The sequence below is a fragment of the Lissotriton helveticus genome, chromosome 11 (assembly GCF_964261635.1).
Source record: "Lissotriton helveticus chromosome 11, aLisHel1.1, whole genome shotgun sequence".
In the NCBI taxonomy this organism is placed as follows: domain Eukaryota; kingdom Metazoa; phylum Chordata; class Amphibia; order Caudata; family Salamandridae; genus Lissotriton; species Lissotriton helveticus.
Window position 1 is genome coordinate 760,701,986 of NC_136072.1, and position 144,179 is coordinate 760,846,164.

A 144,179-nucleotide genomic window follows, 5' to 3' on the forward strand; every position below is an offset into this window, starting at 1 on the left:
ACTTATCTAAAGAAACTATAACTCGTGCTCTAAGGTAACTATAACTTGTGCCTGCGCCATGCACATTTTTCTCATCAACAATTCTATTGCAAATATTGCAGTGAAAATATCAATGATGTCATAGAAGATATTATGACTGATGTAATATGTGAGGTAATGGAGTGGGCATAAAGTTTAATTACCCTAGGGTACAAGCTTTTATTTCTTTCAATAAGTATAACTGTTGTATTTCTATTGTTTTGTGTGTGTAAAATCTGACCCTAACATTAACGTCCCTGTAAACTTTGTTTTCTTGAGAGAATTTCTGCAGTTTTTTAAAGGTATTGCCTAACTATAACATCCCTGTAAACGTTGTTTTTTTAGGTAAATGTCAACGGTTGTTTAAACATAAAGTAACATTTAATTACCATACATTAATCCAACTTCTGCAATGCAGGTACTTTGTCAGCCAACCCCCTCAAGTGTCCCATCCCACCCTGAGCACTGCCATTGTTCGTGTGTGGCAGGGCGTTGGCCGCAGGCCCTCACCTGCGGCCAATCCCTCTGGCTAATCCCCTAAAGGCAGCTACCCAAGTAGGGGGCATGCAGCTCCCTTCCCAGGCAGATTTCGGCCCTGATGACCGCATCCTCCAGGGCTTGCCACATTTTTTTAGGGAAGGGGGTTGGGCCCCCTCCTCAGGCCATTTTTGGCCCGGGACCACATTCCCCAGGGCCCTTTGCTGGATTTATGGGGCAGGGGGCACGCAGTTCCACTCCCTGGGCTGATTTCAGCCATGGGAATCCCAGCCCCCCAGGGCCAAGCCATATTATAAAGGTCTCAGGCCAAATTTTGGCCCCGGGGACCCCGCCTCCTGGGGCAGGGACATATTATAAAATGGGGGAGGGCATTCAGCTCCAGCCATGGGACCGCACCCCCCCATGACCCTCTAGGATTTAAAATATGCAGCCCCTCCTCCCTGGGCCAATACTGGCCCTGGGGATCCCACTCCTGGGAACTTTGCTAATTAATAAAGGAGGAGGAAGCAATGCAGCTTGCCACCCTGGATGGATTGTGGCACAGGTGACCCCCTCCCACGGGACCTGGCTAATTATTTAAGGGAGCTGCTTGGCTTCCAGCTCTGGGTCAATTTTGCCTTGGGACCCCATCGCCCAGGACCCAGCCAATAATGGATTAGTGTCCTGGAGCCCACCCATAGCACCCACTCCATCCTTGTTGGGGGCACAAGGGGTAGACCTCTAATATCCCCAACCAGCTCCCCACCTCCAGTGGTAGCCGGAATGGCACCCACCCATATGGTGTGGCTAAGAATTTTTCTCCCTGTAGACAGAAGCAATATTTTCATTTTCTTCCCTGCCCACTTCAGTGCAGGAAGGGAAGCAAATGAAAACACCTCTCTCACGAGGTGTGAGCATTTTTTATGCTTTCTCCCGCTGGGAGCGTATTTAGTGTTTGCTCTCACTAGGTGAGAGCTTTGAAATTGCTCCCACCAAGCGAGACCAAAATCTGGTGTCCCTGTCTGCACCAGTACGGGCGGGGAAACCATTATGTGCTGGAAGTGGGCACCCAGGCAATAGCAGTAGTCGGACCCGGAGGATGGTGTCCCCAAGGCAAATTCAAGGCTCCAGAATGGGGGTCCGCAAAGCCCCCCTCACTATTTAAAACAAATGTGATGGTGTCCCCTTGGCCAAATGCAGCCCGGAGAGCTGGGCCTTTTTTGCTGAGCTGCACCATGGGAAATAGAGTCACCAGGGACGAACGTGGCCCTCTGCGGATTCATGGGAATTCTTTTTTAACAAAAATAAATAGTTGGCCCCCTTTGGAATCTTTGTGGGACCCCACCACCAGGCCTAGAGGGTCGGGTATTCCTACCCTGCCCCCTTGTGTTATTGTTTTTGGGTTTTTCCCGGAACTCGGGCCAAGTCCAAAGCCCCAAGATGGCTGCGACTACTTCCTGGTTGAAGTGGTGACAGCCAATCAGATCTCACCATGAGCTATGTCATATCCACGGACCCTTTGTGCCTCTAGATATATATACATTATAATTCTTTAATAATTCAAAAACTACTGAACGGATTTACACCAAATTAACAAAAAAGGACCTTTTTGGTCTAATTCTTCTCAGGGGCTCGGGCTGTAGTTGTGACTAAAATCACTATGGGAAATTTCATGGGGAAAATCTGTTTTTGGCCCCTCCCCTTTTCTCAGCCTCCAGTTGATGAATCCCTTGAAACTTTCCAAACAGCAGCTGAAGTCAATGTCATACTAGTTTTGAACATTTTAATGCCTTTCCTATGGGTCCAAACTATAACTACCTACTGACGGCTGCCAGTAGGCAATATATATATATATAGGAGGGAGGGTATTTAAAGTGTGGGTGTGTCAGGGCACAGAGTAATGCGAGCCTCTGAAGAAAGAGCGAAGGGCTCTGAAACGCGGCAGGCTGTTGACGGCATCCTGCTGTGGCCGAGTTTGGTGTGCAGATCAGTTTTACCTGATTAAACGCTTTTACAGCGAGTTTCCTTCTGAGTGCATCTCTGCCTGGGGGCAGTTTTGGAGCTTTGATATATATATATATATATATATATATATATATATATATATATATATATATATATATATATATATATGTATATATTGCAACCATCACCCTGCAGTGCCTAGAGGGGAGCAGTACTGCCCAGTGGCAATAGTGGGGCTCTACACTTATGCACGCTTAGGCACAGCAGGTTCTTTCCTTATACACGTGGACAGCACACACCTCACTAGATTCCAGTTCAGCAGAATCCTGGTTCAAGCCCTGAAAAAGGCAGGTTTCACCAAGGGAGCATACTCCACACATTCATTTAAGATAGAGGCAGCCACAACAGCATTCAGGGAAGACCTGTCCTGCGACAGAATAAAACACATTGGTTGTTGGACATCAGATGAATACAAGCTTTACATTCGACCATTGGCAGGGAGGGAGACCCACAGGGCCAGTCACCAGGAAAGAAGGGAAATAAGGATGCGTGGCATTTCCCCGTATGCAAGCCGCCACACCTACCAAACGAGAAACGTGGCTGCAAAGTGACAATTTGACAAAGATGTAAATTGGAATCAGCATGAGTGCACTATAGAGGTAGATGTTTTAATGTGCAATGACATATAAACTTTTTAAATAGAAAGTGTGCTAAATGAAGTGCCAAAATGCAATAGGTCAAGTTTGCTGGGAGGAGTTAAGGGTTAAAAGCGCAGGGAACAAGAGCGCAGCACAAAGAAGGAAGGGTTATAGGGTCATTACACCGAGCGCTGTGCTCCAAACATTCCTTTTCATTGCATGCAGGTACAAGAGTCTGGGTGATCGGCCACTCCTTTGCGGTCAGGGCAGCAAGATGGGCAAGCACGAATGGGTGGAGGGGACCCACTAGTACACAAGTGACAGTGATCGGCACCCCGTGCATGAAGTGGGCTATGCTAGAACCCAAAATAAGGTACACCGTGGTGGCAGGTGCAAAAGGGCCAGATATACTGGTGATACACCTAGGCAGAAATGACCTTACCACACTGGGCAGTGGCCAGCTGCTGCACGACATGAGGGTGACAATGACTAGATTGGCTGAAGAATTGCCCCCGCGACATAATCTGGTCAGAGATAATACCAAGGGGTGATTGGCATGGGGCATGCTCACACTCAGGGGTAGAAGCCTCAAGGAGAAGGCTGAACACTGCAATGCAGAAGTTCACGTGGAACTCAGGATTTAGCGTTGTGAAGCACAGTCCACTATGCACAAGGACACCTGGCTACTTTGCACATGATGGAGTGCACCTATCAGACCAGGGCAATGAGATGTTAGTGAGGAACATTTGGTGGGCCCTCAAAGCATTTGGATGTGGTGATTGAACACTAGACCTACACAGGTGGGGGACTCAGGGTCGCAGTAGGCCACCCTGAGCCATGGAGGGTCTTATGCTTGATCTTTATGTAAAAAGGCGATTAATACTCCATCAGGGGAAGATGGGGCCGCAAATAAAAATGAGATCCTCAAGTCATAGGGGTGCCATGAGACGAAAGCAATGGCTACCCTGTCATCCTGGAAGGGACAGTTGGTATTCTGACAGCTAAAAGTTGGCCTTACCTCAGTCCGTGGCAGTACGGGGGCAGCAAACACATAAAAAAGCATTAGGCCACAGCCCCAATACATAATATACAGCACAGGATAAACAATGAGACGGCAACGGAATGCCCGGTGGCTGGAGATTGTTTCAGGAGGGATGCCAGCGGTTAGTCCTTAACAGCGATGCACTCGGATGATCACCCGTAAGCTAACCCTACCTATGTGTATATATATATATATATATATATTACCTACTGGCGGTCGCCAGTAGGTATATATAGTTATGATTTTTTCTCTATGGGTTTTTTGAAAATTCTATGTCTAATAACTTTGGCGTTTGTGGACGGAATTGGCTGAAATTTTCAGGAAAATGGCACATTTTGTTTCTGAGCAGCCCCTGAAAATTTTGGGGGGGTTCGTCAAGGGGGGGCCGAGAAAAAAGGGGGGTCCCCAAACGCGTTTTTCCCATGTTAATTTCCATAGGGCGGTTGGCCTCACTTTTAGCCCGAACGGCTGAATGGATTTGCACGAAACTTGGCAAAATTGTAGGGACTGGTAGCCCGATGTGCCTTTTGTAGGTCTCAATATATGTGCTTCAGTGGATTTTGAGAAATTAATGTTCAAAAAAAGATATATATCTGTAACAGCGGACTGGGCAGCGCTCCGCTACGCGTACTTTTCGCGCAACGGAGCTTTGTGAAGCGAAGCTGATTGGTTCTCCGGCGTCTGTCAACATTCCAAACAGTCCGTAGCGGCCGCCATCTTGTCTCTCGGTAGGATCGAGAGACAAGAGGAGGCCAAAGCGAAGGGGCAAATGACCATAAGGGGGCATAGTACATTGTCGCTCACCCCCTAGGTTTGATGAGGAGGTTTTAAAAGGGCCCCGCGGGGCAAAAAAAAATAAAAATAATAATAATCGAACAGCTGAATGGATTTGCACGAAACTTGGCAAAATTGTAGGGACTGGTAGCCCGATGTGCCTTTGCTAGATCTCAATATATGTGCTCCAGTGGATTTTGAGAAATTAACGTTCAAAAAAAGGTATATATCTGTAACAGCGCACCGCTTCGCGTACTTTTCGCGTTACGGAGCTTTGCGAAGCGAAGCTGATTGGCTCTCCGGTGTCTGTAAACATTCCAAACAGTCCGTAGCGGCCGCCATCTTGTCTCTCGGTAGGATCGAACAGCCGAATGGATTTGCACGAAACTTGGCAAAATTGTAGGGACTGGTAGCCCGATGTGCCTTTGCTAGGTCTCAATATATGTGCTTCAGTGCATTTTGAGAAATTAACGTTCAGAAACAAGATATATATCTGTAACAGCGCTCCGCTTCGCGGAGATAAAATTATATGTGTATTACCTAGCTGTTGCTAACACCAGTTAGCGACGGCTAGTAGAAGATAGCGACCATCTTGGGCCCCACTTTGCATGTGAGTGATATTTATCACTAATGACATGCAAAGTGGGCATGCCAAGATGTTAGCGACTGGAAACAGTCGCTAACATCGCTATCTCCTATTATCAACTTTTGGAAATATTCGAGATAAGGGCGAATATCTCCAAAAGCTACCACCTGCCCTGAGCAGTTCTTAGCCATGTTATCCAATGGGAGGTGGATAACATGGCTAAGAGCATTAGCTCGGTAATGCATGAATATCGCTGAGTTTTCAGCGATATTAATGCATTGCGGTCGTTTTTTATCGTATTTCCGATAAACCTTGATAATAGCAAGGTTTATCTGCGATAATTTCTGACGGTAAAAAAATGGTTGCTAAGCATCGTATCTAGGGATAAATATCGCTTAACTTTGGTAATATGCCCCAACGTCTGTTAACGTTCGATTCGAAGGAAATCAGGAAGTGTTGAAAAACATTGTCTGCGCCATCTTGTCTTTTTTCAAATGCCACACTTTTGTCGTGCACGGCAGCCATTTTAGATGCCTTGACCAGACCCACTCTGTGCACGCTGTCGATCCTTAGCATGGCTCCCCACCCTCGCAAGCATCTCCCCCAGGCAGTGGTCACCCCCGCTCTCTGTCTTATGCATGGGTAATAAACCTCCCCCATCTGCGCTGCTGTTCCCTGAGAATCACACCCTGTGCCCGCCCGACACCTCCCTTTCGCCCTATTCACTACCGCACCCTCTGACACTCCTTTTCCTCTGTGTCCGATTGTCCAGGCTGGTCCTAGGGTATCAGCTAGCCCTGCGGATGTAGTTTATGGCCACAGCTGTAAAGAATCACCCCTCTTCAAAGGAGTTATAGTAGATCAAGGCCCACACTCGATGAGATCCGTCACAGCAGAAGCGTTGCTATTATCTGAAAACCATCCTGTATTGTGATTGGGGAGGGGACCGAGCCTGAAGCGGAAGATTCCAGGGATGACTGTTTGTACATCAAAGTTTTTACAATTATGTGTCACATTAAAAATATATAGCACTCCGACAAAGTAGTAAGATTATAAAACTTTAATAATTTATAAATATATACAAGAAAACAAAAATAGTAATAACATATAAACATTTTTAGGGAAAAACAACGAAGTAGCGGTCGGCTGTGCGAATAGTCCCAACGCAGCACAACGTCCAGATTTCCGGCGTGGGGCGTCGCGGGGGGTGGGTCATCAGTAGCAAACTGTTGTGCGAATAGTTCCAAGGCAGCAGAACGCGCCGAAATCTAGATGACACGAAAGTGATGTCTAGTAAGTTGCCACCCAGCAAATAACGGCATGGGGCGTCGCGGGGGGTGGGTCATCAGTAGCAAACTGTTGCGCGAATAGTTCCAAGGCAGCAGAACGATGGCACCAAGGTGATGTCCAGTAAGTTGCCGCACTGGTTTTGGTATCCTACAATGCTGCTCCGAATAACGGCGTGGAGCGCCCCGGGGGAGGCGGCGTGAACGGGCCTCTCCAGGTGGAGTCTCATCTGTTGTAGTGGGGCGCCCCTTTACCGTTTCAGTTGCCATTCCGTCCGTTTTTGGTCCACTGTGTCAAAAGCCGCAATTCAGCTGAGTTGCGCCCACTCTTGCGGTGCAGCGATAGGCGGCTGTCACAGGACTCTCAAAATGGCGGCAGGCTGTTTCCTTTTTGGGCCTGGTCCACTGAAATGGCCCTGGGACACCTTGGAAATCGGACGCTTGTCTGCTAGGTCTTGGACCCCATTCTCGAAAGCGTCCCCTCCGCCTTGAGAATTCATCAAAAGTTTTGGGGGCTCCGACTCCTGCAGGCTTCTGGTGGGGAGCGGCTGCCATGATTGCTCGCGGAATGACCACGACTGAGCTACGAGATGGTGGTGCTTTCATGCTGACGCCAGCTTCAGTCTGAAACATCCAGAAACAAGGTGGGGCTTTCATCGTTTGGGAAAAAAAAAAAGTTTTCATCCTATGAAAAGTGTTGTTTTTAGGTCACATGATCATGCCTTCCATCATTAGGAAACCAAAAGTAAAATGAACCAATGAAAAGTTTTATAAACAAGTCACATGACCTGTTATGCGGCATAGGGTGTAAAATGCGGAGAAAATACGTTGGCACGTGAGGCGGCGTCAGTAGCGGACCGATGTGCGAATAGGCCGAAGGCAACACAACGCGCCAAGATCCGGATGGCACCGAGGTGGTGTCCAGCAAGTTGCAGCACTGGTGTGGCCATCCTACAATGCTGAAACTAGGCGTGGGGCGCCCCGTTGGCCTTTGAGTTTGCGTCAGTAGCGGACCGATGTGAGAATAGGCCGAAGGCAGCACAACGCGCCAAGATCCGGATGGCACCGAGGTGGTGTCTAGTAAGTTGCCGCACTGGTGTGGCCATCCAACAATGCTGAAAGTCGGCGTGGGGCGCCCCGTTGGCCTGTGAGTTTGCGTCAGTAGCGGACCGATGTGCGAATAGGCCGAAGGCAGCACAACGCGCCAAGATCCGGATGGCACCGAGGTGGTGTCTAGTAAGTTGCCGCACTGGTGTGGCCATCCTACAATGCTGAAAGTCGGCGTGGGGCGCCCCGTTGGCCTGTGAGTTTGCGTCAGTAGCGGACCGATGTGCGAATAGGCCGAAGGCAGCACAACGCGCCAAGATCCGGATGGCACCGAGGTGGTGTCTAGTAAGTTGCCGCACTGGTGTGGCCATCCTACAATGCTGAAAGTCGGCGTGGGGCGCCCCGTTGGCCTGTGAGATGGTGTCAGTAGCGGACCGATGTGCGAATGGGGCCAAAGGCAGCGCAACAATATTTTCTGATTTGAAGACACCACAAGGCGCTGAGATGCCAAGATCCGGATGGCACCGAGGTGGTGTCTAGCAAGTTGTGGCACTGGTGTGGCCATCGTACAATGGTAAAAGTCGGCGTGGGGCGCCCTGTTGGCCTGTGAGATGGTGTCAGTAGCGGACTGATGTGTGAATGGGGCCAAAGGCAGCGCAACAATATTTTCTACTATATTTTCGGAGTAGAAGACACCACAAGGCGCTGAGATGCCAAGATCCGGATGGCACCGAGGTGATGTGTAAGTTGCGGACCGATGTGCCAATGGGGCCAAAGGCAGCTCAACAATATTTTCGGAAGAGAATACACCACAAGGCGCTGAGATGCCAAGATCCGCATGGCACCGAGGTGATGTCTAAGTTGCGGACCGATGTGCGAATGGGGCCAAAGGTAGCGTAACAAGATTTTCTGTATGGAAGATACCACTAGGCGTTGAGATGCCAAGATTCGGATGGCACCGAGGTGATGTCTAGCAAGTTGTGCCACTGGTGTGGCCATCGTACAATGGTAAAAGTCGGCGTGGGGCGCCCTATTGGCCTGTGAGATGGTGTCAGTAGCGGACTGATGTGCGAATGGGGCCAAAGGCAGCGCAACAATATTTTCTGACTGACACCACAAGGCGCTGAGATGCCAAGATCCGGATGGCATCGAGGTGATGTCTAAGTTGCGGACTGATGTGCGAATGGGGCCAAAGGCAGCGTAACAATATTTTCTGTATGGAAGATACCACTAGGCGTTGAGATGCCAAGATTCGGATGGCACCGAGGTGATGTCTAGCAAGTTGGTGTGGTCATCCTACAATGCTGAAACTCGACGTGGGTCACCCCATTAGCCTGTGAGATGGCGTCAGTAGCGGACCGATGTGCGAATAGGCTGAAGGCAGCACAACGCGCCAAGATCCGGATGTCACCGTGGTGGTTTCATAGTTGAGAGGCACTTCATCTGCAGTGGGGCGCCGAGATCCGGATGGCACCGAGGTGATGTCTAGCAAGTTGCTGTACTTGTGTGGTCATCCTACAATGCTGAAACTCGGCGTGGGTCGCCCCATTAGCCTGTGAGATGGCTGTTCTTTGGATTTGGGCCTGGTCCACTAAAATGGCCCTGGGACACCTTAGAACTCGGACGCTCGATTTTTTTTTCCTTTCCTGTACATGCAAAAAAAGGTAAATGCCCGGTATGTTACACGCTTCATCTGCCACGATGAACTCTCCAGAGGAACCGAAAAAAAATATAGTTGTGGTAACTATACCATGCATCGTCATATGGAGAGGTGGCACCAATTAATTATAGTGCTGCATAAAAGAGAGATTTGGAGGAGAACCCCTGACCTGTTAGTACATTCATTAAAGAAGTGGCACTGAGAGCTTCAGAGGCAAGGGAAACGGTCCCAAATATTTAGAAGAACTTTGGAAAGATTAAAATGACATGTTTAGATTGTGGTAAATTAATTTCATGTGGGCAGATGAGTGTTACTCTAATAAATACAGCATATGAACATCATCATAGTCGATGGTTGGTAGAGACATTTTGACTATATCCTGGACCTGCCCGTCCTCGCCCAAAATGGCGCCGGAATAAATGGGACTCGTAACTCCTTGTTGTGTACTGGTTGCAGAACCTTGAAATCACGAGATACGTATGCAGTTTTGAAGCACATGGCGGGCGGGGACGAGAATTGATTGAATATTTCGACATCCCTATTGATATTAAGTTCTGATGTGTTATTGATTACTGTACTGTTGAAAATTCGAATTAACGTCACCCATGGTACTTGCCCGCAAATGTATATCTAGATAATTTTATTGTAACTGGCCCTGTCGTATTTTAATTATAAAATGTACGTCCACCGATTCCGTAACTGTTAGACACCTTAGTTTTTGCAACCTAATGGCCCGCCCGTTACGTTCCTCTACAGTGTAAATGTCTATTCATCATATACGATTACAGTTTGCTCCGTGGCAGGCCCACGTGGTTATAGGCTCGTATTTGTATAATGAAATTTTCACAATAAAGGTTTTTAAAAGAAAACATGGTAGTAGTGTATACATTGGTAAAGTTTTTAATAATAGTCACTGTTTTAGAATCATTAAAAGGCAAGTGAAATAAAGCAGACCAATTACATGAAGGGTAAAAGGTATAATACGAAGGAACGCAGTAAAGATAAATGGTCAAGGGCTGTTGTGTTTTCTATTCCTGCAACATAAAGTGATCGATAAGAATCTCATATTCAGGCGTATCGGCGACTAAGACAGCAGGTCGACCCTCTTTTGCTCAACGGCTCCGTCATGGGACGAAGAAACGCTCTTTTTCTCGAAAAAAGAATATATTTTACTTGCAGGACAGTTGTAAAATTTCCGGGAAAGTACATTAGCCTGGAACATTATAACATATATTTAAGAGAAAATAATGTTCGGAAGTAATTAAAAGCGTAATTTTTAGGTGATATGACCAAGGCTTTCATCATTAGAATAAGAAAAGTAAAATGAACCAATGAAAAGTTTTATTAACAAGTCACATGACTTGTTATGCTTACGTTACGCGCTGCGCGCCCCGGATGACTTCCGGATGCGCTAACGCGGCGCGTCATATGACGCATTACGCGACAACGCAGGTCCAGAATATAGTCAAAATGTCTCCACCAACCAGCGGTCGAAACACAACCCCTTTCAGCAGGCTAAATAGTTCTGTTAAATGACAACAGAAGGGACAGGCAACAAGAACCATCAGTCAAAGAGGGGAGGGCTAGTTCTTCTCTACCGGGTTACATTGGGGCGCTACCGGAACTGATCGAATTGGTAGTCTACAGTGTTTCTGGATGTTTCAGACCGAAGCTGGGGTTAGCATGAGAGCAGCACCATTTCGTAGCTCCGTTGTGGCCATTCCGCAACCAATCATGGCAGCCGCTCTTTATCGTTATTTTGGGCGGGGTGGGTGGCGGAGCCGAGCTGTTTTGCAGCCATCATTGTGTGGAGTTCAGTTCATCTCACTAGTTTTGTATTTGTCATGAGGGGTTGTTCCTAATGTTTCTATTTTAGCGAGGTCAAAAAGAGATCCCATTAGTGGCCTACTGATTTTGCTCGATTCCTTTTCTTTTTTTTTACACGATTTTTCGTTATCTGCAAAGACTAAACAGAGTATTGCGACTCTGTGTTTGTTTGTAAATAGAGAATGAACCAAAGAGAACTAATTCTAAAACAGTAAATACTTGGATAACAATCAATCAAATGGAGAGAGAAGCAGGCACGACGGATTACAACGGGGGCAAAGGCCTGCGTTAACTACCTTTCACTATCTGCAAAGAGAGAGTACTCCTAATAGAAATGAGGGGGGGGGGGCACCATTCAAAGCAGATCAGTGTGCATAAACACGAAAATGTTTTCACTTACCACGTACTTGACATTCGACAGCTTATGATATTTGCTATTAAAAAACCATTGAAATTCACTGAAAAAACCATAGGTTATAGACCATATATAGTTAGGAATTAGCATTTACAAAACCTTGAAAATTCACTGAAAAAACCATAGGTTATAGACCATATATAGTTAGGAATTAGCATTTAAAAAACCTTATTTTACTCACACAAAACCATTGAAATTCCATATATAGTTAGTTGCACTAACTATATATTGCGCACCCGCAATCCACTGCTGATCATGTCACATATTACATCATTCATGACATGGTCAGTGACATCACTGATGACATCACTGATGACATCTCAAATGACATCACTGATGACATCACTGATGACATCTCATTTGACATCAATGACCACATCACTGATGATATCATTCATGTGACAATACAATGCATCTCCTCACATTTTAATATAACCTCTGTTTCACCCAGTGTTAAATACAGAGTATAATTTTTGAAACCATTGACACACCAATACTAGTTACTACATACGTACTCACTGATTCCTACGTCTACACACACATTCACTCATTCACCCATACAATCATTCATACATACAATCACTCATCTTTACAACACTATCATATGCACTCATACACCTATACAGACACTCACACTCTGCCACTCATCCATGGAGTTACTCACACACCTAGTCAGTCCTGTAAAGAATCAATCACACTTCCATTTTCTTGTCTATACAGTTAAACATAGAGCACCTTACATTTTCAAACATATAGTAACACATACTTACTTTCTTATACAATCATTGATACAAGTACACATTGATCTGCACAGAGTCACACACCTCCCAGCCAGCCACACACACACTCAGTCTCCCATACAAATACTTGGACAATCAATCAATAACCCATATAGTTAATCATATAGCTACTGATCAACACATGCAGTAGTTTACAGAACAACAGACATAATGATGCACAAATTAAGACAGTTTAGTCACTAACCCATGCACTCAGTGAGACACATTTAATCACTCACTCATACATTCAGTCATGCACCTACTAAATCCTTCGTCCAGACAGTTATACATCTACTCATTCTTCAATATCTAAAACATATTTAAACTTTACAGAAACACACAGTCACTGGATGATGTCATCAGTGATGTCATCAGTGATGTCATTTGAGATGTCATCAGTGATGTCATCAGTGATGTCACTGACCATGTCATGAATGATGTAATATGTGACATGATCAGCAGTGGATTGCGGGTGCGCAATATATAGTTAGTGCAACTAACTATATATGGAATTTCAATGGTTTTGTGTGAGTAAAATAAGGTTTTTTAAATGCTAATTCCTAACTATATATGGTCTATAACCTATGGTTTTTTCAGTGAATATATATATATATATATATATACATATATATATATGCATAACAGAATGCGAATAAACTTGCGACAATTTTCCCACAAGTAAATATGTTGTCTGCTTTGTTATTTATAATGCAACTGTATAAATGTGCTGTGTCACAGGGGAGGATGCATGTATCGATATGTGAGATAACAGTGGGCTTGGGGTTTGCACCAGTATCCCACATTTGTACAGTCATTTGAACCACATGAGGGTTGCTGAAATGACAATTGCAACGCTTCACCAATAAAAAATTAAGAGTACATTTTATGTTGGCACTTGTGGTTGGTGCAGTGGCAGTTCAAAGTCGCACAAAAGTTGCACAAGTGCACCATCACCGGTCCAAAGTTGCACCAACATCATTGCAGTCTCTTTTGTCCGGTCCCCTGCATGCCTTAGTGATGCTAGCCCTAACAGAGTGGGCCATTGCCTTTTTTATAGCTCCCACGCACAAACATTTACAGTAATTTTTCTCTGTGCCTCTCTGGATGCCTGAAAAAATACTTTCTGATATCCCCTGGCGCGCCGGTTTGGTTTCCATTAGGCACTGAAATATTGGACTTGTAAACAAACACCATTAGTTCCCATTCAAGCATCCCCTGCCTGCAGGGGGATTTGTAAATTGTAATGCAAATCAAAAATTGTTTCCGCTGGAAGACATCACAATATAATTTACTCATAATGAACACAAAAAATAGGCTTTATAAAAAAGGAACGATATCTGCTTTTCAACATCTTTCTCATGTAGGTCACCTGCAGGGGCACTGACAAATGCGATTTTTTCATTTTGTTCTGACGGGGGTCTAAATGTTTACTTGCAGAGCGAAGCTGAATACATTTTAGTAAAAGTTCATTTCGTTACTTAAAGATTAAATGATACTTAATTACTTTTTGGTTTCACCTTCCAGTCTCATCTCTGTAGCTGTAAAATCTGTATCTATCCTAAGGCCTGTTCCAGTGAAAATTAAACTGTTTCCACTTCATTATTATGCAGAATTTCTTAGATGGAACAGAACTGCACAGCTAAACGAACAGGGCGCAGTGCATTTTTGAAGCTTGTTACTTAGCTCTTGAAATGTTGTTAGATTACATATTTGAAGCACAAGCAGGTGACACGATTTGCACAGAATGACAGAATGTAACTTAGAAGAATAGATTAGCAAGCTTTTTATTTACGGGGTAAAGTCCTAAGCGTTATTGGCCACCTGGGAAGCTCACTGGGGGGCATATTATTGTTAACGCGGGATTTCTGGTCTAATGTTATAGATCTAGATCCCGACTCCGGTCGACTGAACCGTTGGTACCTGTCATAGAGTAAAAGGCAATCCACTACTAGGTCAATCAGTTAATGACTTACTCCACTCTAAAGAACTACTGAAGCTTAAAAAGTTTAAAAGTTTATTACAAAGCCAAACTTAACTGGAGATACAAACATTTCAATATAAGGTTCAAAAGATATACGGGTATCAATACAAACATGAATTTTCTAAATGCTCTTAGTCGGCAGAAGAATATTACCAAAACCAATTCAAAAATCATCAAAGTTGCAAGAACAGACACAAGCTGTAGCTTATGAGTCATTTACAGAAAGGAAAGAAATCAGATTAGACTGTCCCTACACTAGACTAAGTGACATCCCTACTTAGCAAGATCTTAACCTAAAAAGGTGTCAGCAGTGGTGAAAGAAGAACACACACTTCCCTTAGTCTTTGTTCCAAAAAACGATGTCTCGCAGTTCCCTATCTGCCTACCCATCCGCTCTCTTAGGTTCCTCAGATCATCTGCCTTAACTCCACCCAGGGGTGCTGTCCCTAATACAAAATCACACTTACAATAGGAACGCCCTTTGGAGATACCCCTTAGAGACGCCCCTCACGTGGTAATGGTTCTGGTATGCTCCATGCTGGTACTCCTCTAGGCCCATCGTTAGCGTTGACCTTGCTTCCCAGGCTCCTCTCCGGCAAGACTGTACCCCCAGGAAATTCCTGAAGACTCCTCCAGGCCTGTGCCTGGCTCTCTTGAACAAAAGTCTATTCATCACTCTCTTGATTAAAACCTCCTCGCACCTGCAAACAGACACTTGTACTGTGGGCCCCAAATTCCGGCCTCCACCATATCTTAAGTCGTAAACCATTCAAACAGGCTCCACAGTTTGTGCCTAACACAGCCTTTCTCTAACGAGCACATGCAGATCAAAAGAAATGACTTTGTCTATTCAGGCCTATCTAGAATTACATGTACGGGCCTGTGCACTCTGTAAAACATTTAATTCTTCTAAACAGCATTCTAACTTATTACACACAATGATTATATGAAACGTCTATAAAACATATTTCAGTTCTAGGATCAATAATACTTTGAATTACAATAACATTGAAATCCGCCATCGTATAAGAGTGTAACAGCATCTTGTACTCTATGTGAACTGCCATGTGGCCTACACATTTCTACGTTTAGCAGCATTACATTTCCCCTACAACAGCCACATAACATGAGATTTCAACATCATTCTAAAATCTCTACAAACATCTACATTAGCTTTTCACACTTGATATAAGTATTATATTTTAATTAAACACTCTTATATATTTTCACTCTATATATTCGACACTCTTATAAAATGTTTACTAAACTAACACAACGTGCTTGTAAATATGGTGCACTTCTATATTTTTTTTGAATTGCGCTCTCTCAATCCCCCCTTTGATGACTTTTAGTAGTCATCATCATTACAACACCATCCCTGAGGTATGGTCTGAGTCAAACTGAAGTCGTTTCAGTACCCCCTCGTTTCATCATTTCTAGAGCTTTTAGACTCCTGTACTGGTTATCCTGCATCGCAGTCAATCTCCTCTCTTGCCTTCTCATGGTTCTTTACAACCTGTTTGATCTATACTATTGGTACAGCCGCACCAATCCCCACAAAGCGATTATACAAATCACTATTATGATGATAGGTTTCAGTATGTACCAAATAATATTCCTTCCTAGGCTGGCAAACCAACCTCCAACTTTACCCATTCCCTGACCTACCTTTTCCCACACTGTTACCTTTGTCAAATCCTCTATCTCATGATGTATTTCAGTAATGTATCGAATGTACTTTTCTAAAGGTTTTGAATTGTCTGGAATGTAAGTGCAACATTCCTGGACCTTCAAAGCCTTACAGACTCCTCCCTCTTTGGCTAACAGAACATCTAGAGCAAGTCGGTTCTGAAGAACCATTGCCCTTATCGATTGCATTTCTCCCTCCACCAGCATTAGTGACCTAGCAGTACTGGCGGACAACCTATCTACAACTGTTGCCAATCTTCTAATCTTGACATAATTTAGTGCTATCCCTAGAATAGGAAACATAGCACCGAATACGTCTCCAACTACCTCCTCAGCGCTTACATCCCTTCTTCCTCTAGCTTGAGTTCCTCCCTCTATAATTTCCAAATCCTTAGCATGGTATATTTTGGGGAAGACAAATGCCAAATAACATGATCCATACCAATTATCTGGTAGTTTCACGTATGCATTTCTTCCACAGACAAAATATACATTTGGGATCACCTGCATTTCTTTCAAGAAGTCCTTTGAGTAGTACTCTAATTGGAAAGCATGTTCACAACTCACTTGTCCCACAAACACATTTTCATAATAGGTTTCCCCCCTATGTATACACAGTTTCCCCTTTTTCTCTCGATCCAAAGCTATTGGACCATTGCTACCCTTTCTTTGATGTGCCCTTTCTTCCTCGGTCCAATCTGTTTTCCATTGTCCTGAAGCTTTTAAGATCTTCTGTCTCCTGTATCGATCATCCACCTGCCCTACAAACTTTTTCTCAATTTCTGACACTTTACAAGTCAAATTATTTCTTCGGGCATGTGAAGTATCTAATGTTTTCCAAGGAAGGAAAAATTTCTGTAATCTGTCTTCACTTTTATAATAATCCCACTTATTTAAATGCTTGTAGTTCGGCACTTCTGGTAAAATAGTATCGAAATTTGAAAAATTGTATTCAAACCCATCACGTTCATAGAATATACTAAGCAACAAACTACATGTGATTCCATAAGTCAATGGAAGATAATGATATCTGATACCTTCGTCTACAGAGGCTGGCAATTTCATGCACACATAGCAATTCTTAGCCTCCATGGCATCAATATGCTCATAAAGCAATTTAGCATATGCATTTGATTTAAAGTTCCCCTGTGATTCATCTACATGTAACCTACGAGTCTCTGCTGCTAGTAAAGCTTTATCTTTCTCTGTATTGTCCCCCTTTTTTCCAACAATTGTAGGTTTCTGTGTCGGTAAAATTTTTGCTTCCTTTGCAGCCTTTTCTTCATTTTCATGTCCCACTACATATGATATAGTAACTACTAAAGCTATAAGAAAAATCACTCCCACTAAAAGTGTGCCTATTATAAATTTGGCCCTGCGGTTCGGGTTGCCAACCTCCATGATCTCAAACAGTGTAGTTCCAGTTTTCTTTCACAGCACAATGTCTCTTTTCCTTTGTACAATGTCTCTTTTCAAACCACACCTGGAAGCTGATAATCTTCTCCGCAAGATCAGTCTTTGTGTTCTAAAGCAACAGACAACCCTAGCCTTTCTCCGTCCACTAAATGAAAGTCCCTAGTTTCTTCTTCTTCCACTTGGCGCTAGGTTATCTCTCAATTTGTTTATTTGCAAAGTCTTTCACACAGTCTTTTAGCAATCTGAAATTATACGTGTTCCAGCGACTCTAATCACGGCTTCTAATATTTCCAAACGAAGAAGGACCTCCCCAAGTATTGACCTCCTTGGACAACAAGTCGGGAAATCTATTCTGTTTAAAACCAAGTCTCTTATTCCACTCAGATAAGGAGGATAGGGGATATTGAGTGTCAGCAACCCTTCGACTTCCACTCCCGGTATCAACAACACTATTGCCACTGTTATAATGGGGTCAGTGCTGATCAGGGTCACTTCCCTCACCCTCCCAGTTCCCTGTACACTGGACATCTGCAGCGAGGTAGGTCCACTCAGGAGTAGCGTATCTTCTGCTAGGCACTCGCACCCTCCTCGATCTTCTCGGACCTTCCTGTTCCTGTCCTTGTATACTTTCGTCCAAATCCGAGTCTTCAGATACAGGGGCAAGAGTTTTCTCTGGAGCTGTCTTCAAGCTTGGCCTCTTCCTTCTTTCAGGCCAACTATCTTCTCCACGCCTTGTTCTCCTGTATCTTGTTCTCCCATTCAGTTCTTGATCACTCTGGGCTTGATCTGGGTCTGAGCCGTATTCACAACAACTTTCTCCTTCTGTGGCAACTTCAGTTTCACTGCCGTCCTGTCCTTCTTCTTCTTGTTCTGTAGCGCTCCCAACTTCTTCCGACACCCCCACAGCTTGACTGATCCCCTCTAGTGGTTCACCATCCACAGCTGGATTTTCATCTGCGAGAGGAGCTGTTTCTTCCAGGAGTGCTGGAACTCTTTGAGTATGGGACGCGTGAATCCAGTTTGGCAGCCCTCCACACTTCACAGCGGTATTCGTCGTCAGGATAACTTGATAGGGGCCCTTCCAACGCACGTCTAGACAGTTCTTCCGGACGTGCTTCTTCAGCAGGATCCAATCACCTGGACATAAGTCGTGACATAGATCTCTTGAAGATGGAACTTCAGCAGCCTGCACCTGAAGAGACACAGAATGAATGGCGTCAGACAGACCCTTGCAGTAATCCAGGATCAGGTCATCTGTAATATTCAACAAAGCTGTAGTGGGTACAGACGGAAGTCTCATTGCCCTCCCCATCAAGACTTTGTGTGGAGAGAGACCTGTCCTCCTGTCTGGTGTGCTACGCATACTCATGAGTACCAAGGGCAGAGCATCAGGCCAGCTTAAGGAAGTCGATGAACATACTTTGGCTATTCGGGACTTCAAAGTGCCATTGATCTGCTCCACGATACCTGAAGCCTCTGGTCGATAGCTACAGTGCAACTTCTGATCAATATTCAATGCGGAGCAAAGCATTTTCACAACTTCACTGTTGAAATGAGTTCCTCGATCTGATTCCAGGGAGGTCGGCACCCCAAAGCGCGGGATCAACTCTCTAAGCAACAACTTTGCTACTGTGAGTGTGTCGCACCTGCGTGTAGGGTATGCTTCGACCCATCTGGATAATATGCATACAACCACCAGAACATACCTGAGGCGGTTGCTTTTTGGCATCTCAATGAAATCTAACTGCATTCTGTTGAAAGGCCCCCCAGACCTCCCAATGTGACTCATTGTAACTGGTGTTCTTTTCCCTACGTTCAGTTGTTGACAAGTAACACATCTCCTACAGACTGCTTTTGCTGCAATCCTAAACTTAGGGCAATACCAAGTCTGCCTAAATACCCTCAGCATGGCATCTCTCCCTAAATGTACTGGACCATGTATCTGTCGTGCCATGGGATTCGCAAATTCCTCAGGTAATACTGCCCTACCATCTGCTGAAACCCACAAGTCCATTTCACTTCTCACACAACCTGCTGTTTCCCATGCCTTTTTCTCAGAATCAGGTGCATTCTCTTGCATCTCTTTTAAATCCTCCCAAGTATCAACTGTTTCTAGCATCATATTTAACTCTGTCTTTTCCTGAGCCCCACCTACTTCCACCTCCGTGAAAGAGTATCCGTGCTCCGCACAATAGCGGGCAACTTCATCTGCATATCTATTGCCCTGCGACACAAAATCTGTATTTTTGGTGTGGCCTACACATTTGACGATTGCAATTGCAGCTGGACCTTGTAATGCTTCTAACAACAGTCGCACAAATTCTCCATTTCGAATAGGCGAACCAGAGGAGGTCATGTAACCTCTCTGAGACCACAACTGCCCAAAATCATGAACTACACCGAAACCATATTGGCTATCGGTATAAATGGTGACTCTAATTTTGTTTCCTGCTATACAGGCACGTGTCAATGCAATGATTTCTGCCACCTGTGCGGAGTGTACTCCTTCCAGGCAAGTGGCTTCCACAACTCCAGTAATGGTGCAAACAGCATAAGCTGCTCTCAACCGACCAGTATCGTCTCTTAAACATGAGCCATCAACAAAGAAAATTTCATCAGGGTCGATCAACGGCTCATCCACGATATCTGGTCTTGGCTTCGTGCATAGTTCAGTCACATCAAGGCAGTCGTGATCTTCACATTCCTCGCCTTCAATATCATTAGGAAGTGGCATCAATGTAGCAGGATTCAAAACAGAGCACCTCTTAAGAGTCACGTTCTCCGCAGCAAGTATAACTTGCTCGTAGCGCGTGAGCCTACTACTGGTCAAGTGCTGTGTCTTGGTCCTGGTCATTAACAGTTCTACAGAATGAGGTACATACACCACTAACTGGTGTCCCATGACAATATTTTCACACTGTTCAATGCTGACACCCGTTGCAGCAACGGATTTGAGACATCCGGGCAACGCTGCGGCTACTGGATCTAAGGTAGCCGAAAAGTATGCAACTGGTCTACGGGCATTTCCATGAATTTGTACCAAGACTGACAAAGCACAGCCTTCTCTCTCACAGCAGAAAAGTGCAAACAGTTTTTCATAGTCAGGCATTCCCAAAGCCGGAGCGCGACACAAGTCCTCTCTCAGCTGTAGAAACGCCATCAAACAGTCCTTGTCCCATGGTACCGGATCACTCACCTCCTTGTGCGTCAGTTTTTGTAAAGGTTTTGCTTTCAGTGAAAAGTTAGCTATCCACTGTCGGCAATAACCAACCATTCCTAGGAACATCCTGACTTCTCTCTGTGTCGTAGGCGCATTCATCTTCATTATCGCCTCTATCCTATCTGGTGACACTTTGCGCTTTCCTTTTTCTATCCTGTGACCCAAGTATTGTACTTCTGTCAGACAGTACTGCAATTTGTTCGGAGATACCTTATGCCCATTTTCAGCTAAATGGTTCAGCAATGCAATGGTATCTGTCTTGCAAGCCTCTTCCGTTTCTGACGCAACAAGTAGGTCGTCTATGTACTGGACCAGAACCGAGTTCTGCGGCAGTACCAGACTTTCAAGGTTTTTCTTCAACAGCTGGTTGAAAATTGATGGGCTTTCTGTATACCCTTGTGGGATACGACACCATGTTAAAACGCGATTTTCCAGCTTAAAAGCAAAAAGGTACTGGCTCTCCTCATCCAATGGGATTGAGAAGAAAGCCTGACAAAGGTCTATCACTGTGAACCACTCAGCTTGGAATGGTATCTGAAACAATTTCACTGATGGATTCGGTACCACTGGACAACATGAAACAACTATGTTGTTAATCTTTCGAAGATCTTGCACTATTCTAAATTTTCCACTAGGTTTCTGCAAACCCATAATCGGGGAGTTGCATGGACTTCCCACGATTTCCTTCAGTATTCCCTGTTTTATCATAGAGTCGATTACAGGTTTTATACCTGCAATCGTCTCTGGGGTCAGTTTGTATTGGGGCGTTCTTGGATATTCAGCATTTGGTTTAACCATAATCTTCACTGGTTCTACTTCTTTGATCAGTCCTATCTCTTCTCCAGTAAAATCCCATACCTCTGATGACACTGCATCTCGTAAATCCCCTGGGAGCTCCTCCACTGTCAGGGTAGGATACAGTTCTATGCATGTTCTCGAATTTACAACTTTGAAGGTAGCGTCATCATCTGTAGTCTGTACCTCTACTCCCTGAGGTGTGCAGTATATTGTGCAGTTCAGTTTGCACAATAAGTCCCTTCCTAACAAACACACAGGACTAGAATCACATACCACAAACTGATGTTCATCCGTGTAGTTTCCTATTTTCACTGATACTGGTTCCGTCAAAGGGCTATTCATCCTCTTATTTGCAACTCCTACCACCTGAATCGTTTCCCCCGACATTGGTAGATCTGGAACCACTGCCGATCTCAAAGTTGATCGAGTAGCTCCAGTATCCACCAAGAATGTTGTAGGACACCCTGCCACTTCAGCCTCAACAAACCGTCCTCTTTGATCCACTTCTAGAACTGCCCCGAGGGTACAGTCCTCCTCACTACTTACACGTCGTCCCGTCAATGGATCAACGTAGTAACAATCTTCTTTACCTGTGAACAAAGGCATTTGTCTATAGACCTTCCCTCCTGTCGTAATCTTTGGTGGCTGCGGGAACTGAGCTCGTGGAGCCGGAATCCCACCTTTGGCCACCTTACCCTTTGTCACTGTCACCCTTTGGACTGGAACTTCCTGAACCTCTTCCTCTAGAACTTCCAGTTCTCCGTTTTCAGGGTTATAGGGACACTCGCGTCTCCAATGTCCCACCTGGTGACACTGGTGGCACTTTGTCGTTTTTTTCAATGTAGCAAAGTCTATTCTAGGTCTCGGATTTTCCTCGTTGTCCTTATTCTGATTGTTTGATTTCCGTCCCATTGTCCCTGTTCCCTGTTGCTGCTGTCCTCACTTTCCAGCTGACTGCATCTGCACCATCATCAATTTTTCCTTTAATTTCTTTGCTTTGGACTCTATCTCATCACTGCAGTATCTTGCATATCTCAAAATCTCATCCAATGGTTTGTTTTGCCAACAAATCAAATGCTGCTGAATCATCAGACAAATATCAGGTCTCAACCCCAAAACAAACTTTGATACAAACTGTCCTATATCCTTGGGATCCATTACATCTAATCCACTGTATTGTTTGAATGCTTTCAACAATCGCTCATAATACTCATGGACTGTCTCCTTTGGTTCTTGTCTTGTTCGGTCTATTTTTACCCAATCTATGTCTTGTGGTGGCACCTTCTCCTTCAGCCAGGTCATTACCCTATCGTATTTTAACATTACTGTTTCTGACGGTCCATTAGTACGAGTATCCCTTGCTGGCTCTGTAGTTGGCCACTCGACACTAACCTTGCATGCTATCCACAAGTCTCCTGGGACCACAATGTCAAACAAGGTGTTCAAATCAATCCACAATACTTTTGAGATTTTCACAAACCTCTCTACCTGCTTGTACCACTCTACAGGGTTCTCCCTTAACTTCGGAAATGAGTTGGTAAAGGCAGCCAAATCTCCCCTACTCCAGGGTACGTGTACATAATTCCCATTCGCTATTTCTCGCAAAGGGAATGCCTCCATCTGCATTAGTCTTCCCTCCGGAGACATCACATTCGCACTCCGCCTAACAGTTCCCTTTTTGGACCATCTCTCTTCCCATTTGTCCAGGTCCCTCCATGCTCTTATTCCCGTGATCAGTTCCCTTATGTGTGTTTTTAATCCTGTTGTCCTCCTCTCATCTAGGTCCTGATCCGAATAATGCAACCTGTGGTTACCCTGTAATGCTTTGGTTCTGGACAAATCTACCATATACTTGTCTGCCAGTTCAGACAGTTTCACATGAGTTGCTCTGGCTTTTCGAGTGATGTCCTTTGCTATAAACAGCAGCTCATCTTGTTCGTACATGTCAATCCTTTCTATCAGCACTGTACCATCTATTATCTCATCCAGGTCAGATTTTAAACTGGACACGTCAAGTCTTTTGGCTTTTATTACAGCTTTCAATATGCCATCTCTAGATAGTCTATTTACATCTCTCCCATCACAGCTCTGAGTCCTACGTCTAGGCTCAGGCGAGTTGTGGGGAGTCCTCCCTTGCTCCCATCTCTCCAGGTCCCATGCAGTTCCATCCTCTCTGGGTGTATGGTGAAACACTCCTCTATTTCCCATGATCACATATTTTCCTATTCTGCATGGTTTCTCTAGGTGTATGGTAAGACATTCCGTTATTCCCCATTTCTTCACCATTTGCCGGTGGTCTCTGATCAGTCGGCACATGGCAAGATCCTTCACTGTTCCCTATGCTCCCACGACTCCAGTGCTCTACATTATCATTAGGTGCATGGTGAGTGCACCTAAACCTTTCCCTGTATTCTTGGGTCCTTTGGTCTCCCTCTCCTTGGATGAAACGAGATGTCTCTCCACCCTCCATCCTTCTGCCTCTTTGCTCCTGCCCATTTCCGCTGTCTGTATGACGGGTAACTCCTCTACTCTCCTGACTTTTACCTTCCCACTCCTGACTGCTTTCGCTAGCCCCACAGTGAGATAATATCCCATTGCCTCGACTTCCCCATTCTGCTTCTGCTCTTGACCTGTTGCTCGGTGCCTCTGTGGACCCATCCCATTCCCTCAAGTCAGCCCTCAACTCCTTGTAGGATTTCGGCCGTGGTCCCCTCAAGTCCATCGGTCCTCTCTGACCCCCCTGTTCTGTTACGGGATCCACTGCTGACTCCAATGGGGTGTTCCACGTTATCGGTCCCGGCAATTGTCTCCAGGCATTTGTCGTGTTATTCCTTCTCTCCATTTCAACTCTGTCTCTTTCTAGCCTTACCTGTTCTTTCTCTCTCCCTTTCTCGGGGTGGTAAACCGACACTACAGGACCTATGGTAACGGGTACTTGAAGAGCATCTGGTAATCCATAAGACTCAACCCTTTCTGTTGCTGGCGTCTTCTGCACCACAAACCTTCCGACTACTCTCTGTACAGGACTATGTTGAGGTGTCTCCTCACCTTTGGTAGGTACCCAATCCGCTATAGGGAGTGGCCTGTTCTCTTCTGTGTCAACCCTACCTTTCCTTGAGAGCTCAGTACCCTCTATCTCCCTATTGTACGGAGGCGGTTTATCTATCAACAACCTATTTATTAGGCCGTCCTCCGACTCGCTCTCATCATCCTCTTCTATGGGTTTCTTTCCATCTGTAACTTCTCTCATTGGGTACAACTTATCCACCTCAATCACCTGTACTCTCCACTTCTTAGCTTCCGCATCCCATTTGGCATCTTGCACTGCCCTTACTGATCGCCGTACCCTTTCTTGGCGTCTGTGCTGACTCCTGTCCTGCGCCGCCCTAATCCATGCATTAAGGGCCTCAAACTGTGTTGGTCTAGGCAAAGGTCTCAATGAGGACATAACTGCTTTCAACTGATGTAACACTTCTAATCTAAACGTTCCGTATTTTGGAAAAGTCAGTTCCTCATTCCCCTCTGTAATCTTACTCCAAGTCCCAAGCCACAGTATAGTATGCAACACGACATTCGTTGCCATATAGCTGGTGTACCCTCCGGCGGTGCCTCTTCCCCGGAATAGGATTCTCTTCTTTTTCTCTTAAAAATCCCTCTCAAACATTTAAAACACTTCATGTTCAAAATCTACGAATTTCTACTTTCTCCACGTTCGTTTACTTCCTGATGACAATCCACCAATCTCAACGCGGTTCTCGCTAACTGGCATATCACAGCGCGGCTCTTCGCTGACGTCACACCAACCGCCCTATCACAGCGCGGCTTCACACCAACCGGCCTATCTCAGCGTGGCTCTCGCTGACGTCACTCGTCTCAGCGCGGCTTCACACCGACCGACCTATCTCAGCGCGGCTCTCGCTGACGTCACTCGTCCCCCTTTTGCAGCAGTTTCCCTCCTTTCTCCGCTCGTCTCCCGGTCATGCATGCGTCCCATTCATACTCTGAAAAATGATTACTTCCGACCAAGCAATCACTTTCCTTGACTGTACGTCCACAGTCTAACTGTAATTGTCACCTTAACTGACGAAATGTCTTTCCATGTACGTCCAGACAATCGCCTTCTCTGATAAGTTACTTGCACCCGGTAACTTTCGACCTGCGTCCGTTACCCACACACTCACTCTTGCATTCCCCCTATCTCGGTCCTGCGGGCGATCAATGGTACCTCATGACTCCCTTTTCTCTGGTCGACAACTACTCTGGGTGTTCGATACACCCGAACCACTTAAGCTCTTCCCCGAACTTAAGATTTTCACCAGTTCACCGGTTCCCCCGTTTCCCAGGTTACCATTTTACCAGTCTGCCAGGTTGCGCGCGCTCACAACCCTCTCACATTCACTCTACAGGCATTCAACTCCGCATGACATTACAATACAAATACAACACAAAACACCGCAATCTGTCCACGCATGACCCTTGTTATACTCACTCTCGTCCGATTCTGCTGCTTTCCTCTCGCGCCGTCAGCACCCTCTTCGGCGGGCCACCTCTCGATCTCTAGGGGCCTTGGGGTAAACTTAACCTAGTCTAGATCACCTTCCTCAAGAAGGTAACCATCCTCACTCTGCTACCAACTGTTAACGCGGGATTTCTGGTCTATTGTTATAGATCTAGATCCCGACTCCGGTCGACTGAACCGTTGGTACCTGTCATAGAGTAAAAGGCAATCCACTACTAGGTCAATCAGTTAATGACTTACTCCACTCTAAAGAACCACTGAAGCTTAAAAAGTTTAAAAGTTTATTACAAAGCCAAACTTAACTGGAGATACAAACATCTCAATATAAGGTTCAAAAGATATACGGATATCAATACAAACATGAATTTTCTAAATGCTCTTAGTCGGCAGAAGAATATTACCAAAACCAATTCAAAAATCATCAAAGTTGCAAGAATAGACACAAGCTGTAGCTTATGAGTCATTTACAGAAAGGAAAGAAATCAGATTAGACTGTCCCTACACTAGACTAAGTGACATCCCTACTTAGCAAGATCTTAACCTAAAAAGGTTTCAGCAGTGGTGACTTCCAAAGAAGAACACACACTTCCCTTAGTCTTTGTTCCAAAAAACGATGTCTCGCAGTTCCCTATCTGCCTACCCATCCGCTCTCTTAGGTTCCTCAGATCATCTGCCTTAACTCCACCCAGGGGTGCTGTCCCTAATACAAAATCACACTTACAATAGGAACGCCCTTTGGAGACACCCCTTAGAGACGCCCCTCACGTGGTGTTGGTTCTGGTATGCTCCATGCTGGTACTCCTCTAGGCCCATCGTTAGCGTTGACCTTGCTTCCCAGGCTCCTCTCCGGCAAGACGGTACCCCCAGGAAATTCCTGAAGACTCCTCCAGGCCTGTGCCTGGCTCTCTTGAACAAAAGTCTATTCATCACTCTCTTGATTAAAACCTCCTCGCACCTGCAAACAGACACTTGTACTGTGGGCCCCAAATTCCGGCCTCCACCATATCTTAAGTCGTAAACCATTCAAACAGGCTCCACAGTTTGTGCCTAACACAGCCTTTCTCTAACGAGCACATGCAGATCAAAAGAAATGACTTTGTCTATTCAGGCCTATCTAGAATTACATGTACGGGCCTGTGCACTCTGTAAAACATTTAATTCTTCTAAACAGCATTCTAACTTATTACACACAATGATTATATGAAACGTCTATAAAACATATTTCAGTTCTAGGATCAATAATACTTTGAATTACAATAACATTGAAATCCACCATCGTATAAGAGTGTAACAGCATCTTGTACTCTATGTGAACTGCCATGTGGCCTACACATTTCTACGTTTAGCAGCATTACATTTCCCCTACAACAGCCGCATAACATGAGATTTCAACATCATTCTAACATCTCTACAAACATCTACATTAGCTTTTCACACTTGATATAAGTATTCTATTTTAATTAAACACTCTTATATATTTTCACTCTATATATTCGACACTCTTATAAAATGTTTACTAAACTAACACAACGTGCTTGTAAATATGGTGCACTTCTATATTTTTTTTGAATTGCGCTCTCTCATTATCAAGGACGGGCGATACATTATCGCCGCTTTTATCGGCAGGAAACTGCCGATAAAAGCGGCGATAATGTATCGCCCGTCCTTGATAATATGCCCCTGAGTTTACTGTTTTTACTACTGGTCCACACTGTCAATATTTCCTCTCATTTGTTAACTGAGCTAAAAAGGGAAACACCATTTTCTCATGAGTTAACTTCAAAACCTGTTCACCTTGATTTTGAAAAGAGATGGATGTTGGTGGTCATTTTTGTGAAACATCTTAAGTGCTGTGAAAATATTTCCAGCCATAACATGAGAACAAACAAGCAATGTTTAATACCCATGGGGAAAACAAGAAAACCTGTGTCCCGTGGGTAGTACACATAGTATTGGTGATAATCAGCGAAGACAGAGTTTACTTCCCCTCTTCAGTGATGGTGTATTTTGGTATTCTTTCTTATAACCTGTTCAATTGACCTATCCCACACTTAGGGGTTCATTTTGATGGGGGAGATGCCCGACGATTGCTCACAGGATCCTCCTTTGACACCGCAGGAGGCCGCAATATTTGTCATTTGCCCAGTGAGGGGGTGAGTCAACAGCGCTGCGCGGATGCTGCATATTCCACAAGAATTTCATTTTCAATGAATAATGCAGCTGGAAGTTCAAGAAAACAACAAAAGGGACCCCAATGAGCCCGCCCCAGAGATCTTCTTGTGGGAGTGAATGTCAGTGCTACACCAACCATGCCAGGGGCTCACTTATCCCCAGCAAGAAACCTGGCAGGTCCCTGGCATGTCGTCAGCCAATGTTTTGACACTCCAGGGCGAGGAGGCATCTCCCAACGTCTCTTGCATCCTAAATCTCCTGCAGCAATAGTTGGGTCAACAACAGTGAGCAAAATACACCTTTCCACGCTGACGCTGCTTTTCCTAGCGTCTCTGTTCGTGGCCTGCCTCGCAGGCCAGCCAACCCGGAAGCAATTAGTGCAGATGCTAAACTTAGCAAGGGGGAGTTCCTAGAGCGCGTCTACCAGACTATCATACATCAGAAGAAATTGAGGAACTGCAGAACTCAAAATGTGGAAGAGTTATGTCTCAGAAAATAGAGGTCACAAATATCACCCTAGAAAACTATTGACTGCAGAATATCAACTACCACTGTATTAATGATAAATATATATTGGTAAGTATAGTTTTATTTTTCTTTACTCCATGTTTACGTACCTTGAAAATATAGCATTAAGAATAATAAATCTAGTTTTACTTATTTTTACTTATCTTTATGACGTAGTGGTAGTCAATATTCTTCAGTCAATATGTTTGTTGGTCAAAGAACAAATCTCAATGTTTTGGTAGGCCCTCAGTTCTAGAGTCAATGGGTAAATCACTGAGAGAGTAAGAAAGTCATTTAGTTCCCTGAGGCCACTTCTTGGTGCATTCTCCCAAGTTAGCCATTTTCCCAACTCCCCGACCAGTGGAAAAGTTGGATTTCTTTAATTTCCCAGTGAAATGGCGGCATTTCAGAAGACCATACCATTGACTGACAAGCAATTGTTCCCTTCCAAGTATACGTTGACTCTGTGCTGAAGACAAAGACTAACCCCCAGATGCATCAAGAACCCATTTTGCTATTCCTTAATAGCGAAAAATAACGATTCGCTATTAAGGAATAGCAAAATACAATGCATGAAGAAATCACAAAAAAATAGCGATTTCTTAAAATTCCTAGAGGTCCATAGGAATGAATAGGAAGACATTCTCAATTTGTGAATCGCAATTAGCAAATCGCAAATTCAGAATGCGATTTCAAGGGTGCAGGGGTGTCAAAAGGACACCCTGTTCAGTGCTTAATTTGTAAAATATGAAGTGCAGGTGCTGAAATGTTTGTCGGAGGCCACACCCACTTTTTCTGGCTCCACCCACCCCCTCTATTAGCTCCACCCACATCTTCAAGTGGCACTGCTAAAAGTCAAATATAATACCTGATCTTAATTTCAGAAAGGGAGCCTTCGTAAGGTGTTGATAGGAGGTTCCCCGTGAACCATTTTGAAAAAGATTATAGCAAATGTGCATTTAAAGCTCAAGTTTTGAATAAATTAGCTAAAACCACTAATACATTGAAAGGGGACAATGTCAGAATGATCAAAGGCCATCTATCACTTAACCTGGGTTTCGTGCCACGTTCCGGTTACATTCGAATTAGGAGCACTGAGAAGTGAACAAGAGCTGCCACAATGGACATTTCATTATGCCCTACTGAGACGAAGTATATTTTAGAAAAATTTAGATTTCTATAAGGGAATACTTCAATACCATCATTCATTCAACAGCTAATAGCATAGCATGAAAAGCGATGAAATCTGGTAATCTGAGTTTTTCTCTGTAGTAAACCTCCCAACAACGCCACACAGAACATAAAGATGAGTCACTACTGAGGAGCAAGCTGGAAGATGCTGAAAAAAAGAATATTCTAGCAATACAATCTAAGCATCAATAACACAAAGTAATCTGATGTGATCTGGCTCCTATTCCATCCTGACTCCATTCTTAAAACACAACACAGCAGCTTCAAACCTCCAGATATTTCCACTTTAAATAGGGGAACACAGCAGGATTATTTTGTGCTACCCAGGCCAGGGATAGTGCATCTCGATACACTAATTTAGAGATTATGGAACATTACAGGACACACTGTTCTACGCCTACTAAGACCATTGCTGTTCAAGATAACGTCATATGGCGTTTGTCTGCTAGGGGCAATTCAAATAAATAATTTTTACACCTCGCTAACCCTGAGGCCCTGGAGAGACCAAATTTATAGTGATGTGCCTTTTCACCGAGACCGTTTCTAATGCTCACATTAACGGCATCATTTTGCAATGTTTTAGTTTCAGTCTAGCAAACTCGTTTTACAGACTTATCCATAACCATGCCTGTCACTATGTTCATATAGTTGCTACATCACTCCAGAAGCACTCCGCTCTTCGACACACCCTTGTCATATGCAAGTCGACCTTCGGGGCACTATATCTACCATACAGGGATGACCTCTCCAGATAAATCAGAGCCAACTTACGGGTAAACCAATGAACTCCAAACTGCAGTTTCGCTGCTGTATAATACAATATATCAGGGTGGCCTAAACCAAACGCCCCTCCACCCAAGGGAGTTGATGACTCACCCCTGCTGCACCGTGACCTTATGCTCTCGGTTCGGTGTCTCGATGGTGACGGCATTCGGCATAAATTGGCTACTGTGCAGCTTCCCTAGTTAGCTCAGCTGGCTTCGCTTACCTAGTTAGTTAGTATACATACAATTTAAATTACAATTATTTCAATTACTGCTGCAGAGCTTAACTAAACTTTAGGTGCTTAACTTAATTTCTATCTTCACTTCTTACCGTTATTCGTGGAGGGACGGTCGGCAGGACACACACTGCTTCTAGCTTAGCTAGCGCTGCTGCACTGTCTCACTGCACTGACTGCTCACGTCACGCTCAGTGGTACTTCTGCGTGTCTTGCTGCCTGCTTGCTACCAGGCCGCCGCCGCCGCAGGCTGCAGTGCCAGACCGTCCTGACCAGAGGGAGGCTGGCTGTGTGACACTGGTGTAGACACTAGGCTCCCTGGCTGCCACACCACACCAGACGACCACAACCAGGCACAGTTACAGCCAGGACAGCCCAGGCAGCTCTCGTCGTCGTTGTTGGTCGCGTCGGGCCGGGGCCACACCGGGTAACTTAATGTGCACTGCAGTGGATGACTCGTGGCGTAGGGAGCTGCCGCCCGATTTGCCGAATGTAACTGCACAGTTTATGCTGGGGCGTGGCAACTAGCAGCTTGCCTGAACCAAAGTGAAATAAAATCTGCGCGCTACCGCGCGCACAGCCCCTGCCTACCCCCATCAGAATCTCCAGCCCGCCCAAATTTGTGCACGTTCTGAACTTCCGCGGCCCGCCCACCCACTGGCAAACTCAAACAGAAACTGTCAACAAGTTGCGTCCGATGAAACGAAACTTGGCTGCTGCCTGGCACATATTTTATATTTACATTATCAGTACTAATATTTACGCAGGGGCAGCAGGGCTGCTAGTGCTACTACTACCTCACGTGCAGAAGAAATGTCAGTAGCGGCGGCAGACGGGGGGAGGTGGGGGAACTCCCTCAACTCGCGCAACTAACTCGTCTCGCAGTCGCAAAACCGAAAACACCCTGACGTGACGCCGGTGATGACAGACTCACACTGCTATGACATGAAAAAACACGCTGCGGCCGCCGGCTGGACCTGGGGCTGCAGATAGTGCAAGTACAAAAGAATAAAGGTATATACCGATACCATATATTTATTTTTACAAAACCTAATCAACTATGTGGGTGTGCGCGCAGTAGACCCGGCCCTGACATTTAAGTGCCGGTGCTAAGCACCGGAAAGCACCGGCACAAATTAAGCACTGACCCTGTTGCACCCCTGAAATTGATCTGTGCACGCATGTGTGTACGCAACATGAAACTGAAAAATGCACTTTATTGCATTTTTCAAAGTTTTTGCAAATTACCATGAAGTTCAACTTCATGGTAATTTGCGAGCCCTATTAGCGAAATCGCAATTTTTTAAACTTTAATGCATTGCATTTAAGGAATCTCAATTTGAGATTCCTTAAATGCAAGTAATCGCAATTTTGCAATTTCTTAATTTGCGATTTTTGCATTTGGGATGATGCATCCCAAATGCAAAAATACCGGTCGCAAAGGGGCAGATTCTGATAATCTGCCCCTTTGCGAGCGGATTCTAGCTTGATACATCTGGGACTAGGTGCTTTATATGTGTGTTGAGTTTGCTTTTTGGTGTATTGAAATATAATGTGTGACAAGAAGTGTGGGCGTTTTCTGCTAACAATTTTGAATATAGTCCCACACAGATTTCTCGGGTGGTGTAATTTGACTTTGGTTTATCAAATGCAAACAGAAAGCATAGTCGTAGTCCAACCTTCATTAGTGATGCCCAACATAACCACTGTGACACTTGCTTGAAAGTGTTGGATCCTTGTTAGTAGGGTTGTCGAACATTTGGGTATTTTGCTTTTGTGTAAGTATAAGCAAACTTTAGACATAAATAAGCAAAACTATACATAATTACAGAATTTTAAATCTGTAATTTCACTCAAAATGTTAGTGTGAAATGTATCCTCATGGCAATTTTTGAGTCAGGGGAACATTTTGGGCAAAACAAAGTGGAAAACCACAAATGTATTGCGACCACCAGCCACTTGCATTCAATTGTTACAATGTATTCATGGTATGCACAGTAAATTGCATGTTGTAAATTATTGAACATCAATGGTGTGGAATTGCTCAAGGTGGTGTTATTGTGGCATTTTGGGAATTTCACTTTACCAGTTTAACAAGAAATTACCCAAATTGGTTGATTATGCCAATGTAATTTAAATTTCACCCAGGCTGTGAAGGGGATGCATTCAGAAAGGAGGCTCCATTGAGCTTTCACAATAGAAATTCTAAAGCTTCATCATCCCAACATATAAACTGGGGGAGGAATATTGAACTACATTAGACATCTAAGTGATGATTAACAAATGTTCTGTCATAACAAGGTCTCAGTACAAATGAAAAAATGCACTATTGAAGTAATCATTAGCTGATTCTAAAGTTCATGTGAATTACCGCCCAATCAGTAACCTTCCATTTCACAAACAACATCATGGAAAGGGAAAAAAGGCAACAACCAATTGCAAAACTATGTTACAGCCCACACATCATCCAAGGATGGCCAATGGGCTTGCAATCCAGCAGAAGTACAAAGCATATGGTAGCAAACTTTAGAGAAAAAAATGGGTCTTCCCATCCAAGCATGTTTCGGTGACCATGAAGCTTTCCTCAAAGTTCTTCATGTTGCCATAGCATGTCAATGTATATGTTTGACTGCTATCAAAACTCATCAAGCAATATGACGTAAAGTTCCTGATCTTTGCTCACGATGCCCAGATCATGTATTAAGGGGCTCATTATGAGGGTGGGAGGACCGCCGGGCCGGCAGTGGTGATCCTCCTGCCATCACAATGAGATTTACCCACCACCAAATTTGGATGGCGGTGGGTATCGCGCCGGAGGCAAAGTCCGTCTGCCACTTTTCCGCCACTTGCAATCGCAACGATTGCCTGGCGGGCAGTAAAGGGCCACTAATATGGTGGCGGTGCCTAACAGGCACCGTCCACCATATTAGGATGTGCCCTGGTAGATGCAGCCCGGGAAAGGCTGGCGGGGATTGGGGAGATTCAGTAATAAAGTCAATGCGGGCGTCACCTTTAGAATTTGTATCACAGCTGAGAAGTGGCAGTGATAGTCCGGTTAATTCAACGCAAGGTACCAAAGACAATCAAATGGATGAGACTGTATATTCAAAACTGTCAGCAACCCACTCTCTGGTGGTATCTGAGGTTATGAACATGGGGTAGGAGCCACTGTGAAGGGTGGAAGAGAAAAAGTGAGATCCCAGGTACAGGCGGCCGGAATGTGGAGAGTGCTTTAAATGCTAGCAAAAAAGACTATCCATTGTTCTTTAAAACTACCAAGAACCTGGCATGCACACTGGCTGACATGGAGGCAGGTAAAGGTGAGGCTATGGGGACAGGCACAATGAGATCCAGGAAAGGGTATTAGAGCGGATTCCAGAGCAGATACCCGAGGAGTTGAGAAGATATGATAGTCCAGAAAAGCAAGTTGCTGAGCAATCAGTAACAGACCAACTGTCGGAGCCACACCCTGAACTAACCCTGCAGCGAATGGTCATTAGGTGTGAGCAGGATTTGCTCCAGCCTGTCTTTAGCCCTCCTCTAGTACAAAGGTTGAAAATGATACAAGGGTAGGATGAGCTAGACCAGGCACAAGCTCAGTTGTCACTCTTGTTAGAGACTGTTTTGTGTGAATTGTGAGAGCTGAAGGATATTCAGTGCAAGGAACCAACTGCACTCTTTCAGAGACTGGACAAAATAGAGAAAGCAATGGGTCAAATTTCAGTTCATCTACAAAGAATGTCAGATCTGTAAGCTCGTTCTTTTTTCTGGGATAAGGAACTGAGCATTGTCCAGAAAAAGATGTCTGAATCTCAGAATAAAATTGAGAATATGGAAATTTACGCGAGGAGGTCAAACCTTCATTTTGTTGGGATACCAGAAGGGGCTGAAAGTATGGGTAACTGCCAGAATATGATGCATTATATGGAATAGTTGCTCAAAACATGCATTCTGGAGGACCAGCAAAGATGATAAAATGCAAAGTATTCCCGTACAATCATCTTGAATTTTTCGGACCAGAAAGTGCAGGTCCGAGTATTTTCTGTCATGCAAGTAGTATTGGCACATCGAAGAAGAGACTTGATTGGACTGATAGGACAATTTAAGGAAGCAAGGGCCCAGGTCTCCATAGCACATCAGTCTAAGTTAGAACAACTACTGAAAGGTCAAATGTTTCTGTGAGCATCGCTTGAAGAAGCCCACAGTCTAATGACGCAGGTTCAGTCCTGAGGAGGGTTGTAGAAAATGATGGAAACGTTTGTGGGACTACATGGTCTAGCTCCTTGTTGGAAATATGGTCTTCCCTGAGCATGATCTGAGAAGGAGCGGAGGACATCGTCTCGCCATTGAGCATGTTGGGGTGCTATTCCAGGCCACCTGAGCTAGGAAGGGATGGTTGGGGGTAGGTTGGGCTATTCCCCCTTCAAGGTTGATTGGGCACAGGGTTGTTGAGTTTGCTGTGGGAGTGCAATGGGGGTGGTTTATAAACAGAAAAAAACAGATGTATCATCAGGAACTTGAGTGTGACCACAAAAGAAGCAGGAAAGCTTCAGCAAGAGATGAGACCGAGAGAAATGGGTTTAGCTGTAAAGGAAACAAGTAAGAAGTATTGTGCAGTGGATCAACCAACCACCATTTTTTGGGGTGGGAGTAAGATTACAATAGGATGAGGATAATGTGTAAGATTGGCGTAGTTTTGTGTAATGTCAACGGTGGCTATTTATCTTTCTAGTTCAGTGGATTGAGAAGTAAGGGGAGTGATTAGAGATAAACAGGGTAGATGGATCTGCTTAAAGGTTCGGGTCCAGGCAGCTTCCTCATATCTTATCTATTACTATGGCCTGGTACAAGATGAAGATACCCCCTTGAGGCTGATTTCAACTATATACAGGACCTCAAACAGGATACCTCTAATAGAACAAAAAGAAAACAGTTGAAGCCTAACACTGCTAATGTTCTTGACTCTATGGAATCTAATTTGAATCTGGTGAATCCCTGGCACTTGAATCATCCTGATCAGGTACAATTTACATGCTTTTCTAGTTGTTCTAATACAGTTTGACGGTTAGACATTTATTATCTCAAATTCCTTGAAATGGGGTAAAACAGTGATCTGGGCCAACACCTTTTTGGATCGTTCAGTTGTCGCAATAGAAATGGAGGAATCTAAATCCTTGAGGTCATGATGGCAGTTCGATATAAAAACTTTTGGTAGTACAGGTATGTTTAGATGTCACGCGTAATTTTATTCAAGATTTTTTTAAAGTAATTTAGACACTGCTTCACCTTTTTGTAATATGGGAATTGTTCAACGCTGCATTCAGAGGTCGGGTAATTCAACAGAGTAGAGCTCAGAAAGCTCAAATTAGTGCTCCTGATAAAGTGCAGGATGCACTAGTCAGGGCGAGGGAGGGTAGATGCAAGAATAAAGTTAAAAGAAAGATTTGATCAGGCTAAGGAATTTTTTGTTCTGGAGAAGATTAATAATGATAAACCTTTCCAGCAGAAGCAGTATATGAGAGACAGCTGATGGGCAGGCTATTAGCTTGGTCACTACGTTTTAAACAAGATGCTTCACATATTGGGGAAATTAAGGATCCAAACTCAAATGTAGGGCAAAAGGACGATCATAAAATAGCACAGATGTTTCTGCAGCGTTATTATAATATCTATGGGAATGCTAATGCAGTCACTAAATTTAGTCTTGAGGAATTTTATGGGCAGATTCGGCTCCTGTGCTAGACTGAGGTGAAGGCAGAGGCATTGCAGGAGACTAGATCCCTCAAGGAGGCTGCTTTGGCATTGCAACAGATGCCTAATGCCAAGACCACTGGCACTGATAGAATTCCAACCAGAGTCAATCTAGAAAGAATTAGTACAGCATCTAGTGCAATTATTTACTGAAAAAGGAGGCAGGTTGGGCCCATGACTTTTTAAGAATCAGTAGTGATAACCTATTTATTAAAAGATAAAGATCCTATGAGCACAAATTCCTATAGTCCGATAAGCCTTCTAAATGCCAATTGGAAGTTATTCGCAAAGATCTGGGCATCTCGTAGAGGTATTGTTGGGCACACATTGGTCCAGAAGGAGCAGAATTGGTTTTTACCAAAGCAAACAATGGCAGCAAATACGCAGTATTTGGTTCAGGCTACAGACTTTTTTCCAGTGGCCATGATAGAGCTGTAATTATAATGATCGATGCCACAAAGGCATTTGACCTTGTCAACTGGGATGCCTTGTTCTTTGCACTTAAAAAGTCTAGGTTTCCAGCGAGAATGGTAACAATGCTTAGGAGATTATATCAAGTTGACGAAGCACAGGTGATAACTGACACCAAAGTAGCATGTACTGTTCAAATCAAATGTGGCACCAATCAGGGGTGCTCAATGTCCACTGTACTTTTTGCTCTATTCATTGAATCACTAGCAGAAATAGTACGTAGTTTCACTAGTATTGCACCTCCACTGCAAGGGATGACCAAACTCAGGTTGTTTGCAGACGAGATGATCTTGAATTTAAGAGCCGACCAGGTAAATATATATAGAGAGTGCTCTGAATGGTATTCAAGAATATACAATCCCTGGGAGATATAAGGTTAATCAAGATAAGGCATAAACTTAGCTTTTTAGTGTCCAGTCATCTGTTCTGCCTGTGGAGATAATCAAGAATCGATAGCACCCCCCCTCCTCGTTATCTAGAGATCTACATGACCAATAAATATGCTGACCTGTTCAAGTTGAACTATGATAAGATGCCAGAGAAGGTGAAAGGCCCTCTGAATAGATGGTCCCTGTTGTCTCTCACATTAGAGGGAGAGTTTCATTGATAAAAATGTCTATCTTGCCTTTGTTTTCATTTCTATTTTAAACCTCCCAACTATGGTTAATAGGGCATTTTTAAAGAGCTGGATTCCATCCTGATAAAATTCAAAAGTGAAATACTCGACCTTCCAACTGGATAAGGAACAATGTGGTCTGGCTCGTTCGTATTTCTTTTTCTACTACCAGGCTGCGTGGCCAGATATTATGGTTAGAATGGACACAGTGGAGGGAGGTCTTGATCTCTTTTTTAATTGACATGATGATGCAGGAGAGTGGAGGTAACCTGACAGTTTTCTTAAAGTTGGCAAGATTTCCAAAAAGATAGATAGGTGTGGATGATAAATTACACTCTGTTCAGAGGAGTTCGCGGAGCTTTTCCCACCCTGCATGAAGTTCTGAAAAACTCAGCGAAATGACGCAGAGTAAAGTTTTCTCTCTCAAACAGCTTGCCAATGTTAAGTTGGCAAGCACAAGTGAGAAAAATCATACGCAAGACCTCTTCCAGGTTAGATTTCTCAACACGGGTGGTGTCGGCAAGTCGCTACCGCTTGCATTTAGAAACTATTCCGCTCATGTTGAGGAAGCTGCCCCTCAAGTAGAACTTCTACTCAAGGGGTAGAAAGAAGCAGTGCCCTCTTGCACTGCATGTGATGCTGTTCGCCCTGATTTTACAGCACGGGACAAGCTACCAGCACTAAAAATCAGTGTAAGCAGCACAACTTACTGCACTCTGCCACTCACGGAACTCCGGACAGCTGCAGATTTTTTTCTGCACTTCACGAAGTTCCGCATAGCAGAGCTCTGTGAATTCTACCCAGGCCTTTGCATTGAGTGATTGAGTGATGAGGGAAATCAATCAACTAGTGAAAAGTTTTTTAAAGCTAGACAAGTCCCAGTGTGTCATCGGCTGGTAATACTGCAGGCATGTCAGGAGGCAGGACCGGTGCTATAAAAAAAGATATGTAGAATATTGAAATCTCTAGGGTATCGATTGTTGGGTGATTTCTATCTAGGAACCTGGATCACGTACAGGGAAGAAGTACAGCAAAGAGTAGGGGCAGAGCACAAGAAGCTGTGGCACTGCTTTGGTAGGATTGAAGGTTTTATGAACAGCTTCTTGCAAGAAATGAGCAATTCTACTGAGACTTTGATCAGAATGATGGTATTCCACCAAACTGATAGGGATAGGTAATTGGTATAGGTCCTTTAGAAAATAAACAGATTCCTCGTTTATTGAAGAGCACTTGAGAAAGCTGGAACAGGAGACAGGATTTCAGCTGCCAGTGGGAGAATGGGAACATATTTCGCTATTAGGGTATAGATTCCTTAGGGCAGCTAATTTTAAGAGAGGAGTTTGTTTATCACGGTGGATGGCATACTATACTCTGAGAGCAATCCATGAAATCTAACCATCTAGCCCTAACAAATGTTTTAAATGTTCCCAAGAGGGAAAAGGGTATTTGTTACATATTCTTTTTGAGTGTCCCAAGCTGTCAAAATTGTGGGACGTGAACTTTCAAGCATTAAGTCGGGGTGTCCAAGTGACAACACCAGGTGCGCACTTCCATTTGAGCAGAGGATGGTTCCCTGCATGGAAAAGCTCCATGCCAAAGTGGCAGCAGGGCGCTGTACGCATTATAAAATAAAATTGTCTCTTTGGCCAGCCATCTTGCGACGGCAAGCCAGATATGCACATTTTAACCTTCTCTAACCTAGCTGTCTTGGACATCTGGGTTAGAGAACACGCAGGCCTCCAATGCTCTTAAGAGCGCTAAGTGAGGCTGCTTACTCCAATCCTGGTGCTGTTCTCATGCTGGCAAGAGCAGCATCAGGATTGGTTAGGGAAGTTGGCTGGGTCACACATTGGAGCCTGCCTTTAGAGAAGACCAAAGGAGGAACACGTTGCACAGGAAGGTAAGTGCATTTTATTTATTGTGTTTTGTGTTCCCATGCCCACAACCCTTGGTACATGCCAGCTACCACTGTACAATTCAGCCAGACGCAAAGTTGGTACTTTTTGGGGTATCTAGCCGAACTTTCTTGGCTGGAAAAGTATGCACAGAATTAATTGCAGCATTGTTAGCAGTAGCCATATCACTGATATTACAATGCTGGTGAACAATCAGGGTTCCAACTTTAAAGATGTGGTTAGAGAAGCTACAAAGGGCAGAGTTGCTTGAAGAACAGACAGGAGGATTGGCAGCTTGAAAAATGATCTTGCCGAATGAGCAACTGTATGGGCAACCCGGCATATAGTAACATCCTAGTATGTTGGAGTAGAGTTCCAGGGGAGATAGCATTTTCTATGGATTGTTTGAGAATATTTTTGTTCTTGTAGGATTGGGGGATTTAGCATAATGATGAAGATGATTTTGCAAGTTAGCACGTTAAATGTATAGTATGCAATATACTTCGAGGCTTCAACCTTTGATTCATTAACTTTTAAACACTGCATCACTTTAGTAATTAAGTGAGTGAAGGTGGGTGATTTGTGACCCCACAAATATGCACTTTTACACGTTTTGCACAGATGGTCAAGAAGAAGGTTGTGATTTATTGCTATTATTTGCACATGTTTCTCTCTTGCACATTTTATTAGGAATTTGCTGCTGCACTTTAGTACTGTTGAGTGCTGAGGATGTCTGTGGCTATTTAGCTAGTACTATGAAGATTTTAATGTCATATATCTGTTGGACTTGGCCCTTTTTGGTAAAGTTTCCTAAAATGTTTGCCTTCCTCCTAGAACTTTTTCTGACATAATGTTGTCGACTTAGATGCCTTGGGCACTTTGCCACTGCTTATCAGTGTTGACGTGCAAGTGCTCCCTCTATAAAGTGTTATGGTAATTGGTTGTCCATAATTGGTATGGTTGTCTTACTAGTAAAGTCCCTAGTAAAGTGCACTATGTGTGCCAGGGCTGGTAAGGCAAATGCTACTAGTGTGCCTGCCGCACTAGTTGTGTCACCCACACAAGTAGCCCTAAAAAGAGATCCCAGGCGTGCCACTGCAGTGCCTATGTGCAATTTGTTAACTGTTTTGTTGTCCTGACAAGTGCACCCACTTGCCAGGACTTACCCTTCCCGTTTTATGCACATCAGAAACCCCTATAGTAGGCTCAAGGTACCGCCCTGGGCAGGGTGCTGTGTATGTGAAAGGTAGGACATGTACTGAGGTGTGTACCATGTCCTGACAGTGAAATACTGCCAAATTAATTTTTTACTGTTGCGAGGCCATCTTGCCCATAGGACAGAATCGGGAATGTTGTGTCACATGTTTCCAGCATATCTTCCCATAGGCATAAGATGGAGAGATGGAGTTTAGTGTGCCTGAACTCAGAATTTAATAACACATCTTTTTGTGATGATGGTTTTTAAATTGTGTGTTTAGAAACCACGCTTTTAGAATTGGCTGGTTTCTTGTCTTAAACCATCCTGCGTGCTTCTGCCTGGTTGTGTATTGACTGTCTTGGTTTGGATGCTGCAGGGTCTGGGAAGTGTCCTGTCCCCAGGGAGGAGTAGGTGAGACAGCAACAGGCTGGACTGCATTTAATGTGGGGGGAGGAGCAGCCCCCTCGAAGTGAAGAGAGCTGTGTTGCTGCCACAAAAAGATGGCTTCTGCAGAGCATCTGGGCCCCAGACCCTAACTATCAAAAAAGAGAGTGTGCACTGGCAGGGAGACACCCAGGTCTGGTTTGGACTGGACTCAGAGCCCCCTGAACACAAAGACTTCAAAGGCATTTAGGGGTATAAATTTGAGGGCTGAACCCACTGAACTCAAAACTGAACTCAATTCTGAAAAAGGATTGAAACTACTTTGTGCTCAAGAGGAACCTCTGCCAAAGAAGAACAGCTGAAGAGACTGAAGAGAAGGACTGCCCTTGCTGTGTGGTCTGGGGCTGGCCTGAAGTTTGCTGATCTGACTAAGGAGAGGACAAGGGACTGCTGTGTGCTGTGTCCCCCTGCTTGAAAGGACTTTGCTATGTGCTGTGTCCTGAAATAACTTGTCTCCAAGGGCCCGAGGAGAGCTGGTCCCCTGTTGTGGAAACTCAGGAACATAAAGGTTTCCAACCGTGTCTCAGCGACGCTTCGTGTGTGGTGCTTTTGCACGCCTGAGACCGCTGTGTGTCTGTGGTACTGTTTACGAGGTGCCCCATAATCGCATTGCCCCTGCAGTGTGAAACATAGTCCACGCTGCTGCATTGTTGTTTGTGACCCGAGCTGTCATCGTAACTGAGGCTGTGAGTAAGGATTGCCGCAACCGGCCCGAGCCACACGTGCTAAATGATTTCTGGAGGACTGCTGTGTGGTCTGTGGTACTGTTTACGAGGTGCCCCGTGATCGCATGGCCCCCAAAGCGTGAAACATCGTCCACGCTGCTGCATTGCTGTTTGTGGCCCGAGCCGTCATCGTAACTGAGGTTGTGAGTAAGGACCGCCGGCCCGAGCCGCAACATGCTAACGGATTTCAGAAAGCTAAGGAAACTGCAATGTGATAGGGATCGTGATCGTTTTTGGCCAGGAGGAATCGGCCCAAGATCATCAATGGAGTAGAAGGCAGCTCTGTAACTTGTCTGGCTACAGCGTTGCCAAGCACCGGAGCTGCAATGTCATCGGGACTGCCCAGCAGGACGTCCAACGAACGAGGAGAGAGCGAGAGTGAGGCAGCGCACCCCCAGGTAAGGCTTGGTCTCCGGTCGGGAGGCGCAAGCATGAGTGGCCTGGGTAGGCGAGCAGGAGAAGTACAGGAGTGCTCCGGGCTCTCAGAGGCACTGAGTTCCCGAGCAGCCCGTACCTGCCCAGCAGTACTGGACTGCCCCTTTAAGTTTATGACCGTTGGCTCTGTTGTTGGGGCCTAGTGGTGCCTGCGCTGATCACGCAGATTGGCTTACCGCGTTATTCTTGCATTACGAACTGCATTATTCTTGCATTACAAACTGCATTATTCCTGCATTAAGAACTGCAATATTCTTGCATTAAAGACCGCATTATTCTTGCATTACGAACTGCTCATTAATACCGCAAGAACCTACAATTGATTGTTGGCCTAATAACCGGCCCAGTGAAAAATTAAGAATACGCTTATGTTGGATTTCTATTGTTTGGTCTCATCGTATTTATTTTGATAAAGATACCGCTCCTTTTATAACATCAGTGAGGGGTCCATTTGTGGTGTTATCACTGTGTTACTGGGAGTTTGGTTGCAAATACTTTACACATTGCCTTGGAGATAAGCTTGGCTGCTCGTGCCAAGCTACCGGGGGTGGGGGGTGAACAGGGGTTACCTAAGAGTGTGCCCTTCTTTCCCTGACTAGAAGCAAGGGTCCCTATTTGGACTAAGGTACCTACCTCAGCCAACTAGAGATCCCTAGGTTTAGCACTATCCAAAAGGTTTGGTTTATTTGAATTATTGTATATTGAGACTCCAGTCACAAAGAAATGTGTATGCCGGATCTGATTAAGTATGGCTTCTGCTATAGGTCGTTTTTTTGTTTAATATGGAAAATTATGTTCTTAAGACTTATTTTTGTATTGTATCTGGTAATCTGCTCAGTAAAAATGTTTTTTTTAAATTCTTCTAATATATTTTTCTTAATTTAATTCTCTAAATAAAAAAAGTAAAGTTCTTTACTGTGCATTTAATTATTTTGTACATTCCAAGTCAGTTTCATTTGGCAAGTTGTTATGTTCTTGGAGCACACAATGGGCCTTAAATGAACTCCCACTTTGATCCCTGCAATATTATGCCCATTTCTGCAACCACTACTGCTTTAGAATGAATCCATAATACTTGGGATTCTGTAATTCCTGTATAAATTCACGTCTCTAATTTCTTTATAATTGGTGACTAGTGTAGCTTTTCTTCATTCTGCTATATTTTTACAATGCCAAACAGAGAAAATAGGTATATTTGTTGCACTCCTTAAACAGAGAAAAGCTAGAATCGTTCTGTAAGTTTCTACACAATACGAGCTACCGCAGCATTTAACATAAAAACTGACTTGTATTGCATTGTTTCTAATGTTTGTTTACAAGAAATATCTAACAGGTTTCTGAGGTGCTTAATTTTGCACTCGATGTTTTCTTTTTCATTTTTGTTTGGAAACATGCTTGCTCTGATATAAAAGAGCTACACACCAAGGATTTAAGAGGTTTCTGCAATAGGTGATGGTGTGACCATGTATTATATGGGATAAAGTTGTTCCAGGCATACATGATAAGGATGTTGCAAGGCACCTTGGAGTTCTATAACATTATAAAGGAACTCAGCCTTCGGCCCATTCCTCTATATGGTCAGGGAACCCCTTGGTATCTTGCAAAATCCTGATTATGTACTTCATCTCTTATATAATGTGCAGTAGGCATGAGTGAGGTCATTACAACAGACTTAAAAAATATGCGAGTGGCTCTTCCTCAGTCCCAGCAGCAGCATTACATTGCCACCTATCTCTAAGAGAACCCACCCTGTCAGAAAAGAATCAATCAGCAGTGTCATAATATTACCAAAATCAAGGACGAATCATAAGGGCCATTGTGCTTTGTTTGTCCTTGGATGGTACCATAAGAAGTAAGATCAGAGAGGCTTTGAGGTAGGGTATGCATTTTTAATCAAACGTCGGGGATGGAACACAGGCACCTGCAGCCAGGAGCGGCTCGTATTGGGATAAAAGAGGCAGGGGATGGTCGGAGGGGGGGACGGACGTGGGACAACGGAGATCAAAAAACATTTATAAAAGAGGTGGGGTGAGATGGGGGACAACTGAAGACAAAAAAATACAACAACAAAATATTTACCTGCTGCCACATTGCATTGCGCTCTTCCATTTTTCTCCACCGCTGCAGGTAGGGGCAGGCTCCAAACCTGAAGCAGCAGGAGCCTAAACCCTTCAAGGCTCCTCCTAACCCTTGAGGGGGACCCCGTTCAGTCAAAAGCCAAAAAATATCTGTGAGAAATGGAAGACTTAGGGGCAGACCCAGTTCCAGCGGGTGGGCTGGGTGGGCCAGGCCCACCCAAACATGAGCTTGGCCCACCCTAACAGGAAGGAGCCTCGCAGTGAGGGCTTGAAGGCAGGCGCGCAATGGCATTGGGATCAAAGGTCTTCAACCCTCCCCCGTCGTGTGTGTCAGGCCGGGCCGAGACAGCTTCCTTGGCGAGCACACACACCCAGACAGTTTAAGAGATGATAGCAGCCGCACCCATGTACTTCACAGGTCTTTGAAAGACCATTAACATGTGAACAAGGCTTGTTTATTTTTTCACCCCTTCACCTCCACATGGCGAAAGGTGACAAATCCTTTCTTTGTTAATGGTCACCTTTGCCTACTGTTCTCTATGAAACCAAGAGAAAAGAAGTTTGTTTATTCCTATTCACCTTTCCTGACCCCTGCAGCCGCTTATCACATCAGGCTGTGACACAAAGTTTGACTTATGGAGTAGTAGGTAAGAGAATGTGTTACTATTTGTTTTTCTGTTTTAAATCTGCACAGGCCCAACAGGACACATACTCTGTGCGCTTCATTTAAACAGTTTTTATCATTATCATGGCTGATGCAGGACAACAATAAGACAATACAAAATGCCCAGATAACGCTGGTGACTAATGATCCTGCTGGAGAGCAATCATTTGTCTGTTAATAGTTTTTAAATGCAGATTAACTGTTTTTTCTGTGGAACCTCAGTGGGTCACTGCTTTTGTCATAGAGATCCTTGTGTTACTTGCATTTCAGAAGTTACAATGCTAACATAGAACAGTGACCAATGAACTGTCATCAAAGAGCTGCATACATGAATGGTATAGTTAGAACTTTGCTTTTTTTGTTTTGTGATATAGTTAGAACTTCCTCAGTCTTTCATTATTCTAATATTGGTAAAAGGAGTATGTTTGGGAAGATATGCATTTTATCAGTAAAGCTGACTCCCATGGAATACACTTTAAATCCTAAGGTTGTGTTTCCCCAGGCCAAATCCTCTTAAAATATACTGCCCACCAGTATGGATGACATGTGATTCATACACCTTGTAATCCTCATTATCTTATGTGACATTCCCTGTAGACTGATTTACATATGTGTATGATTCATTGTCTCTGTATAATGTGTGCGTGGTGTAAAGTACTGAAACACACTACACTGATATGAGTAGCTATACAACAAATGGAATGCATATGAGAGAGGGGCTACGTAAAGATGAGGGGCACTGTTGGAGGGTGGCAGTGAGGGAATCCGAGGAGGAGGTCGTGGGAAAGGCTACCAAGCGATGAGGGGCATTGGTGGAGGGTGGCAGTGAGGGAATCTGAGGAAGAGGTCATGGGGTGGAGGGGGAGCTATGGAGAGATGAGGGGCACTAGTGGAGGGTGGTAGTGATGGAGTCTGAGGAGGAGGTCATGAGGGCAGAGGCCATGGAGAGTTGAGGGTCACTGGTGGAGGGTGGTAGTGAGGGAGTCTGAGGAGGAGGTCATGAGGGGGAGGGGCTATAGAGCGATGAGGGGCGCTGGTGGAGGCTGGCAGTGAGGGAGTCTGAGGAGGAGGTCATGAGGGGGAGGGGCTATGGAGCGATGAGGGGCGCTGGTGGAGGGTGGCAGTGAGGGAGTCTGAGGAGAAGGTCATGAAGGGAGGGGCTCTGGAGCGATGAGGGGCCCTGTTGGAGGGTGGCAGTGAGGGAGTCTGTGGAGGTGGTCATTAAGGGGAGCGGTATTGAGTGATGAGGGGCGCTTGTGGAGGGTGGCAGTGAGGGAGTCTGAGGAGGAGGTCATGAGGGCAGAGGCCATGGAGCGATGAGGGGTGCTGGTGGAGGGTGGCAGTGAGGGAGTCTGAGGAGGTGGTCATTAAGGGGAGCGGTATTGAGTGATGAGGGGCGCTTGTGGAGGGTGGCAGTAAGGGAGTCTGAGGAGGAGGTCATGAGGGCAGAGGCCATGGAGCGATGAGGGGTGCTGGTGGAGGGTGGCAGTGAGGGAGTCTGAGGAGGAGGTCTTGAGGGGAGGGGCTCTGGAGCGATGAGGGGCACTGTTGGAGGGTGGCAGTGAGGGAGTCTGTGGAGGAGGTCATTAGGGGGAGGGGTATGGAGCGATGAGTGGCGCTGGTGGAGGGTGGCAGTGAGGGAGTCTGAGGAGGAGGTCTTTAGGACAGAGGCCATGGAGCGATGAGGGGTGCTGGTGGAGGGAGGCAGTGAGGTAGTCTGAGGAGGAGGTCATGAGGGGAGGGGCTCCGGAGCGATGAGGGGCACTGTGGGAGGGTGGCAGTGAGGGCGTCTGAGGAAGAGATCATGAGAGGGAGGGGCTACAGAGAGATGAGGGGTACCAATGGAGGGTGCCAGTGAGGGAATCCGAGGAGGAGGTCAATAGGGGGCCATGGAGGGATGGGGGGCACTGTTGGAAGGTGGCAGTAAAGGTATTACGGATAAAGAGGTAATTGGTGTAGCACCAAAAAGGACTTTCGCACCAGCGCTAAAGCCGGCCCTGTCATGGCCTAATTGTTTTTGTTTTTTTAAGTAGCAGTCGGGTCATAAGGGCTTCTGTGGAACATATTGTAAAGTGTGTGCTAATTATATTTACTGCTGTACTCAATGTTTTAAGTTTGAAGGTGATTTTACTCCTGTTTTTACTGGGAAAAATAAACGCGGAGCCCGATGGTGCCTGATATGGGGCTGGGGCCGAAGGTCAGCTGCGCGATAAGTTGTACTGGAGAGGAGTAGTGGACAATCAAACCTGTAAGGGAGTGCATTGCAGAGTCCGGGGTCAGGTGGAGGCAGGGCCGGACTGGCTACCGGGCATCTTGGCATTCTGCAGAGCTGGGAGATGATGTCACTGGGGTGCAGGCTAATTTCGTAGATGGAGACCTGCATGTGCTTCAAAATCAACAATGCAAAACGAATTTCGTTTTGCACACGCAGGTCCCCATCAACGAAGTCAGCCCCCAGCTTGGGAGCATGACAAAAAGCCCGGTAGCCAGTCCGGCCCTGGGTGGAGGTAGTAATGAAAAGGTATTCTCCCTGAAGGCTCGCACAGAGGGAGCCCGAGTAGTGTCACTTGCCTGATACTTCCACCTCAGAAACCTCCTCTTACCATCAAAGGAACGTTACATGGAAAAAACACTTTTTGAGAGTGATAATATTTAGAAAGAGATTTGAAAAAGAGTGCGTTTTACTGGGCCTTGTAACATTAATAAGAGATAAAGGAGGGCCCTGAAGCAGGCCTGCCCAGACATATGTGCGACATATGTGCGGCAGTGGCCCACCGAAATGCACCCTTGGCCCACCCAAATAAAAATTCCTGGAACCGGGCCTGCTTAGGGGCCCCTCTTCACATTCTGCATGAGGGCCACATTATTTTGCGTTGCGCCACTGTCGCGCTCGCGAGTTCTGTTGACAGACAGTGATGGATAAACGGCACAAAAATGCTCCTAAGGCTGTCAACAGCTAAGTGCTTTATTGCTTATCAAGATCAATAATCAGGTCGGTTAAAAGCGGGGGTGAAGAGTAGTTCAAACTGTTGCTAACAGCAGAATAGTAGTGGTGGGCACAGAGAGCCGTCTCACCTCGTTCATAAAGGAACAAGGCCCCTCTCATCTTGGCACACTGCAGGATTGTCCGCCCTGCTATTCCTATTCTGCCATACCGGGAGGCCATCAGTCTTAAGTGGTTTCCACCTGGCGCTGTACAAATGCGCTCACATTCTAAAAGTCAAAAAGCACAACATTGAACAATAACACCAGCTAAAATTTTAGATGCGTTTTTAATGGTCTGCTTTGTCAGGAGTATTTTTATTTTGTATTAAAAGGAACAAAAGGTCAAACAAATACTCCTACTTCCCCTTTCAAAGACTATACCAGAGTTAATAGCTCCGACTATTTATGTCAGACTTAAAAGTGGTTGTAATATATGTGGCAAACCTCCCGTTGGGTGTTATTACAGATGATTGATATGTTTGCGCGCAGCTGTTAGTGGAGAACTTATTGCACAAACAATTCCAGAAAAAGTCAAGCCAATTTACAAGCCAATAACTTACTGCGTCGCAGGCCATGGAATAATATTTTAAATTAAGTGGCATTAATTAAGGAAGAACAATTCAAGCTCGATAGAAGTGCGAAATGGCGACGTTGCCAAGCAAATATTTTTACTCTGTGGTCTCTGAATATGCATGAGAACCTGTAGAAGTCAACACTCATTTCTCACTCTTTCTCGCTTTCCGCGGCAACATTTCTCATTAAGTAGTGAGTAATATACCACTTGGGTAGGAGGAACGCATGCTGTTTGCTTTCGTATTAGTAATCTTCACCCACAACTGCAGGGGCATGGGATGACGTCACCCCTATTTCCAAATAAAGATACAGCAGTTAGCGCCTGAATAACATCCTGAGCCCTGGGCAAACTCGCAGGCGCCATCTCACTTACAGCTAGATTCATGAAAGGCAAATCGGCTCGCAAAGGGCCAGATTCTCAGAATCTGGCCCTTTGCGAGCGCAATTTTTGCATTTGGGATTCATCATCCCAAATGCAAAAATCGCTATTACAGAATTTGCATTTTAACGAGGAATTGCATTTAAGGAATCTCTATTTGAGATTTCTTAAATGCAATTCATTAACCAATTTAAAATAGCGAATTCGCAATATTTGGCCGCTATTTACCACAAAGTCAGACTTCGTGGTAAATAGCGAAAAAAATAGAAAAAAGCACTTTAGTGCATTATTCTCTGTTTCATGTTACACACACACATGTCCTTTGGACATGTGTGTGCACAACACATGTTGCATTTCAGGGGTGCTACAGGGTGTCCTTTGGACACCCCTGGCACCCTTGAAATCGCATCCTTATTTGCGATTAGCAAATTGCTAATCGCAAATAAGGAATAACTCCCCATTCATTCCTATGGGCCTACAGGCCCATAGGAATGAATGGGGAGTTATTCCTTATTTGCGATTAGCAATTTGCTAATCGCAAATAAGGAAGATGTAGGAATCGCAATATTTATTGCAATTCCTACATGAATCCCGTTTTGCAAGTCCTTAATAGCGATTCCTTATGAATCGCTATTAAAGACTTGCAAAACGGGTCTTTGATGAATCAGTGTGATAATGTCCCACCATTTGGGTAGAAATCGCAAAATTTTCATCATATCCTCGTCTGTCTTCCTTATCTCACTCTTTGCTGGGTGATATGCTCTCTCAGTATGCAGAAATGGTTTACTTATCTAAAGCCACTAATATGGCCAGCTTCTGCTTGCTGGTCTAACAAAATGGAGAGGAAGGCGACTCGTGATACTTCTTGATAATACCAAGCTTTGCAAAAACAATTGCATCTATTAATCTATCCTCTGGATGGTCCTCTAACCCCAGGAAGGATCGGAAGGGAAATATAGGCCTGTGATGAGGAACACCTGAACTCAGGGTAATGAAGGTTTCTAGTAAGTAAGTAACCGGGCCATCTTCACTCTGTCAACCTCTGCCAAACTGTAGAAGAAATTACCTACACCTCTTTATTGTGCTCGTTCCCCTTCATTTCTGATGAGGTGTAAACCATCTCTCGAGCTAAAACAGCAACATACATGCGTGTAAAGGTGCTCCTTGCTCTCAGGGATAAGCCTATAAGGACACACCTTACCCAGGGATGTATGTAATTACAACGCGGTGTTTACACCGCGCTACCATTACAACGCAGTTATCACAACGCAAGTCGTTACAACGACTTGCGCTAGTGGCGCTCGACTTAGGAATAGTATGATTTACTATTCCAACTCCAGCCCACGTAACAGTAGGAAAGGTGTTGGAATAGTAAATCATACTATTCCTTAGTATATAGCGCCATCCGGCGCAAGTCGTTGTAACGACTTGCGTTGTGATGACCGCGTCGTAATGGTAGCGCGGTGTAAAGACCGCGTTGCAATGGTCGTCTCCCCTTTCCCAGCATTCCTCCTGTTCTTTTTTCACTGGTAGATATGAGTTTGTACATGCCCTGGATTGCGCTTTCTCTTTGATGGGATTTGCAGCGGTATGGAGAGTCGTTGAATTGTTTTCACCGTGATTTTCAACTTCTGCAGCCTTGTCGTGTTGGTGGCAGTTTTGGTGGCTGGTGAATATGGGCAATCATTCATCAAAGAGGAACCACGTGGAGGCTTCTTCGTCAGAATCCTCTGTATCTTCTTCATGGAAAAGGTCGCATGAGGAGGACGAGGAGGAGCGTTTGAAACGCCTCATTAGGAAGACCTTTTTGGAAATACAGGCTAAGCCTTCCAGTTAGACGTCTGCAGAGCGAGGCTCTTGTGATGGTTCTTCTCACTTGGAGGAGGAGGTTCAAACATTTGAGGACCAGAAGGGCAAAAATATTGGGAAGGTATTCTTAGCAGATTCCTTGACTCATGTCGAACTAAATATGAGTTTTCCTGTGAAAGATGTGCTTGAGTCTTCCTCTTTTATTGGCCTATTACGTCAATTCCAAACATCCTCTCAAATTGCCATTCGGCTCACTCTTTCAGGAAGAGGTGTGGCGCCGTGGCTAGGGCGATGACTCCGGCCTCTGGGGATCACGGTTCGATCCCCGGCACCGGCGGCAGATTAGTCCAGCACCATGTGACTCTGGGCAATAGCTTGCTTAATCTTCTCGAAGGCCCACAGCGCTTAGATACCCTTACTGGTGATTGTGCGCTTTACAAATGTGGATTATAAATATGTTGAGGAGGGAGTGGAAAGATCCAGTTAAAATTATGATGCCCCATTTCATGGCTGAATTGTACCCTGTGACTGAAAAGCAAGCCCCTTCCAGACAATATGCCAATAGGCACATTTGTGGCAAGCCCGGTGGGAAGGGCTTCACTTAATGAGGATGCAATCATCAGGAATCAATCTGACAAGAAGATTGATTGTGCTTTTAAAAAGGTGTATTCAGGGGCTCATCTGGATCTTAGGGCTCGGATCTATGGGACTTATGTGACTCAGTTTTTGATCTCTGTCTTTAACCCCTTCCATGCTGATGACGGCCCCCAGCCGCCATGCATCACTGTGGGCGTGTGCTGATGACGGCTGGGGGCTGTCATGAACCCGCCCACTCATTAAAACGGCCGCAGAGGCGCAGAATCGTGGCCGCGCCCAAGGGGTTAAACAACTGTTCAAGGCTATTTAAGAGGGGACAAAGTGTTCTGCTCTTTTGGCAGGGATAGAGAGTATATCTCGGGCATTTCCCTTGATACTGCAAGAGCTACGGCCTTATCAGCGGGTGCTTCGTTTGATGCCAGGTGAAATATTGTTCTCAAAGATTGAAAGACGGATTCTGCCCAGAGAGCATTGGCTTTCAGATTTCTATTTGAGGGTACTCACCTTTTTGGGGAAGAACGAAAGGACAAGATCCCTAAGCTTTTTAAAGAAAATAAATATTTTTCATTGTTTAAACAAAATTCTTATGTGCCACAATTCAAAAAGACTATTTTTCGACAACCTTCCTGCGGGCAGCAATGTGGGCAGCTAGGCAAGTTTCTCTCTAAACCTGAAAAGGAGAGAAAACCTAAGTCTCCTAACAAGCAGTGCTCCTATCATGGAAATGCCCAGGTATTTGCAACTTGAGGCAGAATTCGACACTTGCTGGAGGCTTGGCTACATACTATTCCAGACAATTGAGGCCTTTGAAAAGTCCAAGTGGGTTAAGAGATAGAGTTTGCGTCTCCTCTCATGACTCAGGTTTAAGACTGACTCTGTGGCCCTTGAACAAGGAGAAGCAGTTGGCAATCAATCAAGGGATAGAGGCCCTGTTAATCAAGTGCATGATTTTCTTCTAAATTAGGAGAAGTGAAATATTTCTCCTACAATGGACTTGACATTTATAGGACAAGATTTAGGACGGACCTTAGCAAGGTGCTTATTCCATCTCCCAGAGTAATGATATTGAGGTTCTTAAACCATCAGCTTATTCACGCTCACTCTCTTCAAGTCAGGTAATGGTTGAAATTGTTGGGTCAAATGGCGGCAGCTGTCTTTACAGTTCCATGTGCTAGGCTTCATCTTCGGCCATTGTGGTGCCATCTCCATGCTTACTGGGATCCCAAGTCAGCGGATTTTGAGATCAAGGTCCCAGTGACGCAGGAGATCAGGGAACAGTTAAGATGGTGGCCTCTTCCAGAGTCATTAAGCAAGGTTTTGGAGCTTTAACCAGACCCTGCAAAGTCAGGTTTTTGGCAATCGGGGTAACACTGGACTCGGATCTCATACAGACACGAAGGTCATTCCCAGAAAGCAGTCATCATCATCAAAATCTTTATTCGGCTATGACAAACAGCCATAAAAGCACCGATAATATAATACATAAAAATTGGCGCATAGTAAAAAATACAAGCATTTGCTGTTACCCATTACTAATTTATAGCTCAATACTTTTCCTTGCAGTAATTGATTTTAGAATAAACAGGGCAGTATTATAACATGCCAAAGAATGCTCTAAGCTTACAAGAATTTTCATTGCCAGTTTATGGGACCTGATTCCACGGTTAACAAACATGGGTTTCAGATAAAAACTCCTAAAATTACAATAAAATTTGCAAAACAATAAAAAGGGCAGCGTGCTTTGTTTACGCTTATTATCACATGGGGAGGGCACTTTATCTAAGGGACGTGTCTTCATTTTTGGGAATGCGACACAATAGTGTACAATGCCACATCTCAGCATCAATAAAACATACCAATGCTGTGCATGAGTCACATGCAACAGGTAACCATTCTTCCCTCTTCCCAACACATATGTCTTGTATAGAGCCACAGTTGGTTTATTCAATTCCATTTTTGCTCTATGGTTTTGTCTAAATGACAGAAAAGAGGCCCTAATTTCTTTCTTTTTAATAGTTAATATGTTTTCAGGGTCCAACTATACAGACATATTGAACTAATTCCCCAGTGTAGAATTAATATAAGACAGCCAGGAGATTCTCGAGGCATCATCCAAGTTTAAGCAATCTAGAATGATGGATCTGGTAAAGGCAGTTTCTTAATGTTTCAAGATTTGTGCCCATAATAATAAGGGTCCTGCCATCAAGGTGTCCTCTAAAAATTTCAGCCCCACCTCTGGGTGTGCAGTGGTGTTCAATACAGAAGGTGGTAGGGACAACAAACGTTTTGTATAACAGTTTTCTTCAATTTGTAGCGCACAACTATTTGTGTGGCCCCAAATTCCTGCCCCATGCATAGCAGTGCCTATTCCTTTAGCTTTATAGATGGTAACCATCTCCTTAATTGGTCAGTTGCCCAATGTGGCTGCAAATTTAAAAATCCCTTGGTTGGCCCTACTCATTTTAATGTTTGTATTTGTGATATGTTGAGACCATATACCATTCTCTGAAGACAGTATACCAAGGTAGGAGAAGGAGTTTACTGTACACATTGGAGTACCATCTATATGAAAGGTTCTACAAGTTTTCTTTTTAGGCCCACATATCATGGTGAATGTTTTTGATTTGTTAATTACCATCTTCCGCTGTTCCATGAATCCTAAAAAGCCATCCATCAATCTTTGGAGTCCAACTGGGGTCCGTGCCAATATTACTGCGTCGTCTTCATATAATAATACAGGTATCGGACGACCAGCCACCCTGGGAACATCAACTTGAATTTTCTGTAAATAAGTATCAACCTCATTGATAAAAAGGGAGGATAAAATTGGGGAAAGCACGCACCTTTGTCATATACCCCGTCCCACTTAGAATTTAGGTGTACATTCTGCCTGGGGACCAGAACAAACCACGCTAGCTAATTGTTTGTATAAGCGTGAAAGAAAGTTAATAATTGCTCAAGGGGATCCCAAATCGGTCAAGGTTTTCCATACTAAATTGTGGGCAACTAAATCGAAGGCGCTACTCAAATCAACGAAGCATAGATAAAGAGAACCCTTCTTTGCCTTAGTGTATTTACCGATGAGTAGCTCCAAATTAAGACATTGTACGATTGTCCCCAGACATATCCTGAACCCATACTGCACAGGCGTTAAAATAAAGTGCTCATGAGCCCATTCCTTCAGACTTTTAAGTAAATCCCTGCTCATGGCTTTTAGGGAGGTATCTAAAAGGGAAATTGGCTGATATCTTTTTGGGTCAAATGTGTCCCCCTTTTTATATATTGGGACAATAATAGATTTGCCCCATGCTTGTGGTATTTTTTCCTTCGCTGCTGAATTGATTACTCTTGTTAAAATAGGTCCCCATAGTTCCGGTTCAGATTTATAAATGTATACTGGAACTCCATCTGGACCTGGTGCCCGCCCCCGGCACTCTCCTGGATTGCCAGTAGGACCTCTGCACATGTGATATCTAGAGTTCAAAGGTTCTCTTCATTAACTTCCTTATCTATTTCACCCCTGTCTCCTCGTTATTATTGAATATTCCATAGAAATGTGTCACACATTTTTCTGCCGGGATGAAGGAACCAAACTCTAGTACATCATAATTGTTTAGGAAGGGGGCATTTACAGTGTCCCAGAAGAGTTTACTGTTCCTTGTTTCTGTTGAGGTAATCAGGTTATCCCATGCTTCTTTCTGTAGTACCTTTTTCCTAGTTACTAAAGCTATTTTATATTCTTGTCTGAGTGATTTAATCACCAGGTTGTCTCGCGGTGTTTTGGATAGTGCATATTTAACTACCTGGAGTGCTTTAGTGCAGGTATTGTCAAACCACCCCTTCTTATTTTTGGTTATACTACCGGTCTGCCTAGTTAAAAGTCCTTTATCGAACACAGTAATACAATTAAAATTACTTATTAATACAATTGGGGAAATATCATCCTGCAGGCAGTATGCAATTTCACCATGATTATGTAAAATTATTTGCTTTAGTGTCCTACTGGGGTCGACACCTGTCCACTGTATTCTAGTTCCATTGTTCCTAAATGGGGTAATATTGTCCACAGTAGAAAAAAACGTCACCCTTCGTACCCCAGAAAGACAAGGCTAGAGCCAATAAATTATGGTCACTCAAAATAGAGGGAACAATGATGGGGTTTCCACATCTTAATACATCTGCTGTAGACACTAGTATATGGTCAATAGCTGAATACATATTTCTCCCTACAAAATTTGGGAGTACAACCCCATCTTGGCCACAATCTCCCCTAAGTAAGAGGATAACGTATTTGGATTTCATCTGGTTTAAAGCTTCCTCATACTCATTATGGCAAAAGTGGTCAGTTTCATCCCTGTCACCACGAAATGGGCAGCATGTCTGGGGGTTTGAGACATTACTTGCCTGTATATTGAAGTTTCCTATCCATATTAAAACGTAATCTGTACTAATTGGTGCTAAGAAGGTTTCTAGTTGCCAATCAAGGGTTGTTACCACATTAATACATCTAGTGTCAAAAATATTATTGTAAAAGTTTACTAAAATAAGGTATTTCCCTCCCTTCTTGCTTAGCCACAAAACCTGGGCATGAGGTTCTACTAATACAACTTTTTTTACCGTTATCGAAATTTCATTAGAAACGAGTATCTGTAGCCCCCCCCCCCCCTTGCTCAACCTGATTTTGAGCCAGTTGCTGGAAGGAAATGGGAAGAAAACCCATTAATATGTACAGAATTTACACATCAGGTTTCCTGAAGACATACAATATCATAACAGGAAATAAAATTGACCCAGTCAATGTTCTCAACCTTATTTTTCAGCACGTTCATATTCCAGGACGATCCCTTCCCCATGGTGCTGGCCAGATAACCCTGTGCATGTCACTGTACTTCTAGATTGATCCCTTCTTAATCCCTCAAATGCTTTTCCTACATCACACACTGTAGTTTTAACCTGCCCACTCATAAAGGGGATCCTTGTTACATTGGTACCATCACCGGAACCTAAATTACTTGGCTGGCTCTCAGTAGAGGGAGAAGCGGGCGGCCCTTGCTGCTCTCTATGTAGCGGTGGCTTCAGTCAATCACATTGTTCCAAGTCACTTAGGGGAGCAAATCTTTATATACAGCTAACTCTCTAAAACCGCCATCCATTGGAATGGGAATTTTCATTGGTCTTCCCCTCCCAATTGATCTCCACTCATTAGTTGGTTTGGGTGGTATCTAGGGAAGAAAAACCCATAAGGTAAGGCTTTTATCTGGGTATCCCTACGTGAGTCCCCCAGCAGGTAGGCTTTAATGGTTGTTGAAGTTCAGGATAACACAATCCCCCTCCATTGATTTATTCGTTGGGCCCAACCACTCCACCCTTCTTGCCATATTGATCTGTTTTGCGAGTGGGACAGTCCCAATTACCCCTCTAGGGACCTGATGGGAGAGCCAGTGAAGAGATTTATTTAGCAATTGGATAGTTCTTTCTAACTGATCTTTCCCTAAGGTCGGAACATTGGCCACGATCATGACAAGAGGGTCTGGGGAAGGTAGAGAGACTGATACTGTTTAGTAGGGACCCCCCCCTGACAGGCTTTGTGTGTTCAAATGAGCGACCCTCCCCTTTTGGGCCTGTGAAATAGTGCAGGTATTATTGCCTGGGTCGTTTATGGTAATGACCGGTTGCAATAGGGGGTCTCGTCGCTCTGATGAGGTTGGTGTTGATGTATCTCATAGGCCATTTGGGTTTGTGACTCAATTTGAGCAGTAGGTGACAAACAGTTCAAAGTAAAATGTCTATTTGTCTTCCTCTCCTTTGAATTAGAGGGAACCTGCCCTCCATCTCCCCTCCGGCTAGGTTGATTCCCCTGTACAGTACCATTGCTTAGTTGCGGTGGTGGAAGCGGCGGCACAACCTGTTGCTGCTGATGGAAGAGCCAAGCATGGGAATTACGAAATGTTGATACCAGACCCTCAATTTTCGAAATTTGCTCCTCAATCCTATTCAGTTGTATTTGTAAAGGGTTTAGCAATACGGTAATCATTGTCTCAAACCTCGTACACATATCATCACCCTCTGCTAATGGGAGGGCGACAGAATCCTTGTTTATCGCATGAGGGGAGGTGTGGTTGCGCTTTTTGTTTCACCGGTTGTTTTGCCAGTGCACCACCCCTTCTGCACTTCACTTGGGGCTCGTTTTTATCAGTCACTATTATTGACTCCTGGCTTACTGTAGGTGACTTGAGGCTAGTGATAGGTTCATCAGGTTGATGAGATGAGTGTGAGCACGCTAATTCAACAGTTTGTTCAGGTAACGCCAGTGAAGTTAGGGTAGAAGGTGAGCCCAAAAGCGTTGTTAGTGAGGTAAATGTCCCCAATGAGGATCGCTTTTGCACAGTTAGCGAGTCCAAAGAAAGGCGTCTCTCGGTTAGGGCAATCTCCTGTGTCAGTACCGATTCTGTCCTGATCAAAAAGGCATCTAAAGTTCCTGCCACACTACCTATGGTCTGATCAGCACGGGTGTTCCTTTTTGCCATTGATTCTATCATAACATTAAATAAGAAGCAGCATAATGTCTACAAATAGCTGTAAGTCTTGTGACAGTACCTTATTTGGTGAGATATGGGGTCCCAAATGTCAGAGGGCTAGCCCAGTTCAGTCTCTTCTGGGCTCAGACCGGCGTGGATCGGCCAGACCTTTTTTGCGCCTCCAGGTGCGAAAATCGGAACATAGGCGGCCCTCCTTCCGCGAGCGGTGCTCGTCTCTGCAGTCCCCACAGGTTACGGCTGGTATTCTTTGAACTGGAGAGAGCTAACTGCTGTTCTGAGAGCAATCATTCATTTCCAAAAGATGTTGCAGAGATTTAATCTGATAGTCAAGTCAGACAATATAGTGTCAGTAGCATATCTACAATCAGGCAGGGATCAGGTCAAAATCTCTGGATCAGGTGGCGGGGACATTGTTTTGATGGGCAGAAAATCATCTACTTTCCCTGTTAGCAATTCACATCAGAGGTGCCGACAATGTGATAGCAGTTTCATGGAGTCAAGTGTTTCTGCACTCTCGGGAGATGTCTCTGTCTGTTCAGTTGTTTCAACAAATTTGCAGGCGGTTTGGTAACCCTTATATGGATCTGTTTGCTTCTCAGGTCAACACCCAGCTTCATAAGTTTTGTTGCAGGGCACCTCAGACAGGGCATCAGAGGTGGATGCTTTAACAATGTAGTGGTCGAATCATCTTCTATATACCATTCTTTCCCCGGTCCCTTGATTCCCAAGCTTCTGGCTTATTTTCAGGGAGAGGTAAGGAAGATGGTGGTGGTTGTCTCATTTTGGCTAAGAAGGTCATGGTTTCCGATTCTGAAGGCTCTTGCAGTGCAGAGTCCATGGTTAATCCCAATTCACCTGTCTCCCCTGGGATTTTCCAACATAGTGTTTTCCCTGAGTCTTCGGTCGTTGGCCTGGAAGTTGAGAGGAGAGGGTGGCAGCATAGACACTTGTCCTTGCATTTAGCTCAGGCTATTCAGAATTCTCGCAGGCCATCTACTTAAAGTCGCATGGCAGACATTGGGGACATTTTCAGAACTGATGTTCAGAATGCAAACTGTTGCCTGTTGCTTATTTATTCTGGATGTTCTCCAATTTGGGAGGATTTTGAGGAGAGGTTGGCTATTTCCACTGTCCGTGCTCAGTGGGCAGTAATTAAATCTTTCCGTAGTTCCTGGGGAAATGTGAAGGATAAAGATGATTTAGTTTCTTGTCCGTTGAAGAGTTCCTTTCTTTCTCGCCCAGTAGTGAAGTGTCTTTTTCCTCTTTGAAATTTGCCTTTAGTATTGAAGAAGCTTACTTCTTTTCCTTTTGAGTCTTTTCGGGCTGACAGCAAGTTTGTTACCTTGACGGTAGTAATCTTGGTAGCCACAAAATCAGCTAGGGAAATTGGAGAACTTGCAGCAATAATGGCAAGAGAATTGTATTGCTCTTTTTCTGAAGAGGGATTGGTTCTTAACTTAGATTGCTCTTTTGTACATAAGGTGGCCTCATCTTCTCATAAGATCGTTTTTTCAGCTCTTTCAGATGTGTTGGATTCATACCATGAGTGCCAGTGGAGTTACTGGATGTTAAGAGGGCCTTGTAAATTAACCTGGAGAGAACTAACTCATTTAGGAAGTCTGAGTTCTCTTTTGTCACTTTTGGTTCATCTAGTAGGGTAGAATGGGACTCCTTGATGTCCATCAGCAGATGGATTAAACAGGGGATTGCTTTAGTCTACTTTTTGATGGGTACTCCTGCTCCTTTTGGGATTCAGGGGCATTCTATACAAGGAATGGTATCTTGATGGGCTGATTTGAAAGGGGTATCCGTATCTGAGATATGTAGATTTTTAAAGCAAAAGAAACACAAATTACAGACAGAATGTAGATCAAATAAAATATTCACTCCCCAGTCAAGTGATTTGGGTTAAATATGTTACTCTTTTGCTCACCATGCCACCCCTGCTTAGACCCAGCCATATACACATCAGTCTAGAACCTGCCCCTCATGGGAATACTCCTGCCCAAACTGCTAGCCAGGTCCTCCCTGGAGCAGAAACAAGCATCCTGGGTCTGGTTTTGGGGTATCACCTCTCATCAGCCAGGCTAGCTTGAATCCAGTGGCACAGTGAGCCCAGGACCCACGTCTGGGTCTACCCAGCGCACTTAGGCTGAGAAACCAAATGACACACAAATGATGGCTGGAATGCAGAAAAAAATCAAACATTTACCCCCAATCAAGAGATCTGTGTTAAATCCATTGTTCCTCTGCTCACCATGCCACCCCAGTTTAGACCCAGCCATATGCAAATCAATCTTGACCCTGCTCCTCATGGAAACAAGTCAGGTGTAGTATAACTTTCTCACAAAATGGAGGCACCCAGGAAGCTTTTGGTGCCGTTTTTCATTTCCAATATTTCAGGGTGGGCAAAGCATTGACCTTCAACACTTGCCCATACTTAATGGGGAGGGGGGCATGTAGCACCCCTAGGTGTATCACGTGAATTTCAGTGGATTTCCTGTTCCTTTCTTTCCCCATCTCCTTTTCCATAACTCCCCAGATGGGAATACAGGCAATTTTGTGCGTTATTAATGGAGTTTGTCATGAGATTTCATGGGATGTTCAGCCCTGTCTAATTGTTCAAGAAAACGTGAGAGACGCTAGATATTAGATGAAGCAGCAAAACGGGCAACACACGTGCTGGGCAGACCATCATGTGACTTGCTTTGTGTGTTTTGTGTACATAGTGTTGCATTGCTTTCTCTGAGGCAAAGCAAACAAATGATGCAATCCTCCTGTGTTCATTCTTTCTATTCTAGGGGAGATGCTGGGGATGTTCCACGCACACATACCTGCAACTAATCAGACGAAATATCATTTTAAACAAAATACCCTTAGCCCATACTGGAATAGACACTGCTGGTTCCTGTTTATAAGAGCTCTGATTCTTTCACATATACTAATCCACTTCGTTATAGTGAAAAGCCCCAAAATATATCAACCGCCTGAAATCAATACAGAATAAAGCTGTCAGGGCCTTTTTCATGCTAACATTTAGAGCTCGTATCCAGGCTACCGAGGTAGCATTACAATGACTTCCAGTACAGAAAATCATTGAATTTATGATTTTTCTTGAAGTGCAAAGTGTATTGGAAAAGCATGAAAGCATATATCCAAAAGTGGATGACCGGAGTCTCTCCTGTAAGAATGCTATATTTTTCAAACATCATGGTAAACATCATTTTTTGTGGTCTCTATGCAGAGTGACCTAGCCATGTGTTACAGATAATAGTGTAACCTACACATTCACACATACTGATTGTGGGAGTTGAGTTTGCCCTATTGTCTATTTCAGTGACCTACTCCAAGTTTAATTGCATTACCCCTACTATTGCCTGTCCCGCCTCTGAAGTGTTTTAGTTTTCCATGTGTTTTTTGGAATGAGTGTATCCTTCCACAGCTGTGCTCAGGGAACATTTTCTCAATTTTTGTATTTGAATTATAGCACACAATAGGTGCACATCTGTTACACTTTCCATGTGTGTATGCGTGCACCTTGCTCATCTAAACAACACTTTTTCATATATATGGCTTCCGACACTCAATAAACATGTATGGCAACAATCACGGGGTTATTATGGAAAAATATTTAACATTTGGCATGATATGCAACCTATATCATAAAACACTGAATGATTCAGAATGGCAATGTACCCCGGAATACGTCAGTAACCAAACATTTGTAGAACAGTATCAATGGACATAAACAAATATTTGTCAAGAAACAAATATGTGCACAATGTGAGGGATAAACCCACAGGGCTGGTTGTAAAACATTGTAGCCGAAAAATGTGATCAGAGTAGATAGAAGTAAAAAGGCTATAAACGAAATAACGGCAGAGTATTTCAGTATATTTAAAGTGCATTGTTATCAAACCATATGCTCTGCACTTAGGACGAATTCCAAAGAAGTTTTCATTATCTTGTGTGTGCTAACATTTCAATCTGTTCATATGATCATCATCAGGGCAGAGGAATTCAACTGAGCACAAGAGATATTTATGTCACTTGTGTGTCAAAAGAAGGTAATATATAATGGAAAAAACACTAGAGCATAGGCCCTTATTTCTGAGAGCTTGCACCGCTGTTGCATTACTTTTTTGTGATGCTGTGGCGGCGTAAACATAATGCGCCACAGTACGCCCTATTTACAAAGTGATGCATCTAGGCAGATGTGGCACTTTGTAAAGCCCTGCGCTACAGTATACCTGTCAGGTATAATGTATGCAGGGCGGGCATTTCTCAGTAAAAAAGCCTTTCAATAGTTGCACAGTAAAATCTATGAGCTTTCACTGAGCCATTCCTATGACTTGACTCCATCACAATCCTTATGCCTGCTTCAAACAGGCATATGGAGTGACGCAGTGCCTTTTACATGGGACTCACCCAATGTGTAATGACACATTGCTGGAGTTGTGTCAGTTTACCAACACACTCCAGCAATGCATCATTACTGTGCCACCAGATATGTCAGGATGCAATCCTTGCAACATGGAGCGCCGTAGAGTAAATATGGCACATTCATAGTGTCGCAAGTATGAAGCAATGAAAAGTGTTGCATTGCTGTTTTTCCAGAGCGATGCAACACTTTTTGTAAATGAGGCCCTGGAGAATGGTGTCAACCATGCCTCAAAGGTGAGGAGGAGGACCTATGAACGTACACGCATTGGCAAACATTTATTGAGTGAGAACACTATTTTTACAATGAAGAGATAGGCCTAAGAATCAGAGTCCAAGTAGTTCACTTAAGGAAAGAGTCTCGTTATTTAATTACAACATATATACTGATCACAGGGAACATAGGTGAAGGATTGTGTCTGGAGACCGCTCTAGTGGATTAATTACATGAGTCCCACCTCGGATTGGGAAACGTTCTGATGGAAAACCACGTTACAGGCTTGAAAGATACACACCACAGTCAATTCAGAACACCATCCAATAGGTTCTGAAAAAAAGTAGAACCAGGGTCCTAAGCGTTCCCTGGTGTGGAGTGGAGAGGATGAGTTGAAACCTAGAGAGGGGACCAGTTCATGTTTGATGTCTCTGAAATCACAATTTAAAACCCTAACTCATGGCGATGCCAGATTGTAAATTACAATTCTGAAAATGCGACTTTTAGAAAGTTGGCATTTTCTTGCCTTAGCAATTTGGGGCCAACAGCAAGACTTTGGGTCTCATTACTGGATGTGTTTGACAATTGGGCTTTGTGTATTCCTCCTAGATAACCGCATGAAATGGGAGCTGAGGTGTGACTGGATAGGTCATTACTGGCAGGATGGGTGGGTTGAGCTAGGCCCAGCCCCACTTACACTTGAATAGGCTGTCTTCACACAAAGGGCTGCATACCCTCTGTGGTTATTCTGGCTCCAGGGTCCAGAAGGCAGGGCACCTGTGCACTTGACAAACATGCCTTTAGAAGCTTCTCCCCTGGGTATACATACTGGACCTTAGACACCACCACCTCAGTACACTTCTGTTACTCTGCTGCTACAAGGACTGTCACTCTGCTGGACTTCTGCTTTAAAGGAACTTCGGTGCTGTTGTGCTAACCTGCTGTCTGCTGACCACTTGCCTGGGTGAGAAAGACTTGTCCTGCATCTCTTTAACCCAGAGAACCTACAGAGCTAGTTGGCTGGCTTCCTGATCTGAAGCCTCAGGGACATTACAGGCTTCCAACAACCTTGCATCTGCACCTGGACTCTGCCATCTGTTAGCCTATCCTGCCAAGTGGTGCTACCCTAGTCCTGGTCCCTTTGAAGTGGGATTAAGGTTCCTTGACAGCCTCTTGGTATCCAGCAGACCAGACACATCGACTCTGCTGTGCGGCGCAACCCAGAGCAGAACCAAATCATCTCCACTGTTGTGTGGTTTGGACCATTAGCAAAGACCCGCTTCACCACTGCAGCCCGCATCTCCTTAGGAACCACAGCTGAGTGACGCATCCTCGGTGTTGGCCCTTGCATCTCTCATCTACAGCAGCTTAGACGACACCAGAATATAAATCGCAGCCTCTAAGCTCCTCGGAACCAAAGCATCGGCTGACTGATGCTGGACTTCGCATTGCAAGCCTCATTGATGGTATCCCTGATGATGATGCAGGCCCTTGCATCGCAGCCTGGCTGCATCTCAGAACCAAAGCATTGCTTTGACTCAGATCCTCGCACCGCTCCGCAAACCAGGATTTAAAGTACTGCGTTCAAGGGTCCTAACTTGGTTCCTATAGCCAGTGGTGTCTCATCTGCACCAATGTTTTAAATTGAAATGTAGAAGGGCAGATACTCATTATGTAGAGTACCTGTTTTCTCCTCACAAGTGCTGGTAGTCTTCCAGTAAATGTATTGCAACAGTGCTGAGAAGTGCAGGAACTCTCCCTTTGAAATTAAGGAAGTGCAGGTACTCAGTACCCAATAGGAGCTGCCCATGTAAATCACTGATCTGTAATTTTTACTGAGACAGATAATCCTGTGGTTGATCCAAAGGTCAGCCAAGGGTGATTTCTATACTTAGTGATTATGCAGTTCACATGCCCTTGGGATTCCCTACAAATTCTATGTTTGCAAAAATGCTGTGTAAGGTGTAAGATCACCTGAGAGTTGTGTCATGGGGTATTGTAAGAGCTGCATGATGTGGCAGTGGATGGCACAAAATCATGGTAGCAATTGCCAAGAGAACAGTGATGCACCAGACTACTCCTTAACTATCTATTGAACACTAATCAGAACAGCATATTGGGATCATTGACACTGGTGATCATTTCCATCTCACATGGCTTATTCCCCCTACCCAGGGCTTTCTGCGGGCCAGGTACCACCGGGTCTCAGAACCAGTAGTAATTAAAAAAACATTGACATGGATTCCTATCAAAGCCCTATATTTGTGTCCCTAACTTTACTGGCAAAAACATTAATCGATTTTAGTACAATGAATGTAAGAGTTTAGGTACTTCATATCAGCAACTTAGTTCGCGTTCATATTTCACATGTTTTGCTTAATCTTATATTCCCAGAGAGTGGTAGCCATTTCCAGAATATTGGGTTTCTGTTTATTTTGGGCAGCATACTTCTCTCCTATAGTGCATGCATTACGGGCTATAATTCATGAAACGAGTCTCCTTGATTCAACGGTAGGATTAATCACTTTGGGTCATATGCATCAAGCCAATTTTCATTCCCAAACACTGCGAATCGCAAAAAACAGCGTTTGCAAATGAAAATTCGCTATTCAGAATGTATGAAGCAAAAGTGCCTCGCAAAACGAGAAATCGCAAAAAAAGTGATTCCTAAATTTGCGAGCATGGAAAATCTGCGAATTACTTGCGATTTCTTTTTTTGCGATTTCTCAGTGTGTGATATTCGCAAACGGGAAATCGCAAATCAAGGAATCGCAATGGAATGTATGAAAAAATCGCAAATTGCGAATTTCGGAAATTCGCAATTTTACAGAATCGCAATTACCACCAAGTAGGAGCAGGTGGTAACCAGGTGCAAACTATTTAAGGAGTACCAGAATGCAACAGACTTTGTTCCACAATGGCGGGTCTTTACGTGATAGCCAGGAGGATGCGACTCAGAGCTGCTGCACAGAGGAGGAGACGCTGGGAGAGGATATTCCGTGCGCACATTACCATCTACCAGCGCACTGTGGAGGACATCTACACCCACAACAGACTGGATGAAGACAGTATCCATGATTTAATTGAGGAACTCAGACCATTCCTTGAACACCCCACACGCAGGACACATTCCATCCCCACTCACATCCGGGTTCTGTGCTCACTACACCTCTTGGCCTCAGGTAGTTTTCATGGGGTGATAGCCACAGAAGGAGGGGTGTCACAAAGTGCACTTTCGCGCTTTTTCCATGTGTTCCTTGATGCCATGGTACAGAGGATGCAACACCACATTTACTTCCCAAGCACCCCACAGGTACAAGACCAGACCAAGCAGGACTTTTACCAAATCGCCCAATTTCCCCATGTGATAGGATGCATAGATGGGACACATGTTGCAATATCCTCGCCCTGCCACAATGAGTACGTGTTCAGGAACCACAAATGCTACCATTCACTGAACATACAGGTGGTGTGTGATGCCAAACACATCATCACAGACATAGTTGCAAATTATCCTGGCAGCACTCATGATGCTTTCATCTTCCGTCACAGTGGGAAATACCGAAGACTCACAAGTGGGGAGTTTGGCGAGGGATATCTACTAGGTAAATGCTTTGAAACATAGGCCAAATTTGTTCTGACTACCATGTGCAGTACAGTGACTAACCATATCCATCCCACCCCACAGGTGACAGTGCATATGCTGTCCGGGATTTCATTCTGACGCCCTACCTGAATCCTGCCAACGCTGGGGAGCGGCGACACAACAGAGCACACATAGCAACCAGATGCACCATTGAACGCACATTCGGGATACTGAAGAACAGATTCCGATGCCTCCACAAGAGTGGAGGTGCACTGCAATACAGCCCACAGACCTGTTGCAAGATAGTGCTAGCATGTGCCATGCTGCACAACATCGCCACCAGGAAAAGCACACCAGTGGAGGTCAGTGAATCGGAATCCTCAGACGTGGAGGGGCCTGGCCCAGGATGTATGGCAGCTGGTGTAGCTGGTGCAGCAGCTGGGCGCCAGAGGTGAGATGAGATTACACGCAACTATTTCTAGGTAAGAAAAAATGACACAATGCCATATCTCATGTGTGCAACTGTGTTTAATTCCTTAACTGCAGGAACAATTATGTCACACAGCCTGAATGCCAACTAGTCACACTCCATTTTTCCTGCCCATGTTATTCTCACAGTGCAAGACTGTAAACAGGAGTTAGTGTATAAGTGAAGTCTGTAGCTGCCCTCTTCCAGTGGTCACAAACTTTGCACCTCACATACGGCGCTGGTGAGCTGAAGCCCCTGTTGGTGGTTGCACAGTGTTCTCCTCATTAGGCATGGTAGGCCGACTGTTTCAGGCCACTATGGCGCCTCTCCATGATGGATGGTGGGGTGGTGCTGCTCCGGCCTGACAGTGCGTCCTCTTCAGTGGGAGTTAGGAATCCTGGCCCAATAGTACGAACTGCCCGCAGCTCGTCCACAGCAGATGTAACCTGCACCAGTGCCCTAGATACGTCCTGGCTACCATGTGCCATCTCGCGCTGCACGTGTATGCTGCACCTGGAGAGGATATTGGTGGCAGAGGCCAGGCGGTTCACGGCCCATGTATAAAGGTCCAGGCGCTGTAGCTCTCGCCGCCTAGCAGCACAGTCTGCTCTTAGTTCTTCACAGAGTGCCTGCATTGCATCCTTCAGTTCAGCCCTCATACCCTGAAGCCTGCCCTCACTTCTCTTTGTAAAGATTTTATGTTTTTTGATGCAGGCGCTGCACCTGCAACATATGCATTTCCAGGCCGGCAAAGACTGTTCCCTCACCCGGATCTGCAGCACTGCTGGTTGTGCGAGGTCTGCGCCTGGTTGTGCCTTGTAGGAGTTGGTGAGCATGTGCACGGACTTCTTGCTGTGGCTGTGTGGGCTCAGAGTGCACATTGACATCACTGTCCTCTGCCTCACCCTCCCATGGGGGTAGTGGTCTGACTACGTGTCTTCTGCGTTGCTTTGGAGGGATGACGGGGCTGTCCACCCCATCTGTGTTCTCCTCATGCCCTGTGTCTCCTAAGTTTGGACTTTCGACCAGTGTCCCACTGCCTGTAGGCTGTGTTGCAGATGGTGCTGTGGACGTAAATGCACACATTTATTAACTGTACTCACTTGCACTTGGCAATTATTAAATTTCACAGTTTGGGATTACATGTGTCATGTACTTTCCTTTCCTGACCTGCACATGCTATTGGGGACTGGCTGGCTGAAAATGCACCACTTTACTGTATATGTGACTACATCTTCCATAATGCATTGCTGTGTGTGCCTGTGTACCTGCTCTGGACTACAAATCTTTTTTCCTTCCCCTAGGTAGCTGCTGGGGGGTGTTTGGGGGGAGTCAGGGGTATGATGGCATGCTTCTTACCTGGTCCTGGTACTGGTTGCTTGGAGCTGTCGATATCAGCCACGCCCATAACACTTTCTGGTTGCAGGGTCCCCTCCACCAGTTCCTCCAGAGATGTTGAGTCCGAGACTGTTGAGGTCCCTCCACCGGTGGCCCTGGACTCCTCCAGCCTGGCAGCCAACTTCTCCTTCGAGCCCTGGCGCAGATCATACCATCGCTTTCTAAGTTCATCCACACTCCTGTGTGTCACCCCCACTGCATTTACTTTCTGCTGAATGTCAACCCAAATGCGCCTTTTGCGGGTCTCAGGCACCCTCAAAGATTTTTTACCAAACAGTAGCTCATGAATGTGCACCATTTCCTGGATTAATGCCGCCAAGTTTTCTCTTTTTGAACCTTCACCCTGCTGCTGCTGCTGTGTTTCCTGGCTGGCCATGTCTCCAGTTTCAGCCATACTGTAGTAAACTGCAGAGTTCCCTCTCCACCACTTCTTCACTCTGACTGTGACTCAGCAACTCAGGTGCAGCATGGGTAGTCACACTTCCTGGTTGTGATGTCATCAAGCTGAACCTGAGTTTCCGATTAGCAGATTTGCAAAATTCGCAAAATTGCGATTTTTTCCGTTAAGAAATCGCAAAATTACGATTTCTTACGGTTAAGGAATCGCTTTTGGAAATCTTGCAATTAAATAGCGATTTTTACAGAATCGCTATTTAATTGCGATTCGTTACATACATACCAATTTGCGATTCTGAATCTGCGATTCGCTAAAAATCACTAATTCAGAATCGCAAATGGGTACCTTGATACATATGGCCCTTTATTCTTGGTCGAATTCCCGGCAGCAGGCAACTGACTATAGAACTACCCAATTAGAACCCAAACAATGTTCCATGCAGGGGATGGGGATGCAAGAATCCAATCCCCACTATTCTGTGAGCATGCATTCAGCCCAGCTCATATACCAACACACCCCCTTCACTCACAGAATGGAAAACAGTAAATAGCATAAATAGTGAACAAAAAAAAGGCAAAAACATGCATTTAAAGATATGTAAGGATAAAATAAACAAAATGTAAATAATGTATATAGAACATCGCACAAATATCCTTTTTAACACATGACATAATCTTTACACCTTACTGGACTCGATCTTACTCTACACGAAACGCTCTCATTGGTACAGGAGTTATCCAACTCTGTGTTGGTTTGCACCCCCATTTTATATGTACGAACACAGCTTTCGATTTTCAGCACCACTGACACAAATTACTTGTTCTATGTTTTACCATTTTCCAGCACAACTACATGATATTTCCCTTCCTTCACATGAATAGGTAAAGAAAAACATGAAAAACCCTTTCAAACAAAACCAAGGGGCATATTACCAAGCAATAGCGATAATTATCGCTATTGCTTGGTTAGAGACAAAAATTTACCGCTGAGCTGCGGCGATTTTTATCGCAGATAAACCTTGGTATTACCAAGGTTTATCGCAAATGCGATAAAAAACGGCCGCAATGCATGAATATCGCTGAAAAGTCAGCGATATTCATGCATTACCGAGCTAATGCTCTTAGCCATGTTATCCATCTCCCATTGGATAACAAGGCTAAGAACTGCTCAGGGCAGGTGTTAGCTTTTGGAGATATTCGCGCTTAGCGCGAATATCTCCAAAAGTTGGTAATAGGAGATAGCGATCTTAGCGACTGTTTCCAGTTGCTAACATCTTGGCACGCCCACTTTGCATGTCATTAGTGATAAATATCACTGACATGCAAAGTGGGGCCTAAGATGGTCGCTATCTCCTACTAGCTGTCGCTAACTGGTGTTAGCGACAGCTAGGTAATAGGGAGATAATTTTATCTCCGCTTTCTTGGCTTTTAAAGCCAAAAAAGCAGAGATAAACCCCCTTGATAATATGCCCCCAAGTCTCTTAACTCACATCCAATACCAACATGAATTGCCAAATTCCTGTGCTGATCATCCACAGTGCTATATTCTGTGCTGCAGTCCTTACATCTATCACCCCTGCCATTTTTGCTGAATCAGAACTTTATCTGCATATCCATTCTTTGTTTAATTTGGATTCCGCAATTCTACCTCTCAGTAGTGTAAAAGGGGTCATACCTGTGCTTATATGAGGAGTTGTTCTCATGGCCCATCACATATCATCAATCACTTCTGTCCTATGTAGCCCATCAATAAGTGCATGCTGTGACTAGTCCTTGATGACCCGGTTTATTCTCTCTATCAAACCATTACTGTAGGGATGGTTTAAGGAAGTTTGTATGTGTCTTATGCCTGATTTTTCCCAGGAAATCCTTCATTTAGTTGGATACCAGTTGAGCACTATTCTCAGTCAATAATTTTCATGGGAATCCTTCTCTCATAAATACTTCCCTGAAAAACGTAACAACTGCATTGGAATTTATGTTCTCCACAAATCTCACTTTGGGCCATTTAGTCACATAGTCTACCAAAAGAAAAGCATACTTGGGTGTGCTGGCTGTGATTTCCAATGTCCTGACACATCAAACGCCACTTTGCACCAAGGTGTGTCTTTGACTATAACAGGAGGTAAAGGAGAACGGCATGTCACCTGCAATTTGTCACTTAGGACACATGCACAACATTCACACACAAAATGCTCAATAGCATTATCCAACCCGGGCCTCCAAAAATCCTCTCTTACTTTATGCTTCATGGCAAGAACACCAATCTGACCCCTTTTGTACCGCTTTTGGCCACCATAAGTGTGGCAACGTATGCTCAGACATGAGTCCCTTGCTCACTTTGCCACTGGATTCAAGCAAGCCGGGCTGAAGACGGCTGTAATGCCAGAAACCGGTCCTCGGAAGCTTGTTTCCGGTCCAGGGAAGGCATGGCTTGGCAGTTCGGGCTGGACTGTTCCCATGAGGCACAGGGTCAGACTGATTTGCATATAGCCATGTCTGAACTGGGGTGGCAGAGTGGGCTTAAGAACGGTGATGGATTAAACCCAGATCTTTTGACTGGGTGTGAGTGTTTGATTGGTTCGGATGCTCCGTCCATTACCACCCGCTTTTGTACCGCTTTTGGTCGCCATAAGTGTGACAGGGTATGCTCAGACGTGAGTCCCTTGCTCACTTTGCCACTGGATTTAAGCAAGCCGGGCTGAAGACGGCTGTAATGCCAGAAACCGGTCCTCGGAAGCTTGTTTCCGGTCCAGGGAAGGCATGGCTTGGCAGTTCGGGCTGGACTGTTCCCATGAGGCACAGGGTCAGACTGATTTGCATATAGCCATGTCTGAACTGGGGTGGCAGAGTGGGCTTAAGAACGGTGATGGATTAAACCCAGATCTTTTGACTGGGTGTGAGTGTTTGATTGGTTCAGATGCTCCGTCCATTACCACCCCCTTTTGTACCGCTTTTGGTCGCCATAAGTGTGACAGGGTATGCTCAGACGTGAGTCCCTTGCTCACTTTGCCACTGGATTTAAGCAAGCCGGGCTGAAGACGGCTGTAATGCCAGAAACCGGTCCTCGGAAGCTTGTTTCCGGTCCCTGAAAGGCATGGCTTGGCAGTTCAGGCTGGACTGTTCCCATGAGGCACAGGGTCAGACTGATTTGCATATAGCCATGTCTGAACTGGGGAGACAGAGTGGGCTAAAGAATGGTGATGGATTAAACCCAGATCTTTTGACTGGGTGTGAGTGTTTGATTGGTTCAGATGCTCCGTCCATTACCACCCCCTTTCGTACCGCTTTTGGCCGCCATAAGTGTGGCAGGGTATGCTCAGACGTGAGTCCCTTGCTCACTTTGCCACTGGATTCAAGCAAGCCGGGCTGAAGACGGCTGTAATGCCAGAAACCGGTCCTCGGAAGCTTGTTTCCGGTCCAGGGAAGGTATGGCTTGGCAGTTCGGGCTGGATTGTTCCCATGAGGCACAGGGTCAGACTGATTTGCATATAGCCATGTCTGAACTGGGGTGGCAGAGTGGGCTCAAGAATAGTGATGGATTAAACCCAGATCTTTTGACTGGGTGTGAGTGTTTGATTGGTTCAGATGCTCCATCTATTACCACCCCCTTTTGTACCGCTTTTGGCCGCCATAAGTGTGGCAGGGTATGCTCAGACGTGAGTCCCTTGCTCACTTTGCCACTAGATTCAAGCAAGCTGGGATGAAGACGGCTGTAATGCCAGAAACCCATCCTCGGAAGCTTGTTTCCGGTCCAGGGAAGGCATGGCTTGGCAGTTCGGGCTGGACTGTTCCCATGAGGCACAGGGTCAGACTGATTTGCATATAGCCATGTCTGAACTGGGGTGGCAGAGTGGGCTAAAGAACGGTGATGGATTAAACCCAGATCTTTTGACTGGGTGTGAGTGTTTGATTGGTTCAGATGCTCCGTCCATTACCACCCCCTTGTGTACCGCTTTCGTAAGAGCAGCAAGAGGGATGGGAGCGAGAAAGGACTCCCCGGCGGATGAATCAGCGGTGGATCCAGCATAGAGGGAGGCATAAAATCACTAAAAGGCAGAGGCTATATCCACATCCTCAGTAACCCGCTCACCCCTCTGCATGAGGATCTCCTGCACAGCCTGTCGCTGTCGTACCTCACGTAACCTGTTAGCCAGCAGGTGCTCACAACAGTCCCCGCCAGTATAAAACATATGTTTCAACCGCAGCGCCGCATACTCTGCCCGGTCCTGGTCTAACGCCGCTAGCTGATATTGCATGGTCTTAATTTGTTTCCAAACCCGGGGCACCCCCATTCACTGGTGCCTACGTTCTAACTCCTTCGTCTGCCATTTTAAGTTCCTCCCTCTTACGTGCGCACTCAAAATTGTCCGCTGCTGAAACCTGTGCACTTTTAGGGCTTGCTTTGAAGTCATCTCCACTTCAAAGGCACATTTTGTTTCAAGTAGTGGGGCTCTGACCCTACCAAGACAGTACACTAGTGGCCCTGTGAAGAAATATGCCAGGTTGTAAAGACTGCTGTGCCACAAACATTGCCACTTTTCCTGACTGGTGCTTAGAAGGAACTGCTTTCTTCTTTGCTGAGCTGCCCTGCTGCCTGCTGATTTCTGCCCTGCTGAGGACAGTGATTTGATCCAACTCACTGGAACACAGAAAGACTCCAATGGCTTGCCCCATGTTCTGCAGTCTCAGGGCTATCAAATACTTCCTTAAATTCTGCAACAGCACCTGGACTCTGCCCTCTGTGAGTCCTGTCCTGCCTAGTAGTGCCAGTCGAGTTCTGGGCCCTTGAAAGGTGATTTCTGCTGTACAGGACCATGAAAATTGACAATGATGTAGTACCTGCATCATACAGAGGTTCTTCGTCGCCAGCATGGAGCGGCTTCTTTTTTAGTCCAACCTAAGAAACAAAATGGGGACATTTTTTGTTCTGTTCCAATTTGTTCCTGCTAGAGGTTCTATATAGAGATTTGATAACAAGGGTGAGGGAGGGCATCCTTGTTGTTTGCCTCTATTTATGTGAAAACAAGGAGTTAATGAGCCTTTAACCAATATCCTTGACGTAGGAGCAGCATATATACTATTAATTGCCATAAGAAAGTTTACCCCCACCCCATTATGATCCATAACTTTGTATAGGTAAGGCCAGCTAACTCTGTCAAAGGCTTTGGCAGCGTCTACAGTTATTTTAGTTAAGGGAGCTCCCATGACCATAGCCACATCTATTGCACAAACCAAGTCCTGGTTTAGATCGGAAAGTTACCTCCCCTTCATAAAGCCTTTTTTATTTTCATGTATGATCTCCCCTAAATCCTTATCCAGCCTTTTAACAAGGATTTGGGTATATATTTTATAATCTAAATTAAGTAGGGATATTGTCCTATACGACTCTCATTTTTTCAGGTCTTTTTCATGATGGGGTGGGAGTAGGTGACTTATATAAATGCTATTTAGTAGCTTAACCAAAAAAGGGGTAAGTAACCTCCCTCAGAACCTTGTATAGTTCATTGGGTAAATCACCAGTTCCTGGCACTTTCCCATTTTTCAAGTTTTTAGTGGTCGTATCTCTTTCCTAAGTAGTAATCACCTGATTAGGAGACATCTGCTGGTCTATATCCAAGCGGGGTAATTTATCCTGTTGTAACCATCTCCTAATTTCGAATTGTGTGGCTGTGGTGTCATCAGTGTATAAGTCTTGAAAAAACCCCAAGAAAGCCTCTCCAATCATCCGATCTGCTATACAATGGGTTTTTGGTATATTATTTATAACTTCCTTAATTTCATTGCTGATGTTATCTTGTCTCACCTTCCAGGCTAGGATCTTCCCAACCCCTTCTCCATAAATTTAGTGTGCAAATGTACTAGCTTCCCACTTCTTTTGAACATTTCCCCGCAAATATTCTAGCAGGGTCTCCTTTGCCTCCCTCAGTTTACTTTGGAGTGCTGCATTTATAGACGCCTGCGTACAGTTTGCTAACTCCTCTTGAACTTTTTTAATAGTCAATTCATATTGCCTTAGTTTGCTTGTATCTTCCTTTCTTTTATCTGCTCTGAGGCTAATTAACTTTCCACGGATATAAGATTTATACGCATCCCATACTATATATAGGGAAGTTCATTTTGCTTAAAAAACACTGCCGTAAAGGCATTTCAGCCCTTTATAACATCTAGACCCAGTAGGAGTGTTCTATCTAAGGTCCATCTAGATTGAGAAGACTGGTTCTCTAAGGAGATCTCCGGTTTTACCGTAGCATGGTCTAACAAATGAATTGGTTGATGCAATACAGTGCTAATGTTCTTATTTAACCTTAAATCTGTGAGGAAAAAGTTGATTCTGGAAGAATGCGAATATTTCTTGTTCTGGAAGGTATACACTCTTTTCTGAACTAGCTTTAACCTCCAAATATCCACCAAAGCTAATTTTTTATTAGCTGATTTGTGTTAGCTCTCATTTTTGGTGAATTCACTGTTGGTCTGAATGTAGATTTGTCGAATACTGGGTCTAATAATGTGTTAAAGTCACCTCCTATTATAATGTATTATCTTGTGTCAAGGAGATATTGTTATAGATCTCTAAACGGTGATGGTTCATCGGTGTTGGGCCCATAATACCCCGCAAATGCCTATCCTGTGTTGTATATCTTAACAAAGCTTATTAGGCATCACCCCCTAGGATCCGCAATAGTGTTCTCCACCCTAACTTATGCTGAGAACCTAAATATGACTGCCACACATGTTATATTACATGATTGATTAGTACATGAAAGGTAGGCAATCCATGTATTCCTCTCCAAAACTCCCTCCCACTCTTCATGCCTCAGATGTGTCTCCTGTAATATTATTACATCATTATCAGAGAGTTTGAGAAGTTCTAAAATCGTCCTTCTTCTAGCATTGTCAGGAATCATATTAATGCCATTTCAACTCCTCAGAGTAAGAGCAGCAAGGTCAAGAAGAGAAATGTGAGAGTTGTGGTGAGACACTGTTTGGTCAACATTTGGAAAGACCTTTAGTTTAAGCTCTATTACTACGTTATAAGATGACCGCCACATTATTAGGATTCTTTGATCACATTTGGAATTCTCGCAAAGGTACAGATGGCAAGTGGTGTGCAAAACCTGCCTGCTGCCCACTCCAATTAGTCTTTGAAGAAGTACGCATGTTTCTTCTCCGCTCCTCCTCATGACGTTCGAGCGAGGGAGAGGTTGGTTTCAGCCTACCTAACATTTTCGGGAGATGGTTATCTCCATTCACAGAGGCAGTGAGAGTATTGCCGCAAGCAAACTAGAGAGTTATCCTGACTTCCTGAAGAATTTTGCCCGTTTTCTGCAGCTTGTTGTCTGTCAGCTAACTTGGAGCAGTTCAAGATAGTTCCTGTTCTCCAGTTGCTATTGCTGATAAGTACCTGAATCCCTGTTGCAAACCTCACTCTCAAGTAAGCTACCTTTGTTATTTTAACTGCCGCTGCAGTCTCTTCAGTGATTCTATTGCTTCAATAACAGAGCGCTATGAACTCCTGCACCTTTGGATATAACTACTATCTCTTGATTCCCTCTGTGTCCTTCCCTTCTTTTCCACCCTATTGTTCCCCCTGTTCCTTTGGCATGTTCAGGCAAGATTGAAGAAACAGTTCCTCATCCACACAAGTGCTATTGTGCTATACATGTACAGATATACATTTGGAAAATACCTCTTTTTGCCAACAAAGAGAATTGACTGAATATTGTAATATGAACTGCCTAATGTTGTCTGGGAAAGCTTTTCCTGTCTACAGACAATGATACTTAGAAAATGTGCACTAATAGAAGAGAAGCTAATACTCCTGCTAAAGCTGGTCGGAAAGGTCAGAGTAGAATTGTGTAACACTGTGTAGCAAGTGTAGTGTAGGAAGTTAAACATTGCTCCTATCTTGTTCTTTCTCTGTGCATTTGGTCCTCTCCTATCTAGGAACCAATTGATTCTCCAAGAAGATGAGAAGAGGGCTTCCTAGGAGACTGAGAGAGAATTGGCTGAGGTTGGAGTTGTTTCTTCTCTGTTCCATTCCCCTTTCCCCCTCGTTGGTGTAACCGTAGGAAGAATCCAAGTGCGGTGGCACCAGTAGGTGGGCATTGGGACCAATCAACCATTCTGCTTCCGCGAAGACCAGGTACTAAACAAGCGTTAACCCTCAGTCCGTTAACATTCCAGGAAAGTATCCTTAATCTAGGTGTCATTCTCTTATCCCTTGTCATCATTGATGTGTACATGGGCTCCCCTCTTCTATTAATACTCTGCTTCTTTGTAGCAATGGGGACTACATTTTTTTCATCTTTCCCCCAATGCTCCTCACCCAGTGCTCAAATAGGCTACATACAAGCTACATAAAAATAACCCCTTCTCCACCCTCCCTTCATCTAATTTGGGTATTTTTACATACCTCTTGAGCGTTTTATCTCTGACTAAAAAAACCTTATGGATCTTAATCTAAAGTAATAGGCTTTCAACCCCAGCTACCTCTCTCAGGCTGTAGCCATTTTATCTATATTATTACTTTTCAGTACCCTATTGAACCATGTCAATGACTCTTAACTCTATAACCTTTTACCTACTTTAACTAGGGTTTTTAAGGATGGACTCTATTCTAATCTAACATAGGACCTACCTATCATATCTTGTCTTTTGGGGCATTGTGGGCTATGAAATTGTCTGCGTCCTCAGGGGACAGGAAATGTTCATTATTATTTGCCATCATCACTTTTAGGACTGCCGGGAATCTCAACTCTACATGTGCATCTAATTCCCTCAGTGGCCCTATTCTCTTACCCAGTTCCCACCTCCTGTCTTCTGTGGTATGAGAGATGTCAGATCTTATTTTAAATGTCAGTTCTTTGTACTTGGAGCGATTTCTCTGAGAGTGCCGCTGTTAGAATCTTTTCTTTAGAGCTATATGACAAGAAATTAATTAATATCTTTCTGGGCTTCTTACACCCAGAATTCAACTTGAAGGGGTCCCAGTGTACTCTCTGTATTTCAGATTCTAGATGTATGTTAATAACTGCTTGGGGGAGGGCCTTAGTTAGGAGCTCTATCACATATGATTTGATGTCTGCCCCTTCTAATCCTTCACTAACCTCCAGAATTCTGATAATATTTCTTCTGGTGTTAATTTCCAGACTCTCCAGCTTAACCGTTAGTTCTCTATCCTAACTTCAACCTATTTTCCACACTAGATCCCATTTCTAGCACTTTTTCGGCTAGAATTTCAATGCGCAGGGTAAGAACTGCCATTTTTACTTCTAAGTTATGACAAGTATACTGAATTGATCTCTGATTGGTCTAAGATATCGTAAATCTCTCTTTTATTTCTCCCCCTTTTCCTCATAGGTCCCTCTACCTGTAGGCCGAGGCCACCTTCATCTTCAAGTTCGACCCTTATTTCAGGGGTACTCCCTGCCTCGCTGTCTGGTAGTGGCTTAAACCCATCTAATGGTGTAAATCTGTTAGCAACAGAAATATCTGGGTGTGTAATAGGGGTGATTTCCTCTATGTGGCACTGCTTCTTGACCTGACTCTTTCTGTGACACTCCTAATGCTTCAATTAATTCTTTTTCAGATATGTTGTTAACCTTGAAGTTGGGTCTTATGACTGAGTGACTTTCTGGGGCTTTAGGTTGGTCTTGTGCCTATTTTCTTTTGCCACTGAGTTTCTCTTTTGGGGAGATTTGAGTGATTTTAACAAGGGATTTAGTATATGGCCATTAGAAATATCCTCAGATTACTCCTTTGTATGTCTGCCCCTTTCTCTCCTTGGGCTTGAACCTTGTTCTTTCGTTAAAAAAAACACAGGCTCTCAATTCATATCACCTCCCAGGGTCTTGTTCCTTGTCTGTCCACTCTACTGCTCCCAGCACACTTTCTCCCTTTGCTTCCCTCACTGCAGCCACTCCCCCCTGCTACCACCTTACCGGAGGCCTCCGGTTCCATGCACCCCTGGCATACTTCAAATTCGTGCAGCTTGATGTTCCTGTTCTTGTCCCTGTGATTCCCGGCCTCAGTTTGTCCAGTAACTTGGTGCTTTGTGTAATCCGACACCGACCTTTTCTATTCTCAATCCCACTGCATCGCTGCTGGTGCTGTCTCTCCCTCTGACACCTCCAGCTCCTGCTGCACTGCTTCCATGTCGCAGCAAAGAGTGCTGGGCCACTCGGATCCCGTTAATTGCTTCCGCCGTGGCAGTCCAAGTGAAAGTGGGACAACCGTGCATCGATTACCACATACACTCCCCCAGCTCTCCCCCGCAACTAAGATCCTTCTCTGTCCCGGCCACCTGAAAGCGGGTCCACGGCTCCTCCACCGCTGCCACGTCTTCCCCAAGCAGCAGGGACCCGGGTCTGCCGTCACTTCTCCCTCCACACCCGCGAACCACCAGAGACGGCAACCAGACCGCACAGACCCAGGCTCTCAGAAAACAAGCCTGGATCGAGGTAAGATCATATTATAAGTGACATCCGTAGGGTCAAAGATAGAGAAGCTCGCGGATTGCGTGCTAGCTAGCCACCACGTTCCCCGCGCGACTGAGCGACCTGCTGTTAGCCGCCATGTTCCCCGCGCGACTGAGTGACCAGCTTGGTAAGAACAGAACGTGTGGATGTTCATTTGAAAGCATGAGAGAGAGAGAGAGAGAGAGAGAGGTGAGGAATCTACTTTTTGGTCTCGAAGTGCAGTGCTCAGAGCAGTGGTGCACAAATGTGCATTGTGTTGTACATTGAGAGATGAAGTATGTGATGCTATAGGCAGTGGTGCACAAATGTGCAATGTTTGTTTTGTACATTGGGAAGTATTATGAAGTTCCTACTATTGGCTTTGACATGGCCCACGTCATCCTGAATTCTGACTCTGCCTTGCTTTAGCTTTTTTGCGTGCAAAGGCAGACCCCCAGAGTTGTTTGAGGTAATCACGTTTAAGGTTGTTTTGTTTTTGCAGAAGAGATTGTTGAATGTACCCTCGAAGGCTTTCGTAAGCTTCATTAAGATAAAGGCTGGAACATGTGAGAATGCAGAGGGAATGTGGGAACTCCTTTTGCCCTGGAATGTTTGCATGGAAGGTGGCTAATTCCAGAAAGTTTCCTTGGCACAGAGGGGAAGACTCTCGAACCTGCTAGTGTGTTTTGAGACTATAAAGCTGAAGTTGTGATGCGTGGCCAGTGTCTGTAATCAGTGTAGGTGTTTTATTTGTAAAAAATTGTAAATTGATACTTGTATAGCGCACTACACACCCGCAAGGGTCTCAAGGCGCTTGTATGAATACCGCTGTGGAACCCATCCTGGCTTTCTCTGTGAGGTGTCCACTCCTGGGCACCACCAAGGTGGAGGCCAGGCATCCTTAGCATTGTGGGGGCCGTTGTGGAGATTAAGCAAGCTATTACCCAGAGTTGCAGAGTGGGACTCCATGATTGGAATAGGCACCGAGGCGAGAATGATCTGGTCCGTGGAATTTTTGAGCTCAAGACCCGCCAATTCGGGGAATTGAACCCTGGTCCCAGGCTAGACCTCTGCATCAGGGTCTGCCGCTCTAACCATTGAGCCACACTTCTCCACTTTTGTGATGTGTGAGTGAGTCAGAGTGAACATTCAAAGTGATCATTTGATGTATTTAGTGTATATATCTTTCTGATTTCTTGCAGGACGTCCATTATTATCTGCTTGTGCATTTATTATCATTCATGCACTTCACTGTTGCATTTGCCAAGTGTGTTATTATTCCTTGCATATAACATGTATCTCTATATACATTTGAATGTTGTTTATTTGAAATCTGGGAAAGCCTTCCTCTTAGAGAGCATTGTATAAATAAAACCCCAAGCCTTCTTCTAAAAAGGGAGTCTTTGCTGTGTTTCATTTTGTAAAGTGAAACCCCTTTCTAAGTGTTGTTGTGTTATATGTATCTTAATTCGTCATGTTTGAGCCATCATGTGGGAGTGGAATTTTGGAAAGCGAAGCAAGACACATTCTCACTCCAGCTGTCCACTCACCCAAGCACAAATACTCTTAACATTCCAACTCTACAATGACCTCACTCACTGGCTAAGCAGCAGGGACTTGGAACTGGGTGTGAGATAGCCATTGTTTACCAGTTGAAAGATACCCTGTTAGTTGTTTCCCTGAATGTGACGTGAGGTGGGGTTAGATACCCACTGTGTAAGGGGTGAAAGATAACCTACGAGTAGTTGCCCTGAATGTGAGGCGAAGTGGGGTGATATACCCACTGTGTAAGGGTTGAAACGTTATTATTAGTTTACTAATTGGTCAATGATGAATTATTTGGATGTGGTGTCTGTGCATTTTATCATCTTGTGTCCACAGGATTTTCTATTGTCTTTATAAGGGGGCAGATGCGTTGTAATCTACTTGCTAATATAATGCATTCTCCCCATTGTTGTTCTCTGCCTTGAAGCTCAGGCAGTTGTGTGGGCATTAGAATGCTGAGAGTATTTGTGCTTGAAGAACGATCCGTTGGAGTGTATGGGCTGAGCAGTTCGGAGGCTGCTCCTGGTTGGGCAACACATGGAACTTACCACCTTCCTGTAACCTGTAACTGAAGATACAACTTGAAGAATAAACATATAACCTTTTCTAAGGGACTTATCTGTGTGGCATATTTTGTTTTAACACTATTGTTAAGGAAACACTGGGCTATAGGGATTGAATCTGTCTGACTGCTGCTGTCCTACTAAACAGGGGAACACGTTTGAGTTATGATTCCTAGAGCATTACTGATTGGTGCTTCAAGAAGACATTTTCCTGCCTTCTTTAAGAGGAGTTGCATGACTGTGACATGCAGCAAAATGTGTGCCTGGAGAAGGAGAAGTACAAAAAAGTGATGGGTGGAATGTTTGAATTAATTTCAGCCAATAATAATTCTTCAGGGCCTCACCCTAGTAAATCATTATTTTGAACAACATGCCAACTCAGTTTGAATATACCCATATGCAAATCAGTCATTACACTGCTTCAATTGAAACAGTCTAGTCCAAACTGCCAGGCAGAAGGTCCTCCGTGAACGGGAGCACAAGCCACCCAGGATCTGTTCGCCCTTGGAGGGCTCATCAGCCTGGCATATAAAAATGTGGTTGGTGGAATGCTTGAATTAATCTCAGCCACTGGTATTTACTCTAGCTGTATCCCATTCCATCATCATATGCAAATCTGTCCGGTTCCCAACTGAAATGTAAATTTGCTAAAGGGCATAAAGTCAACTAGGTGTTGTGCAGGAGAAAGACTTACCAAGTACTGCCTGCCTTGCCAGGGCTCCAGGGGAAGGATCGTATCTGCACTGTGTTTGGTGGTATCCTCACACTTCCCTTTCTCCCTCACCCAGCTGGTGTAACAGAAAAATCTGTGCATATTCTCATGAATTTGTTCATAACTTACTGTTGTATGGCATTTTAGATTCCGAATAGATTTTCCCAATTCATGCCTTTATATAGGTACAATTCACGTTGCCCTTATATAGGCAGAGAAATCAAGCCCTTATTTGGGCATAGCCCATGCAACCCAAATACAGGCATGGCTACTTCCATCCGTTCACCAAACATCACGACGATTTCTTGGAAAACCAGCTTAAGCCATTAGGGACTGCCCCTTGCCTGAATAGTGAGTTCTCCAAGAACTCAGTTAGTTTTACAATGAACATCTATTCCTTAGGGGTTCATTCATGACGTTCATATGCCCGACTTTACGTAAAAGCTGGTATTCCTAAACACCTTAAAGGTATAAATATACCTTCACTTGCAATGGCAAAGCACAGTGGTTCGGAGCAGTTCAACAACCTACTTGCCCTACGCGGCTCGCTATAGCATGTGCCGAAGGAAGCTGACTCTCCAGCTGAGGCACTGATCAAGAAGCTGCCCTCCTTTGCTGAGAATCCAGCTCCAGTGTTTCTGACTCCCCTTGCGGGGTGTTGTGAAATCGACAGAGATACCAGACCTCCTTCATTCTAAGATATGGAGCTGATTAAAACCTAGTGAAACCTTTGGTAGATTCTTGGCAAAAAAACTAAACCTATGCTAAAGACCATACTTACTTCTTCCCTCGTACTGGATCTAGGTTAGGTACATTGGGGTAGGCATATTTTAGAAGCACAAGTTGAGTATTTTAGCATGTGTTATTTATGTATGTATTTTTATATGGCTTAGAAACCATACAATGCTATTACAGAATTATTTTATAATACTATTCTGCCTGTGCGCATTATACTTTGCATTCTGTCGATTGTAGCAGTTCACCTCTCTTGCATGAGAAAGAAGACTCATCAATAAAACCTTTTATTGAAAATGCCCATCTCACTATTTCTCAGCAAACTCTGTAGAAATGCAGCATGCACGATTGACTGAGTGAAATACTTATCTATTGTTTCCATGACGCTGAAGACAGTTATTCCAGTCCTAGGGAAACAAAGTTGTCATGTTTATGCGTTTGTCAGAAACAAATCCCTTCTTGTGAATTTGCGAAAGTTTCAAGTGACCTCTGAGCTAGTTGGCACTCACAATTAAGTTTAGTGGATGTACGACATTACAACGCATGCTTTTACATCGCATGCTTTTACAACGCTGTTTTTACAATGCATACCATTACAACGCATAGTGCTTTTAGGCGCTGGATAGTGAATTGTTTAATTTACTATTCCAACTCCAGTCCCCGTGGATAGTAGGGAAGGTTTTGGATAGAACATTGAACACATTCCCTATCCTAGAGCACCCCCCCAGCGCAATTTGTTGTAATGGTTTGCGTTGTAAAAGTTGCGTCGTAAAGGCACTGCGTGGTAAAAGTTGCGTTGTAAAGGATGTTTCCCAAGTTTAGTATATTTGATAGAGACCTACTGACCTAAGTCCTACATCATATCTATAGGATATATTATTCCAATGCGCAGAGCCTATTGGCAATATAGGAACTACACTACATGGCGCCCAACGTTTGGTAAGGCACTAATTTAACGCTAGATACTAAAGTAACTCATTTGTGCTTTTCTCAGAGACCCCTTTTTTCCATAATACTCCCATAGACGTCTGGAGTGGGTAAAAGGATAATATCCGCCATAGCTGAGTAGGACGAAAATCCTATGTATTAGTTTTTGGTTTGTTCAACGTTGAAGGATACAGTGTTCCAAAATATTGTGCACCTTATCTTTGTTTCCTTGAAACTTGCTCTGCAATTTTCATTAAACAATGTCGAATAACGGCATCAACACCGACAACGGTGGAGCTGAGGCTGATCCAGCCAATGCAGCTTTTAACATAACAGGTTTTCAAGAAACAGACAAGGATGCTATAAGCATGCCTCTAAATTTAAGGAAAGCCATCACTATAAAACTTATAAAAAACGGCCTAACACCGAGAGGTGGTAGGGTAGTTTTTGTGGTAGAGGCACATGAATATCACCAGACAGAGGTATTTTATTCATGGATAGGTTTCCCGGAAGCAAATCCAGTAACAGATGTGTTTCACTTCTACAAAGAAGATGAACCACCAACGGAATACATTCCTTTCGAGGATATAGAAATTCCACTAACATACCAGGAGCATGCGCTCTGGTTTAAAGGCACCCTAAAAGATATAAATCACATTACCAGGCTCGGTCCACTAGGTAGACCAGGAGCAACATGGCCGGTTTTAGCCAGCTATACTCCACATCCTGAAATCAATGAAATGACAGATGTGGCACCTCTAGCATAACTGAAAGAGCTAATACACATTTATAGACAATTGGTTCAATATGTCTTGCAGACTCTTACAGTCCAACCAGCAATAATGATTTTACAGCATTCCCCCCCACCAGAGAACACAAATAAAATTACTCCACAGACTCTACATTCGGTCGTTGGTAAATTACCTGCAAAACATGAACAAATTCCATTCTGGATATCTGAAAAAATTACTGAAATCGAGGCAGTATTTCCGAATACTACCCCTCATGAGAAACACAGAATTTTAACAATCTGTTTACCAATGGGGATCGCACCACATCTGGAGGATTGCGACACTTGGGGTACAGTCTTTGCTGTAATATACACTAAAACACATGTCTATGGCGGTAATACCAGATGTCCTGAAACAGATTAAAAATGAATACAGGACTGAGCCTGCTTGAAATCTAGGTAAGACATTACTGAAAGATTTCAAACAGGTCCCAACAATAATATGAGCCAATATTAAAGGTGAAGCAGCATCCGTGGCGATCCGCCAAAAGTTAGGGGAATTTGATGTAACTGAGCAACCACAAGAACTAGCCAGAATAATGAAAAAATCCTATGAAGAATTAGGCAGAGTCAGCTTGGGCGGGAAACCAGTTAAACCCCAACAGTCAGAAAGTCCTGAAAAGGTCTTTACTAAAAACACTCCTATTCCTATTAAAAAGAAGTGGGCAAGTACTAAACAAACTTCTAAAGAGAAGCATTCTCAACCCAGAGGTATGTCTCCTCAAAAGGAACCCTCTGAAAGGAGGTTTAACCTCAGGAATAGGGATAATTTGAGAATACCTGATAGATATCAAGATACTGATACACGTTCCTCTCGTACCTTTCAGACTTAGTCACGGAAATTCGAAAGAAGAGGACGGTCAGAAAACAAAGAAGAACGCTTGAAGTCCAAAGACGATCAACAGTTCAAAAAACAAGAAACCTCAATTCACCAAAAAGAAGGTAGCAAGTCTAAAAATCAAACATGCCGAGGAGCTTGAGGACACAACTCAAGAACGGGGAATGGGCTCAGACAATGTTGGACAGCGCAGCAGAAGTCACCATAGCTTGCAAGAACTTGAAGGATCATCTGGAGACAACGGACTTGAATGAATTTATTCAAGTTGAAACTGCAGCTACCAGGGTTATTTGTACACATAAGTTATATTAAATAACACTTCGGATGGAGGGGGACATACGAAAAAAAGTGAGAGCACTTTTTTGATAGCGACTCTCTAAGGGTTATGACATTCTTCTAGCTGAACAAGACTGACAACCACAATTTGTCAGGGAGTGCCCACATGGTGAAGACATCAATATGCCAGCCTTCTCTAATCACATTCCAATTCATTTAAAATATATTTATGCCAGGAAATGGGCAGTGGCCCAAGCTCCTGCATTATATAAAAATCATGTAGGATAGGATGAGGACTCTCCTCACCATAAAATCCTGTTGAAAAATCAATGAACTGCACAATGGCAGTACCCAGTTAAGCAAGAAGCTAAAAAACAGGTCAGGGAGACCAAGGGGTGATTGAAACATGCACCTCATCAATGAACAATCTTTTGTTTCCTGTCTCCAAACCAGACAATACGTATCATCTATTACTGGATTACAGACTTCTAAACTCATGTTGCAAAACTTTTGCAGTACAAATGCACACAGTGCAGCATTAATGAATAACATTGTGCGTAAAAAGTATAAAACCGCATTAGATATTTCTAACGTTTTTTTCTGTCAAAACATTGTACCAGAAAGTAGGTATTTGACTGCTTTCTCAATTATGGGGACACAGAGTCACTTCTGTCTTCTCCCGCAGGGATTCAAGAATAGTCCTGAGTTATTCTCAGAAAGGGTAACAGAGTTACTACAAATTTATGATGATGAAGCATTATCATATGTGGATGACATCTATCTAACAGACGATGACTTGGATAGGCACTTGATTAGGATGGATACAATTATATTGGAATTCGCCTCTGAAGGGTACAAATTCAATTAAAAAAAATCTAGAATTGCCCATTTAAAAGTCCTCTTTCTAGGATATGAGCTTTCAAGTGAAGGCAAAAGCCTGGCAGCAAAGTTTCTAGAGAAATGTGCGCTGCTCCAACCTCCAAAAATGCTGAAAAACTTACAGTTGATTCTAGATTTCCTAAATTTTGGAAGAACATACATTCTAAATTACATAGAAAGGGTTAAACCTCTCTACAAACTAATCAAACCTGATTTCAAAACAGTTAATTGGACACAAAAACACACAGAAATCTTACGTTTACTGCAAACAGACATATTAGCAACAAAACATTTGCAAACATGCGTAAACCTACGCAACTTAGTGATCCGAATCATTCCAGTACAATGCGGATTCATGTACTTAACCTTTAACGAAGGTGAAAAAGTACCAATAGCTTACAAATCACATTTGTACACACAAGCAGAAATGAAATTCACTTCAAAAGACATTCTGACAGTGGTTCAAACTGCAGTAGCAAAAGAGAGAGCCCTCGCAAAGGGTAAACGCATTATGGTTGTTACACCTGTACCTGCCTTAGAGGCAGTGACAAAAGCGAGCATTCCAAATGCTAAAGCTTTACATCCAAGATGGATACAATGGGTTAATTCTCTTGCTGCAACAGATATTGAATATGTTTCTGATGCCTTTTTGAATACACAAGCATTTCAACAATACAAACAAGATTGTCCTCTGCCTACTGAAATTCTGCCTCTAGATCAGTATGACTGTATAATTCATACTGACGAATCAGCTCAACCCGCTAAGATGAGTAAACAAGCCTATAGTGCGGCGCGCGCGATCGTTAAAGGTCATTGGCGCGATGGCAAATTCCGAGCATTGGTCACTAAAACACATTCTCTAGGAGATTGTACAGCTCAGTGAGCTGAACTACAAGCATTCAAGATGGCACTTGAGAATACAGGTCGTTTCTTGACAACACTCATAGTCTGCGATTCGTAATATTGTGTTCAATCTTACAATGAATACTTTCAAAACTGGCTTCAAAACGATTAAAAAGATGCAAAAAGCGGCACAACCAAGCATAAACTGCTTTGGGAACAAGTAGTTCAGTTAAGACAAGGACCACAAAACACTCATGTGATACATACGCTGAGCCATCAAGGTGATGGCATGCACGTTGAAGGTAATTCATTGGCTGATGAAGCCTCGAAGGCAGCTGTGCAAACGGCTTCCGTAGCTACAATCATTCGTTCAAAAACTAAAATAGACAGCGAAATAATGCTAGCTGTCAATGTCACAAGCAAAGGCAGCTGTACAGCGTTACCTAATAGGTTTCCACTCAAATACTCATATATAATTGATGCAAACTCCGTTCCTTTTGCTCGAATCCCTGGAGTGGGGGATAGGGTAATTCCAAACAGGAAACGTAGAGAAGCTTTGATACACAAAGCACATTTGGGAGAGGGTCTGATACATCAAGGGATCTCTAAGTCTATACTAGAATTAAAAGAGATGTACTGGTGGCCAGGGATGAATGCTCACATTCACACATTTGCAATTAACTGCCTTGACTGCAATAGCACCAGAGAATGCCGCCAGATACCTGACTACAGTGTAGCCATCCCAGTACAGACACCATTCTTAGACAGCATTAGACTTTCTACACGCAGACGTCCCTGTGGACAAATGCGGTCCCACAAATATTAAGACAAGATTCATTTGGATGTGTCCTCAGCGCTCGGCTGACCCTCGAACTGTTATAGAAGATTTGCGAGTCTTTATCTGCACATACGCAGTCGGCACGCTACATTCTGACCAGGGTCCTGTGTTTAGGTCTCGAGCTTACAAGGAGGCCATGGCCACATTGGGTGTTGCATTGCAGTATTCTAGTCCATACCATCCTGAGGGAAATTTGGTTGTGGAGAGAAAAAACCGGGACATAAAGCAATCTATAACAGCTAGGGTATTAGGCTCGGGTGACCGGTGGGTCAAACATCTAATAAGTGTCCAACGTAGTTTTAACAATCTGCCAAGAAGTTCCTAAGGGGGTATCATTCCTTATGAAGCCCTTTTTGGGGGCAGAATGTTAGTATCGGACCTCGATTGTCAGGCTTCAGTGGTAGACCAAAAACCCTTTGATGTCAAAGACCGTTTGGCTGTTTTACAGGACTTAAATGAAATAAGAACGAAACAAAGTAACGTGTTACTGAAGCCAACCAAAACTGAAGAGAAACTGACCATCCCAGCAAGGCCTGTCTGGATTCCTGAGCTTGGGGATCTAGTCAGAGAGAAGATCGCGGACAAGAAGGAATTTGGGCCTTCTTACAGACAACCAGTACCTGTCCTAGTAATCCACGGATCAAGAACAATATTACTGCCGCCCCTTGCTGGTAAAAAGGAGAACAGATTTGTGTCCATCGATCTGGTCAAACCACATCATGTTGCCGATCATAAGCAGTAGGGCAAGTGGACTCCACCAATGTAGCAGACACCCAGCTCCGGCTACTATCCAAAAGGTTCAAACTGAGAGACTCATCACCTTTGAAGAATCTGCAGTGCGAAATGAAGGTCTAAGCAACAATGCTATGGAACTTGTACCTCTTGAGACCCAAATAACAGTTTGTGAAGAAACAACTGTCTACAACGAAGTTGCATCAGACTACACAAATGTATCAAGTGATCAAGTAGTTCAGTGATTTCAACAAATCCTGATGCAATCCAAACAATTGACAGAACTGCTTCTGGCTATTTCATTAACTTTGATACGTTTTCCAAAGATCCCAGCGAACCTGAAACGAAGCCAGTAAAAAGAACTTTGAAAGAACTAACAACAGACCTTTTTCACCACGTGGAAAAGACTTATCTGGTTACACGATGGATTGAACTTTGGATTGTGTTGGGTGTGCTTTTTCTTCTACTTTGGTTGACTCTGGTAATAACTTTGGGAATGATAATAAATGGAAGATATGTCAAAATGGACACAGCAAGTAAGAACATCAACTTACTCCTCAAACCATGCAAATCATCCCATTGTGAACAAAGAGACTTGCCATCAGTGAACATCACAGCAGTTCCTATACCTGGGGGTATAGCTTGGGACAGAACTGATTATGACATTTTTGGCCCTGCAGAGCTATTGAAGATTCCACACCATTTTAATATTTCCTTGACTGACTTTGTTTCATCTAGTACCTTTTCTGATGATTGGGACTTTGAGACTGTTAACAATGTGATGTTAGACTTAGAAATGTCTGCTGTATTTACAAATCATGAATACTTAGAAGGTTCATCAGATAATAAACAAATATATTGTTATGATCACTATGGTCATCATTATTTGCAAAAATCTGCAAACCCTAGAAAAGGGTAGCTCAAAAATATTTTTGGGAATATTTCCATACTTTTCAGGTTTTATTATTTCCAATCCAGAAACATTTTACTTTAAAAATGTTAATAAGACAGGAATGAAAAGTATGTTGACAAATAACAAGCAAATTTATTCTGCAGCCTTTTATGCTCAGCTGTCTTCACTAGGTTTCGACATTTGGAAAGACAACATTGAGACAAAAACCGTCTGGGGCACAAAAGATTGGCAAGTTCAGGGAATAGAAGCTTTATTTAAAGCCTGCTTCATCCCAGAGAAAATTATGTTTTTGAATGACACTGTCCAACAGACATCTTGTCTTGGGTTATCCAAGACAAAAGACCTAAACAATCCGTCCATACCTACACCTACACCTGTTAGTGAGAACACTTCAGAGGGAGAGGTCGATGTACATACTACTTTGCATCACAACAGAACAGATCCAGATTGGAAAAAATAGTTAATCTGGCCCACAGACACAAACAACTGGCAAAATAGATTCCTGAACAAAACACAGGGTTCACATTCACTAGGCCAGATCCAAGATATGTTCAGAGACAGCATCCAGGAATAGTAACAACATACAGTGTAGGGAAACTATGCCTTGATTGGCTACATAGATCTACACTCAAGGGTGTGAAACAACACTTATCTTTGCTTAAAGATGGTGCTGATCTTAGGGAATTCTTGCTAGGACCAGGAAAAACGTGTCATAAACGTTTTATATATGCCGGTATCTATGCTGCTTATAATAAAGCATGGAAGATTACACAAGCAGAAACTGCAGAAAGAATACGATAAATTGATTGTATTCATTTAGAGAAAACTCTCCCTGTAGTTGACAATGGGTTAACGACTCTGTCATCCAGGATATATTCTTTGGCCAGCATAGTATCCTCTGCCATAGACATCATGAAACAGGACTTGGTCATGTTGCAACATGGTCAGTCGCAATTACGTTCTATCATGCTAATAGGCTGGACGTTACAAAACCTTTGTTCAGGCTATGTGCCTTGGCGTTTAATCAATACTAAGTCACTGTGTCAGGATTCAATCTCATTGATAAACAGATCAAACTGGCACAGAGGGGAGCAGACTATACGGTGCTGATCATTGAAAAACTGGAAAGATTGCCACAGAATGGATTATACATGAAACAATCACTCTGCCTGTTGCAATTTTCTATTTTCAATATTGCCTAAAACACATACCATCAGTCAAATTCAAATTCAAATAAGCTTTATTCGATATTTCATAAAATATCATACAAGCATAGAATTACAGAAATAATTTAAAACAAACAATTTGATCAATTTATTAAAATAAGTAAATAGAAATGGAAAAGTGTATCGGAGAAATCATTACCATTTAAAAAGCAAGATCAGGAGAACCAATCTTAGCATGATTAAAAGTTAATTAAAAAAGAAGAAATCTAAAAAACAGCATATTTAGGTAGGGCCTTGCAGAGATTTCCTAAATTTGATCAACAACTTCAAGTACTGTTCCATGATACCTATAACTTCTTTATCCTCTAGCGTCTGTAAGCGCTCATACGCATCCTTGCAAGACCTCAGGCCCCATCTCTTTAGTAGGGGTTTTAATAATGTTTTCCTGGGAATCGCGTAATAAGTACAAAATAGGATGGTATGGATATTTGATTGTACAGAGGTATCATCACATGGGCAAAAACTCAGATTTCGAGACCAATCACTTCTTACTGGAAAAGTTATAAGACGAAAAAAAGAGCCCAGTCTAAATCTGGCAAGAAGCATTCTAGCATAACAAGAAAAATCTGTAGATAGGTATGCTTGGAGGCCCTTGTGCTGCGTCACCCTTTGGTACGCCTGGAGAGTTGTATTTTGTTTTTGATGGTTCCATCTTTTAGACTCCAAGTGATCCAATAGAGTTTTTCTTAAGTTTTTTCTAGATATAGAAACCAAGGTCAATGGATCAGAAAAGTACTCTGGGTGACCAATTTCCACAAAAAAGTTTTTAACATAGACCAGCCATTTCGTATGTCTTACCCCCTCCTGTTTGAGAATGTCCCGTATCACTTCGCGATTTAAGTCTGTTTCAGTAGTGGTCCAGATTTTATGCCACAAAAGTGGGGGTTCCACTTTAATTAAATCAGAAATAAATGATAAATCTAACTCAATATGCATCATGTATACGGAAGTTGATTTAGGTGTTGCCAATAAATACCTTAGGAATTTGTTTTCCTCAATTTGAATAGAGGTAATGTTTTTTTCGATGCCCCAAAGGCCAGCCCCAAAAATAGCTGTTGAAATACATTTTGTTTTATATAAAATAATTAGCTGTTTAACAGGCCTCCCACCTATTCTTCCGGCAAAGTCTCTGAGCCCACCAACAGCTCTAACAAGGGCAAGTTTTCTCATTTTAACTGCCGACTTCCAAGATGTATGTCGATTTACAGAAATGCCCAAATACGTAAAATTGTCCACTGTCTCTAGTCTTTGCTCCTCAATATGAATGGGGCATGATCTTTTGTTTATCTTTTTATTACAGACCATTGAGTAGGTTTTCTTAATGTTGACTCTCAGACCTTTATCGTACATGAAATCCCTGAATGCCGTGACTGCTTTTTGTAACCCCACTCTAGTTTGTGAAAGTATAGCCGCGTCATCGGCATAGAGCAAGATAGGGATTGATTGCCCTGCCACCTTGGGATAATCGCATTCGAAGTTTTTTAAATGATCTCCTATTGCATCTATGTAGAGGGAGAAAAGCATTGGGGCTAATATACATCCCTGCCTAACCCCTCTATATATGGAGAATCTTGGCGAGCACTCTCCTTTTGGCCCATATCTAACTCTAGCTCCTGCGTTTCTATACAAATTCTTTATAAAGATGAGTATTGATGGATCTACTCCCAAAAGTTCCAAAATGTCCCAAAGTTGTTCATGGTTTACACAATCAAAAGCAGAGCTTAAGTCCACATAAGTAACATACAGGTTTCCATTTTTGGTGTCAACGTATTTGGACATAATAAGATGTAGATTCAGAGTTTGTTCTACTGTACCTCTCCCCGATCTGAAGCCATACTGGAGTGTTGAAAGTATGTTCTTCTCCGCTGTCCATACTTCAAGACGTTTCAAAATAATGCGGCCTGCAATCTTCATTAGGGAATCGAGGAGGGAGATAGGCCTATAGCAGGATGGAGAATGCCTATCACCCTTTTTGAAGATTGGTATCACTACGGCCTCGTCCCAGGAAGGGAAGTGGCCAGAGATAGTTGCTACATTCAGGGCAGATGTCAACAATGGTGCCCAAAAGGATATTTCTGCTTTGAAAACATCTGTGGGGATGGCGTCCGGTCCTGGTGCTTTGCCCGCTGGACTCTCCCTTATCGCCATCTCCACCTCTTCCCACCTGAAGACAATGTTAGAATGCGTTACATCAAGGAGGTCTAAAGATGATGAGGCCTTTGGTTCTAATGTCGTTGATGTGGGTTGACTATATAGATTTTGAAAATAAGCCGCCCACGTTTCACCATCAATTGCAAGGTCAATATTTCTCTCCGGCAACTTTACCCAAGGGAGCGGGGTATTTATAAATTTCCAGAAGGCCGAGAGATCTCGATTTTCGGTGGTTGACACCAATTTTTGTCATGCTTCCTCCTTCAATTCTTTTTTTCTATTTTTAATAGCCATACGATAACTAAATCTGGCTTGCCGAATCTCCCTGATTGGTTTTGGAGTTTTGTGCAACAGATTCTTTAATGTCTTTAAAGCTATAGAGCAATGTTTATCAAACCAGACTTTGGAGGGGATGGGCCCCGCCTTAAACTGTCGTGTAAGCAATTTTCTGAGGCTGAACTGTATACTCAAGAAGGCATCTCGGACAGAGTGGGGCCGTTCATTTAAGGAGAGGCAGACATGTATCTCCTCCCACCTCATCATTAATAAGTCCTTCAACAGTCTACTAGGATTGATTTTCTCCCATTTGATGGTATATCCGTTTTGAGAACCCATAACAATAGGTAAATCATAATTGGTTTTGGGATTGTTGGTATGCATAGAAACTGGGGAGGGCAACACGATAGATAAGGTTAAAGGATAATGATCCCCATATAAATAATCCAAAGTGTTCCACGAGGAGATTAAAGGGGCATACATCTGTGAAAAAAGAATAAAATCAATAGTCGAGTTTATACCTCTACCATGGAAAGTGGGTTCAAAAGGTCTAGGTGGGAGGGTTAAATTATTAGCAAATTCTAAATTAAAAGAGGCTAGAAAATTATTTAGTAAGTCCCCTGAGTTTGAATGTATAAAATGATGGTTAGGGGTATGATTTGTAATACTAGAATCCATTTCTATAGAGATGTCACACATGCCCTTCATGGCATTTGGGCAAATGTAGCAGTTAAAATCACCCATAAAAATTGTCACACACTCGCCGCCACGTAATTCTTTAGGTGTGACCACTAAGCGGTGCAACTCTTCCAATACATTTTCCAATGGTTCTGGGGCCATATTATTATCAAAGTTAATTATCAGCAGTGTCATAGAGGAGCCAACATCCATAGCAATTATTTGGTAAGATGTCCTTAATATCTTTTTGACAATCTTATGTCCTAATGTGACACTTATATAGGTGCAGAGACCCCCTCTATGTCTACCCTGATTACTGGGTAATGCAGGTGAGTGGAAAGTCTGGTAACCCAGTAAATGTGTAGGTGTCAGCGCCCAAGTCTCTTGGAAACACAAAACAGGGTATTGATTTACCACCTCCATCCAAGTTGGTAGTATGATTTCAGAATTAATACCTGCCAGGTTCCAACAAAGAATCTCTAATGTATCAGTAGGTTTACTATACCCTCCCCTGATAGACAGCCTTTTTGGTGTTCTTTCCTGATCTATCTGTGTCGTTGATGTTTCTGCTATATCCCCACCTTCTATCGTGTTTTCTATTTGTAGGTCTGGGGTACTATTAGTCATAGAAGGCTCTATCAAAGTATCATTAGATAAAGTGGCAGGTAAAATCTCCCTGGGTTGATAGGCCACTTTCTTTGGAGTAAGTCATTCTATGTCATCCAAACCATAGAGTGGCTCATATTGGTTATAACAGGGGAAATTCCATTGAGGAATTTGAGATGGAAATAATTGACCATATCCCACTGGAGTATATCCGGGCGTCAAGGGATATTTAGTATTCCATGGATTACCTGTGTTATGATAGAGACTCTGAAATGGCAAGGTATTTTCCCTACTTCCATCAGTCACATATGAAAGGTTGGGTAAAGAATACATCTAGACAGCCTGGGAATTAGTGTACACACACAGATGTTGGAGTGGGGGGAGAGAGGTGTTTCTTAGTGGTAAAAATTGTGAAAACGTACTAAGCGGTTCTCTCCTTTGTCAGGATATTAATTTACACAGGACCTGTGATGGTTCCTCAAACAACTTATCCTGCCACCTGCAAGGTTCTCCGGCTGCGGCGATTGATCCACTTTCTGGACAACTTTCAAATGGAAGTTACATTATGTTGAACGATCACAGCTGATGTGGCATGTTGCCAGGTTTACTCTATCTAGTGACTGTGTCAGACAGGGTCACTTGCTGTATGCAAATATTGTTTCCAAAAACTAAGACAGACTGGGAGTTGCCGTTATGGCCTTCACTGTACATCTCTTCTATACAAATTGATACTTTAAGCAGAATGAAAGCCATTCTTTTACAGAAAACGGTGCCACTGACCTCGGCCAAAGAAACCTATGATCTGCAAGTCGCAAGGACTTCTGCAGAGAATCATGCCCTTCTAACTAACCAATACCCTATACATTTCTCAGAAAGGTTAAGTCGTATCTTAAACTCCCTCTGGCCCCCCTGCATGGGTAAACCTCCAACTCCCAAGCCTGAGATTAAAAGCCTCGGTCTATGGCTTGACAAAAACCTCACCATGCAAACCCAAGCCAGGAAAACGGCTGGAGTTTGCTTCGGTCTCCTACGGTCTACCCGAAAAATCCTGCCATTGCTCCCTTTCCAATCTAGGAAACTCTTGATCCAAGGTCTCGTCCTATCAAGGCTGGATTACGGCAACGCACTGTACCTGGGTGTACCCCAGAAAGTTACAACAAAATTACAAGTAGTACAAAACGCTGCCGCTAGGATTTTGACCAACACTAAGACCCGTTGCTCGGCCAAACCAGCTATCCGTGAACTACACTGGCTACCCATCATAGAAAGAGTGCAGTTCAAGGCGCTTTGCCTTACGTACAAAATTCTTAATGGAAAAGCCCCCCCATACTCAAAGATCTGGTCACTCCTTATACCACCTCCAGACCCCTTCGATCCTCTAACGCCCACCTCACACGAGTCCCCAAGATCAACAGAGCACGAACAGGAGGCCGCTGTTTTTCGTACAATGCGCCCAAATTGTGGAACTCCCTGCCCTCTGACCTTCGTGCACAACCCAATTTGCTAGTATTTCGAAAAGCACTGAAGACATGGCTGTTTCCGTGAGCATCCTTCTTCTCATCTCATCAGTAATGGGTCAGCGCTGGGACGCTTACGGGCAGCTATGCGCTTTAGAAATCTCGAAATAAATAAATAAATAAATAAACATGTCTGATACTAGTGGTATTGTACATGTATTTAAGACAGTATTTTCTGGACTATTAGCACCTTTTGAAGCAGTCCTAGGAATATTTCCAAACTTCATGCACTCTGTGTTTGGCGGATTGCCTCTCATTTTGGGACTCGCTGCAGGGATACTACTTTTGCTCCTACTGATGCGATATGGCAAGTCAATCCACAAGGGATGCCCAGTTCACAATGGAGACAACTCAACTGGCGATGAAGTGTCATGAGCGCATCGTCCAAATTTTCGGACTACCTCATCTGAGAGAATTAAATACCACATGGTTTCTGTCATTCAGACCAATATGGCAAGATTGCATCTTACCTTTTCTGCGCTGCCTGCTATGCAGAGAAGAATGCGTGCTAGACACATGTCTGACACTCCCATCAGTCATGCCAACGGATGGTGATACTTTGCTTGAACCGGTAACGGCCCATGCACTGTGTTGTCCCCAGTGGCTACAAATTCTGATGACGGCATTCATTGAGATCTCACAGACACAAAATGCTGACAATGAGGTACGAGAGGAAACAGGCACACAGGTATCATCCACTACAAACATTCCTAATGCGACCAATGCTGACGGCGATTCTTCACATTTATGTGCGGTTGATCTTCTTAACAAGGTAATCCAACTCTCACCTACTATGGTAGACAAATTCTTTACAGACTTAGAAGATTTGATGTTTTCTCCAAACAATAACACTGACTTTTGATTTGGGACACAGTGTTCTGAGAGACTCTGAATTCGACCTTCATTTTTTCAAAACAAAATTCTAACTTTGGGACTCGTTTTTCTATGATTATTAATTTTTCCAAATTTGTATTTTTCATTTTTTGGCGCAAAGTACTCTCCTTAAAGTATAACTATTCATATAGAACCAGAATTCTTTGAAAAACTTCCAGAGACAATATTTGACCTTGTCCTTATACCACCAGTTATATGTAATCTGACATAAAATGGTTTCGGCACCTTATTATTCTGTATTAACGAGGCATTTCATAAATGTATTTTCGTGATTCATTCAGACAGTGTTTACAAATGTTAACTTTATGCTTAGAATGAAACATTGCTTTCAATGCATACAGCACCAATGCGCTTTTGCGTACAACCAGTACCATTGCATTTTTATGTGTTTTGGGTGGGTTCTAACACATTATGTTAAGATATGTTTAACGTGTTTAGAACATAGTATTGTCGTACATAAGAAAGTGGAGTGGGTGTTGTATGGCGTTTTAGATTCCGAATGGATTTTCCAGATTCATGCTCTTATATAGGTACAGTTCACGCTGCCCTTATATAGGCATAGAAATCAAGCCCTTATTTAGGCATAACTCATAAAACCCAAATACAGGCATGGCTACTTCCATCCATTCATCAAACGTCACAACGATTTCTTGGAAAACCAGCTTAAGCCGTTAGGGACTGCCCCTTGCTTGAATATTGATTTCTCCAAAAACTCAGTTGATTTTACAATGAACATCCATTCCTTAGGGGTCCATTCATGACGTTCATATGCCCGACTTTACGTCAAAGATGGCATTCCTAAACACCTTCAAGGTATAAATATACCTTCACTTGCTATGGCAAAGCACAGTGGTTTGGAGCAGTTCATCGACCTACTTGCCCGACGCAGCTCGCTACAGCAAGTGCCGAAGGAAGCCGACTCTCCAGCTGATGCGCTGATCAGGAAGCTGCCCTCCTCTGCTGAGAATCCAGCTCCAGTGTTTGTGACTCCCCTTGAGGGGTGTTGGGAAATTGAGTCCCGAGACAGAGATACCATACCTCCTTCATTCTAAGGTATGGAGCTGATTAGAACCTAGTGAAACCTTTGGTAGATTCTTGGCAAAAAAACTAAACATATGCTAAAGACCATACTTACTTCTTCCCTCGTACTAGACCTAGGTTAGGTTCATTGGGGTAGGCGTTTTTTAGAAGCACCAGTTGAGTATTTTAGCCTTGATATTTATGTATGTATTTTTATATAGCTTAGAAACCATACAATGTTATTACAGTATTATTTTATAATACTATTCTCACTGTACGCCTTGTACTTTGCATTCTGTCTAACGATTGTAGCAGTTCACCTCTCTTGCATGAGAAAGAAGACTGTTCAATAAAACCTTTTATAGAAAACGCCCATCTTACTATTTCTCTGCAAACTCAGTAGAAACAAAGCATGCATGATTGACTCAGTGAAATACTTATCTATTGTTTTCACGACTCTGGAGATAGTTATTCTAGTCCTAGGGAATCAAAGTTGTCATGTTTTTGCAGTTGTCAGAAACTAATCCCTTCTTGTGAATTCAAGAAAGTTTCTAGTGGCCTCTGAGCTAGCTAGCACTCACAATTAAGTTTAGAATATTAAATAGAGACCTACTGACCTAAGTCTTACATCATATCTATAGGATATATTATTCTAATGCGCAGAGCCTATTGGGAATATAGGAACTACACTACATTACCAAGTACTGCCTGCACTGCCAGGGCTCCAGGGGAAGGATTGTATCTGCACTGTGTTTGGTGGTATCATCACACTTCCCTTTCTCCCTCACCCAGCTAGTGTAACAGGAAAACCTGTGCATATGCTCATGAATTTGTTCATTTACTTCCCTCCACAAATGTCTGAAAACCGAACAGCTCTAACTGCTGGCCTCAGGAACTCTAAGAGGTTGTTAGCTGAGGCTTTGTTGAATCTGTAGTTTTAAACCATATCTAAATCCATTAAGCTGTTGGGAAGTATTTGTTTTTAAATAGCCATTTACAAAATGCAGCTGTAGCCCATAGTCAATGCCCCTGGTTTGGTGAGTACTACACTACAAGCATGGAAACAACTGGCCCTAACTGAGTGTTTTGGAGCATATTGCTTTTATACAAAATCTTGAAAAGTATAGGGACAACCATGAGCTGTAGCCCATTCATGTACTACCATTCCATGGTTATGAGCCTTCTATTGTTTTAATCGCTTACCATTTCACCATGTGAGGAAAATTGAATTTTGCCTTGTCATGTGTCCCTACGTGTTCCCCATCATATGTTATATGTGCATGATTAATATGCATATTTCCCCCTTGACCGAATAAAGACGCATTTACAGTTGTGTCCAACGTTAGTATGTCCGTTATCCAGTCCCTCCTGAAAGCAACGTGAATTAGGCTTCTAGGCCTATGTTGCCAACGTCTTTACATTGTGCACGTTAAATCATCGAGTTGCACCCGTTTCTAGGCCTCACAGGGCCCGGACACCAGATTCAAGCCTCAAGTCTCCTGACCCACTCCGAGGAGAGATGCAGCCCCGCCCGCATCCCTGACCCTTCACTTACTTCCTGCCAAGCAGCGCGGTGCCCGGCCTGGCCTGCCTGCCTGTCTGCCAACAATATGTTATGCTTACAGTTATCACTTCAGCTCCCCGGTTTCACATTCCTAGCTAACGAACCGCATAAACATCTTCATCTATAGTCTAGTCTTCCTGTCTCCATGCAAGAGAATTACTGAATTAGTATCCATAGAAGATTCATAGCACACGCAATACACTAAGAAATCTATGCATGCACTAGCCTTAGTGACAAGTAGCCTTTGCCCTGATGACTTTTAGATTCAAGCAACATGTACTCCAAACACGAGATATCAGATATGCTATAGGTACAGGTCGTTCTGACATCCCAGACTTTAGTCTCCTCTTCTAGTGCTAGAAGTCAGAGCCCCCAGCTCTCCCCAGTTACACGTCATGACCCGTTTGCGCGCACCAGTACGTTAAAGGTTCCAGCTGCCCATGAAGCCCCCTCCATGTGTCCACCCACTTATGACACTTCTGTGACGTTTACATCACATGTCTCCGTGCACGCCCTGTGCACGCCTTCTTTTTACGCCCATATGTTCTTATCTTCCGTTTGTCACTTGTTACGCCTACTGTATTCAATGCAATTGTACTGTTTTACTATATATACTGTATGATGTTAATGTGATATGCGCGGCTTCCCTCTTTTTCCTGTGTCTTGTCCCTTCCTGAACCTTAGCAGGTGATGGAACCTGATGGTCCATTGGCTCAAGCCATCTGATTAAAGCCCGTATGACTCAGATACCACGGATTCTGCCTCTTATTTATTGAGCTATCCTTTTTCAGTTAATGCATAGAAAAATAGTACCGGTAATTATTTATTTATTTACCACAAAAAATGGCGCCCGAATAGGGACGAGCCCCTTCCCCACGCGCCGGCAATGTAACGCAGGCCCCCTGACCCTTCTACAGCCGTGACGGACCCCTACTGTGCACGTGCAGATATTTCTGCTTCAAGTCTCCCTCAGGCCCACGGAGGAGACGGAGACTGCGGTCCGGCATCCAGACGAGGCGGTGAGGAAGGCGGATCGTCCCGACCAGAGCCCAAGCCGAGAGAGCAAGGTCCGAGGTATCTGGAGGCCCACCTGTGTCCGAAGCCCGAGCCGCATGCGTAGTGCGTAGCAGTAACCAGACGTCGTAGCAGTCCAGTCCAGTCCGAGGCCTTCAGTTTTGCTTCCCGGTGAGTACCGTTGCTGGGAACGTATCTAGACGGGTTCATTAATTTGTGCCCGGTCCGACGGGTTTGGGTACACAGATCCGGTCCAATGTGTTCACCTAGGTGGATACGGTATGACGTGTCTCTTTAGGAGACCGGTATGTTCTGTACTGTTTTAGCAGTGCATCCAGTAATTCTAGTAAGTCTCTTCTCTGGTATAGCTCCTCGAGAAGTTCCAGTATTATGTTTTTGAAGTATTGTGTTTTCAATGTATTAGGTACTATCCGTTCGAACTGTTATTAATGTGTTTTTGATGTCGTGGTATGAGTGATTTGTTTCGCTATTGCATTACTGTGTTCATTGTGTATTGTGTTCAAGTTCAGGTACGTTCAAATATGCCTCTGTTCTCAAAGTTACGTCAGATAAAAACCAGAAAAGCGTTACTCGAAGAATCAATTCCTGTCCCTCCTAGGGACAGTCCTGGACATTTCATGTATCATAAGCATGGCTTAGATGCCATACTGTATCTAGATTTATGGGTGGACTACACCAAGGATCTCGAAGAAAAATATAGATGGCCTGTTTCAGGAACATGGGATGCCGAGTGCATCATGAGAGTAGAGGAAGCATTATGGAAAAAGAAAGCCAGACAATCCCAGAAAGATGCCATAGAAATGTGGCGTAAAGAATCGCATAAAAGAACAGAAAAGGAATTCAGAAAAGCAGAACTAAGTAGGGAATCCTCAGAAAAAGCCCAAGAAAGGGAATTACTAGAAGAAGGTGAACGAGTTAGAGCAGAACAGTCAGACAGACAAAGAAATGCCCTTATTAAAGGTATGTATCCCCTTCTCGCCGAGGGTTTGCCTAAGGCGACCCCGGAAGCACCCCGTAATTTACCGCCACCATTAGTTCCGACTAAGCTACGTCATAAACCGACTGCAGCTGAGATCTTCCTTTCTTCCTATTTAGACGACACTGTCCCAGAATATGCTAATACGAATCTTACCCCGCCAGTTCAACCTCAGCACCCTGTTAATAATATAATTACTGTGCCTCCAGCCGTTGGTCCCGGGAATCCTGTTAATGTGCCAGTACCCCAGGACCAACCCACATTACGTACTCCTACTTTACCAGTTACATTACCAGCAGCTGCACATTCAGTATTAATTGACGATTCTAGTCCAGGAGGAGCAGGGGGAGGTATTCCTATCACCCCGCCTCAAACAAAACGACTGACGCTGAGAGACGCAGCGTTACAGCGCACGCCAAAAGTGGCTACGTACGAAGCCCTCAAAAAGTACCTTACTGATTGTAGATATGACCCAGTGCCAGGCGAAGATCACATGATATTATATTCCGTACGTTTACGACGAGTTGCAAACTTTTTGATTACCATATCAGATATGAAAGAACATTTAGACAGAATATATCATTTAATCCGAACAGGGGAGAAACCAGAAAGTATTCACGAAGCTATGACACACAGGAAGGTCGAGATTCAAGGCATGATTTTGCAATTTTTAATAAATTGTTTAATAAGAGAACAGGATCATCCTGATAAGGACAAAGAAGAGATGAAGGTCCTGATAAGATGGAGCGACAATATAGCAGACGGAAAACACAAGACACAAAATAGTATAGAAACCATGTACAGAAAGATTCGTAAAGAAATTATAAGCATACACGAGAGGGAGAAAGCAAGCAGAGTAGCCGAGAAAGAGAATGACTCTTCAGACGAAGATGTAGACAACGAGAATCCCACTAGAATAGCGTATGTAGGTAGGACGAGACCTTCCGATATACACACACGCTCAGACTACAAGAAAGTTTTTTTCCTCCTCCCGTACCAGAACAGTGTTCTCTTGAACAATTATTCCAGGCTACCGATAAAGTTTTGAAACTACGAATAGGTTATAGTGAGCTTAGTACCATGCATGAACAAGAACTAGCCCGATCAGCAGTTCGATGGATTAGTGATTCTACCACGTTTTCAGACGACATAGTGGCTCAAATGTTTCTGAAACTTCCCCCAGGCGAACAGCGACTGGTGGGTATGTATATGATCCAGCATCTCATTACACTGTACGAGGATCAGCATTCTGATCCAGGTCCTTTATATAATGTATTGAACGAGTTACTTCTAAACCGATGGAAAGGTCTAGGTACCGATTTGATTAGCGTCATTTTAGAGCAATGCCACAAATACAGAACGTTCCTGACTCCACATTTTGTTCCTGTTCCACCCCCATTCTACATAGATAGACAGAATCCCTTGCGAGAAGTACATCCTGTTAAGGGAACGGGGGGTGAGCTCGAACGAGTATTTGTTTACACCCATATAACAAAAATAGAACTACTAGAAATGAAAAGTTAGTGCCCTGTCACGATAAAGATCCAGCAGGGTTCCACCGTGAATTAAAAGACATGCTCCGTATGGGAGAATACACGTATCCTGATATCATCAAAATGTTAAAGGTCCTGCTGCCTGCGGGCATATATGAAAAACTCAAAGAAAAAGAATGGGAGGTGGGAGAGAAAAAGATTGACTGGACAGCGTTAGAGAACGAAGATAATACACGAGTTCCAGGTACTGGTCTCGGGGATAAAGCCAAAGAGTTGCCGGAGTTGCTAATACAAGTCTTGCCAAGATTACTAGCCACGAAAAAGGAAGACTGGGATGCCATCTCAGCCTGTAAACAGAAACAAGACGAAGACACTAGTGATTTTTATTCTAGATTTGAGAAATGTTTCATTATTAATAGCGGTCTGAAAACAAGTAGTGAATCGTATCCACATCTTTTTGTTACCAAACTAGTTGAGAATTCTTTACCACAAGTTAAAAATCGAGTATTAAAGGTCGAGAGTACCTGGCAAGCTAATACCCCGTCCCAAATGCTACAGATGCTACAGTATCACCAGAATCGAATCAGAGAAGAGCAAGAACACGAAAGGAGACGTATGAAAGACACGAAAATGAAAGTACTAGTGGCACAGTCTGTTCCAGCAGATAGTCAGAAGAGGGGTACGAATCAGACTACTCATTCTGCAGCTCCTGTTAAAGGGACATGCAATTACTGTAAACAGCCAGGTCATTATATAAACGAATGTGCAGTTCTGAAACACAACATAGCTACAGGTAAGACGAAAGAGAGACCGCGTCCTCCTAGACAGGAACATGTTCCGCAGAATTCGCAACCACCGCAGAACGCACAACAGACAGTTACAGTACCGCAGCCTATAGCTGCCACACAACACGTTACACAACAGATGTACCAGTACGCACAGTCAGATTACCCAGAATATCAGCAGTATTCATGAAACAGCCTAGAGAGGGAGGTTGGCTTGCCTCTCATCGAGGTTCCTGTAGATCAAGAGGGTCCCTATGTACACAGTCAAGTATTAGGGAAAGACAGAAAGTTTCTGATTGATACAGGGGCAAGTAGGACTACCATCAGTCATGACGAGGTTCCAGGGGCTCCACTCTCAGGCTCAAGAAATGTTTCCCTGGGATTTTCAGGAAAGCCGATTGTTAATGAAATATCGAAACCAGTTTCCCTAGAAGTTGGTCCATTGTCCCGAACCACAGACTTGTTACTTACGAAATCATGTCCTGAAAATGTACTTGGTATTAAAACATTGAAAGAGTTAGGTGCTGTTATATGCTGTCCTCCGGAAGGAGTGAGATTGTTTTTACGTGATTTTAAAGGACATTATGTGTTACGAGATTTTGATCCAAGATTACTCAATGTACCACAGCATTTATGTGCGCAAGGTCCAACTGATGTAGGTTGTATGCATATTACACCATATCGTGTCACTCTGAAACAAGGAGTTGTGTTACCACGAATTCGACAGTACAAATTGCCACCTGAGGCTGTAGCAGCCCTATTGAAAATCATTGACGAGCTCATTGCTCAAGGAGTAGTTGTAGAAACTGACTCCAATGTATGTAATTCTCCTATCATTCCGATTCTTAAACGTACTGACCCAAATGCACCTCCAGTTTATCGATTAGTGATTGACCTTCGAGAACTTAATAAATGTATCATACCCCAGTACCCAGTGGTTCCAGATATCTCTTCCCTATTGACTGCCATTGATTCCGAAGCTACGTTCTTTACTGTTATTGATCTCAAGAACGCTTTCTTTAGTGTCCCCATTCATCCAGACAGCCAGTTCCTTTTCGGATTCTGTTTAAATGGAAGAAGCTATAAATTCACACGTGCACCTCAAGGGTTCACAGAAAGTCCTAGTATTTACAGTCAAGCACTTAAACGTCAACTAGATAGTATTCACATGCCAACTGACACTGCCCTGCTCCAGTATGTCGATGATCTATTGATCACAGCCCGTACAGAACGTGACTGCGAACGTGCGTCACTGACCGTCTTGTATTTTCTGGCAGAAATGGGACACAAGGTGTCCCCTTCGAAACTACAATTCTTTGTCCAGCAAGTGGTATACCTTGGACACTTGCTGTCCAAGAGGGGTAGACAGTTGACACCTGACCGTATCCAGTTAATTGCACATCTTCCACAGCCCAAGACACAGAAGGAGGTACGAGCTTTTATCGGCCTCACTTCTTACTGCAGACAATGGATTCCTCAGTACGCATATCTAGCCAAACCACTGATACAGTTGACAACACAGGAGGCAGCCACATCGACTGTCCTCCCTTGGACCCAGGAACATACACTTGTTTTCAATGAGTTAAAGAAAGCTTTATGTAACGCACCTGTGTTAGCGACACCAAACTACAGTAAGCCTTTTACACTTTTTGTCACTGAACGTGATGGTACAGCATTATCTGTTCTCACGCAAGATCAAGCAGGACAACACAAGCCTTGTGCTTATTTTTCTAGCACATTAGATCCAGTAGCCCAGGCTTTGCCTGCGTGCCTCAAATCAGTTGCAGCCACAGCTCTAGCTATCAGACAAAGTGATTCCATAGTGTTAGGACACTCCCTGACAGTACAAGTTCCACACTCAGTGGAAGTTCTTTTAAACCGAACACAGACTCAGCATTTGACAATTGCACGATTAACAGGATATGAACTGACACTGTTTCAGCCACACATAGACATCAGACGCTGCAACATTTTAAATCCTGCTACATTGTTACCCTCGATTACATCAAACCCTGCCACACATGACTGTGTGGAAGTTATTAACACCATGACAAAGCCAAGACAAGACTTGACGGACATTGCATTACCTGATCCAGACCTGACACTTTACGTGGATGGTTCATGTATGAGAACGAATACAGGAGAGTTAGTAGCCGCGTATGCAGTGACTACTGAAACTGAAGTTATAGAAACACATCGTATTGACACCCTGTCTGCTCAAGCAGCAGAGCTCATTGCTCTGACCCAAGCCTGCATACGAGCCAAGAACCTGAAAGTAAATATATATACAGATTCACGTTATGCATTCGGAGTCGTACACGACTTTGGAGTCCTCTGGCAAGAAAGAGGTTTCCTGACCTCTCATGGAGCCAAGATTCAGCATGGCCCCCTCATTCAAGCTCTTTTAGAAGCCATACATTTACCGACAGCCATAGCCATTATGAAGTGCAAAGCACATACGAAAGCCACTGACACCATTTCCCAGGGTAACGATCTAGCAGATCGAACAGCCAAGCTTACAGCTCAGACTCCAGACGTTCCAGTTAACACGACAAAGATAGATGTTCCAGTTCAGACAACTTGTATGACAGTTAAGGACCCTACACAAGATGTACTAGACATACAGACACATGCTACCCCAGACGAAATCAAGAAATGGTCTGAACAAGGAGGGGTCCAGACAGATCAAGGATGGTTGACGAAGGGAAAAGCCACATGGTTTCTCCCCGACTCTATGGTTCAAGTCATTATTAACACCGCACATAGTCCAGCACATTTAGGAGAAAAAGCTATGTTAGACAGTATCCAGAACCTTTGGTTTAACAAGCATTTACGAGCAGCAGCGAAGCAGAAAGTGCGTACCTGCATGATCTGTTGTCAGTTCAATCCAGGAAAAGGTGTTCCGGTGGAACAAGGTGGATTCCATCCTCCTGACCACCCTTTTGAAGTCCTCCAGATGGATTACATTCAGATGGATCGATGCCGAGGTTTCAAGTATGTCCTCGTAGTTGTATGCGCTTTGTCCAGATGGACAGAAGCATATCCAGTCCCAGATTATACTGCCGCGACCACTGCCAGGCAGTTGGTTCGTGAGTTTTTCCCACGCTATGGTTTGCCCAGGGTCGTGTATTCAGACAACGGACAGCCATTCTCATCCGAACTCATGAAACAAGTATCACTTCTGTTAGGGTACCAGTGGAAGTTCCACTGTGTGCGACATCCCGAGGCAGCTGGCCTCGTCGAGAGACACAATCAAACTCTGAAAATACGTATAGCGAAGGTTTGTGCAGAGAAAGGTGTAGATTGGATGGTAGCCCTGCCGGTTGCCCTTTTCTACATGAGAATGGTCGCACACTCCCGATCTGGTCTGTCACCGTTTGAAGTAGTGTTTGGTCGTCCCCCAAACATGTGGGGTACACCTATGCCACGTAAAATCACCGATGTTGAAAGTAATATACTGACAGATTACCTAGCTTCCTTGATGTCTGCACTACTCTCTTGTTGTTCACAGGTCGCGGCTGCCTTTCCAGACAACACCCAGGTGAAACCGCACGAGGTCGTTCCAGGCGACCTAGTTCTCGTCAGGAATTTTGATCGTTCAAGCCCTCTGGAGCCCCGCTGGAAAGAGCCGAAACTTGTTCTGATGACCACCAGGACTGCCGTGAAGCTGGAAGGCAGAAAGGGCTGGCTACACTCCAGCCACATCAAGCGTTTTCATGGACTGCGTCCAAAGACTTTTTTCAAGGACTGCCCCGATACTGACTCAAGTTAAGGTCTAGCAAGTCAGACAGCGTTTAATTGTTTAAGTCCCTCTCGGGTGAAGCGGTTAGACAGGTTCCTGACATGTATGAGATAGACCCACATAGTGAGAGAGATAGAAACTCCAAGAAAATACGTTACTGTAAGAATCTGCGCAGCAGATGTGTTGTTACATTATTGTTTATGTTATTTCTGAGTCTTACGATCACATGTATAAGTTACGTTTTACATGTATTTTTTCCTCCTCTTGGTCCGCATGTACATCTTTCTTCTAATGATACAGTAGAGCACACTTTTAGTGAACTACCCCCTCACGAGTTATCCTATCGACTTGCAATGCGCAACAATACTTTTATTCGAATGTTACATTATTCACACCAGACCAGCAATGCCACAAATTGTTGGGTGTGTGGTCGACTCCCCCCTTTCCAGACACCGAAGGGAGTTCTGCCACTCTTTCCCTATCCGTTTTCACACAATGGTTCGTGTGGAGCATGGTTTACGTTAACATCATCCTTAGACGATAAGTCCCTTCTTAATAGAACATGTTTCCCGGACAAGGAAGGTCTTTCCCATAGGACAGGGTTAGATCTAGAAAATGAAGTATATGATCTAGGTAATTTCTCCTCCAACTTCATGGTTTTGAATGTTCAGTCCGAGACTACTCCAGATTTGCCTTCTATAACAGTTCTCCCAGTGAAAGGCGAATTATGTGTTAGAAAGAATGGTTCAGTACATCTAGGACACAGTGATTGTACTACTGTGGTCGAGTATAGTGACAGTGGGAAATCTACTTTCAAAGCCTCACGTCATTCATATTTTATATGTGGTCAGACCGCATATGTACGTCTGCCCCTAGATTGGGATGGAACATGTTACATTGCCTTCCTACTGCCACCAGTTTTCCTAGCCCCATCCGATTATCATCGAGATACACATCTAGTACACGTCAGACATAGAAGGGAGATCGAGTCCCCATTTGTCGATCAAACTGAAACTGCATTAGAACAGTATACAGATTTCAATAAAGGTTTCTTTTTCTTCATAGGACCTATCCAGAATAGTAAATTAATACGCAGGTTAACCAGAACCCTTGAAGCAGTAGTGAATGAGACTACTTCCGCTCTAGGTAACTTAACAGAAGAGCAATCTGCTATGAGATTTGTTGTTCTTCAGAACCGCCTTGTTCTTGACGTCATACTGGCCGATAGGGGCGGAGCTTGTAGAGTCATCGGATCTAGTTGTTGCGTTTTCATTCCTAATAACGCACCGTCTGTATATTCGGTGTACAGTCATAATATCGAGTCTTTTATTTCGACTGGACAGAATATCGAGTAAAAAATATAGAATGGACATAATATCGACTAGACATAATATAGACAACAAAAATATCGACTAGAGAAAATTAATATCGAATAGAATGGACATAATATCGAATCAAAAATATAGAATGGACATAATATCGACTAGACATAATATAGACAACAAAAATATCGAATTTAAGGTAAGTTAATAATAATTTTTATTTTTTGTGTAATATAAGTCTGTAGCGGGTTGTGGGTTTATAGGGGAATAGGGTGGGAAGTAATTTAATTCTAATTAATTAAATATGTTAATTTATTTATTAATATCTATTTAGAATTAATTGTTAATTAATTATTAATTGGTAATTAATTAAAATATAATTGGTAATTAATTATAATTGATTAATTGATAAATATTTTAATTTTAGTAATTTATTTTCTGTAGCGGGTTGTGGGTTTATAGGGGAATAGGGTGGGAAGTAATTTAATTATAATTAATTAAATATGTTAATTTATGTATTGATATTTATTTAGAATTTATTGTTAATTAATTATTAATTGGTAATTAATTAAAATATAATTGGTAATTAATTATAATTGATTAATTGATATATATTTTAATTTTAGTAATTTATTTTCTGTAGCGGGTTGTGGGTTTATAGGGGAATAGGGTGGGAAGTAATTTAATTATAATTAATTAAATATGTTAATTTATTTATTGATATTTATTTAGAATTAATTGTTAATTAATTATTAATTGGTAATTAATTAAAATATAATTGGTAATTAATTATAATTGATTAATTGATAAATATTTTAATTGTAGTAATTTATTTTCTGTAGCGGGTTGTGTGTTTATAGGGGAATAGGGTGGAAGTAATTTAATTATAATTTATTAAATATGTTAATTTATTTATTGATATTTATTTAGAATTAATTGTTAATTAATTATTAATTAGTAATTAATTAAAATATAATTGGTAATTGAAAATAATTTATTAATTTTTAAATTGTAAATTAATTTATTGTTAATAGGTAATTAATTAGTATGAGTAGGCAATTTTTATAATTAAATAATTTTATTTTGTATTTATAAATAAATATTTAATATTTGTATACACTTTTTTAATATTTTAATTATTTGTAATTGGTATTAATATTTATGTTATTTATATATATTTGTGAAGTATTTACTTTCCCTACTATTGCACTCTCTGAAGTTGGAATAGTAATTTTAACCCCTACGCTATCCAACACTTTCCCTACTGTTGCACCCACTGGAGTGGGTATGCAACGTTTACAACGCTACTTTTACTATGCACTACCATTACAACAAAACTTTTAAATTGCAAAAACTTTTACAACGCATACATTTACAAAGCATGTTTTTAAAACGCATACTATTACAATGTAAGTATTAGTAAGTATATAATTATTTTTAAAAGGTTATATGTTTGGGATTTTGGGTAAAGGGGTATTTTTAGGGTTCAGGGTCAGTTTTCAGTTTTTGGGTAAAGGGGTATTTTTAGGGTTCAGGGTCAGTTTTCAGTTTTTGGGGTAAAGGGGTATTTTTAGGGTTCAGGGTCAGTTTTCTGTTTTTGGGGTAAAGGGGTATTTTTAGGGATCAGGGTCAGTTTTCAGTTTTTAGGTAAAGGGGTATTTTTAGGGTTCAGGGTCAGTTTTCAGTTTTTGGGTAAAGGGGTATTTTTAGGGTTCAGGGTCAGTTTTCAGTTTTTGGGTAAAGGGGTATTTTTAGGGTTCAGGGTCAGTTTTAAGTTTTTGGGTAAAGGGGTATTTTTAGGGTTCAGGGTCAGTTTTCAGTTTTTGGGGTAAAGGGGTATTTTAAGGGTTCAGGGTCAGTTTTCAGTTTTTGGGTAAAGGGGTATTTTTAGGGTTCAGGGTCAGTTTTCAGTTTTTGGGGTAAAGGGGTATTTTTAGGGTTCAGGGTCAGTTTTCAGTTTTTGGGGTAAAGGGGTATTTTTAGGGTTCAGGGTCAGTTTTCAGTTTTTGGGGTAAAGGGGTATTTTTAGGGTTCAGGGTCAGTTTTCAGTTTTTGGGTAAAGGGGTATTTTTAGCGTTTAGGGTCAGTTTTCAGTTTTTGGGGTAAAGGGGTATTTTTAGGGTTCAGGGTCAGTTTTCGGGTAAAGGGGTATTTTTAGTGTTCAGGGTCAGTTTTCAGTTTATGGGTAAAGGGGTATTTTTAGGGTTCAGGGTCAGTTTTGGGTTTTCGGGGTACAGGGGTACTTTGTAAAAATAAAGTAAAATTACATTTAAATTAAATTTATTTAATAAAATTAAATTATATTAAATTATATTATAATATTTTTTATTAATTTATATTCAAAAAATTATTATATACTTACCAATACTTACGTTGTAATGGTATGCGTTGTAAAGGTATATGCGTTGTAAAATCTTGCGTTGTAAATGTATGCGTTGTAAAAGTTTTTGCGTTGTAAAAGTTTTGTTGTAATGGTAGGCGTTGTAAAAGTATGCGTTGTAACGTCATACATCCCTGGAGTGGGAATAGTAATTTTAACCTCTACGCTATCCAGCGCTTTCCCTACTGTTGCACCCACTGGAGTGGGAGTAGTAAATTTGACCTCTACGCTATCCAACACTTTTGCTAATGTTGAACTCACTATAGTTGTAACAATACATTTTAAACATTTTCTAAAATGTTATATATGTTTATTTAATAATATGTTTATATATATATATATATATATATATATATATATATATATATATATATATATATATATATATATATATATATATATATATGTGTGTGTAATTTTTGGTGATATAATTTTTTAAATTATATAAATTATTTATTAAAATTACATTTTTTTATTAATTATTTCTAAGTTTATATTAAATATATTTATTACTATATTAGTTTTAACTTAATTTTAAGACATTTAAAAAAATCGATATTTTGACAGTCTATATTTTTGTAAGTCGATATTTTGGAGTCGATATTTTGGTACTTACCTGTTTGAAGATAGGGAGTCGATATTTTGTCAATCGATATTTTTGACTCGATATTTGTGTATCTCGATATTTGTGTCGTCGATATTATGTCAGTGATCCGTATATTCAGCAATAACAAGACTTCATAAAATAGCCCATCAGCTACACCAGAATCCAGGCACCTGGACATGGTCCGGTTGGCTCTGGAGTATAATATCTGCCTGGGGATGGAAAGTACTGTCATTTCTGGGAGTAGTAGTAATGATCATATTCAGTTGCTGTCTCTGTTTACAATGTGGCCCTGCGATTTGCGGCTTGTGCGCTACCTCTTGTATTCCACGTCCAAAGTCCTATTCCCAAAAGATAAAAGACGAGCAAATGATGCTGTATGAACAGATAGATGGTATCATGAATATTGATGTTTCCTGAAGGAAACGTAGGGAACAAGGAGGGAATGAGGAAAATTGAATTTTGCCTTGTCATGTGTCCCTACGTGTTCCCCATCATATGTTATATGTGCATGATTAATATGCATATTTCCCCCTTGACCGAATAAAGACGCATTTACAGTTGTGTCCAACGTTAGTATGTCCGTTATCCAGTCCCTCCTGAAAGCAACGTGAATTAGGCTTCTAGGCCTATGTTGCCAACGTCTTTACATTGTGCACGTTAAATCATCGAGTTGCACCCGTTTCTAGGCCTCACAGGGCCCGGACACCAGATTCAAGCCTCAAGTCTCCTGAACCACTCCGAGGAGAGATGCAGCCCCGCCCGCATCCCTGACCCTTCACTTACTTCCTGCCAAGCAGCGCGGTGCCCGGCCTGGCCTGCCTGCCTGTCTGCCAACAATATGTTATGCTTACAGTTATCAGTTCAGCTCCCCGGTTTCACATTCCTAGCTAACGAACCGCATAAACATCTTCATCTATAGTCTAGTCTTCCTGTCTCCATGCAAGAGAATTACTGAATTAGTATCCATAGAAGATTCATAGCACACACAATACACTAAGAAATCTATGCATGCACTAGCCTTAGTGACAAGTAGCCTTTGCCCTGATGACTTTTAGATTCAAGCAACATGTACTCCAAACACGAGATATCAGATATGCTATAGGTACAGGTCGTTCTGACATCCCAGACTTTAGTCTCCTCTTCTAGTGCTAGAAGTCAGAGCCCCCAGCTCTCCCCAGTTACACGTCATGACCCGTTTGCGCGCACCAGTAGGTTAAAGGTTCCAGCTGCCCATGAAGCCCCCTCCATGTGTCCACCCACGTATGACACTTCTGTGACGTTTACATCACATGTCTCCGTGCACGCCCTGTGCACGCCTTCTTTTTACGCCCATATGTTCTTATCTTCCGTTTGTCACTTGTTACGCCTACTGTATTCAATGCAATTGTACTGTTTTACTATATATACTGTATGATGTTAATGTGATATGCGCGGCTTCCCTCTTTTTCCTGTGTCTTGTCCCTTCCTGAACCTTAGCAGGTGATGGAACCCGATGGTCCATTGGCTCGAGCCATCTGATTAAAGCCCGTATGACTCAGATACCATGGATTCTGCCTCTTATTTGTTGAGCTATCCTTTTTCAGTTAATGCATAGAAAAATAGTACCGGTAATTATTTATTTATTTACCACACATGCATACATGTTTCTCAAAACTGATTTAATCATTCTTTGACGAATTCAACCTTAGGGTGCATATTGCAACAAAACAAAATGGAAATCAATTAAACCTAATTCAAGATTTCAATAAAATCGTGAATATGCACAAACATTGAATACAGTAATGTTTTTCAATATTTGACCGATAGAGCATATTTTGGATTGAACTATTGCCATACGAATGCATAACATTTTCTAATGACGAGATATACGAGAAGGATAATCACTCTGGATTATTGGGGGTGCATAAGGGTTTGCCTTTGAAAGAATGCAGCCCAACTCATGTTATATCCGAGGCCAATGGATCTTCCATCAAAACACACTCATTGCGGAACAAAAAGGTCTAATACATCCTAAAACCAAAGAGTACAAGTGGAAATTCATTTAACTATACTCCCATGTGATGTGACTGTTTGTAGTTCTGGGCATTGGATGCTATTCCTGCCACCCTCCTTTTGTGTCTGATTGGCATCACCGAGTCCGGATAGGTGTAAGGGGTCATTTTTAGAAGGTCGCCAATAATTCCGGCATAAGTGGTTTCCGTACAAAGGCAAAAAAACATTGTCACAAATTATAACTCAAGAAGTGGCGCACAACTCTGTAGTTCAGTGAAATACATTGGCACATTTTTTTTAAAGAATGTTGGCACCTAAAGGTTTGGCCAAAGTGTTCTTATAAACTAAGCATCCCATTTTAGAGATTTAAGTTTGAAAATCCAGATGGCTCTTGACAGGTCGAATGGACCTTTGCCATGATGTTGCAAATGGAGAAGAGCAAAACACAGGTCTTACATATATCATCAACTGTCAGATCCTCAACATTTATTCAATGATCAGAGGTTAAAGATGATTTAAAAACTTGTATTTATCTTTAGGATTTAGTAGGTTTGTTCATCTTTATGCATGGTAGTCCAATGTAAATACATGTTGAGTAAAAGGTTGAATAGTGAAGACATAAATCAATACAGCATGATCCACAAAGGAGATTTTCACTAAACTAGCCAAAGGACCTAATCTACCCGAAGGCAGGACCCATGAAACGTTCCTTCTAGAAAAGAGAAAGATTTTCCGAGGATAGATAAACACATGAACTTCTCCTAAAGAGCTGCTCTGGAAACTCAGCCGAGTGCCCCACGGGTACAGTAGAAACCATTAGAATATCAGTGATAGGAGAATGATTGCTGCAGTAGCATTGATCAGAGAAATTAGAATAAGGAATAACGTCACTTTTACTGATAGGTGTTGGTAACAAAAGGACAAGGATATAAAGAGTGACTCTCCCATAGTAAAGTCATAATTGGACTTCTTCTCTGACTAACTAGGAACTGTAATACAATCAGGCAATAATGTGACAAAAATTAGTAGGTGTCTGAGTCTCTTGACAAGTGGAAACCACTTACCCAATGGTGTTGTCAACAGCTGTTGCTTCTCCTTCTGATCCCCATGATAAACATTCACATCGATTCACAAAGGTAATCTGAGCCAAAGGTCTAAATTTACGACTTTTGGTATTCACAAAAGGTATTTAGGAATTTTGGTATTCACAGAAGTCATTTACAACTCGTATCTTTATGTCTGCCCTCGTGCTGGAATCTCTGCACTCGGGCTAGAATCTCTACACTCCACACCCAGACCGGAGTCTCGACACCCAGGACTCGGGGTGGACTCTCCGCACGTGGGCCGGAATCTTCAAACTTGGGCCAGATGGTCATTGTCTTCAATGCTAAACACTTGTGTAAGTGCTTACCATCCTCATGATTGGGCCAGATGAAGTCAATTTGCACCACCTGCAAGACCTGCACTACAAACCATATAAAAGCAGCCCACAACTAAGGACCAGGTTTGGACACAAAGAGTTCCTGTTTGCCTGCTCTGTGCCTTACTTCAGAAAATGATGCACCAGAGGAGGAAAAAAAATCACATGATGAGGAGACCACCATGATCTTGGAGTTTATTGTGAGGCACCACAAACTGCACCACCGTTTCCCCCTTAGAGCACCAGTAGCACACAGAAGGGATCCCTATAGCCGAATTTAGCCACTGCTGTGCATTGGGGGAAGATGTCCGCACTGTCAATGACATAAAAAAGAAGTGGCAGGATGAGAAGAGGTGGGTGAAGGAGAAATATGCCAAGATTGAGGTGGCCAGAATTCTCCCTGGTGTACAATTAGGACCCCCGCCTTCATCTCAACACCATACACACCCATATGCTACATGGGCTGCCTGTGAGTGATGTCCACAATGTGGTACTTGGTAAATGTGATGACAAGAACATGGATATCAAATGTCTGTCCGCGTTGCACCACAATTGTGAGTATGGAAGTTGTCCCAAGGATGTATAAAAAGCACAGTGAGTCAGAGCCTCATGTATCTCCTTCTGTAGGTTGCAACACAAGTCCCAGTATAATTTGAGATGGACATGGCAAATCCTATTCCTACAAAAACATGGGCCTAGCACTGCTGGCGTATATACCTTACACTGGTATATAACAATAGATAAAGTGCTCTTCCACTTAATCAGCTACTGCCAAGGCAGGTAAGAGCAGTGGGGAGGCAGGGTGGTGGGGGGGGACAGGGCAGGAAAAATCAACAGACAATGCAATACGGTAAATTAAATAAAAAGAATAATCAAAACCACTTACCTTGCGCTCGCCGCCTCACTGAGCACAAGGTGAGTCATTTTCACTATTTCATACATTTTTTTCCCCTATTTTGTTGTTTGTCTAATTTCCCCCAACCCTCCATGCCCCTTCATAACCCCACTGCTCCTACCTGCACCGGTCTTGGCTGCACTTAGCATTACTGTTAGCATGTAGCTGCAGTTAAGATATTTCTGACAAGTTGCACATTTTGGTTTGCTGAATTTTCTCCATTCTCCCATACTGACACATTCAGCCAGAGTACAGTCATCCACTGTAGCAGAGGTCCCTGCATCTGCTGGCAGAAAACAACAACATCCACAGCAATCCATACCACCATCACAAACTGTTAAGTCAAACTAGTCAGGAGAGGGTCCAAAAGCCTTAATTGTCAGCAGATAACAGATGGATATATTACATGTATTCTATCAACAGTGCCAGAACTCTGAACTGAACTCTGAAATCAAGTGAACCACATGTGGGAACTGAAATGTTAACTGGCAAACACACATATCTTTGTAGGTCCAATGATGTTGTTTAGGATTCTAGTCCCCACTGTGACATCTGCTACATGGTTGCCTGGGACATCTGGTCAGGAACTACACACTTGGAAGATGCGGGACCCTGGTAAGTAAACCCAAGAATTATCTACCTGAACGCTCATGCTCATAAAATGTGGATTTAATGTCTGCAGTATGTTGCATGTGTTCAACATCACTGTTGTCCCTCATCTTAATATGCCCCCATATGGCATTTTACAGCATATCATATCACACCATGATGGCTAGTGAAAGAATGACACTAAATGTATGGCACACGAGTGCAGTATACACATAATATACTATATTGTGTCATATGAAGTGGAGTAGCTACAACTGGATTGTAAGTCAATGATATAAAAACTCTCCAGGAAAATCACAGGGCACAAAATGCAGGGAAATTGATGTGGATGAGGGTCACACTGATGCCAGTTAGGTTGTGCTGTTCTGGGGGCGGGGGGCGTGTATGAGCTGCTAAGGTGGATACAGAGGAAGTGAAACATATATATCCGGTGGTTGAAATACACCGCAAATCCAGTGTAGGTGGCAGCCATACAAGCTTCTAAACTTTACCACAATGTGTGATCCTAGTCAAAAGTTGATTTTAGCTTGCCTTCTCTCCTACCTACTCTCATATATAAGTCACAGGTTAATATATGAGGTAGGATGTGTGCTGTACAAGACATCATCCATTGAAAGCTAAGTTTTACCATGATGTCGTACATGTATAATGAGAAGAAAGGTCACACAAAGATTGAACATGACAAATGTGTAATCTCCCAGTCCTAAATGGACATTGTGACTTCATTGGGGGGGCCACAAATGTGCCACAACATGTACCTGCCTATTGGACATCTCACATATTAACTTCAAATGCAATGATAAGATCTGACGTGCAAATGTGAAACTGGTCTCCTTTAGATTTGTCAACAGCCATCATACTCATGAGGCATGGTAGGCCTAACAATGAAGGTGTAACCAAAGGTAGGTGGAGGTGTTCACCATAATTATACCCTTCCTTCAAATATCATTTACCTTCTCATACATGTTTGTCTGTTAATGTGTTATCTCATTGATGCCAGTGCTTTGTGGAGGTAACAGCTGGTAACTGCTGCTGGTTAGCACAGGCCCACATGCCCATATGTAAAGTTCAAGAGGTAAAAATGCAGCACACTGGTCAGAAATAGCGTATCAATGGTCTACGACAATGAAATATACATGTTTACTCATTGCTATCATCCTTTGTACTTAAATATGGACATGTATGTCTTATAATAGATGCTAGGTAAAACAAACAATATCCCAACAGGTATTGTTTTAAGGACAATTATGCATGTATGTTGAAAACATTACAGCAAGAAAAGTAAGGAGACTTGAATACACTTTTAGATATTATGATTGTTATTCATCAATTATTCAAACAAACAATAGTAGGGAGTGAAAAAAACAATAGTATGGAGGGAAAAAAAAGTTAAAGCAGCACTGTTATAGGATGAGTCAAAAACAACCCAAATTCGCACTTGGTGCTAAAAATGTGCAGGTGACCTAAGTGGCGACGCAAGTGTCAAAGTGGACCGCGTGAACGGCGCAAGGTGAACAATAATGAAGTTTATATACAGTAAATGGGAACATAAGACTCAAGGATGATCTAAATTGTACAAGTGAATTGGTATAAATTTTGCAGTCAGTCATAAGAGTGGTGCCATGTTTTGCGCTGTTCGGTCGACGGCGTTTCGATCCTCTTGAGTTGGGATCGTCTTCAGGATAGGGCTGTTCAATTTAGCGTGTGCTGTGTAGGTTGGTGGTATGTACATAAAGATGATGCTAGTGTTTCAGGTTGGAGTCGAAAGTAATCCAAACATGTGTTGGAGTCGGGAGAAAACCTTATTTTGTCAGCGGTGAGGTGAACACCTATGCGGGACGTCCAGTCCCAGTCTCTAGGCGTCCGGCGGGGATCGTAGATCCTGAAAGTAAGCAGGCATCAGCGGCGGATCTGGAATTCCGTTTTTGTTCAGAAATGGTCGGCCAGCAGTGGAGTCGATCCGGGGGTCGGGCTGAATCTGCGGCTGAGATTCAGCCCGACCCCCGGATCGACTCCACAAACATACATGCATAATTGTTTTTAAAACAATACCTGTTGGGATACTGTTTGTTTTACCTATCGTTCTACCCCTATCCGACATAGTTTATGGGTCACATTCCTGTCATTTCTTACAAAATCATAATAGATGCTGGCAGGATACCATAAGTGCTGAACACATCATACCGAGGTACGCACAACATCCTGGCTGCAGCAGTGAAAGCCACCTGCATCTGTCCATCAGGTAAGCTTGCCATAAAGTGTTTCCTTATTATGGATTCCAAAACATTTGAAAGATTGAAATCCCCTTCTTCAAAGCATCTATAGTTGGTGTGTAAAAGATTACATACATACTATTTCAGTAATGTGAGTAGCACATGTATCTGTTAGTATATTAGTCATGCATATCATTTACACTTTCAGTGCGGCACATATTTTCGCGCTGTACTGAAGATTGCATTGAGCGGGCGGGCCATGACGGAGCGGTTCCCTCATAAGCACAGCGCAAATGACACTCATGACGGAACAGCTCCGTCATGAGCGCCAAAGAGGTTAAGCATGGTGACACTTCCCTCTCAAGCAGCTTGATCACGGACCACATCTTCAGCTACACCCATGAGGAGCCAGGTTCTGCAGTTGACATCAGGGGGAATTACAAAGCAACACAGAGCTGTGGCTGGAGCTGGTGAGTTTGCTTGTGAATTGTACATCTCATTCAACACCTCAGTGCTAAGTGTGAGCTGTCAAGTGTAGGTATACCCAAACGAGGTCATCTGTGCATCATCTGCTGATGCAAAGTACAGTAGAATCAACCCTTGTGCTGCACCACTTCATGTACTAGGTCAATTACTTATGCTGTTGCAACCTCTGTCCTCCAGGTGATGAGGATGATGAGGACAATGGATCTTCCACCAGTGGTTAGCGACAAACAATCAAAGGGAGAACCCACTACTCTTGCAAGCAGCAATTTCAGCTGCCAGTACTACGCAAGAGAAGGAGGAGGAAGTGCCAGAGGAGCCTGTTAGACTGTAGGATGATGGAGACTATCTGGCCCTTCTTACAGAGGATGAGGAGTCAGACGCCCTGACCCGACCATTCGTTACACTGACCAAAATGTGTAAGGCCTACCCCCTCCGCCTAGCAAAGTGCCTCAATATCCAAAGCCCATGATTGCCTGTCCTCAGCATAGCACTAACCAGCCACAGCTCTCACATAAATCAACACAGATATCACTCCCTCACAGCCCTCACATCCATGACAGATGTGGTGGTTCCCCTACACACTCATCCCTATACAGTGCATCCCAGGCATTCTCTCCACCATCTGAGGGTGGTACAGCCCCTGGTGTGGTGTAGGTATCCCCTAGGCACCAATCTCCTGTTCACAGATTACCACCTGCCACTCCCTCCCCTGCTGATGGATCTGAAGGTCTTATCATTCCTGCACCCGGAGATAATAGACCCCGTAGCCGCTGTGCATGTTTTTCGTGACTAGGGCTGTATTCTCTTCGACAATCAGACCATCCTTCACCTGGCTTTTGTCGCCTACTATTATCTGCATCCATTATTTTGAAGCCACTCTTACCGCTAAGCACAGTGAAACCACGATACCCAGCGGTCAATCACCCAATAGCCCAGACTGTTTACCAAGCTGATAGACCCGTAGAAGCTTTGCACGGTTTTCGTGGATAGGGCTGTATTCTCTTCGACTATCAGGCCATCCTTCTCCTGACTTTGTCGTCTACTATTATCTGCATCCACTATTTTGAAGCCATTTTTACCGCTAAGCACAGTGAAACCACGATACCCAACGGTCAATCACCCGATAGCACAGATTGTTTACTTTACTTGGATAATTGTAACCTCGAGAATACAACTGTTTTTTTGCCAGTCAGACAAATTTTATCCACATATGGTATTTTTCTTCATCATCACATGTGCAAAGTTCCTCCCATATGCAAGGAACACTCAGTACATTAAGACGGTGACCTGATGAAGGCGATAATGCCGAAACGCGCGTAGTTCCATCTAACGCCTTACTTCCATCTAATTGTCTAAGTTTTGGTTGTACTGTTTTCCACAAATTATGTCTTGTATATAAAATGTGTAAGTATAAACTCATATAATATCTTGAATCATGATAACAGAATTATAATATTGATAGCATATACTGAGAAATTAACTTTAAAATAAAAGAATATAAAAGCTTTCTTGAACATTTTGGTTATATACTCTTAATTATATGCAACTTTATGGATATTGTCGTGTGGTTACATTTTTGAAATTTTTCCTTGACCTGTAACTACTTTGTCAATAACATGACTGACTCAGCTATATACTCTTACCTACAAGGATCTGAAGATCTTATCAATGGTCATCCCAGGCGAAGAGGGCTAACAGATGGCAGTTGGTGGAGGACTTCTTCCAACAGCAGGCTAATGTGAGGCAGGACATTCATGCCATAGGGGATACCCTGTCAGACTTATCCGAGGCACTGCAGGACATGCACCAAATCCCTCAGGTGGTGGACAGACTGGCCCAGGTGTTGGACAGGATGATGGATCTTGGCAAGACATGTCTAAGAAGATCAAAGACATTATATCTATCCATAGGGAAGAGAGTGCAAGACACCATGCATGGCCATGAAGATGATGGAGGGCATGCTGAAAATTATCCAACATCTCCCTTTAAGGTTAAAGCAGGGAGGGGAGCCATCACATCGACCCCTGTCCAGACACTCCCCACAACTGTACAAACAGCATCAGCCCCTGTCCAGGAACTTCCCTCTGTACAGGCATATGCACCACACCATCCTGCAACAACACAAACGCACTTACTCACAGCGATCCTTACCACCAAATTTGCAAAGTTGCAAGCACGATCCTTCTTGAGCCCAAGAAAAAATATCATCCTGAATATGTGTAAATAAAAGATTAATGGCCTCACAAGTCAAGACTAAGTTACGTATTATATACTGATGGCCAAATGTTTACCCTAGTGGTGGCCTGGAGATGAGAGGAAGAATGTGTGTGAGTGACACATGTCAAAGTGTAACCCCATCAGTGCAACAAGTAATCATGTGTAGAGCAAATAACTACTACCAAGGTATATGTCTATACTTTGAACACAGCATTTACAATGAAGATAACAAGATAGGAATAATTTCATTCTAAATATAAGTTCTTGTAAATTAAATGAATGGGAAAAATAAGCAAAATTCAGTTTGTTTGGAAGGAGAAAGGAAAGCAAATAATGTTCTTGGACCAGAATGGAGTAGGGGTCTTGGAAGGAATGGGCAACATAATTACAATATGTCAGGATGGAACCATCTGGAGAACCAGTTTATATACAAGTGGTGAAGTAAATAAATGTCCAAAAGAAAGACATAGTCCAACAAGTCAACTGTCCTTCTGGTCATCCTCAATCTCCAAAATGTTCAGATCCTCTGAATATGATGCAGGCACCTGGCTGGCTGGTGCAGGACCAGGCACAACATTAGGTTTGAATGCACAAGGAGTATGGGGGGAAACAGTGTGGGGCAACGTACAGGGGAAACATTGACAATGGTTTGGGAGGGACGTTGTGCCAGGACAGACAACATGGCTGCACCAGAGGAAGTGACACTGGCAGTGAGGGTGGCCATACAGCTTGCAAGTTCCTCTCGCATTAGACATACCTCATCTCAGAGTTGCAGCATGATGAGAGAGGACATGTCTGGCTGACCCTCACATTCCCCCAACACTTCGTGGGATGCAGCCACAGTACATACAATACAGGGAGGGGTTTGAGTTGAACATGAGGTGTATGGTGTCTCAGCATCAGAGCCTAAGTTAGAGTCTCTCTGGCATCCCCTTGGAGGGTTACTAGTCGCAGAAGATGCAGTTGGACACCCTGATGGAATGGGAGACTCTAGAGTCAGGTAGGGTCTCATGGCTGGCCCAGTTTGTAATGTGACCTGCCCCGGGGACACCTCACCAAATGAAAGTTGGGAATTGTTAGGGGGAGAGTTGATCTCCTCAACCCCCTGGACAGAGATGTCCAGTTCTTCACCTCTCCTTCAATGTGCTCAGCCTTCACCCACTCCATAGCACTTGAGGTGTTATCTTGTTCCGTCTGGGTGGGCACAATTCCCCTGCCTTCTGATGTTAAAGGTCCCTTCATCTCCTCCTCTTCCTCCTCAGTTGTAGAGAAAGGTTGTGGCCGCCGGTGCCCCAACAATGTCCTGCTCTGACCCAGGTCCTGGCCCTCTTGGCCAGCTGGGCCCCTTGAAATGGAAGACAAATCATAATGTAGTGGTTGTCCACATCACAACAACATACATAACTACATGAAGCAAGTGCAGACTTTGTTCTCCTCTGATCACACCATACAAATATAAGTGACTTGGAGCGTAAAGTAAATGTATGTTCACTGTGATGTCCTGATTAGACTCACACATAGACATCCTACTTGAATTTTGAAGGCTTACACTTCTGTACTGACTAACCCTCACCTTCTGCATTCTTGTAATCTGAGTTTATTGTCTTTGGTACATCAACATCTTCCAATGCCAGTCTACAAAAGGAGATCAGAGAGAGTCCGGATGGTATTGGAATGATCCTGTGGTATGGAGTCTCTGCACTCTTACACTTTCTAGCAAATGTCATCTGCTGTGTAGCATTGTATGAGACAACACAAATGCAGATTTGGGTGTACATATCCAAATAGGGGCTGGGATATTACCTTTGCTAAGTGGGGAGTCTAACATTTTGATATTCCCTCAAGACTGCAGACAGCCTAGTGTCACATTTTGCCTTTGAATACTGATCAGTTAGTGCCCTACCCTGGTGAACAGTTGTGGGTAGTTGTTACAGCTACCTTGACTGGATAAATGACAAACAAGCCACTGTTGGTATCACTTGAGAGTGAGGCAAGGATCTCAAAGTCTGTCTTAACTCCATGGCACATGATGATCTGTCTTTATCAGAACCCAATCACACAAAAGACAATGCAAGTCACACCATCCAACACCCAAAGGCCTCTTACCACACACTGGACAGTGTCTGTCCCATTCCTCATCCAATGCACACATCAGTTATAATTCCTTTGATTCACTGGTCATGGTGCTGCCAGTGCAATTTTATATACAAATGCATGTGTGTAGCTCCATTCCCCCAGTGGCATACAAAAACTACCGCTCCCAGAATGGGATCTCCTCAGTGCATTCTATGTGCTACAGTGAGCCTTTGGGCTTATAATGACTGCTGCATTTGCAAATATTAGGTAAATGGAGACCTGAGACACACACCAAAAGCAATGCAACTCACAGCATCCAACACCCAAAGGCTTCTCACCCACACACTTTGCCACTGTACCTTTCCTCACCACATAAACACATTAGTTATAAGGCCCTTGATTCACTGGTAATGATGCTGCCAGTGCAATTTTATATACAAATGCACATGTGCGGCAATATTCTCCGCGGTGGCATACAAAAACTACCACTCCCAGAATGCACACTGCTCAGTGCATTTAAAAAAAAATATTTATTGATAGAAAATCCACAGTATCAATCAGATTAATGGAAGCTAATCAAAACCCAAATACATTAAAGGAAACAGAACAATAAGAAGGAAAAAAAAATAACCAAAATACATTCATTTCATCCAGTCAGATGCTCATGCATAGCCAACCCAAATATATATGCCCAACTTCCATTTTCTTGATCCTTTGACCGAATATAAATTCCATATTAAATGTATTATAAAACCTTGCACGCCACATTTCGAAAGATGGTGACTCCGGATGTAACCATGTGGAAGCTATGCACAGATGTATTACAGCCACAGCAATAAACACAAAATATCTAAATTTATACATCGGTCTCCCAACCACTAAATCTTCCCCAATCCCAAGCAACATGATGGAAGGCGATATTTTTATAACTACTCTTGTAATCTCTAGTAGCAATGTCTCAATATTTTGAATAAACACCGTTAATTTCGAACAGGAGTAGAAAACATGTAGGATATCCGCATCATCTGCACTACGTCGAAAACATTTCCCATTGTAAACACCCCCCCATTTTTTCATCTTTACGGGAGTATGATACCGATTAAATATAGTTTTATAGTGTGTTTTCAAATTCACTGTCATAAAAAGTTTCCCAGCAATATCAATCGATACCTCTAAGTAAACTAGTGGTTCTCCCAAAATATTCCCCCACTTACAATTATGTTTCTCTAAATCACCTACTTCGGCGGTTCGCAACTCTTTATGAAGAACTACAAATCTTTCTTGACGTCTAATAATTTCAACTATCTTATGCTTTAGCATAGTTACATGCTTATTTAAGAATTCGCACATCTGCAAAAACTTTAAAAATGTGCTTTTAGGTAACTGATATCTTTCCGCCTGGGTTGAGAAAGAAGAGAGGGAGCCACCAGCCTCCATAAGATGCCCCAATTGCATAATACCAGCCAATTCCCATCTTCTAGCTATATGGTCATGAAATATCAATGGGAGGATCCCTACAGCAGAAAGTAGTGTATAAAAGGATATCCCGTCAATCTGAAGCTTTTTCCGTACCAGATTCCAAACCTTGTATACTGCACCCAATATTTTAAAGCAAGTTCTTTTGTAATAATTACCATCAACTTTCCTCCAAAAAACTATTTTTGGCCTCAGTCCCCGATACCATCTGATAAATTGATGGAGTCTCGGCAAGATTATCAGCATCTTCCCCAGTCAATAGTAACTGTATATTTACTAAAATGCACGCATAATAATATAATGCAAAGTTAGGGCGTGACCACCGCCCTTTGTCGATCGGCAAAGTCATATTCCATGCAGCGCGTTGTGGTTTCCCATGGGCCCATAAAAATCTAGAAAAAGTTGTTGAAGCTGATTTAATTGCGAGTGAGATATCTCCAAAGGTACGGATCTGGAAAAATATGACACTTTCAGCAATATGTTCATTTTAAGAACTGTTAGAAATGGGGGGCTCTAGTTGGTAATGGCTGGCCACAGTCCAAGTAAGGACCATTCTTCCTAAGTCAGAGTAAGGGGGCTACACCCTTTGATAACCCCTGCTTAACCCTGTGGTAACGTAGCACGAGCAGTTAGGCTTATCTCAGAGGCAGTGTGGAAAGCATTTATGATCCGCAAGTTATTCCATCAACTTAGAATAGGGTCACTGCCGCTCAGGGGCCTAACTAGGTCCTGGGGCCTTGGTGGGTTTGGTCACTGCCCACTGTGTTTAGGGTTGGGTGAAACAGTTGATCATTTTCTTTTTGTCTGCCCTTTGTACCACGCAACCAAGACAAAAGTGGTTACGCCCAGTAGGTAGAACACTGGGCACACGTTCAGCGAAAACAGCCAGTAGAATTTTAAAAACAGATACTTCGTCACTGGTTGTAATTGGGATTGCGAAATTCCTGGGCTGGGCATGGATTCTACGGGCAAGGCTGATCAAGTCTCTTTCGACTGCCCCGTAAACTGTTAGTTAGAACAGTAGTTTATTGTGCCATTGAAAGCTATGGTCTTTTTTTGAACTGTTTTACACAATTGGATTTATATTGTGTTAATGAAGTCTTGTCGTTTGTGATTTAATACGACTCTTAGCTTGTTCTTAAATGTATATTAATTTATTGTTTTAACGCATTGCTCACATTCTTTTATCTGTAACTATGATATACTATTGGTTGTGAAGCATGTCTTTTATGATGAAATATCGAATAAAGACTTCTTTGACTTGACTTGACTTGCATTTATGATCATACACAGTAACACAGTGAAGGACACTACAAAGGGACACCACACAAGTAGTTATAAAAAATAAGTATCCTTATATATAGACTCAACACAAGACCAATAACGGTAAAAAGCCACAATACTGAAAAGGGGGTACTCTTGAAAAAGAGTTCGATGTGTTCAAATAGGGGTTCAGTTCAAAGCAGGGGTCTCTGCGACCCTTTAACTTACAAAGTACCTGGATTTCGAAGCAAAAACACTAAAATGTCGCAAAGGAGCTGTAGCGATGATTTTCCCCATGCTAGGCCGGCGATGCGTTGAATCCTTGCCGCAAGGGAGGATGATGCGCCGGGCTGCGGGTGCGTGCGGGACAAAGCGACAGATTTCTTCACGCTAGGCCAGTGATGCGTTGAATCCTTGCCACGATGGAGGATGATGCGCTGATACTGTAGCGTGTGCAATCGTGTTGCGATGAAAGAAAATGGCTCCCCACGAGGGAGCGACGATCCGGGTGCGATGCGAGGAAAATGGCGGACGCACGGCGTCCACGCTGCGATGATCTCTGGGGTTAGCAAGCACTTTGGGGCCCGCAAGCGTGCGATGTGATGATCTTTGGTTTGCAAGCGCTCCGCTGCAGCAGCGCGTGGATTTCTCTTATGCTCTTCAGGTGCGGCAGCTCGCAAACGGCGTTAGCAATGATTTTCAGCTCTCTCTTCTCTGTAGTAGAACTAGAGGCCCTGGAACTCACAGGAGCTTCACCTGCAGATAGAAATCCTCGCTGGGAGGAATCAGGAGGCTGGTGGAGGAGTCAGATGTCCCTGTGACTCCAGCAGGAGGCTAGCTCTCATCTAGCCCTTGGTTGATTGCTTAGCAAAAATAAAAGTCCTTCAAAAGTCCTTTTCCCTCTTCTTCCAAGTCCAAGGGGAATTACTGCAGGCCAATCCAAGAAACAGCACACAAGCACAAGGACAGTCCTCTCCTGCAGATTCCTTCAGTAACACAGACAGAGGTTCCTATTGACATCCAGGAGCAATCCAAAAATCAGGGGTTTGGGCACAGATATTTATACCCCAAAAGTCTTTGTTCTCAGAAGTCTCTAGTCACTGAACCCAGCCAGAACCAGTTCTGCTCAGGCCTGGAGCATTTTGTTTACCAGGCTGCATCCTTCCTTTCAGAAAGAGGGGGTCTGCCATCAGACGCACAGTAGGAGGTGAAGACAGCATTCACCTTGCCAGGCACAGCTCTATTCAGGACAAGGAGCTACCCCTCCCCAGTACTCAATGCAGATCTCTCTATTCAACCCAGGTCTGACTCAGCCTGCCTTGCCCCTCTAAACCCAGACAGCCAATACACATAACAGCAGAGCACACTAGAGGCTTAGGCAAGAAAATACCTACTTTCTAAAAGTGGTATTTTCAAAAACAGCATATTAAAGCCAACTTCACTAAAAGATGTATTTTATTATTCTGAGCTCAGGCATACTAAATTTGAATTTCCACCATGTTCCCTGAGTCAGATAGGACTATAAGATGTAATAGCCAGTCTACCCATTTTAGCCTATGGAAAACAGGTAGCCTTGCAGCAGTGAAATACAAAATGGAGGGGGATTCACTACCAGGACATGCTACACATATCAAGCCATGTCCTACCTTACTCACACAATGCACCTACCATAGGGGTGACTGAGATGAGGCTAAGGGAAGGGTCAGGGGCTGGGAAGTGTGGGCACTTCACAGCCATGATGGCAGTTCTGGACTGCGCGCAGACACTGCAGTAGCAGGTATGAGGTACACTTTACAAGCTACTTCTGTGGGTGGCACAAACCAGCGCTGCAGGCCCACCAGCAGCATTTGGGTTACCAGACCTGGGCACACACAGGCCACACTACTAGGGACTAACAGGTAAACCAAATAAGCCAATCAGGGATATACCAATTCACAGTCATATTTACACAGGGAGCCTTCGCACTGTGGCACTGAATGGCAGTGGCACAGCGCCCAGAGCATCTAATACCAGCAAAAACAGAGGAGACAACAGCGAAAAATGGAAGGGAGACCCACGCCAATGGTGCCAGGTCTAACAAGAACATTGTCTCTCCCTACCAAGGATAGATGGAGACATTCCAATCTCGCAAGAGCTTGTTTAATATTTCTGGTAATAGCCCCCCAGTTGACATCAACAAGCTCTTTCAGACATACCTGTATCTTAATACCTAGATATATAACTTTGTCAATCACTCTTGGATCACTATCCATCATATGGTTAGTACATAGAATCTGAGTTTTAGCCGAGTTGAGTTTATAGCCAGAGAGGCAACCATATTCATGTGCTAGATGTTCGATTTTGGGTAGAGCCATCACAGGATCTGATGCTACTATTACTACGTTTCCCGCATAAGCAAAGACTCAAAACTGATCCTGCCCTACCATGTTTATGTTTATGTTTTTGGAATTTTTATTGTGCACAATACCCGAGGGTGTCTCGGCGCATGTCGGACTACCTGGGACGGGGAGCTGCCAGATGAATCATTGATTAAATAAATGGTCTTATCCTAGAACTTCTCTCTAACATCTCCAAAAAAGGGCTGAAATACAACGCAAACAGGAGCGGGGAGCAGGGACATCCCTAGTGTGTACCTCTAAAGATTAAGACTGGTTCAGATATCATTCCCATAGAGCATATCCTAGCGACCGGAGAACGCTATAAAACCTGCAACAATTGAATAAACCCTGGTCTGAAACCAAATCAGATGTAGGACCCCCAAAGGAAATACCACAACACGCAGTCAAACGCCTTCTTGACATCAAGAAGCACTATTCCTAAATCGAGAGACTGCACTTGAGCAATGTCAAGAAGGGTAATAACTCTAGCAATGTGATTCACAGTTCCCCTTCCTGGGATAAACCTATGCTGCCTTAAAGAAACCAACGGGGACATGACCTTGGCCAGTCGATTGGCAAGAATTTTCGCATATATCTTCCCATCACAATTGGTGAGGGACATTGGGCGATAAAACCCTGGAAGATCAGCTGGCTTATCCTTCTTTTAAAATCCACAATGTTAGCCTCATCCCATGACTGTGGGGCATACCCCTTTGAGCGGGCTGAAAAACAGCGAGAAGGCCCGTTTGAAGCTCCTGAAAAAAGGTGTGATAGACTTCAGATGGAAATTTATCAGGCCCACAGCTTTACCCCTCAACATACTTTCAATAGCCTCCTCTAGTTCCTCCAGCGTAATCAGGCAATCCAATATAGGACTTTAAATCTGGGGTAAATGTTGAAATTGCAAGTTAAGAGACCCCAGGCCTCTAACATCCCCCTCTATATAAAGCTCTTGATAAAAATTATGAAAAATCTCCAGAATTTGGTGGGGATCATGCACCAAGGTACCCGCAGGATTCTTCATACCTTCTATATTATGTGCCGCCTCTTTAGAATGCAATCTCTGAGTTAAACACGGCCTGTTGCTTCCCCATATTCATAACATTCTTTTTTTAAAAGCTTATACCATGTAGCATTTTCTTTGCTCCAAACCAAATTAATGTTGGCTTTACATCTAGCTACCTGGGTTTGAAACACACTACTGTTGTTACCTTGCATTATCCCATGTTCCAGATTTTCTTCAACAGTTTTTAGTTTATTATACAATCCCTGCGTTAAAAGCTTAGCTTGTTTTTGTTTGTTTAATCCAACACTTAGCACTTCTCCTCTAAATCAGGCTTTGAAAGCATCCCAGACAATCCCTAACCTTACGGTGTGACGGTTATTTCGAAAAAAAGTCCCTAATCTAATCTCTCTTATGATCAATAAAAGCATTATCTAACAAAAGCTTCTTTTCGGAAGTAAACCCCTTTGGAATTATATTCATACCCAAAGCTGGAATATCTCAAACTGGAGCATGATCAGAAGTGATTCAGGGCAGAATTGTATCTGAGCATCTGTGATTAACAAGGATGAAATTAAAAAATAATCCAGCCGAACAAGATTGTTGTGTGGGTGAGAGCGAAATGTATGTCCTGAGTTTGGTGTATTAAGAGCACCCCACATGTCAATCAACCCATGATCTAAAAATAGATGGTATAAAGCCTCAAACACCCTGGGTTTCCGACCATTATAACTCTGAACACCGAACTGTCATTCTCGCCCCACCAAGCTAATATTAAAGTCTCCACATAGCACCATTGGAGTGGGCCAAGATTAAGTTGTTTGAGGACAAGGGTTTCGTCAAAGTTAGAGCCGTACACAGTACAAAGCGTGAACCTAACACCCCCCATGACACACTCAACAATTGGCCATCGCCCCTGTCTATCCGTTAGGGTACGCCCAGTAGTTTAGACATTTGGTTTCGCCAACACCGCTACATTTTGAAAATACACAACACATCTAGAAAGTGCGATACAGATAGCAGCACTACTAACCTACTCCCTATATACATAATACGTTGGAGACCAGGTATTCATTATAATCCCATTAGCTCACTACCTCCACAATAAATCATACTATATTACAAAGATTTTAGATAATCTTGACCTGGACTTCAGAAGTAAAGAATCTGGTATGGTTTTTAAATACAACTTTTAAGCAGGATTAAGCATAAAAGCTTGTGCCCCTTTAGCCTGGAATGGTGCTGTAAGTTGCTCAAGCTGCCAACGTTTTTCTACAGTATAGTAATTAGGGGGTAAAAAGAATTCCATACCCTTTCCAGCCCTCTTTCTATCAGGGCGGGCCAGTTCATGCACAGCTTCCCCAACAAAGAAATTATTAAGAGAAATCAAAATAGCTCTGGGTCTATCAGTGGTTTGACCAGGACCACAACAAATAGAAAACGAAGTCTGTGTGCCCTCTGCACCTCTCTCTGCCAGTCTTACTGTTTACGTTCAGGAAAAGCCTCAGAAAATAACTTGATGATAAATTTGCGAGGATCTTGCCCTTCCAAGCCCTCCGGAATCTGCAGGATTCTCAGATTGTTATGACAAGAGTGATTTTCTAAATCATCCAATATCCCCTGAGTATCGTCCTTTACAGAGTGCAAAGTCTCAGTCACAGCTTTCTGTGCAACCAGTTCGTCTTCTAAGGTGGAAATCCGTGTCTCAACTTCACTGAGCCTAGTTGTGAATTCTGTACAGGTCTTCGCTATACGACACACCAAATTCTGAAGCTTGCGGCAGGAGCTTTGCACTCTCTGGCTCTCTATCCATGTCTCTTCCCTATGAGTCATCATAGTTTGATATATCAGAGCCAGTGATATCTCTTCAGATGGGTCTGGTGCGTCTCCTTTAGCTACCTCAGTACCAACACCAGTGCAACACTTGGTTGTAAAAGAATAGTCCCATTGTAGGGCATTATCACCATTACTGTTATCTACACATGCAGGACCCCTTTTAACCTCATATTTCTTTCGAACTCTGCGAGGACTATCATTGGAAGGATCCCCCGGTTGAGCAATGCTGAGATCACTGCCACCGACCCCCTGCAGTCCATCATATATCTTTGATCCTAACTCCAGTTCTTCACTAAAGGAGTAAGAGTGGTCCGATAGAGAATAAAAATTATCACCAGAGTCAGTTTCCTTCATGGGAAATTCTTTACTTTGTACGTCCATTTTTCGCGGCTAAATCCTGCTTTGTGTTTCCATTATTCACCATAATTAGTAACTGCTCAGAACCTTCCTCAATATTGGGGGCATTATCACTATTAACGTTGTAAATGAGTCCCCCTACCGCCTCATCCACCGTTGGTGTTGATGACAAGGGGTTATTAGGAGCCATCTTACTACAGAAAATAGTAGTATCAGATTTCCCATATTTTTAGCATTTAAAGCATTTACAACGTTTACCGCGTCAGAGGGATCCAATGCCTTCATACTTCCCTCTGCAGGTTCAGTTTGAGGGGAATTAATAACCTTTTTCTTTTCTCTGCCACCAGAAAACAGCAGGGGAATAGTGCACTTAGCGGTGATATCTTTAACAGCCTTTTTGTCTAGTAGCGTGGTATCCCCCTTTGCAACTTTGTTACCTTGATTTGCAGTTGTAGTTGTAGAATTACTGACATTCACTGTCCTGGCCCCTGCTCCACCAGTTGAATCAGCCAGGGGGCGGGCTCTCCCTTTGGCGGCCTTGAGAGGCAAGTTGAGGGGTTCCCGTTTCCCGCTCTCCCGCGCCTATACCTTTCTCTCCTCACATAGGCGGCAGCCGACAGCCAGAAGCCAAACAAGCGACAATTGCAAACTGCGGCAGCAGTCAGAAGTGGTAGCGATCAATATCCCAGCCTCGGAGGTTTTTCCAAAAAGCGAGCAGAAAGGCACTCTCTGGTATTCAGAAGACCATAGTGCTATTTCTCGGGAGCTCAACAGTCAAAAAGTATAGGCAATTCACCGCCACATTGTATCCGGGCAAAACAACAGTCCGTATGGATGCGGGGAAACCTAGGAGTGACCAGCTCACACATCCGAGCTTGCGGACGCCATCTTGCCTCTACTCAGTTCATTCTATGTGATTAGGTAAATAGAGGCATGGTAAGTCTGAGGGTACAGCGTTGTCATCTCTCACCTCATACTTTAAGGCACATATTGCAGTTAATTCACTTTCCATCTCTCTGCTGTCTCATGCTCCTCCAGCTGAGCATGTAGGATTGCCAGGCTGACCTCAGGACCCTCCTGTACAGTGGCGAGAGGTGGGCCAGTGCACATGGTGCAGGGAGAACTGGCCCAAGATTTCCTGTGCATTGATCCTGGCCCATCGTTTTAGGTCCTCCCAGCGCTTACGGCATGCCCTGCCCGGCCGGGCATAGAGGCCTACTGCATTGCAGCGCCACCCAATGGTGGACCAGAGTCTGACACATGCTGCATTACTCAGCTGGTACTCGGGCCCCCCATACAGCTGAGGGAAATTTTCTAGAACCCCCTCTGCTAAAATGTCCAATTCCCTTTCAGTGAAAGGGGGTGCTTTTTCTTCAAGTCCCTCAACCAGGTTGGGAGTGTTTTTGGGTTGTACAGAGCAGCAGGATGGCAAAGGATCTGATCTGTGACAGAGGATGACTCAGAATGAACAGAAAATGGCTGCCAGCAACTTCCTGTGATGTATTTCCTGCCTACCACTTCCTATATGTCATTGCCTGTCTGAAAAGATTGGGTTCCAGTCCGTTTCTGAAATCTAAGGCTGAGTGCGTACTCTCCGTATGCTCCGCCCACAACAGGCCAATATGATCTTGCACACTACTTCAGGGGAGTATGTCAGCACCCCCCACCCCCGGACTGCCAAGATATCTGAATTGCGACTTTAGTAGACCAAAAGTGTGCGCTATGATTGTTTGAGTTTGTATGTGTGCTCTAGTGACCCTACCGTGAGATACAGTGGCTGCACATCTATATGGTGTGAGGAGTTGAGGGGATAGTGAATGCCCAGCATCACCTGAGGAGGGAAAATAGGGAACTTGATTACAAGTCCTGCTTGTATCTGTCCAGAACATGATCGATACTTTGGTACATGCAGTGTCTGTTGTGGTCGTGTATCTGGCATGATGAATATTATTGTAAAATGGTTGTTTATGTGAGTTGGTATTAATACATTACATTTATAAATGATCACACATGTTTTCTGCTTGGTACTTACCGAGTAGCCATATGTTTCCAAAATCTCCCTCAGCCATCCGTCGGGCAAGAGGTGACATACGGAATACAAAGCTGTCATGGGCCCTGCCTGGAAACACTGCATGCACATCAATGAATCTACCACTGGCATCACAGACACTCTGCACATTGATGGAATGCCACTGGTGGCTATTGCAGAAGTTGTGTGCCATGTGGTGGGTTGGCTAAGGAGCCACATTGTTACAAACATTTGCACCCAACACACGTGGGAAGCAGGAAATGAGGTAGAAATCCCTAGCTACCCATTGTCTCCTTTCCAGTGCATGGGGCATTCGTATGTTGAGTTGGGCTCCCATATTGATGCGGTTCAGTAACTGATACAAGCACTGGGACTGGCTTGCCTGAGACATGCCCACAAGGTCACTGGTGACCCTTTGGAACAACCCCACATCAAAGAAATGGTTAGCAGCAAGGATCTGAAGATAGGTTGTAATGGCATGGGGACAAAAGTTCACAGAGTCAAGTTCCTACTCCCACTCACAAACCATATCCAAGATGACATTGGGGGGGAACGATATCTGGCCCAGACATCTTGGCTGGACATCCCAAATAGGTTAATCCTTTGTCTGAAAATACTTTCCAGTCTCCTCCTCCTCTTCCTCCTCAGCTCTTCTTGCAGCATGGCAAGGGGAAGAGCAACAAACACATTCAGTGACTTGTTCGAAGGTTTGCATATGTTAGCTCTGCTTTTATGTTTGCTGCAGGGCTGGTATTGGCTGCTGAGCTGCAGTGTTTTAGCTGGAGTGGGAGGATGGTATGCACTTATACAGGTGTTTAGCAATGAAGAGTCTGACCATCCGGCCTGAGTGTAGAGATTCCCGCCTGAGTGTGGAGATTCCAGCCCAGATTTGGAGATACCGGCCCGGATGCCGAGACTCTGGCCCGGATACGGAGATTGAGCCCAATTGTGGAGATTCCGGCCCGGTGCAGACGTAAAGAATACCAGAAGTCCTACATGACTTCTGTGAATACCAAAAGTTGTAAAGATAGACTTTTAGCTCAGATTACCTTTGTGAATCTGCCCCTCTGTTTTTGCTGGCTTTTGAACTCTGTGCACTTCATCCCTGCTAATGAGTGGTAAAGTGCATGTACGCTTCCTTCATCATGATGGAATTTGTGCATTCTTAATTAGCATATTTAACTTACCATATATCCAAAAACTACTAAGGGTCTGTAAGAAAAATGTCACTAGTTAACTGCAGCACCTAGGGCCAGATGTAGGTGGCCATTTACCGGCCGGTAACGGCCGATTTCGGCCGGTACCGACCGGTAAATGGGTTTTTGGGATGTAGGGGGCCAATTTTACCGATTCGGTAAATTTACCGATTCGGTAAAATACCGATTCGGTATTTTTACTGATTCGTTAACTTCTAGATGTAGGTGGGACTCTTCTGAGTCCCAAAGGCCTTTCAGATTCAGTATTTTACCACCCAATCCAATTGGTTGGTAAAATACCGAATCCAGGTGTGCTTGCACATGTGTGCATGCACACCTATGCCATGTGACAGACAGACATGCCCTTAGGGCATGCCTGTGTGCCACATGGCACACATGCCTGTATTTGGGGTGCTAGAGGGTGTCAAAGTGACACCCCCTGCACCCTTGCTGGAATCGGTATTTACCGAATCTGTAAATACCGATTCGGTAATGCCCATTGATTCCTATGGGCTTCAATGCGCATAGGAATCAATGGGCATTACCGAATCGGTATTTACAGAATCAGTAAATACTGAATCTTAACGATTCGGTATTTACCGAATCTGCAATACCGACACCCCCCCTATATTTTACCACTTCTTAAATACCGAATCGGTAAAATTTGGTATTTAAGAAGTGGTAAAATAATATTACGTACATCTAGGCCCTAATGTGCTACCTACAAAACTGACGGTGTATAAGATGGCATCAGGCCTACAATTCTAGCTTGACATTTTCAGTTTGAACCTTGCAATTCGACCTGTCAAAATAGACCATTTTAACAAGTCAAAACCTTCCTTTTAAGAATTAATATTTACCTTCAGGGATGCAAACAGCTACAAGAGGACTTTCCTGCAACTGCAGAGCTGATCAGCGGCAACTGAACCGGGACTGGACCCAGCAGGCGGTCTTTGCCTGCACCTGAGTCTCACAGCAAATATTTAAATAATTTGTGTGAATGGTTATTGTGTGACCATGTATTATGAGGAATAAAGCACCCCGCCATACATTATAAGGATATTGCTACTCACCTCCTAGTTCCAGGACCTTATAAAGGAACTCAGATTTTGGCCGTATTCCCCAATATGAATATTATCATTGAACCTCAGTGACTTGCAATATCCTTATAATATACAGTGGTACTTTATCACATATGTTAAGTCCTGTTCAATGTTCTCATTGCAAGGGAGTTCTCATGTCATTACATGAGGTAGCAAAAAACAAATATCATAAATCACATGAAGTAATTTGTTGCCAGAGGCTAGGTATGGACGGTAACTAGCAGATTCCCTCCTCTCACCTTATCTCACTAACTAAATGTTAGATGAGAGGCAAGGGTGGTTGAGAAATCCCTCCAATTACTTTCTTTTAATCTAATGCACAGCCTGATATAAATGCTGACAGAAAATATAAAAATGATTAAAATATTGAAACAGATGACAGACATATTTTTCAAAAGATGAGTCAGCAGAGTTTTCCACAAACATCTGGCTAATATGTAACCATTCAAAAGAAACACCAACATGTTATTTCGAATATAGCTGACCTTTTTGAACCTGCAAAACATCTCTGTAGAAGCAATTTCTACTTTAAGGTACTAATATAATTTAGAATGTAATTTTGGAAAATAATCAGACTCCATATTTCTCACACCAGGCAAATGTGTTGACAATTATATGAATCTTTCACAATAACATTTTTATGGATAACTGATGTTGTTCTCTTTCATTTTTACTGTATTTAGTAGTGACCCACATTGCTTTTTTTCATATAGAGGATGAGCATAAAGAACGTTTGTATACTTAAATTGCCAAATATTTAGTAAGAAGGATATTGCAGTATAACTTTGTCAACTTTGTAAGAAAATGCCCCTTTTTGCGTTTTCCCCCCATTTTTACTGAATTTTATTTCTGTTTTTTAAACTCTGCACACTGGGCACTGCTGTCCAAAGTCCAGTGTATGTTCTCTAACCCATAACAGACTGAGAACTTGACTAATCCCTGATTGGCTTTTTTAACTTTTCTAGAAGGCCATAGTGTATGGTGCAGAAATACACCCATGGCACACGATACGCCTCAGCCGTGTACTGTTGCACTTGTGCCATTTTCTAGTGTGACAAAGGAAAACATGACTACCACTGTAGTCTAACTTCTCATTACTGTGACTAGCACCCAAATCTATTTTTACTGTGACTAGCACTTACAAGGCACTTTCACTGAAAAAGGCTATGCCTGGCCCAAAATGAACAATTGGAAGTGGGATTAAATATTAATTCAGACATTTTTGGATTGGGTCCAAATAGAAAACTACTAATCTCCATATTTAGTAAAGCCCAACTCAATAGTTAGTTCGAATTTTTAACAAATATTAAGGTAAAGTAACTTTTAGAAAATTACCTTTTCTCTGAATGTCCTGAAAGATAATTTGCATTAGCTCTCAAGCTGTAGCCCAGCGAATGATTAGACCTGATACGGTATGCAAATATGAAAAGTGCTCCCAGAGCAGAGACAATGGCTTGGGTGTGGGGACATATTTTCTTTTACCCTGGCTGGATGTCCAGTTTGGATGTAGCCAAGAACTTAATTTACTAATTTACTTCAAAAGGGCCCCTTTGGTCAAAAGAAAATGTTCCAGGTTTTGCCCTCCCAGTCAGGCAGGAACCAAATCCAGTGGAGGGAAGTATGCACCCAGAATTGGTCAAAGTGACCATAGAGGAGGGGGCTGCTCATTACCATGACCACACCTCTGGGTGGGCACAAAGGAACTGCACAAGGAGAGAATGGTTTCTCCATCTTAGATTTTAAGTGTGAGGAGCACTGTTTGATTGTTTGCAGTAGGTCAAACAGGAACTGTTAAAAAAAGGTTAGCATTATCACCGCAATTTTGTAACAATTTTCTGGTTTAAAAAATGCAAAAGTGGTTTGAGGTTTCTGAAGCCAATCAGATGGGACTCCAAGCTTCCACTCAAGTCCTAGGTGAAAGGTTGGATGAAGTTACTGAATGCATCAAAGTATTGGAAAACACAATCATCCAGGTTAATCAGGATATCCAGAACATTTCTATTGATATCACCCAGCTGGTAAGCTGGGACTTGGAAAGACTCAAGGACCACTTTAGGAGAAATGATCTCAGAATTTTGAATGTTCCAGAAGCAGAGGAAAACTAGGATATGAAGAGTTTTATAATAACATTATGCTAGGCCTGGCCCTTTTGATAGGTTTATCCCCAAACCTTTTGACTTTTGCTTCCTATTTTTCTGAGCCTGTTTTCGTTTGCTATAGGATTCTGGGCACTTTACCACTGCTGATCAGTGCTAAAGTGCATTTGCTCTTTCTATGAATTGTGATATGTTTGGTTTTCCATGATTGGCATATTTGATTTACTGGTAAATCTTTAGTAAAGTGCACTGAGTGTACCAGGGCCTGTAAATCACATGCTACTAGTGGGCTTCCAGACTTGTTTGTGCCATCCATATGAGTAGCCCTGTAAATGTTTCTCAGACCTACCGCTATAGTGTATTCACACACAGTTCTAAACTGCCGTATTTCCCTGACAAGTGCACCTACTTGCCAGGCCCAAACCTCCCTTTTCCTTACATGTGAGACACACCTAAGGTATGCCCAAGGTACCCCCATGAGCAGGGTGCAATGTATGTGGAAGGTGGGACATGTACTGGTGTGTGTGACATGAGAATCTTTTTTTAAAAAGTTAGAATTTTCTTACTTTACCATCCTGTATGCCTTTGACTGTTTGTGTATTGAGCATATGGTTTTAGAGTGACAGGAGGAGGGGATGTGCATTCACTCTAGACAGTCAGTAGGGGTGGTTAAGGTGTGCCCTGCATTACCTGGGTGACTCATAGCTGGGCTGAATAAACCTGGTCTGCATTTAGATTAGTGGGAGGAGTTTCACTTGCACCTTAATAGTCTATGTCTCTTATTCACAATGCTGTCTCCACCCCCTGTGGTCATGCTGCACCAGGCAGGACAAGGCTGGTTACGACTGGGTTCAGAGACCCTTGCCACAAAGAGATCAATGACCAAATGGGGTATACGTATTGGACCTTACAATACCTAACACCAGGACCTTACATTACTTCAAGAATCAAGAGGACTCTGCCAAGAAGAAGAGCAGAAGGACTGTGTGAGGAGTGCTGCCTTTTCTGTGTGAGGGGTTGGTTGGCCTGCAGTTTCTACTTCTGTCTGTGGTGGAGAAAAAAGACTAACTCTTTTTGCCCTCCTGTAGTATCCTGCTTGTGAAGACACATCTCCATGGGCTTGTGTGTGCTGGCCTCCTGTTGGAAGTCCTGAGGATATAAAAGACTTCAAAGAAGGACTGGACTGTTCTTCACCCTTTTTCCTTCTAAAGAAAAAAGCCTGCAGAAGCGCTGTGTTTCCCCACCATAGCACTTGGTTCCTGAGTGACAGCGCATGGAGAGCTCTTCCCCCTTCAGTTACCCCACTGCAAAGAAGTAAGTACATTGTGAGCACCATGTACTTCACCTTATTGTTTAAACTAGAGCATGGTGAGTCCTCTAACTTTTGTTTCTCGAGGTGTAGGCTACCTCTGCAATAGAAAGAGAAAGGAGCGAGGTGTGCTCATTGCAGCAGTGCACCATGAAATCCTCCTTCAGCATGGCCCCTCCCTTTGAGGGATGTAGTAGCCTCGAGGAAGCTAACGCAAAAAACAAAGTCCTAGAAGGGAACCTTCTCTGCTCTTCCTCACAACTCCGACGTCGAAGCTTGGGGCCCAGCCTCGGTTGAGTGGTGCTGGAAGAAAGGAAGCAGTGTGGTGATTCCAGCAGACTGAGCAGCAGGTCACCATTCCGAGTGCCCCTCAATACCGAAAGCTCCTGCCAGAGTGTGAGCCAGTTTTGTTTTGCCCATCGGGCATTGCAGAACTGCCAGTCCCAGACCAGCGGCTTGACAGGCCATCTCCTGAGGCGTCTTGGTGAGTTTGGGGCCTACGGGGGGTATGGCCCTTCAGTTCACTTGGGGCCATTTGTACGACAATTGCATTTTATGACTTGCAAATTGCAAGTCGCAAAATGCAATATACAACAGTTTCTCAGACACTGTTTGTGCTTTCCAATGGGGTTGCAAATTGCATGCCTCATCAATATTCAAGGCAAGCACCATTTGTGACACCATTGGGAATAACTAGCACTCCGATGGATGGTGGCCTGCTGGAGTCAGCCGACCACCGTGTCTGGGACTACTTTTTTAAAAAAACAGGTATTTTTTTTAAAATGCAGCCCATTTTCCATAAAGGAACACGGAATGCATTTAAAAATCAAAAATACAACTTTTCAGTTTCATTTTTTAAGGACAGGCAGTGGTCCCTGGTACCACTGCCGGCTCTTAACAAATATTTAGACACACACTCACAAAGGGGAAGGGGTCCCCTGGAGAACCCTTCCTGTTTGCGAGTGGTTTACCACATACTTGAAGTAGGTGATAAACTGTAAGTGTTTTGCAATAGAGCAAAATGGGTGGAAGAGTATAATTTGCACTGAGTTTTACAGAGTAATAGTAATCATGTAGGTAATAGATAGCAGCCACCCAAAGTTTCCAGCTGCATAGACAAGGGCCCACTCAAATAATGAAACAGAACGTTAATATCCTGAGCAAAGAAAGTCTTTTGACTCCTGGCTAGGAGTCAAATTCCTGTTGGATACTTGTGCATGAAAATAAACAACAGAACTAAAATTCTGTGGAGATAAACTTGTGTGGACTGTGCTGATTATTACTTTTTTTATTCAAATATTTTTATTGAGATTTCGTATTACATTACATCAAGTATCCTGGTGAGCGCAAACATTTTAACATAAAGGTACAGTAATCCGTGGCGAGTGTCTATACAATGTGAACTGTGCTAATTATTATGGACTTTCTTTGCTCAGGATATTAACGTTCTGTTGCAAGTGTTTCCCGGTCACAAATGCGGTCGCAAAGCACCAGTACAGGGCATATGATGGATATTAACTTGGATTGATGGATATTAACTTGTATAGATCCATCAAGAGAGATTGTATTTATAAACCTAAAGTGTGGCAAGCTTTAAGAAATATGCTGCAAGATCTGGGTTTTACTGATGTTTGGTGGTATTAGCGGGGCCAGCAGAGGGGGGTATACATTTCACAGTAAGCATACGGGCATTATTACAGCCTGGATTACTTCTTTGTTGAATTCGAGGAAGGTTAGAGAGGTTAAGCATATGCTGGGGCATATACTGGGGCACATTTCTGATCACTGAGCAGTCACTATGGCATTAGAGTTTTAATCTGAAAGAGAAAATCCCAGATGGACTACAAATCGGACCCTACTGCAAGATGCAGGAATAGGACTAGGCCAGATTTAGGAAAGCTGGGATTTTTTTGTGATAACACTGGGTGAGCCACCTTACCTATTGTTTGCAATACCTACAAGGCCTTCACCTAAGGGACCCTATATAATAAAGCATCTATTTGTTAATAACAAGAAATCTAAAGAAGAGCTCATCTCTATTGAGCAAAAAATCGGGACTATCGAGATCACCTTACAAGCGCACTACCCACATGTAGATATGGTTAGAGACGTAAAGAAACTTCAAGAGTAACAGGTGAGATATAAGTTCAAGATTGAATTAAAATGTAGATAGAAGTGGCAGGCCAATTGCTTGAGACTTTTTGAATGCAGGCAGTTGTTTGGGGTACCTCTGGCCTCTAAGGCAAAATCTGACAGATCAAGGAAGAACGGATAATAAATACCCAAGTGACCATCTCTAATAAAGTAGAGGAAATAGAGGAACATATAATAAACTTTCTCACAACTGTCTATACTGAAGAGGGGAATCCGAAAATATGAAATATAAGGGGTTGGTTGAGGGGTAGGGGTCTTCCTGCACTAACAGATACAGGGAACCAATCTCTAGTAACCTAGATCACAGAAGGAAAAATCGAGGAAAATCCAGTAAAAGTAAAAAATGGTCCAGGTCCCATCCCTACAAAGCTTTATACACTATTAAAAAAGTTAATTATTCCTGTATGCAGAGACTTGTTTAACTCAATCGTCCTTGGAAATGCCTGGATCCAGGATACTTGGAAAGAAGCCTGCTTGGTATTAATGTTAAAGCCAGCAAAGGACCTCAAGAATGCAGACTCATATAGACCAATCTCACTCTTAAGTAGCGACTATAACATTTTCACTAGCATCCTTGCTTTGCAGATTAGCTAAAGTAGTGCCACAAGCCACCCATCCCAAACAGAAAGGCTTTGTCCCAAAAGGGCAGATACATGAGCTTACCTAACTTTAAAAAGGCTCAATAGATCTTACATCAAGGCTTCTGATATAGTCTGCTGGGCATATCTTTGGATGGTTTTGACTGTATTGGAGTTCAGTCCAACTTTATTATGATCCTTCTAAAACTGTATAGATCTCCTCTGCTTGAATTTTACTTAATGGGACTTTAACTAAGAAATTCATCATTTCTGGAGGCATTAGGCAAGGGTGTCCACTCTCTCCCCTTCTTTTTGATATATAAATGGAGCCGTTGGCCCAATCCATTAGGATGGATCCACAACTAATACCCTTTGTCTCCTAGGAATTCAGGAACAAGATAGCCCTGCATGCAGGCAATCTCATATTCTATGCAACCAATCCAGCCAAGAGTATCTCCAGACTGGAGGAGTTAGCTGAGGAGTTGGGGACCTTTTCTGGGTATAGCATTAATGGTAATCAGTCACAATGTCAAATTGTTAATATCGATATGGCAAAATATTGAGTTTAAAATATAGAATGGACATAATATCAACCTACAAAAATATAGTGGTGCAGAATATCGAAATGTAGGTAAGAAATATCATTTTTCATAATATTGTAGTCAGTAATATCGACACTCATAATATAGTTGTTAAAAATATGATCTTTTTGTAGTGTTTTAAGCGTTAGTATATGTGTTAAAAATATGTATTATTTTTGTAATGTATGTTTGAATTTTTTTTAAGTGATGAATTTGAATTAAAAAGATTTTTGCGTAATTTAAATCCATAGCGGTTTGTGGGTTTATAGGGGAATAGGGTGGGAAGTAATCTAATTATATTACATGTATTCAGAAATATTTAGAAATTATTAATTTTATGGGAAAGGGTGAGAAGTAATTTAATGAAAATTAAATAATTATTTTATTAATTAATATTTTAGTATTTAATAATTTATATAGGTAATTAAGGTAATTAATTTATTATGAATTCATTATACATTGAATATTAACAATTAATAATTAATTCGCCATTGTGTTAATTGTGTTATTTTTTATTAATTGGTAATTATTGAGACATTAATTATGAATAATTATTTGTAAATATGTTAATTGTGTACTGTTACTAGGAGTGGGGTAAGGGTGGATAGGGGAGTAGGGTAGGAAGTACTTTCATTTTAATGTCATATTTATTATTTTTTATATTATATTCATTAAAAGATATTTTATAGTGATAATTTCGTGAATTAATTTAGATCTGAGGTTTATTAGTTTTATTGTTAATTGTAATTAGTTAAATAATCAATGTTTAATTAAGTATGTTAATTTATTAATATTTTACTACATTGTAGATGACATTTATAGGGGGAAATGGTGGGAGGTAAATTAATCTTGAACAAATATGTACTTGTTAATTAATGTTAATTATATTGCAGGAGTGGGTATACCAAATAATTCCTCTA